This window comes from Delphinus delphis, chromosome 12, assembly GCF_949987515.2.
Source record: "Delphinus delphis chromosome 12, mDelDel1.2, whole genome shotgun sequence".
In the NCBI taxonomy this organism is placed as follows: Eukaryota; Metazoa; Chordata; class Mammalia; order Artiodactyla; family Delphinidae; genus Delphinus; species Delphinus delphis.
The window spans coordinates 31,691,070-31,835,248 of NC_082694.2; the positions used below are offsets into that span (position 1 = coordinate 31,691,070).

General features: G+C 40.2%; 1 protein-coding gene and 2 pseudogenes across 2 annotated transcripts; all 3 read left to right on the forward strand.

The window, feature by feature from the left end:
- Positions 1-2,126: 2,126 nt before the first annotated feature.
- GFPT1 (glutamine--fructose-6-phosphate transaminase 1) lies at positions 2,127-74,943 on the forward strand. Of its 2 annotated transcripts, none has more exons than XM_060026452.1 (19): positions 2,127-2,293; positions 17,657-17,764; positions 20,183-20,290; positions 27,017-27,142; positions 32,699-32,757; positions 34,188-34,322; positions 35,717-35,778; positions 37,048-37,127; positions 40,330-40,435; positions 42,200-42,363; positions 43,284-43,379; positions 48,042-48,139; positions 49,960-50,080; positions 50,719-50,876; positions 63,143-63,257; positions 63,517-63,644; positions 64,600-64,767; positions 65,451-65,612; positions 74,668-74,943. In XM_060026452.1, exons 1-19 carry the CDS (start codon positions 2,287-2,289, stop codon positions 74,779-74,781), a joined length of 2,115 nt encoding a protein of 704 aa, XP_059882435.1. In that variant the 5' UTR covers positions 2,127-2,286; the 3' UTR covers positions 74,782-74,943. The 2 variants fall into 2 exon arrangements, with proteins under 2 accessions (XP_059882435.1, XP_059882436.1); XM_060026453.1 differs by lacking the exon at positions 74,668-74,943 and adding an exon at positions 66,257-73,059.
- On the forward strand, positions 28,254-28,745 carry LOC132435331 (protein VCF1 pseudogene; annotated as a pseudogene).
- A 17,056-nt stretch (positions 74,944-91,999) lies between the features above and the next one.
- On the forward strand, positions 92,000-140,521 carry LOC132435357 (Golgi reassembly-stacking protein 2-like; annotated as a pseudogene).
- Positions 140,522-144,179: the final 3,658 nt, after the last annotated feature.

Here is a 144,179-nt window from a genome sequence, read left to right on the forward strand (position 1 = left end):
CCGTGTCCCTTGCATTGGCAGGTGGACTTTCAACCTCTGCGCCACCAGGGAAGCCCTATATATATTCTTTTTCAGATTCTTTTCTATTATAGGTTATTACAAGTTATTGAATATAGTTCCCTGTGCCATACAGTAGGTCCTTGTTGGTTATCTATTTTATATATAGTAGTATGTATATGTTAATTCTCAAATCCTAATTTATCCCTCCCTCCATTTCCCCTTTGGTAACCATAGGCTGTTTTCTATGTCTGTGAGTCTATTTCTGTTTTGTAAATAAGCTCATTTATATCATTTTTTTAGATTCCACGTATAAGTGATATTTGTCTTTGTCTGACTTCACTTAGTTTGATAATCTATAGGACCATCCATGTTGCTGCAAATGGCCTTATTTCATTCCTTTTTATGGCTGAGTAGTATTCCATTGTATATGTATATACCACATCTTCTTTATCCATGTATCTGTCAGTGGACATTCTTTATCCATGTATCTGCTTCCATGCTTTGGCTATTGTAAATAGTGCTGCTTTGAACATTGGGGTGCATGTATCTTTTTGAATTAGCGTTTTCATCTTTTCCGAACACATGCTAAAATGGCATCTTTTTCCCTCTAAGAAAAGCTGGAAAGCCGTTTGCTCATTTGATCAGATAACCAGCCATAGAAAGTCAATTCTGCTAAGAACATATGACTTTTTTCACTCCTTCAAAAACATTTTTGATCCCTTACTTTGTGCTAGAGTTTATACCAGGTGTTGGGTATGCAAAGACTTGTTCTACTCTCAAGAAACTTAGCTTTGTAGGGAAACATATTAAAAAATCATAAAATATTGAAGCATATTGCTTTAAAGGAGGCAGCTCAAAGAATGAGAGGTTAATGACTGTCCTCCAGCCTCTCTGGGGGAAGACAAAAAGGGTTTTCCCCAAGAAGTAGCATTTAAGCAGAGATGGGCTGGGGATTCCCCAAAGAGTAACCAATATGTGCAAAAGATTTGAGAACGTTGGACCTGTTGGGAAACTACCTGTTCAGGGTTGTTAGAGTGTAAACGGCTGAAAGGTGGAGTAGGAAGAGAGCAGTAGTGTGAGGTAAGACCAGACATCTGGGATCAGAAGACCATGCAATGTTCTGTACGTCAGGCAAGTTTTTATTTGATTCTAGTCTTGGGCCATTAATAGCGTTATAATAACCATCTACATTTGACTAAAAATAGCATTTAAATATTAAAGCAAATGCTCAGGTAATCAATTTTCAGAAACATCATCTCTCTCTGATTAAGTCTCTCTTGGCAGGACTTGTGCATTAATTCATAGGATTAATAGTTCATGAGTCCAATGGAAGGCTGTCAAATCCAGGCAATTCCTACTGTCTGAGACGTGGGCCATCAGAAGTATGGGCCAGCAGCGTTTAAGCCCAGGCGCCTAGTGTTGGATAGTCGAGCCTTACATTCGACCCACTCCCCCTCTGTAAAAAACTGGGGGTTATGGAGGCAGTGGATGGGGGTGGGAATGGGGAGCGGAAGGCTTTCGAGGCCAAGAATCTGACTTAGAGCTAAAGTCGGGAACTGAATCGCTGTCACCAGAAAGACTGGCCAGACCTGATTGGTACCTCTCTTCCCTCATCTCACTCAATTCTTTCCAATTTTTTTACAAGCTTATGTCCTCTTTCCACCCTGACTTTGTTTGTCCCCTAGGATCAGGTATCCTTCTTTCTTCCTCCTCTCTCCCCGCTTGGTGGGGCGCCGGAGCTTGGGGCCTTGGACTGCTTTAGGCGCGTGCCCCAACGCTATTTGCTTTGGTAACAATACCATCCTCATTGCTAATCTCTCCATCGTTCCCTGCCAGCCTCCCAGTTCTTTCCCTCCCGCAGGGCAGTGCCTCCCGCTGCGCGCCCGGTGGTCGGGCGGCTCCAGGAACCTCAAGCGGATGCGGCCGCGAGCCGGTGCCACGTCTCAGCCGCCAGCAGGCCAGCGCCTGCGTGGGCCCTGGGGCGGTGAGGGGCGGGGCTGTGCGGGGAGGCGGGACCTGCGCTTGAGCGGCGCGGACGCGGCCCAATGGGACCTGCGGGCGGTGGCGGCGGCGGCGCGGTGTGCGCCGGGGGGCGGGGCCCAGCAGCAGTTGCTGGCAAGCCCGGGAGGACGGGACGGGTTTCATTGCCTCGGCCGTGGCATCCGTGAGGGAGTCGTGTCGGCGACCCCCTGGCCCCCAAGCCCGCTGACCGCCCAAAAGGCTTGTGTGCTCTCTCGAACTCGCCAGCCGCTCGCCGCTTGCCTTGCAGGCCGTGCCTCCTACATCATGTGCGGTAAGGGGGCCGCGGGCGGGGGGCGTGTTGCGGGGCGGTGCTGGGGTGCGGTGCGGGCGTCGCTGAGGCCGGTGGAACCGGCGGGAGCGGGAGTGTGGAGGGTGCGAAGTCAGGGTGTTGGGCGGGGGTGTCCCGCGGTGCCTGCGGGTGCTGGGGGCGGGGGCCGGCCTCTGGGAGCTGGAGCGGGGACCTAGGACGGCACCTGAGAGGAGGGCGGGCCCTAGAAGGGATCTGGGGAGGTCGAAGGAGGCTTTGCGCCAAGAAGGGAACCAGGAGCGAAGAGCACTGTCTGAGTTGGAAAAGGAGCGAGGGCTGAGGGAACTGAGGGGTGGAGGGGAGTGACTTCAAAAGAGTCCAGCAGGTGAGGGAGGCAACCTGTGGAACATCAGGTGAGGTCTCTTGAATTTATCTCGCATTCTTCCAGGATTTACCTTTTAAAAAATATTTAATTTTAGTTGCTTTCTTTCGGGCACGCCCAGCAGAAAATAGAACTATAGCTAGAGCTACGACAATGACATTTCATATGATCTTACTTCCTGCCTCCCCCCATCTCAACAGAAGCCATTGCTAATCAATGCCTTGGTGAATGGGCCTGGAAGTGACCGTGGAGAGAGATCGTACATCATTTATTACTTGCATGTGCACCCATTTGAAACACTTACGTATGAGAAATATTGGTCTACATTTAATGAATGTTTTACCTAGAACAGTTAAAACATAAAGTTAGGCCCTTTTAGTCCATGTTTTGAGACTTAGTCGTTTTAATAATTAGATAAAAGTGTGAGTTAAAGTTATAATTGTCAGAATTATATCTGAAATGACTGATATGCTCTAAAATTCGTATTAACTTGGCTATTGTCAGTAAAAAGAATTGAATTCTTACCTTCCTTATTGAAATTTACAACTGACCTTACCCCTGGAAGAAAGAACACTTTTAAAAAAAATTTTATTTATTTAATTTATTTATTTTTGGCTGTGTTGGGTCTTTGTTGCTGAGCGCGGGCTTTCTCTAGTTGAGGCGACTGGGGGCTACTCTTCGTTGTGGTGCGCGGGCTTCTCATTGCGGTGAGGCTTCTCGTTGACGAGCACAGGCTCTAGGCGCGCGGGCTTCAGTAGTTGCAGCACATGGGCTCAGTAGTTGTGGCTCGCGGGCTCTAGAGCGCAGGCTCAGTAGTTGTGGCAGACGGGCTTAGTTGCTCCGAGGCATGTGGGATCTTCCCGGACCAGGGCTTGAACCCCTGTCCCCTGCATTAGCAGATGGATTCTTAACCACTGTGCCACCAGTGAAGTCCCAAGAACACTTTTTTTTTAAGGGAAGTATGATTGTAATAGAATTGAAGCTACCTGGGAAACATTCTATGTAGCCTTTTGCAAGAGGAACTGAGCAGGAGTAGCTTGTACTCATTAGTGTCTATTTTTCCTGCATTTAACTTTATGTTAATTTCAGCTTCTGAAATGAAGAGCAAGTTTAAATTTAGAGTAGACTGAAAAAAAAGCACACAGAAACAATTATAAATAGCCTGCTGAAATTATTAGTGGTAGAGCTGGCTTTAGAATCAGTTACACTTTTGCAGTGTCTAGGTAGTAGAGTGGTTTTGCAAAAGACATAATTTAGTTTGGAGCTGTGAGGTAATGAATTTGCAATCCCCAGTGTGCTTGTTTGGTAATTAACTGTTACTGAATGATGAGGTGTGCACCTAGTCAAGTATCTGGCTTTCTCGTTGCAGATGATTTCTTTATCTTGTTCCAGGAAAAACAGAAGTCAAAGTACAGTACTATAAAAGAAAAAATCAGATCTGGTTTAGAAAAGGTTCAGATAAGGGTGAGGCTTTCAGGGTGGTGATTAGTTGTTAGGCGTTTTCACAGAGTCATCATCCCCATTCCACCATGTTATGCTGCTGAGGAAACAGGTGATAAACAAGAAATAAAGAACTAGTTATGGGAACATATGTATATGTGTAACTGATTCACGTTGTTATAAAGCAGAAACTGACACACCATTGTAAAGCAATTATACGCCAATAAAGACGTTAAAAAAAAAAAAAAAGAACTAGTATTTGAGGCATTTCTAAGTTCCTGCTTTTAACCTGGACCAGTTTTACATGATTCCAGGAATAGGGTTCAGAATTTCTTTCCTCTTCAATGTAAATTCTGAAAGTTAACTGTTAAGAAGACAAAGATTTGTCCTTATTTTCCTCCCACATCTTAATTATTGACATAAAATTTCTAGGCAGAGATATTGAGTAGGAATGAGATTAGATGGGAAAATTTAGAGATTTACTTTCTGATTACCTGCTGCTGGTTCAAGTTTTTCTAAAAGATTTCGTTTCAACATTGCAGAGTGTTGAAGCAGAAGAATGAGGACTAACAATTCTTTTTGATAGCTTTTTCCAATCAGAGATACTGTTAAAACTGTTATTATATTTATCAGGTTGTATTGGGATGTTAATATCTTACTGAGGGGAAAAAAAAGATTTTATGGTCAAATAAATTTGAGAAGCCACAGACTGAACAGTGTTGACCTGGCTTTTTTTTTAATTGCAGGACTTTTTTGAACTTTTAATATGCTAGTAAGCATTATGAATCTTCCAGAGAAAAACAGTGTATCTATTTTTAAAATTTATTTTGTCTTCCTCTTATTCTTGGTTCTTTGGAATACTTTGTCCTTTTTAATCTGTTTTACCTTTGGCTTCAGTGAGAGAGTGTCAATTCACTTAAGTTACGCACAGCTCTTAACAGATTTTGCTGTTTTTTTATAAATGTAGGATTATACCCTTCTGGTCCAATGGTGTATATAAATGATATTTTTGTAAATGAGATAATATTTAAAAACAGTAAAAGAGCTGCAATTAAAAAATATCCTGAAATGAATCCTTAAAATTTTTTCTGTAATTATACTGTGTAATAGCTTTGTGGCTGGTTGAGGGATGCTAAGACTGGCTTCTAGGATAAATCATAAAACTACTAGTGTTAACATATTCTTAGAAATCATACTGGGTATAAAGTAGTTGTGAAAGAAAAGAATTATTGCTTAATGAGCATTTCCTCAGTTGTGTTCCCTGGAAAGGGGAAAGTTAATAGGTCCTGGTAATGAGCAGTAGAAGGTGGGGAAGAGTTTTTGTTTTTGTTTTCAATCTTTATTGGAGTATAATTGCTTCACAATCCTGTGTTAGTTTCTGTTGTACACCAAAGTGAATCAGCCATATGCATACATATGTCCTCATATCCACTTCCTCTTGAGCCTCCCTCCCATCCTCCCTATCCAACCCCTCTAGGTCATCGCAAAGCACCGAGCTGATCTCCCTGTGCTATGCAGCTGCTTCCCACTAGCTAATTATTTTACATTCCGTAGTGTATATCTGTCGGTGCTACTCTCACTTTGCCCCAGCTTCCCCCTCCCACCCCGTGTCCTCAAGTCCATTCTCTATGTCTACATCTTTATTCCTGCCCTGCAACTAGGTTCATCAGTACCATTTTTTTTTTTCTTAGATTCCATATATATGTGTTAGCGTACAGTATTTGTCTTTCTCTTTCTGACTTACCTCACTCTGTATGACAGACTCTAGGTCCATCCATCTCACTACAAATAACTCAATTTCGTTTTTTTATGGCTCAGTAATATTCCATTGTATATATGTGCCACATTTTTATCTATTCATCTGTTGATGGACACTTAGGTTGCTTCTATGTCCTGGCTATTGTAAATAGAGCTGCAGTGAACATTTTGGTACATGACTCTTCTTGAATTATGGTTTTCTCAGGGTATATGCCCAGTAGTGGGATTGCTGGGTCGTATGGTAGTTCTATTTTTAGTTTTTTAAGGAACCTCCATACTGTTTTCCATAGTGGCTGTACCAATTCACATTCACACCAACAGTGCTGGAGGGTTCCCTTTTCTCCACACCCTCTCCAGCATTTATTGTTTCTAGATTTTTTGATGATGGCCATTCTGACTGGTGTGAGATGATATCTCATTGTAGTTTTGATTTGCATTTCTCTAATGATTAGTGACGTTGAGCGTTCTTTCATGTGTTTGTTGGCAGTCTGTATATCTTCTTTGGAGAAATGTCTATTTAGGTCTTCTGCCCATTTTTGGATTGGGTTGTTTTTTTTGTTGTTGTTATTGAGCTGCATGAGCTGCTTGTAAATTTTGGAGATTAATCCTTTGTCAGTTGCTTCATTTGCAAATATTTTCTCCCATTTTGAGGGTTGTCTTTTGGTCTTGTTTATGGTTTCCTTTGCTGTGCAAAAGCTTTGAAGTTTCATTAGGTCCCATTTGTTTATTTTTGCTTTTATTTCCATTTCTCTAGGAGGTGGGTCAAAGAGGATCTTGCTGTGATTTATGTCATAGAGTGTTCTGCCTATGTTTTCCTCTAAGAGTTTGATAGTTTCTGGCCTCACATTTAGGTCTTTAATCCATTTTGAGCTTATTTTTGTGTATGGTGTTAGGGAGTGTTCTAATCTCATACTTTCACATGTACCTGTCCAATTTTCCCAGCACCACTTATTGAAGAGGCTGTCCTTTCTCCACTGTACATTCCTGCCTCCTTTATCAAAGATAAGGTGACCATATGTGCGTGGGTTTATCTCTGGGCTTTCTATCGTGTTCCATTGATCTATCTTTCTGTTTTTGTGCCAGTACCATACTGTCTTGATTACTGTAGCTTTGTAGTATAGTCTGAAGTCAGGAGGCCTGATTCCTCCAGCTCCGTTTTTCGTTCTCAAGATTGCTTTGGCTATTCGGGGTCTTTTGTGTTTCCATACAAATTGTGAAATTTTTGGTTCTAGGTCTGTGAAAAATGCCACTTGTAGTTTGATAGGGATTGCATTGAATCTGTAGATTGCTTTGGGTAGTAGAGTAATTTTCACAATGTTGATTCTTCCAATCCAAGAACATGGTCTGTCTCTCCATCTATTTATATCATCTTTAGTTTCTTTCATCAGTGTCTTATAATTTTCTGCATACAGGTCTTTTGTCTCCTTAGGTAGGTTTATTCCTAGATATTTTATTCTTTTTGTTGCAGTGGTAAATGGGAGTGTTTTCTTAATTTCACTTTCAGATTTTTCATCATTAGTGTATAGGAATACCAGAGATTTCTGTGCATTAATTTTGTATCCTGCTACTTTACCAAATTCATTGATTCGTTCTAGTAGTTTTCTGGTAGCATCTTCAAGATTCTCTATGTATAGTATCATGTCATCTGCAAACAGTGACAGCTTTACTTCTTCTTTTCCGATTTGGATTCCTTTTATTTCCTTTTCTTCTGTGATTGCTGTGACTAAAACTTCTAAAACTATGTTGAATAAGAGTGGTGAGAGTGGGCAACCTTGTCTTGTTCCTGATCTTAGTGGAAATGCTTTCAGTTTTAGACCATTGAGGATGATGTTGGCTGTGTGTTTGTCATATATGGCCTTTATTATGTTGAGGAAAGTTCCCTCTATGCCTACTTTCTGCAGGGTTTTTATCATAATTTGGTGTTGAATTTTGTCGAAAGCTTTCTCTGCATCTCTTGATTTGATCATATTGTTTTTCCCCTTCAATTTGTTAATATGGTGTATCACGTTGACTGGTTTGCATGTATTGAAGAATCCTTACATTTCTGGAATAAACCTCACTTGATCATGGTGTATGATCCTTTTAATGTGCTGTTGGATTGTTTGCTAGTATTTTGTTGAGGATTTTTACATCTATGTTCATCAGTGATTTTGACCTGTAGTTTTCTTTCTTTGTGACATCCTTTTCTGGTGTTGGTATCAGGGTGATGGTGGCCTCGTAGAATGAGTTTGGGAGTGTTCCTCCCTCTCCTATATTTTGGAAGAGTTTGAGAAGGATAGGTGTTAGCTCTTCTCTAAATGTTTGATAGAATTCGTCTGTGAAGCCATCTGGTCCTGGGCTTTTGTTTGTTGGAAGATTTTTAATCACAGTTTCAATTTCAGTGCTTGTGATTGGTCTGTTCATATTTTCTATTTCTTCCTGATTCAGTCTTGGCAGGTTGTGCATTTCTAAGAATTTGTCCATTTTTTCCAGGTTGTCCATTTTATTGGCATAGAGTTGCTTGTAGTAATCTCTCATGATCTTTTGTATTTCTTCAGTGTCAGTTGTTACTACTCCTTTTTCATTTCTAATTCTATTGATTTGAGTCTTGTCCCTTTTTTCCTTGATGAGTCTGGCTAATGGTTTATCAATTTTGTTTATCTTCTCAAAGAACCAGCTTTTAGTTTTATTGATCTTTGCTATCATTTCCTTCATTTCTTTTTCATTTAGTTTTGATCTGATCTTTATGATTTCTTTCCTTCTGCTCACTTTGGGGTTTTTTTGTTCTTCTTTCTCTAATTGCTTTAGGTGCAAGGTTAGGTTGTTTATTCGAGATGTTTCCTGTTTCCTAAGGTAGGATTGTATTGCTATAAACTTCCCGCTTAGAACTGCTTTTGCTGCATCCGATAGGTTTTGGGTCGTCGTATCTCCATTGTCATTTGTTTCTAGGTATTTTTTGATTTCCTCTTTGATTTCTTAAGTTATCTCTTGGTTATTAACTAGTGTATTGTTTAGCCTCCATGTGTTTGTATTTTTTACAGATCTTTTCCTGTAATTGATATCTAGTCTCATAGCGTTGTGGTGGGGGAAGATACTTGATAAAATTTCAATTTTCTTAAATTTACCAAGGCTTGACTTGTGACCCAAGATATGATCTATCCTGGAGAATGTTCCATGAGCACTTGAGAAGAATGTGTATTCTGTTGTTTTTGGATGGAATGTCCTATAAATATCAATTAAGTCCACCTTGTTTAATGTATCATTTAAAGCTTGTGTTTCCTTATTTATTTTCATTTTGGATGATCTGTCCATTGGTGAAAGTGGGGTGTTAAAGTCCCCTACTATGATTGTTTTACTGTCGATTTCCCCTTCTATGGCTGTTAGTATTTGCCTTATGTATTGAGGTGCTCCTATGTTGGGTCCATAAATATTTACAGTTGTTATATCTTCTTGGATTGATCCCTTGATCATTATGTAGTGTCCTTCTTTGTCTCTTGTAATAGTCTTTATTTTAAAGTCTATTTTGTCTGATATGAGAATTGCTATTCCAGCTTTCTTTTGGTTTCCATTTGCATGGAATATCTTTTTCCATCCCCTTACTTTCAGTCTGTATGTGTCCCTAGGTCTGACGTGGGTCTCTTGTAGACAGCATGTATACAGGTCTTGTTTTTGTATCCATTCAGCCAGTCTATGTCTTTTGGTGGGAGCATTTAATCCATGTACATTTAAGGTAATTATTGATATGTATGTTCCTATTCCAATTTTCTTAATTGTTTTGGGTTTGTTATTGTAGGTCTTTTCCTTCTCTTGTGTTTCTTGCCTAGAGAAGTTCCTTTAGCATTTGCTGTAAAGCTGGTTTGGTGGTGCTGAATTCTCTTAGCTTTTGCTTGTCTGTAAAGGTTTTAATTTCTCCATCAAATCTGAATGATATCCTTGCTGGGTAGAGTAATCTTGGTTGCAGGTTTTTCTCCTTCATCACTTTAAATATAGACATATGCCAGTCCCTTCTGGCTTGAAGAGTTTCTGCTGAAAGATCAGCTGTTAACCTTATGGGGATTCCCGTGTGTGTTATTTGTTTCTTTTCCCTTGCTGCTTTTAATATGTTTTTTTTGTATTTAATTTTTGATAGTTTGATTAATATGTGTCTTCGCATGTTTCTCCTTGGATTTATCCTGTATGGGACTCTCTGTGCTTCCTGGACTTGATTAACTATTTCCTTCCCCATATTAGGAAAGTTTTCAACTATAATCTCTTCAAATATTTTCTCAGTCCCTTTCTTTTGCTCTTCTTCTTCTGGGCCCCTAGAATTCTAATGTTGGTGCGTTTAATGTTGTCCCAGAGGTCTCTGAGACTGTCCTCAGTTCTTTTCATTCTTTTTTCTTTATTCTGCTCTGCAGTAGTTATTTCCACTATTTTATCTTCCAGGTCACTTATCCGTTCTTCTGCCTCAGTTATTCTGCTATTGATCCCATCTAGAGTATTTTTAATTTCATTTATTGTGTTGTTCATCGTTGCTTGTTTCATCTTTAGTTCTTCTAGGTCCTTGTTTAATGTTTCTTGCTTTTTCTCTATTTCCAGGATTTTGGATCATGTTTACTATCATTATTCTGAATTCTTTTTCAGGTAGACTGCCTATTTCCTCTTCATTTGTTAGGTCTGGTGGGTTTTTATCTTGCTCCTTCATCTGCTGTGTGTTTTTCTGTCTTCTCATTTTGCTTATCTTACTGTGTTTGGGGTCTCCTTTTTACAGGCTGCAGGTTCGTAGTTCCTGTTGTTTTTTGTGTCTGTCCCCAGTGGCTAAGGTCGGTTCAGTGGGTTGTGTAGGCTTCCTGGTGGAGGGGACTAGTGCCTGTGTTCTGGTGGATGAGGCTGGATCTTGTCTTTCTGGTGGGCAGGTCCACGTCTGGTGGTGTCTTTTGGGGTGTCTGTAGACTTATTATGATTTTGGGCAGCCTCTCTGCTAATGGGTGGGGTTGTGTTCCTGTCTTGCTAGTCGTTTGGCATAGGGTGTCCAGCAGTGTAGCTGGGATTTGAGTTAGTGTTGAGGAGAGCATGTATACCAACAAAAGAGAGTATTGTGAAACTGAGGTCCCTGGTAGAGTTGAAAAGTTGAGTTCCTGATGTGTAAGCTGTGAAATTAATGCCAGGTGTTCGCTGATTGATTCATACTCTAAGCATTGTCTCTAAATTGACTAAAAGTTGATCTAGATCATTGGATAATAAAAATTCAACCCTCTATTGTATAGGATCCTCAAAATATTTTGATGTTAACAAAAAGTTCTGTATTTACAAAATTGAGGAATCTCTTACCAAGAGTTACAAGCAGGAGAGGCTGGTTCAGGGCATATGTGCGGAATATGTTTCTCTATTTTCAGTCTATAGGAAGGATAGGCTTATAGGGTATTATACTGTTAAGATGAAGAAGAAGGCTTCAATTCTATAAAGGAAGAATCTACTGAAAATGAGAAAGAGGCTGGGAAGAGAGAAATGGGGGTTTGAGAGTAGTCTAGATTCTAGACTTTAGAATAATATCTGGGGGAAGTGTAAAATTTAGACAAGCAGTGAATTAGCAGGATTGGTCAACAGTTGGGAGGGCCCCCATGAAAGTGAACCTGAGATAAATGGATGACCTGAAATGGATGGACTTCACTATAGGAGTGCTCAGGGACACAGGGGTGAGAGTATAATGGGCCCAGAGGGGCTGGCTTGGCAGCATGAAGAAAAATTGTGGTCTGATGTGATTGATGAGAGAGAAGTGGGAGAGATGGAATGTTTAAAGGTGTGTGAGCAGTAAGTGCATGCTTTTTCTCGGGAAAGATGATGATATAGGTAGACTGTGAGGGAGTGTATAATTAGAGATGTCAGTGTTTAAACAGTGCTTTGAGTTCCAGGATGTTAAATATGCAAGAGAGAAGTGTTACAGAGCTCCTTCCAGTGGCCCCATTTATTTACAACAAAGTAGGAGGCACTTGAACCAGCATTTTGTAAATAGGAAAAAGATTTTGAACAATTAAAAAAACACACAAATAATTGAAATTTCTCATGTGTCACTCCATATAACTTTTTCTTTGTGTTTTTAGGGTTGTAGGAAATGTTATCTCAAATATTTCTTCTTTTAAAGGAATCTTACCTGTAGGATGTGCCTCTATAATTATAGTATTGACTATGTTTTATGGCAAGTGTATAGTTGGTGTGTATAACCTTAATAGCAGAATTGTTTATAATTACAAAGAGTTAGAAAAACCTCAATAAATAGGTAAATGGCTAGGTAAAATATGAAAAATCTATTATGGACTATTTTTATTATGCAACGTTCCGTAGACTGGGGTAGATGGGTTGTACTGATATAGAAAGATCTCCAGCATCTTAAGAGAAAAAACTACAGAGCAATATGTATATTATCATATTTGGTTAAAAAAAACAAAACCTCTAAAACCATGTACATCTGAGTTCATATATGTAGAAAAATTCATAGCTGAAGGATTGGGACAGTGTGTGGGGTTAATGGTGGTTATCTCCTGTGTGGAGGTAGAAAAAGGAGATTTTTCACAGTTCATTCTGTAGGATTTGTGTTATTTGAATCTTTAACGATGATAATTTGTAACTTGGGTTATAAGAAAAGATTTTTAAATGAAACTTAAGTAGCGTTGTAGATGGATTCTGTTTCAGAAGGTATAAAATTTAGAGAAGGAATTTGAACACTTAATATTGATAAATTCCAATGTCTAGGGTTTCATCAGAATATTGAAGTTGTCAAGTGAAAAAATATGTAAAAGCAAAATTTCTTCTTGAAATTAATATAATATTGCAGGTCAACTATACCTCAAAAAATGTAAAATTTTTTATTTGTAAGAACATAAATTCAACCAGACATAGGAACTTTAATAATTTGATTGGTCAGCTAAATTGCATTCAGTTTTCATTTCAATAAGATTTAATAGTCTTTGCCTACAGCTAGATTGCTTTTAACCAGATGTGTCAAGTCTGTGATCTAGGTCATGTCTGAATATCTTGTTAAGCAAGGTGTTCAAAAGTGCTTTTATGTCATTGAATTTAAGTTGCCGTTTTCTGAGAGTGATGCCTGTAGGTGCAAGTCCTTGCTTCAGTTAGGGAGATATTTATTCCAAGTGTATTACATGAATAAGAAAATTTGTACTTTGGAAGCACAAGCTGATTTGGGAGTAGAAAGTCTCCTGTGCTCCATACAACTACTGTTTGTGTTATTGGAGCAATTACTGAAGAGTGGTGGAGAGTTGATTTTTAGTCTTTTGTAGTTACCTTAAGCAGTACTATTTATTGTGAAGTTTGATAAGACAAATCAAAGACCTGAAATAGGGATTGCTACTCTAATAAGCACCATTTTGAGTTATGAATACCTACCCTGTAAACATGCCCTGCATGTCTGATTGGCAAATTATTTGCTGTTATATTTTCCCAGCTACCCCAAGATTACAGATAACCCACTAATCTGTACAAGTGGGCCAGCTGTGCTCTCAAGGGGCTGCTCTGTAAAACTGACAGATTCAACCTCTTTATCTTTCATTTTCCTAACCAGGGATAACTTTCTTCTCCCAGCTCTGTTACTTTGATCTTAGAAAATTTCTCTACATGTGTCATCCTTTTATTCCTTTTAGTTCCTGCCTGGTTATGCAAGGAGAAATATTGCTCCTACTTCTTCTTCCTCAATTCCTCCCCTTCCCCTTTTCTTTGTTCCAATAGTGAACCAAAATAAATGACAGTAATGATTATTGGTAACAGTGGTGCTTCCTCTATCAAGGAAAAGGCAGGTTTTGAATTGGAATTGATATATGGTATTTCATCGAATCTAAGATGCCGCTTATTGGGAGATGTACCATTTATATATGGACCACAAAGAAAGAAAATATGACTGTCTTAAAATCAATGCTGTCAATATCTGAAGTCCTAGAAAGTATTGTGAGGATGCTTTCAGAATATCACAGGCTAAGTGATCTGTTTGTCTTTACCTTAAAGCAGTGATGAATCTTAGCATCACTAATAGGGAGTCACCAGACAATATAAAAAACATACATACTTGTGAATAATTCTTGTCCCTCAGTTTTAACCTAAATCAGTCAAGCCTTTAGATTTCTCTTCCAGTTTGCAGGAAATACAAGGAATAGAGGAACTGGTTAGACCACACAGTGTGGAATCAATTAGGCATAGCCAGAGGTGAGAAATTCAACAAGAAAATTGCTCCTGGCTTATCAGTAAGTCAGTGTCTTAGAGGAAAACAGGGCATTAGGGGAGACCATTCTGGATTCAAAGAGACTTATGAGACGTAACAATCAAAGGTGAGCTGTGATCCTTTATTATATTGTAGAATAAACAAATCAGCTGTAAGAGACATTTATTTTTGTTAATAGGGAAAATGTGAATATATGAACATTGTATTAGATGAACTAGAGCATTATCTTAGGTGTGATAATAAGAAAATGTAGAAAAATGTTTTGTAGAAAGATGTTTTGTAGAAAAATGTCCTCATATTTTATATGTTACTTTGCTTTTATTAATTCTTAATGATATACTCTGAAAATGCTAAGGCCCTCCACCAGGTTTCTAGCTTTAATTTGCTAATACAGTGTACACAGAACAAATCATGTAACTGTCAGAACAAAGAATTGAGGCCCAGAGGAGTACAGTCTGTAGAGGTATTAAAAAGCACCACATGCTTAGCATATAGCAATCTCTATAGCAATCAAAGAAGAATCCTCAAAAACCATAGAACATCAAGCTGGAGGGCACTGCAGGTGTCCTCAGATGTCAGAGGGAGGAAATATTTGGCCCCTGTGCTGTGACTCCCCGTGTAATAGAAGTTGCTAACCAGTCATGGCTTTCCTTCCTGTATGAGAGACAGGGTCACTGAATCCTTTTCAGAGGTGCTCTCTAGAGCCAATACCAATTAAAAACCTGTTGGCACTTATTGTGAAACTTATTTTACCATCTCTCAGTCAAGCCCATTCATTTCGCAGAAGGGGAAGCTGAGGCCGGGTGGTATAGTGGAAAGCTTCGGGGACACGAGTTAAAGAATTTGCAGGATTTCTTCAGCGCAAGAAACTTTTATGAGCTAACAAATGTTTAGTGTGAATTTTATTAGTTTATCAAGTAGTTAAAATTTAAGTTTGAAAAAAAAAAAAATTTAAGTTTGTTTGGAGAGGGATACTGGTTTAGAGAATACCTCTTTCCCTATAAAATTGTACTCAGGATCTCAAGATTCACACAATAAGCTAATGTAAACCAGGGAGATTGAAGTTAGAAATAATATCAAAATTGAAGGCTGTTGTTGAATTACATGTATTGAAGATAGTGAATTTAATATTGCATCACTCTGAATTTTCTTGTAAAAATGTGTTGAGTCTACAACTTGTCTTAAAAACAGTTGTTTTTTGTCATTAGCATTTAAATTGCTTTAAAAAAATTGGTATTTGATTATTATATTTAATCTTTAATTCTCTGAATGTATTACTTTTACCATCAGAATTGCTTTTTCTTTTTTTTATTTGGCTGCAACGCGAGGCTTGTGGGATCTTAGTTCCTCAACCAGGGATTGAACCTGCACCCTCAGCAGTGAAAGCACAGAGTCCTAACCACTGGATCACCAGGGGAATTCCAGAATTACATTTCTTTAAATGAACAAACCAAACCAGAAAAAACCAAGAATGTAGAAACAGAGAACAGAGTATACAGGGTATATAGAAGTAGAAATATAATGTTATATACATGAAACATGTAATGTTCAAGCCAATATTACTTCAATTAAAAAAAATCTCAAAAAAAAAGGAATTACATTTCTTAAAAAAAAAGGGAGAAATGATATTTAGTAGTGAATTTTTCTGGATGTGCTGCGTTATTGGGATTTGGACTTCGTCTTCAAGGCTTTCTAGAGACCTCAGCCTGCAAAGAATTTTTGACAGTGTAATATGTTGTATTAGTTAATGATTTTCAGATGAATTAGATTGTATCCTCCTTTAGCAGATTATTTAGCTGATGCTAATCACAGTGATGGAGAGTAGACTAGTTGAGAATCAGTGTTCTTTTAGCACATTGTTTTTTCCTTTTTTCTTTTTGCCCACGTCGCACGGCCTACGGGATCTTAGTTCCCTGACCAGTGATTGAACCCATGCCCCCTGCAGTGGAAGCGCAGAGTCTTAACCACTGGGTCGCCAGGGAAGTTCCTCTTTTAGTGCATTTAAAGTTTTATTTTGGGAAAATATTTATATTCTGTGTATTGTCCGTTAATGAGCTAATAGAATACTTATTTGGGGCTGATAGTTTTCTGTGTGCATTTAACCTTTATCAAAGGTCAGTGACCCATGGGGGGAAAAGGGTAGAACACATAAAAGTCTGATTTACAATTGGGTTATTGGTTTAGTTTTTTTCATATTACAGATACTTTATTAAGGACCAACAATAACAACAAAACCCCCAGACCTCATGCAGTGTTGTGGTGCAGTGAAAGTGAGATGCTTGTACAGTGCATGATAACTTAATAGATCTTTACAATTATAATTTTTAAAAATATGAATGAATATAGGATTTCTATGAGTCTGGCCTTGTACCACCTTTTGTGGGAAAGTTCAAACTGTTGTTTCAGGTTGTTTTGGATTTTAGTTTTAAAATGTCATTTCCTTTTTGTTTGAAAGGCATGATTGGGAAAATTGCACTGTACTCACCATGGTGATCAGCATACACGTCACGGTGGCTTTTTTGTCAACTATTAGCTATGTGATATTTTTGTATGCTGAAATGCTTTGATAAGACCAAACTCTTTATAGAAATAAAGATACCTTTTCAAATGAAATGAAAGCTGGTCATTCCAGAGTTCTGCCCCACAGAATTAATCCCCTTAATAATCAGTGGCATTATAGTGTAAGATAGTTAAGAAAAAAGAAAGTTCTTCCATAAATAAGCAGCTTGAGTTTATATTGCTTTATATTTTGATTTTCAGTTTTTATACATTTTAGCTATATCCACCCTGGCCAAAGCACAATCATGGAAGACCTCAGACAATTTCCATGCTGCTATTCCTGAAATGTGGATTTCCTTTACCTGTGTTCTACTGCCTCTTTGCTCTTCTGGATCACTTCTTGTTGTACAAGTCCCTTTATTTATAGTTTTGCTTTTCCAAATGATTGTTCCTTTTCTATGAATTCTCAAGAGTCGTTAACATGTATTATGGTTATTTGTCCCTTACTAATCCGGTGAACAAGTGAGAAACCATTTGTCTTACGATGATTATATATATTTTTAGCCCATTTTTCTCTATGATTAAATTATTTAGATTGTGAGTATTCTTCACATCATTGCTATTTATAAGTTATTTATTCCTAAAATGTATTGATAGCATGGTCGTTGAAAGTAAGAAAAATTATTTCATCTGTATAGTTTTGGAGGGTCCATATATTGCTTAAAATACTTAGTTCAGAAAATGTTTTCCTTTAAAAATAATGCTCAGTATATAGGCCATAAACCCCAAATTTGTTGGTTAGTTTTGAAGCATTAAATTTTAGTTGTTAAAATGTCAGTGATGGAAGGTAAGTGAACAGTCTTATAAACGGCTTTGAAAAAACTAAACATTTATTTTGACTTATTTGCTTCAGTCTTTTATACTTACAAGAAATTCCGCTTTGAAAAAGTTGCACTGCCTTTGAATAATTTGAAGTGAAGATTCTTTCTTTTTTAAAGATGGACTGTAGCTTCACATTTTTGCACATCTTAGACATTATTATGAAAATTAAGATTTTTGTCATAGTTATGCCAATGTTGATTCTCTAGTTAGAATTTTCTATTAAATATTTGTTTATTTGCAGGTATATTTGCTTACTTAAACTACCATGTTCCTCGCACGAGACGAGAAATTTTGGAGACCCTAATCAAAGGCCTTCAGAGACTGGAGTACAGAGGATATGATTCTGCTGGTATTTCCTTTAAAAAAATATTATGGGTGTTGCATGATTCTTGAATAAATAGAAAGGGTTTTTTGTTTGTTTTAGGTTACTAGATTCTTTATAATGTTCATTTTGTTGTTTCTGGTAAATCTAAAATCTGAAGAATTTTTGGCTTTTATCACGTTTAAAGGGTTTGTTCATGCGATTTCAGCAGCATCAGCATTTATGTAGAATATTGCTTCTCACGGGTATCTTCTTTTGCTAAGAATGTTGCTATAAAAACAAATCACATGGGGCATTTTCATTATAAAACAGTTCTTAAGGCCTTACTCTGTACATTTTTTTTTCTTTCCTGTAACTTTTAACTTCTTTTTCTCCGTGGATTCCATGCTTTTGGCATGTGAACTTGCCCAAGATTCTTCTATCTTAGAGAAACAACAAAGCAGATAAAAATAACTTTTTGTCAACTTTATGTTCTACTCCAGCTTCTTCCCTTAACTGTATCAGGGGTCCCCAAGACCATCCCCAGTTTCAGTGATTCCCTAGCAGGACTCAGCATATAGTTGTACTCATGGCTATGATTTATTACAACAAAAGAATACAAAGCAAAATCAGCAAAGGGAAAAGGTGCATGGGGTGAAGTCTGGAGGAGAGCAGACATAGCTTCAGGATTCTCTCCCTGTGGAGTCATGCAGGATATGCTTAATTCCCCCAGTGAGTTGGGCAAAATGTGTGAAATGTTGTATACCAGGGAAGCTCATTAGTAACTCAGTGCCCAAGACTGTCACTGGGGGCTGGTCATGTAGATACCCTCTGCCTAACATGTGCCAAAATTCCAGGCTCCTAGAGGAGAAGCAGACATTCGGCATAAGCCACATTGTTTGCACCAACAGTGTAGGTGCAGTAAGCCACACTTAATCAGTGGGAACCCTCCTGAAATCCATGCCAGCCAATGGCCAACTTTACCAAGCAGGCCTTTCTAAGACAGCAATCTTGGGCCTGCCATATTAACTCTTTTCTGTACACTCAACATTCCTGGTTGTAACGGGCATTTATCTTCCATGACTCTTCCTCAGTTAATGGAAAGTCAATTCCTCAACTCCTTTGTTCTTAAAATTCTCTTTCCTCAGCTTCTCTGACGGCGCATCTTCTCACTCTCTTCCTAACACGCTGATTATTTTCTGTCTGTTTTGGGGGCTTCTTTTCTTCCACTTATTACTTATATTAATGTTCTTCAAGATACTTTCATAGGCCCACTTTTCTTATTTTGTATTTTCGTGGGTGAGCTCTGACTTCATCAACCTCCTGTATGTTTTTTTTTTAATTTTTATGTTGGCCGCATTGGGTCTTCGTTGAGGAGTGTGGGCTCTTCATTGCGGGCTTCTCTCTAGTTGCGGTGCGTGGGTTTAGTTGCCCCGTGGCTGTGGGATCTTAGTTCCCCGACCAGGGGTTGGAGCCACGTCCCCTGCATTGGAAGGCGGATTCTTAACCACTGGATCACCAGGGAAGTCCCAACCTCCTGTATGGTTGTGACTTACAATCCAGATGTATTTCCCGTGCTGCACACCTGTATTTCCAGCTGCCTCCTAGAAATTTCTCCCTGGATAAACCATGATATTATAGACTTTGCATGTGCAGAATTGAACTGAATATGCTCCATTTCTCACTCCACTCTTCACTCTGTTCTTTCTGTGTTCTTTAATCAACAGTCAGTCATTCAGCAAGTCCTTTGAGCCTGGGAGGTGTCCCAGACGTCTCCTACTTTCTCACGTTACCTGCAGTCAGTTCTGCTTCTCAGTATCACTCATCTCTTCATGACCATTGTGTAGCTCAGGCCTTCCTCATTTTTGCTTTGCTGTAGGTGTAACTTCTGACAGCAGGTTTCTTCTTCCTGTTTCTCTCCTCCAATCTTCACACTCTTTCCAAAGGGAGTTTTCTGAACTTTTTCGCCATGTAATTTCTCTGCTTGAAACTACTCAGTGCTTTTCCAGTATCTTCAGAGTAATTTTTTCAAATTACGTAGGAACTTTAGTAGAATCTTGAGAGATGTGTTCCCTGACATTCCCTCCTTACCCTGCTTCTGCAGTGGGTGCCCGTCTTCTTCGTTTCTCCATTGTACTTCAGTTGCAACCTGTAGTACTTTTATTATAACCACGTTACTTTTATTATATTAAAACCACACTGTATTGTGATTATTTTTTTCCTTGTCTGTCTTCTCAATAGGCTATTGAGAAATTTAAGAACAGGAACTGAGTTTTCTTCATTTTTATCTCTAGCAGCTACCATGGTTTTTGACATGTAATAGGTTTTCAGTAAATTTTGAATTGATAAGTAAGTGAACTAATTAGATGAAAAACAAATTTTTTTCCTTAGAAGTTTTGCCTTACAGTGATAATCTAAGTAGTGGTCAGTTTCTAAATCTTGCTTTTCTACCTCTCGGTGATTTAGGTGTGGGGATTGATGGAGGCAATGACAAAGACTGGGAAGCCAATGCCTGTAAAATCCAGCTCATTAAGAAGAAAGGAAAAGTTAAGGCGCTGGATGAAGAAGTTCACAGTAATGTACTTAGTTTGGTTTTTGAACCCCCTCCTCTTTTCTTCCTTCTCCCTTCCCTACCAAATTACTTTTCCTCCCATATTTTGGGGCCCATTTTGAGAACAGTGATTTTTAAAGTTGAAGGGAGGGAAGAAAAGTAGTTTTGATACTATCTGTACTGGTTTTAATATCCCTCAGTTTCAAAAAATGATATTAACTAGAGAAGGAACTTAATTATGTACACTGTGTTCAGAGCAAGCTTAATATCCTAAAATGAAGTAGCCATCATTCCTGAGGAAGGGCGTTTCATAAGACAAAAGGTATTTTCAGTGGTGCCCTTATTCATGTGTCTTCACTTGGTGGTTGTCTTCACTTTGGACTAAACGCTGAGTTTGGATGTGTGGTCAGTCTGGATGTTGCACCTTTTAGTAGGTCTGATACAATCAGGTATCATATTTTTCCCTCATGATTTTCTTACTTCCCTGGCATAAAGTAGTTGCCAGAGATACATGTTCCACTAAAGAGGGTATACTTTACAGTATTTAGTTCATTACATTATGTTTATACATTTTATTTTTTCACAGGAAACTTGAAAACAAAACAAAAACTTTGAAGTAGATTGATTGAAAAAACATTTCAAAAAATCCTCTAAAAAACCAGGGAACAGGGCTTCCCTGGTGGCGCAGTGGTTGAGAGTCCGCCTGCCGATGCAGGGGACACGGGTTCGTGCCCCGGTCTGGGAGGATCCCACATGCCGCAGAGCGGCTGGGCCCGTGAGCCATGGCCGCTGAGTCTGCGCGTCCAGAGCCTGTGCTCTGCAATGGGAGAGGCCACAACAGTGAGAGGCCCGCGTACCGCAAAAAAAACCCACAAAAAAACAAAAAACCCAGAAAACAGTAGGTTTTTTATATACCCGCTCAAACGGATGCCATTGTTATCATTGTAAAGAAGTGCAGGTGGAAGAGGAGAACGATGGATTTAGTCATTTTTAATTTTCACATAAGCCAGACATTTAGCTTTGTGGTACAATTGATGCTCGAACAACACGTGTTTGAACTGCTCAGGTCCGCTTATATGCGAATTTTTTTTCAATAGTAAATACTACATTATTACACCATCCACAGTCGGTTAAATCCATGGAGGTGGAACCTTGGACACAGAGGGCTGACTATAAGTTATACTCGGATTTTCAACTGCTGAGTGGGTCAGCACCCATAACCCACCGTGTTGTTCAAGGGTCAACTGTACTTGCTTAACAAATTAAATCAGTACTTATTTTTTATGTGTTGTGGGTAAGATTAGCTTGGGATAAAGCAGACACCCCCAAAAGCTACACTTCAAAAACTGTGGTTATAAATATTTGGTCTAATGTGTGTACTGCATCCTGTTTACCAGGCTGATTATAGTAGGTTCTACAGGAGAGAATAAACAGATTGGTTTAAGATTCAGGGGAGAGCGAGTTCCCACAAGTTAGGAAGACTTGGGATACGTAAGGAATGGCTGCTAATTATATTCGGGCAGTGAAGGTGAGAAGGGAGGACCTTCTGAGTAGATTAGCTTGGAAAAAGATAAGAATAGGGAAAGCAAGTTTGATGGAATGGTAGGTAGTCCTTTTAATCTACTTTGTTGGTAGATGAGTGTGAGGCTAGAAAGGCAGATTGTGACCAGAATCACCATCTTTGAATGTCACCATATTGAAACATGCCTCCTCCTGCAGGAAAGTGACCCCTTTCCTGGAATGGGTCACTTGGAGACAGTGCTGGTGAGTTTGTAACTGATGAATCACTTGGAAGAGCAATCTGGCAATGTCTAAATGGGAGATGCCTATACCTTGTGGCCAAGCACTTCCACTCTTGGGCAGGTACTCAGAAGAAACACTATGACAAGGAGACATGACAGTAAGATGCATTGCAGCAAAGTTTAGAAGCAACCTGGAATAAATTGTATGTGATAGTGAATGACCATGTGTAGCTTTTGAAAGACGTGTACTGGCTCTGGTTCTGTATGTGGGGACATGCATAATTTCTGAGAACTTAATGTTGAGTGAAAAAAGCAATCTAGAGAAGGATATGCAAAGTATTGTACCATTTAAAAAAAAGAACAGGGCTTCCCTGGTGGCGCAGTGGTTGAGAGTCCGCCTGCCGATGCAGGGGACACGGGTTCGTGCCCCGGTCTGGGAAGATCCCACATGCCGCGGAGCGGCTGGGCCGGTGAGCCATGGCCGCTGAGCCTGCACGTCCGGAGCCTGTGCTCCGCAACGGGGGAGGCCACAGTAGTGAGGCCCGCGTACCGCCAAAAAAAACAAAAAAAAACAAAAAAAAACAAAAAAAAAAAATAAAAAAAATAAAAAAAAGAACACTATAATTTATGAATATAGTAGCATAATAGAAATTTGAAGGCATAGGTGGGAAAGCTCTTGTGAATCCTCTGGGGAGGAAAGGGATGGAGCAGGGTATAAAGGAGGCACCAACTGCATTTTTTTACATTTTAGGGTTTATTTATTTTTTATTTATTTTTGGCTGCGTTGGGTCTTTGTTGCTGTGCGTGGGCTTTCTCTAGTTGCGAGGAGCGGGGGCTACCCTTTGCTGTGGTGCGCGGGCCTCCTACTGCGGTGGCTTCTCCTGTTGCGGAGCTCGGGCTCTAGGCACGTGGGCTTCAGTAGTTGCGGCACGTGGGCTTCAGCAGTTGTGGCTCTTGGGCTCTAGAGCACAGGCTCAGTATTTGTGGCGCACAGGCTCAGTTGCTTCACGGCATGTGGGATCTTCCCGGACCAGGGCTCGAACCCGTGTCCCCTTCATTGGCAGGTGGATTCTCAACCACTGTGCCACCAGGGAAGCCCACATTTCAGGGTTTAAAAAAGATCTGAAGCATAAATGGTTAGACGTTAGCATTTGTTAAGTCGGAGTGTGGTTATTTCGATGTTTGTGATGTTTATTTTATTATTCCCAGCAAGTTTTAGTGTTTAACCTCTTAAGACAAAAGGGAAGGAAGACATCTCAGAGAAGACCATTAGATTGCTTTTTGGTAGCTCCTGACTTTGATAATACTTGCTAACATTTATTGATTGCTTTCTGTGTCCCAGGCACTCTACTAGGTGCCTTCTATATAGTCCTCGTCATAACCCATGAAGTAGGTGAAATTATCATCCTCATTTTGCAGATGAGAAAATTGAAGCTCAGAGGAGCAGGTACTGACATTAGATGGTCTCAGCAGTAAAAGCAGTGAAGTTTGGGGGCAGAGGAAAGGCAGAAGAGGACTGCTGTTCTAGGGCATGACAACAAGTAGAGATTTTTTAAATAATTTATGTCTTAAAGATGTAAAGCACAAATGATTATATGTTAACATTTGTTATCTGGGTGTAGGTATTTGAGTGTTTCATCATTACCAGCAAATTAAATGTGTTTGAACTATTAAAAAAAAAAAGAAAGATGACATCTGAGAATAGGTACACAGAGGGCAAGGAACCTTGGGAGTAATAAGGGTGGGGGGAAGACAGAAGATGCAAGAAAGGAAATTATTGAGGCGTTACAGCTCAGAAAGGTCAAGGCACAGGTGGGGAGTTAGCCTTTATAGGAGTTAAAGGGAAAAGAAAAGCTAATTTAAACAGAGTTAGGAGGTGAAGGGGAAACCTGAGTAAGGTAGATTGAGGGATGATATAGGTAGGATTGAGGCTTGAAGAGAGTATAAAAAATGTCATGAGCTGTTGGGGAATTGAATGAGTTCTCAGTTTAGTGAATAGGGAACATGGATACATGTTCCTTAAATGGCAACAGTTAAATAGATTTGATAATTACCCATGAACTTGAAATGGACTCAATTTACAGAATTTTGTGACTTTCTTCAGTGTTGCTTGGCAGTTTGTGGCGGGCGGGGGAGAGAAAACTGAGTGTAGCGTTATCTAGACTTAAGGTTCAACAAGGGACTTTAGAATGGAGTAACACTGGATAGGAAGAGTCAGGACTGGAGCCCTGATTAATTTATAAAACATGCAATATTTCTTGCGGGGAATATGCGTATTGTCATAGCAATGATCTTTTTCTTATTAGTCATTAGATAATATTCCTTTGGCAACAGTGAAATAGGTATGGTAATTACTGTGAATTTGAAATGAGTTCATTTTATAGACTCTTGTTGCTTTCTCCAATGTACTTTCTCTTGCCAGCAAGTGGGGGCACATACTGCTTTTAATTATAGTTAACCCAAAAAACTAGTCAAATGTTTTCACTGCTTGCATTGCCTGTTAAGTAGTAATAAATGGAAATCCTTACTTTTCTGGAGGTCATTTATCAGGTCGCCTTATTTTTCAGAACACAGTTAAGCCAGAAAAGAATACATTGATGATTTTATCCATTGATTGAACTACCCAACAAAAGTTTGAGTATCTGTCCTATATAGCTTAGTGCTTACAATTCAAAGATAATAAGACAAGCTGCTACCTTTGTAGATCTTAAATTCTGGCAGAAGCCGGGTAGACAACATGTCATACATGTTATAATAGTACGGCAGAGTATACATTGTGGTTTTAGTCTTAGGTTCTGGAGTCAAGCACTCTTGGGTTCAAATCCTGTCTCTGTTTCCTATTAGTTATGACCTAGGGCAGGTTCTGTGACCTCGTGAAGCCTCAGTTCCTTTATCTATAAAATGGGGACAGTTGTACCTAACAGTACCTAATTGTATTGTGAGGATTCAATAACAAAATGAATATTTATTGAGTACCTATTATATACCAGCCATTGTTCTAAGCCCTTAGGACAAAGAAAAGATAAGCAAACTCCCTGCCCAGATGGAGCTTACTGTCTAGTGAGAGGGCCAGATGACAAACAATAAATAACGTTAGGTGGTGATTAGTGCCATGAAGAAAAAGTATGGTAGAGATGACATTTGAGCAGAGATCTCGTGATTGTCTGAAGACGGGAATTCTAGGCAGAGGGAACACCAAGTGCGTAGATTCAGTGTGGGTTTGGCCTGCTTATAGCTGGAAGTCAGTGGGGCTAGAGCTCAGTAAGTGAGGGAGAGAGTGGCAGGAGATGAGGCTAGAGAGGAGGCTGACGGCTAGGTCATGGAGGGTCTTCAGAATGATGGATTTTACTTTGTGTGTCGTGGGAAGCCACTGGAACATTTTGCATAGGGGACTGACGTGATCTAACTTCTGTTTTGAGAGGATCACTTTGGTTAGATTGTACAGAGGAAGACTGGACACAGGGCGACCAGTTAGGATTCTGTTTAGTAGTCCATGTAGAGATGATGGAGGCTTAGGCCACAGTGATAGGGATAGAGTGGGGAGATGTCTGTAGTACCTTGCACAGAGTAAGTTCTCCATAAATGTTAGCTGTTGTTATTTGTAAAAGGTGCATTGAAAGCTTCGAGGAGTGATTGGAGAGGGTTGGGAGAGAAGGATGGAAAGGTAGGTGGGGGCCAGATGGTGAAGGGCCTTTGTATACCATGAAAAGGTGTTGGGGCTTTATCTTGTGAGAAAATGGTTCTCTGGTTGTATGTTAGAATTTGAGAATCTTTTCTTAAATCCACATGACCAGGTTTAGGATGATTCATATGGGTAGCTAGGGATGCAAACCACATTTTAAGCAACTGGAAGTCTATTTAAGGATTTTAAGCATTGTTTCTTTATCAGATTTGTATTTTAGGATGACCACTGTTTAAACCAGGATAAAATCTACAAAGACTACGTACTAATATGCGTGGACTTTCCTGTTCACACTTCTGAGCATTTTGCTCTTAATTTAGACCTAATTCTGATAAGGTTTGTTATCTGGTTTCTTAGCCAAATGAAATTTCTATTTAGGAAATTAGAAGGAGACGTTACTGGTAGATGCTATACTAGAACTGTCTTTTTTTTTTTCTTTTCCCTGGAGGAAGCAAGAAGAGAGAGTTTGTAAGGAGACGGAATTAGAATAGCTGCTTTGCAAGACAGAGGAACATCAGCCCATAACCTCATACTTTCATAGTGCTGCTTTGTTTTCAAGGACTATTTTTTGATTATGCAAGCTCTTCATAATTGCAGTTTATGGTGTGAGATATGGTTACATTCACTGGGGACCAAAGAAATTGCAGTCATAATGTTGTGTGGCATTGAGAAAATGAATTTTCTTTTTCTGTACGCGGGCCTCTCACTGTTGCGGCCTCTCCCTCCGCGGAGCACAGGCTCCGGATGCGCAGGCCCAGTGGCCACGGCTCACGGGCCCAGCCGCTCCGCAGCATGTGGGATCTTCCCGGACCGGGGCACGAACCCGTGTCCCCTGCATCGGCAGGCGGACTCTCAACCACTGCGCCACCAGGCAAGCCTGAGAAAATGAATTTTTTTTACATGTCTAATTAAAATGATACTGATTTTTTTCAAGGAAAGGATTAAATACAGATTTAAAAAAATCACCTTAACTCTTTTTGACCATAAGTTTGAACATTTTCAAGCCTCCAGAAAAGCTGAAAGAATAGTACGTTAATCATCCATATACTTCATCTAGTTTTACCAGTTGTTAGCATTTTGTCACATGTGCTTTGTCTCTTTGTATACATTTTTTTGGTTGTTATTGGAACCATTTGCCCTAAATATTTCAACAGCATTAACTCCTGTAAGTCTTTTAATTACTGTTTTGAATATGCCTGATCTTCAGTTTCAATAATTATGTATTCCAGGTGAGCAGAACTGTAATAATTACATTTAACTTTAGCTTATAGCATTATCTCTACAGCATGATTTAATATTGAAGTTTTTTATTTTATCTTTTTCAGAACAACAAGATATGGATTTGGATATAGAATTTGATGTACACCTTGGAATAGCTCATACCCGTTGGGCAACGCATGGCGAACCCAATCCTGTCAATAGCCATCCCCAGCGCTCTGATAAAAATAATGGTATGGACAGGACAGACTGTACATGCTCTGGAGTGTTTGTAGAGGGCCAATAATAGAAGAATGAAAACTCTGTTTTCATTATTTTAATATGGAAAATTTCAAGCATATTCAGATGTAGAGAGCATACAGAACCTGATATATCCATCACCCAGCTTTAACATTTATCAATACATAATCAGTTATATTTTTCTGTACCCCACCCAGATTATTTTGGAAGCCAATAGATATCATATAGATAGATATATCACAGATAACTAGATATCATAGCATTGAATTAGTAATTATGTAAGTGTGTATCTCTAAAAGGTAAGGACTTAGTAGATTGATTTATCTCCTAAGTCTCCTAAGAGACTTTTCCTTTTCTCTCCTTTCTTCCTTGCAGCTTACTCTATTGTTTGTCCTGTAGAGTTTCCTACAGTCTAGATCTTGCTAATGGCTTGCATCCTGTGGTGTCATTTCACATAACTCTCTGTCCCTTCTATGTGTTATAAGTTGGTATGGTATTTGTTTGTACCTGTAATGTTTGGATGTTTTTCTTTTTGTGTTAGGTCATTGATAATCATTGCCAATATTAATTATTTCTTTAGGGTTATAAAATGGTGATAGTCTAATACAATCTTTCCTTCGTCATTTATTATCTAAAATACTTCTATAAAGAGAAACTTCTCCATATTAACCACTTGATTACCCTGATGTACAGATTGTATAGGAAAGGCAAGATAAATGTTTGATTTTTTTTCCCCTTTTTCAAATGAAGCGGTTCTAATGTTCTAAGGTGAACAGAGTTCCTTTTTATACTTACTGTATTATTATAAATTCATGGATTTAAAATATTTCATTTGTTTCAAAACACTGAAGTAATTATCTATATTGATGCACAAAACTTCCCATCTTTAGTCATTGGGAGCTTATTCAGGTTGACTCCTGAGTCCTTTTGATGTGACCCAAGTAGGCTCAGTAGTCTTTGTTGTTTTCTGGTAGTTCCAGATGTTGCAGGTTTATCTAATCCTGCCCCAAACCTGGAATCAGCCATTTCTCTAAGGAGTCCTAGTTTCTTTCAGTGGAAACGATAATTAAAGACTATAAACCTGGGTGCCGTGGTGGCTGTGACATGGGGGGCCTGGAGCAGATGCTGGAAGTAGCGGTGGGTACCATGGAGCCAAGGCCTGAGGGGTGGGCGTGGCGACCACCGAAACACAGCGCCCTCTGTTCCCTCCTCTTGCGGTGCCTCGTCGCTCCCCTCCATCAGCTACTGTGAGCCAGCGCCTCTGCCCCAGGAAAAGAAGGGGTGGCAGTGAATAAGACCACCATCTTCCCCCCCAGACCAAAAGGAGTAGTAGAAAGCCTGTCTTTCACGATCCCGGGGCACAGAGTCTTCACTCAGTGATAGTGGCGGGAGCAGCAGCAGCGGAGCAGCGGCAATAGCCAGGGCCGGGGGGCCAGAAAGTGTCTTAAACCACCGCGTCGCTGGGCCCAGCGCCAGCACCCCCAGCCCGTGCCAGGCAGTCTGCATTTGTGCCGAGGCCCTGGCTTGCACCTCAGCCAGATCCTGAAGGAGGCCCACTTTCATGGCCGACAGCACCAAGGACGGCCTCCCACGTGATGTGCTGGCAGTTTCTTGCCTTCTGTGAAGGGACGGTGCCGTGCAGATTTGATGTTTCAACTTAACAGTGTTTTAAAAAGCTGCACAAAAAAATGCCTGTTGGCTTTTCAGTCGATATTTGAAATAACAGGTTAACAGGCAGTTGTTTACTTCTGGTTTTGGTGCACTATTGTGATTAAAAAGGGGTTTTGAAGCTGTTTTTTTATAGGATTCTTTTGAGGGTGGGTATCAAATCTGCTTCAAGGTAACCGTAGGAGGAAATCTCATCTGCATGTTGAATCCATAGTTTGTCCAATTCAGATTGATTTCTAGATTTGTCAATTAGAAATTCTACTTCATGTAAAAAGGCCTTTTAAAAATGCAGGATCTTCCATTTTTAAAATTCAATAAACTAGAGAAGAGTATCTAGTTTCCATGAAAAAAACCGAAGTTTTTTTCCAAAATACAGAATGCTTGATTCAGTTTTGCCCTGAAGTTAATTGCCATACCACCTCTTAGTACGTAGATGTCCTGTTGAAAGTACTCTCTCCTTTGTGCCAGGAGAACGATCAGATCCAAGTTACACTGTGTAAGTAAGCATCCTTCCTGATGACTGTCTTCTCTCTTTGTTATATATTTGTACTTCCGGAGAGGTCTTTCAGACTCTTGGATACTCAGATAACTTGTTAGCATTACTCCTCCAAAGCCTACATCTCAGACTCAGAAAACATTGCTCAGTTATGACAGTCAAGAAACATGTGATGACTTTTTGTCTTACAAACTTTTCCAGCAGTAGCTTCTGTGATCTCATTGATAACTCCACCTCGTAGTGTTGAGAATTAAGGAGCAGGTGAAGGCCGACAAAGTGTAAGCTCTCTGAACTGATGTCTGAAGTCACAAGTATTTTGAAACTGTTGGAGAAGGGTTTACTTTATGCTTAAAGTAACCCCCAACAGTAACTAGGGGGCCACATTCCACCACTGAAACTGGAAGGACTGGTATGGCTTAGAAATACATCAGCAGAGGCACCTCTAGAAGAAACAGCACAGTCAGTAGTATTTATTTAGAGATGGATTGTTCCCGTGTTATTTAGTCATGCTAGAGAGCCACGCACGTTTGAATAACAAAGGCGTAGATGTGTCTTCTGCTGCAGTGACAAGCTGTGTGAACACGGAGCCAGGATGCATCAGGTCATCTTCTTGGGAGAGTGCGGGGAGGGACAACCTGCCATTCTACGTGGAGGAAAGTGCCTTAGAGTCTACTGCCTGCTCTCACCCTCCACTTCACTGGGAGTCCGCACAGCGCACACAGCAGATCTGAGGAGCATGGATAGCTCTAGAAGGAACTTTGCTCTTTGTCAAGATTAGAAAAGGACACAGGGGACAGAGAGAGATTTTCTTGTGTGACAGAACTAAAATTTGAAGATGAGGCCTATAGGACGAGGGCAAACATATGTACCTCCTTTCCATGGTTTGTTCCTCTAAATGGGTAGAGTTGAAAGGTCAGTTACTTGAAGTAGAAATGTAGAGTTGTGAGGGAAAGTTTCAGCATAGGCCCATGCTTACGGAGGGGATGGTTTGTCCAAGAATTTTTTTTGTTTTACTGCCATCTCTGAAGTTCTAAAACCAGATGTTTGATGAGGATTTTGGATCATAATAGGTTTGATGGCAGGGAATATGGGAAGGATACATTGCTAATATTTTATCCAACAAAAAGGCAAACAGCAACTAAATGCTGTAAGAAGACAAGCTCTCAGGCACACATGTACACAACACAATTCAGAAATACCCAGGAGGACTCCTGCAGGCTTAATGGAAACAAAACGTGTATTAACAAGAACACGTAAAACTCAGGAAAGCATGTGTCCTTTTATTTCCCACCCAGCTGAAAGAAATGAAAGATGAAACCATCATTGAAACAAACCAGTTTTTTTTCCAAATAAGTACAGTTATAGTGCTGGGCTAGCAATTAACTCTTTTACCCTGTTAAACACAAGAATAATCTCCGTCCCATCCTGCATATTTTCTACAGCCTTGGCAACTTGAGGTACATTTCTGTTATGAGGCTACTTGGTAGTAAATGGTCATCTTTTAAAACTTCTGTTATCTCAAGCTAGTAACACCATGTACTTCTGTATTGCACTGCCAAAAAAAAAAAAAAAGATTAAACCAAGTCTTAGAAGTGCTCATTGCACCTAGGCCTTTTCAGTGAGCAGAGCTAGGAAATATATATACCTCTGTGTATGTGCATGTATAAATTTAAAGAGAAAACACAACGTAATTTTACACTAACACTTTCAATTCAAATCCAGGGCTGTAAGGTTTTTACTTAACCTCATTGATTTATGTATTTCTTTTCAGTCACACTTAAAAACTTAGTTCTTAACACCAGCAACATACTTATTTGATCTATCAGATGCTACGTGTACAATGGAATCATAATGTCAACACTACCATAACAGTATGTTGACTGTTTTTTATTTTTTTTTTGTCCTTAGGGTATATCTCTCTAGGGATGTATAATCAAATTACTATGTTTTGGAGTCACTTGGAATAATCCCTCTGTATGTAATTGTTCTACTAGCTGGCTATAGCATTATGTTAATATGTTTTATTTTGAGTTTTAGGAATTGATTTTCTTTAAAAAATAATTTTTATTTAAAACTATTTAAAATATTTGCATAGTTCTGAGGTCATACCTATAAAAAAGGCATACTAAAATAAGTCTAGCTTCTATCTTACTTCCTCTTCCTCATTCCATCTCTTCCTGTATATAAACATTTAACAAAATTTTTGAGTTATATGTATGTATGTGTGTATATATATCCCTTTGAGGTAAGATTTTGTAGTTTAATTCAGTAGCTACCTTTTTAGGTTTTTCATGCTTCACATAATTATTGGATTAGAATGTTAACTACTCAAACTTTTAATACTGACAAGGTCTTTATAAAAGATTTCTGAAAAACTATATGTTATGTTTTGAGAATTTGGCTTTAATTTTAGGCTTTATATCAGCTATTTATGATTCCCTGTGTTCTAGCATTAAAATTTTAGGATTTATTTTTGTAGTATCATTTTGTGGTATCTTTTCTTAGAAATCTAGTGAAGTGTTTAACATTTGGTTTGTAATGAACGTGTTCAGTTCAAGCTCACTTAATGTCAGATCTTTAAGTATATTAAAAACATTTTGATAATTTGATATAAAATTGAATTTAGTGGTAATTTCTCTCCTGATTTACATGAACTTTAAATAAGAAATCCACATTAGTTGCCTTTACTTTACATACACTGTCAGTGGCTACAAATAATATTGTCAACTCCTGATTGCACATTCTTACGTTTTTGAAAGTTATTTAATCAAAAAAAAGATGAAAATTATCCCACTGTCATCTGTATTTGATCTTGAAATGCTTATTTAACTTTAGTTTATCTGACATTCTGCGAGTTTTCTGGGCCTCAGATAAGTAAACTATAGAACTGAGTAACTGTCCGTTTTTTCTCAATTCTTTAACTTTGGTTTTAAACTCATTTAGTGTAAATTAGATGAAGCCTTTCTCTTTAAACTTAGGAATGTTTTATGCATAAGAATGAATGAACAAAGAAGTGAGAATAATAGTTATTTAGTTCAACCCTTTCATTTTGCAAATGAGGAAAGTGGCCCAAGGAACCTGCTTTTACGTAGTGGCACTGGACTGGTAGTTTAGCCACAACTGAAGTTGATGTCTCTAGACTCCAGTTTATTATATTAACCCACTATACCCACCTCTTAGCACTGTGTGCTTCTACATGTGAACTGTGCTGCTGATCTACCTGAGGGTAATCTGATGATGAAAAGTGGATAATACTTGATTACAGCTGAAAGTATAGCATGTAACAAATTTTTTGACTTGAGAAAAATCTCTTAATAGTAATGGCAATTTATAGTGTTTATTAGACCTATAATTTTTTGGTCATCAATACTTTTATCTCTTTTAGAATTTATTGTTATTCACAATGGAATCATCACCAACTACAAAGACTTGAAGAAGTTTTTGGTAAGTAAAGTGACCTAAAAAGACTACCAGTCTTTGAAGAATACTTCTAATGAGAGCATTGAGGTTGTCTGTTGGGATGTGCAGTAAATCCTATCTCGATGTGATCAAATAATTCCTAAGACAGTTACAAGGATATGGTGGTTTATTGGACTTTTTTTTGTTGACAGTAGAACTTTTTTTTTTTTTTTTTTGGCTGGTATGCGGGCCTCTCGCTGTTGTGGCCTCTCCCGTTGCGGAGCACAGGCTCCAGACGCACAGGCTCAGCGGCCGTGGCTCACGGGCCCAGCCGCTCCGCGGCATGTGGGATCTTCCCGGTTTGGGGCACGAACCCATGTCCCCTGCATCGGCAGGCGGACTCTCAACCACTGCACCACCAGGGAAGCCCGACAGTAGAACTTTTTTGTTTCTTATATGAAAAGAAAATAATTATTTGGCTTGATTATAAATGACCCAAAAGCTTAAATAAAATTGGAATTTGGGGGGATGTCTTTGCATTGTGAGAGACAGTGTCATTTTTAAAAGATTCTAGGGTGTTAGAGGACTCAAGACAGATTGAATGAAGGCTCCATGCCCTAAATAGCTGTGTAGTATATAGTAATGGTAATGATGATGACTTCATGAGTGACTTCTCAGAGCTGTCCAGTTCAGCATTCTGCAGTGATGGAAACTTTCTGTACATGTACTGTCCCAGTATGGTAGCCACTGTCCACATGTGCCTGTTGAGGTAGGATGAATGAGGAACTAAATTTGAAATTTTATTTCACTTTAAATTTAAATAGCCACCTATAGCTAATGGCCATTGTATTGGACAGTGAAGTATCATCATTAAAGAAGGAATCATGGGCTTCCCTGGTGGCACAGTGGTTAAGAGTCCGCCTGCCAATGCAGGGGACACGGGTTCATGCCCTGGTCTGGGAAGATCCCACGTGCCGCGGAGTGGCTGGGCCCGTGAGCCATGGCCGCTGAGCCTGCGCGTCCAGAGCCTGTGCTCCACAACAAAGGGTAGCCCCCACTCGACCCAACTAAAGAAAGCCCGCGCAGCAACAACGAAGACCCAACACAACCAAAAATAAATAAATAAATAAATTTATAAAAAAAAAAAAAGAAGGAATCATTATATTCATAATGGAATTAGTGGTTTGTGAATGTTATATATTTCATTATATTTTAATTATTTTAAAATGTATTTAATTCATATATGACATATATAGATTTATATAATTATAAGTATGTTTGATCACCTCACTATTTTGGATTCACCGTAATTAGATGGTGACCTTAAGTTTAAAGAGTGGGTATTCAGGGTGTGGTGGTCAAAAAGAGACTAGAAGTTGGGTAATGAGATTTTTGAGGAAGAATTGTGTAGAAAAGATTTAGATATTATGACTATTTCCTTGAATGGGTCAAAATTTTTTCCTTTCTAATTACAGGAAAGCAAAGGCTATGACTTTGAATCTGAAACAGACACAGAGACAATTGCCAAGCTTGTTAAGTACATGTATGACAATCGAGAAAGTCAAGATACAAGTTTTACTACCTTGGTGGAGAGAGTCATCCAACAATTGGTATTAAACCACACTTTTAAAGATGATTATTGCCGACATTAATCACAATAAACGCTTAAAAATAACTTTGATAAGTAGGAATTATGCTTATTTCTTAAGTATTTTTTGCTTTTATTTCCCATGTATATAACTATTCAACTTGAATAATTTTGAGAGACTGTTGTTTTAATGATTTTACTTCTTTCACTGTAGTTTAGTGTCATGGGAACTAAAAATAATCCAAAAGCAGTTTGTCCAAAAACTATGCATACACACACATAAACCCATACACACCACACACAAATGTGTACACAGTACACGCACTTGGGGATTCATCACCTTCTTGCTTCCTGCTCATTCAAGTGTTCTTCTAGTCAGTAACTTAGCGAAGGTAGCTTCGGTGAAATACACACTCTTTATTCTGGGATAATGGCTGCATGTCTCAGCCAGTACAGTCAACTCATTTTTCCTTATGGGGACTTTTCCTTGGCCCTGTACCTCTACAGAAAATTATTTCCCAACCCGAGAGAAAAGTGGTATTGTTTTTGATCTCATCCCAGTTGTCCTAATTAAAGATTAAAGATATCAAAGATACACAAAGGTCCAAATACATAGTGATTTCCACCCCCACCCCAATCCCACTCATAACTCTGGCTTTTCCATTTAAAAGCCCTTTACTGCTCTGTGAAGGTCCAACCCTTACCTCCCATCTCCACCCAAATCTTATGATGTCTGCAGCTAAAGGAGTCAGGAAGGTAGAGAAGATAGAGAACTTCTCTTTACTCAAGGCAGAGTAGTGTGCCTTCCCAGCCTTTTCTTGTTTGTACTCGTATAGCCGTTTTTCTGTTCCTTCCTTCTCCTACCTTGTGTTCCTCCTTTATTCATTCTTGATTTCCTTAGGCCCTGTCCCTGAGGAGTTTGGGTTGAGGGGGGGCGGTATGGTGTGCATGTTAATAATTGTGATTGTGTATATTTATGTCTCCAATATCAAGGACAAAAAGGATGGAAGTTAACAGTGGTATAAAATTACTGGGCCAGAGAATGGGTTTTGGATATGGAGCTTGGGATCTTTCTGATTCTGCCCTTCCCTTACTAATGCATAGTATGGGAGATATGATGTACCTATTGAGAAGTATTGGTAGCGTGTACAAAGGTGTCTTTTAAAATGGTCTGTTTAGGAGCTATTATCTACTGAGCCTATTTCAAGAGTGGGCTTGGTTAAAAAGTGGATCTTGGATACATCAAAGCTCAGGAGTTAAGTGTCTACCTAAAATTCAGACTCATTTATAAACTAGTGCAAAAGAGTAGCTGTGTGAACAAAACATTTCTGTGCTGAAGCCAGTATATTTTAGGCATTTCACATTTGATAATTGATTATAATATATAATGCTAATGCATTTTTTTTCCCTCTGTAGGAAGGTGCTTTTGCACTTGTATTTAAAAGTGTTCATTTTCCTGGCCAAGCAGTAGGCACAAGGTATATGTAAATTTTATAATGACTAATAATTATATGTATTTTGAAACTTTAGCATTTTAAGCTTATTCCCTGTACGCTATGAATGGCCCTTCACCATAATGGCTCTGTCCTTTTTTAGAGATACTTGTGTGAGTCATCCCTTGGTATCCATGGGGGATTGGTTCCAGGAGCTCCCGTGAATACCAAAATCCATGGATGTGCAAGTCCCCTATATAAAATGGTGTAGTGTTTGCGTATAACCTAGATACATACTCCTGTACACTTTAAATCATCTCTAGATTACTTACATACCCTCATGTAATGTAAATGTTATATACATAGTTGTAAATACAACGCAAATGGTAGTGTGTAAATAGTTGCCAGTGTGTGGCAAATTCAAGTTTTGCTTTTTGGAACTTGTTGGAATTTTTTTTCCCCGAATATTTTCAATCTGCAGTTGGTTGAATCTGCAGATGTGGAACCCATGCATATGGGAGGTCGACTATATTTATTTTCATATGCCCTTCTTGTCTGTTGTTTTACCACTATTCCATGTAACAGAATCCCTTAACAAAGCAAAAACATTTTGGCATTTATAATCGGCCTTTTGTTTGTAGTGGGGCACCATTGTTACTTTGTGAATTTGGATGTTGAATATTTTGTAAAATAACCATATTTTTCAGAACTCTATATTCTAGACAGAGTCCTAGATAATTGTACCATTACTACTTTTGCTGGGATATTCAAGCCTAATCATGAAGTCCTTTTTAGAACAGTGTGGAACCCTAAGAGTTGGTAAGAGAGAGCTGTCTTTAAAATGAAGTCAAGGGGACTAATGTTCATATATTGTTCACACATCAAAAGAAAGGTTTCATTTTGCATTAAAAAGGAGAAAACTTTCTAATGCATCATTATAGAACAGGGGTCTGCAAACTTTTTCTGTAACAGGCCAGATAGTAAATATTTTAGGCTTTCTGGGCTATGTTGCCTCTGTGGCAACCACTTAGTTTTGCTGTCGTAGTGTGAAAGCAGTTGTAGAAAACGTGTAGAAGAAAGGACATGGCTGTGTTCCAGTAAAAACAGACAAACCTGGCCTGTGGGTCATAGTTGGCTGACCTCTGAATATTTTTTAAAAACTCTGTTTATGTCGTTCTTTTGTTATATCTGAAGTCGAACTTGGAGGGAGAGTTTAAACATTATTTGCAGAGCATTCCGTCATCATTTAAATTTTGTATCATTAGTGCATTACTTATAAAAATGGCTTAATTCTGTTTAATTTTGTACTAACAGACGAGGTAGCCCTTTGTTGATTGGTGTACGAAGTGAACATAAACTATCTACTGATCACATTCCAATCCTCTACAGAACAGGTAAAAACTATTCCTACATCATGCCATGGGAAAAATGTATAAATTGAGTGCAGTAGTTACAAAGAATTGTTTTCCTAAAATTGATTAAATGCCCCTTTGGTCAGATCCACTCATATATATAGTTCTGTCTAGACATGAAAAGAATTTGTTTTTGTGATTTCTCTGACGAGTAGAATTTTTTTCTGTTGTATATCCTTAGCTAGGACTCAGATTGGATCAAAATTCACATGGTGGGGATCACAGGGAGAAAGAGGTGGGAAATGCACTCTGCATGATGGGGAGGAATCTTATCCTCTTTTGTTCATTCTTTACTAATTCTTTGTTCTTGGAGTGAATGAATGTGCTGGGCCTCTAAAAATATGCTTATTTTATGGGGAAACATATTTTGACATTATTTTTCTAATTTGTGGGAGCGTATTTTGTCTGTCTGCTTTTGGCATTTAGAAAACTGCTTTTAATAATTTGTTTCTTTAAGATCTCTGAGATTTGAGGAAATAGTTGAAATTTTAAAGTTTTTTCCTTTGTTTTAAATTAAAACCATGTAGGATACATTATTATAAATAAGATGCTGAGATTAGGAAAAGAGCATTGTGTTTGCGTGCTAGGCTATTGTAGATTGACCTCTGTGGTAGTTATTTGAATAATTTAGCCTACTTTTTAACTGAAATATGTTGAAATGGGTTTTGTTTTATGCATGACATTTTACATTTATATTTTTACATTTGATACCTGATGGGCTTTGTTTGAATTTGGAGTTTTTTTAAAATTTACATTTGAAGTTTATCTTTTTAGCTGTACAAGCTGGATCATTTTATTGATATAATTAGACAGAAAATGGTGTGTTATTTTTGTTTACTTTTTTCCTAAAAGCTCTCTCTGTAAAAGACACAGGGAATGGTAAATTCAGGAAATTGAAACCCATATTATTCATGCATAATTCTTGGTTTCTTGAAGAAGATGTAGCAAAGTACTCTAAACCTATTCATCTTTAGATAGTAGCTGCTCTCACTGTTTTACCTAGAGCAGAAAGTTATTTCCTTAAATAACCTTCAGTCCTGAGATGTTAGAACTTATTTTCCTCCTCCCCTCCCTCTCTTTGCAGAAAAAAAACTAGCCTATCAGTATAAATTTTGGATCCAGAGTTCCAGATTTCTGTTAATAATTCTGCTTGTGTATATATTACTTATGTGATATATTACCTTGTACAATGTCTTAGGCTGCTTTTAGAAGCAATGGAAAAACATTGGCTAAGGTCTTAAGAAGTTGGAAGAAAAATTTATCGTGAGACATCTTTTTGAGATCAGGGGTTGTGCTTTAGTAACCCTGATTTCTCTAGCTCCCAGTAGGTAGATAAGGTATGGCTCAGCAGAGTTTAGTTTAAAAAGTACAGCCTCTTATCGAAGAGGCTGTATAAAGGGGAAAACACTGGACTGGCTTTCAAGTATTTGCTATTTTCTCCAGGTATAACTACTGACCAAATAAAGCAGGATGATAATAATCGTTTCCACTTAAGTGAAATCAGAGGAGATAGACAGTAGATGGGAAGACATTTTACAGATTGTAACAGTCATATAGATGTCAAGTGGTAATATTTTTTTCATTTAAATAGGCAGTGATACCTTGAATTCTTCTGAATATTGTATTTAAATATTCCCTGTTACTTGAAGAAGGAAATAACCAATATTTGTAGAAAGAATATGGTGAAACTCAACTCCAGTAGGGCATTTTATAACCAAAGCTAGTTGTATTTAAAAATTTTAAAATGTAGGTGCTGGCCTATCCTTTTGCCTGTTTTTTAATTCACCTTTTTACATACGGTAAAGTTCACTCTTTTTGATGTACAATTTCATGAGTTCTGTCAAGCGCATAAAGTTGTATAATCACCTCCACAATCAAGATAAAGAACAATTTATCCCCTAAAAAGTTCCCTCAGCTGACCCTCTGTAGTCAACCCTGTCCCCATACCCAGCCCCTGGCAAACACTGATCTGTTTTATCTTTTTATAGTGTTATCTTCTCTGGGATGTCATCTTATACTTGTTTTTCAAAGTGTGGTATCTTTTCTGCTATTGAATTTGGATGGAAAGAGCTATTTTACTTTCATGCCTAAAACACACCAAATAATCATGGATTGTGGAGAACTTTGAATGTATGTTACTAAGAATAATTACTATCAAGTTTTTATAGACATGCATTTTAGAGGATGGACACAATATGAGTTTTTACAAGTATATTTATGGTATCCTCTGGCCATTGTATCCATTGGTTACAAGGTCCACTATGTCCTGATCTTAGAGAAAGGTGCTTTTTTGTCTCTGTGACATTTATATAGCCTTCAGTTAATAGTATTTTCTGTATTTGGCAAATTCGTCAAACTTCATTATGCCTTCTGGTTTTGACTTCAGTTGTGAATAAGCAGAGGGGAAAAAAGTTCTTCATCAATAGCTTGACAAATTAAGTAGAAATGCCAGAATTCTAAAGTGCTAGAATTAAAAGATATTATCATTGCAAAAGGACTATACTTTATCCTGACATGAAAGTAATGGAAGAAAATCCAATTTTAAGAAAGGAGAGGTTCTGGGTTTATAGTTCCAGTCCTTAGCAGTAGCTGCCATGTATGATATACCATGGTTAGAGACTTATAAGTATCTTTGTTTTGTTTTTAGATCAGAATTAGTGTAGCCTGAACTTTGACTTGTTATGCTGACTTACTGTTAAAATCTAGAGAAGTTTTGTTAGGAGATAATAAAAATATGCCACTAGACTTCATTTTATTTTTCACTGCACAGTTTTGATATTTTTAATGTAACTTTAATGATAAGTTTAAGTATACAAACTTATATGTATTAATTTCATTAAGTTTTGTATGAAGTTAAATTAAAATTAGGCTATACATACATTAAAAAAAGACTTAGTGACATTAATTACTTGCCTTTTACTTGGAAAAGAAATACTACATTAAAGAACGTATAGCACAGCACTGTATCTGCCACGCTGTCTTTAATAGTTGCTCTTTCACTCTATGCCCGTTGTTCTTGTTGGCTTATTGCATGGAAATAGGGTGATCTACCTGGCATTGAAAAGTTGCTGGAATTATTTTGCATTGCTATCGTTTTTTGTTGATTTTGTAGAAAATTATGTATATTTATATATCAGCCATGGTTTTCTACACATGTGCTGATTCTGTTAACTCTATAATACAGGCAAAGATAAGAAAGGAAGCTGTAATCTCTCTCGTGTGGACAGCACAACTTGCCTTTTCCCCGTTGAAGAAAAAGCAGTGGAGTATTACTTTGCTTCTGATGCGAGGTGAGCTTCCTTGGTTGATTCAGAGAGAATTCTTAGTAAAACTGCTCATGCTACAAGAAACCAAGAGGTCACTTTGTATATATATCTAGTCATGCTGTAGAGGAGAACTTTGTTAATTAAGGATGTGAAGGTGACCTTTTTGGAGATGGTGTTCTAGAACGTTTTTGCTCTCAATTCAAAGTATGTAGGTCTGTGTACAAAGGAGATAAGTCCTTGAGACTTGTTCCAGTGTATTTACTCTGAGCTCGTGTTTTTTTTTTTCCCTCTTTTTTTAAGAGCCTTAACCCAGGTTTTATAGGAAGGAGAGATTTTAGATTGGAGAGTAGAATGGCTTAGGAGCATACCAATTATAGTATAATTGCTAATCTATATTGTAGTTTTAATCCAACGTGGACATATCTTTTTAATTCAGAAGTAATTGGCAGCAAAATCACTTTTATATAGGAAATAGTATTAGACTAGGACATTTTGAGAGAAAATGCAGTGGGGATGCTTAGAGGCATTTATAAATGAAATTTGAATAGTAATGAGGATAAAATGGAATCACTCAAATCGCCAACAGCTGTTTGAATCATTCATTGTGCCTGAAAGTAAGGGTATCTAAAAATGAATGGTCATGCAGTTCACGCCTGCAGGGGATGTATTATCTCAGTGAGAAAACAAGCTTCAGTGTTTTCTAAATTTTACAGGTGTGTAGGGTATGTAGTCGGTGTTGAGATGTGTCATTGCTGTCATTAGGTAGGTTTGTTACAGAGTTGACAGTTTTGGCTTAAATAATCTGGAAGTTGCAGAAGTGTCTTGGCCTCTTTTCATTCACTCAAGCGTTCATATTGAACACTCCAGCAAAGCCATATGCTCGGCTCAGGAGATAATGGCGGATAAGAATAAAAATATTACTTGTCCTTAAGGAGCTCTTCCTTAATGGGAGAGACAAATTTTAGTGAGTGGTCACCAAGTATAGAATTCCAGCTGTGACACGAACTACAGAATGCTTATAACAGGGTGACTTGACCCTCCTATGGGTGCATTTCTTTAAGGGAATGGTGCTTGAACTGAGAGTTAAGGAGATATTAGGAGTTAATTAGGTAAGGAGGTGGAGGGAAGAACAGTTATTCTCTGCAGATGGATCAGCCTGTGAGATCTTGGGCTGGGTGTGAGTGTGGCTGGAATAGGGAGAGGAAGTTTGGTGGGAGACAAGGCCAGAGAAAGAGGTAGGGGTCATGGTAAAGGCATTTTGCTGTTTTCCTAAGAGCTAAAGGGAAGCTGTTGAGCGGTGTGTTGGTGAGGGAGAAGTCTTGATTAGGGTTGTCTTTTGATGTCCATTTTGGCAGAAAAGGAGAGTGGATGAGGGAGGTTAGAGGGAATGTGGGTGGAAGTTGGGAGGTTCCTGCAGTAGTTCAGCCAAGGGCTGATGGTAGCTTGAACTGGTTTGTGGTGGTGGACACAGAGAGAAGCTTTGGGAAATATTTAGGAGTTATGATTGGAGGACTGGTGATAGGTAGGATGAGGAGGAAATAAGCATGCTTTCTCATCTGATCTCATCAAATTGGTTGCCACACAGAGTTCCTTTTCTTCATTGTCTGCAGTGACCACCCCCCTCCTCCATTTCCCTGTAGGGAATGGCATTGATAACCAGAAAGTTATCAGAGATATTGCAGGTTGATAGACTTTGCATTTAAACTTGGTCCTTTTGTCCTAATGATAGTTGTGTTTATAATAACCATCCTAGATTATTGATTGTACTGTCTCCTTGAACATTTTTAGTGCTGTCATAGAACACACCAATCGTGTCATCTTTCTCGAGGATGATGATGTCGCTGCAGTGGTGGATGGCCGTCTTTCTATCCATCGAATTAAACGGACTGCGGGAGATCACCCTGGACGAGCTGTGCAGACCCTCCAGATGGAACTCCAGCAGATCATGAAGGGTGAACCTTTCTATCCTGTTACACCTTGGTGTCCTCAATGGAAAGGATATTTTCTCCTTCCTGACCTGGTGTAGGAATCTGATAATACAGATTAGTGAAGGGATAACCCCAGAAAGGGGGATGATTCTTTGGAGAAATTATCTGCTGTTTTGACAATACTTCTTCAAACGAATTCATGGTTTCTTGTTTCTCACATGAAAAAAGAAATCAATTATTTAAGTGGTACTTGATGTTTTAAGATACTTTATAAACATAGTTTGTGTTCTATTCTTTGTTCCTCTCTTATTCTCTGTGTGCTTCAGTTTTCTCATATATGAAATGGGGATAATAGGATTTACCTCATTAAGGTTGTTTTGGGGATTAAGCCCTTACAACAGTGGCTGACATGCTTAGCGAGCTCTATATAATGTTTGGTACTATTAACTATTATGATTATGGTGACTGTGGTTTTTATTGTCCTTTCTGATGGGGTTGTGGTGAAAAACAAGCCAACGTTTATTGCATAATGGCTATATGTCAGGTCTTTTCTATATTAATCCACACTACCATGCTATGAAATAGCTGCTAGAACAGATCATTTTACAGATTAAGGAATTTCCCAGAGCTGCTTAGCTATTAAAAGATAGAATCATGATTTAAACCTAGATCTGACTCTAAAACTTAAGCTTTTCCCACTCCCCTGTTTTTCTATAATTGCATATTTTAGGTATGAAGTTAATAAAAGTATTTTTCCTCCTTGTTCATTTTTCTTCCCATTGGGTAAAATGTCATATATGAATATTGTTCTCTACTGCATGACCTTTCGTTTCATTTCATTTACTAAGATTATATTAAAGGAGATTGACTTTTAGTTGAATACAAATTTCTTATCCTTTGGCTTGTTAATTTTTGTTTTAATGATACAATTTATATTACTTTAGGCAACTTCAGTTCATTTATGCAGAAGGAAATTTTTGAGCAGCCAGAGTCAGTTGTGAACACAATGAGAGGAAGAGTCAACTTTGATGACTATACTGGTAATTACATGTGAATTACGTTATTATTTCAAAGTCTCTCATGGGGGTTGACGTTGACAGCCTTATAGGGTTCATTGTCCTTTGTAGAATAGCTATGGCTGCCAGCCATCAGTGGAGCCCAGTCCTCTTTTAAAAGTCCTTCCGTGTGTGATTCCACTGATATGAGGTGTATCTAGGTTAGTCAGATTTGTAGAGACAGAAGGTAGATTAGTGGTCACCAGGGGCTGGGGAGAGGGGGAAATGGGGAGTTAGCGTTTAACGGGTATAGAGCTTCAGTTTGGGACGATGCCAAAGTTCTGAGATGGTGATGGTCATGATTGCACAACAATGTGAATGTGCTTAATACCACTGAATTGTACACGTACAAATAGTTAAAACGGTAAATTTTATGTTATGTGTATTTTACCACCATAAAAAATAAGGGAATAATAATAATGGTTGCCAGGACCTGAAGGGACAGGGGAGTGGAGAGTGACTGCTAATGGATACGGGTGTTTTGGAGGTGATGAAAGTCTAAAGTTAGATAGTGGTAATGGTTGCACAACTCTGAAATACTAAACACCACAATCATACTCTTTCAAAGGGTGAATTTTATGGTAAGTGACATACCTCTAAAATGGTTATGAAAAATATAAAAAATGCCTAGGAAGTCACATTTGAAAATTGTTGTCAGTTATGGGACTATTAAGGTGATTTTCCTGGAGAAAAAAAAAAGTCCTTCAGTGTACCATTAAGAACATTTAACTTCTTTTCAGTACAAAAATCTTTTATTGGGCACCTACTATGTACCAGGGACTGTTCTGAACACTGTGAGTTCTCAGAAGAATGGGACCTGGTCCCCTTGTTGGGAAGCTTGCTGTATCTGTTCAGCCTAGGTTTTCTCTCTCAGTTTATAAATGAGTGAAGTGTGAACTTCCCAGAGGTTTTCCAGGTGTTTGCCTAATGCCTTATGGGATAACCTAACCTGTACCTTCCTGCCTGTTTAAGGTGGGGTGACAGTGCAGCTCTGGTCTTACTTCTGGAAGTTCTCTCTAGACCTTGTGTCACAGGAGTTTCTGCACCTTGGTGGGATGAGCTTGAGATTGACTTTCTGTGGTCATAGGATATCCATAAACTATCGCTAAATCACATTTTTGGAACATCCTTCATGACCAGTTTAATAAACAGTTTAACAAACAAGCTTTGGGCTAAGCTTCTCAGTGTTAGGAATCAGTTTTGGAGAAATTATATCTGGTATGCAACAATCTTTTCCTGAATTTGTGTGTTATACATATAATATTAAGTGCCTTCTCTTTTATGTCACGTCCTGCTAACTGATAGAGAATGATTCTCTGAATAAATGCGGTTTTTGTATACTTTTCTTTTCTGGAGGCATCAGACTCTTTCTCAGCAGGAGAGATTTGTTGAAGGCTGAATTATAAGTTGAACATCTGGTGAACATGGTGTGTGGAGCACCATGCTGAACGTATCAGGGACTGTAGGAAAGTTGTCTCTGCTGCGGTCTCCTCCTTGAGGTTCTTGGAAGGGGGATGAATACATAATTAAGTATTTAAAGAAAGGTAAAATATGATAAATGACATTAGAAACACAGTTTAATGTTGAAATGTTTAAAGTTTAGTGTTGAATTTAGAGGAAGTAGAGAATGAATCTGTTTGTGGACAGGGGGCCAGGGAGGGCTCTATGAAGTAGGCAGGTGGTGCTTTAAAGGATTTGGAAGGTTTGAATAGGTAAAGATGAGATGGGAGCATTGCAGTTGGGTAGAATGCATTTGCTAAGAGGAGATAGTAGAAAACCATCAGAAATTTGTTTGTGAAATAATATGTAGTCCAGTTTGCCTGCCACCTCTAGTACTTGAAGAGGAATAGAGAGCAGTAAGTCTAGGGAAGAAGGTGAGAGGAACTGCCCAGGAGGGCCGTGAATGCATTGTGTTGAGTGTGAAGGGTACCTCCCTTTGTAGAAATTGCAGAGCTGTTAGGAGACTTAGGAGCCAGGGGTGATCGGAGCTTTACTGAAGTGACCTGGGTACCAGTCTCCAATGTGCATTGGAGGAGCGAGAGGCCGAGATGCAGTCGCCAGTAAGGATGTTGTCCCATCTGGGGTAAAGCAATGGGGAATGGGAGGGCAGCGGGGGCCGGGGGAGAAACAGGAGCGCTCCAGAGCAGGACCTGTTATCTGCTGGTGTGGGAGAGGGGGTTGTGGAAGGTGGTTGAACTGGAAGAACGGGGAGAGTAGCAGTAACTACTATTATGGTATGGAATGGAAATAAGATTAGGAAAAAGTTTTGTTTTATAAGGGAAAAGAAGGAGATAAACTTTGAAAAGTCATGATTTTAAAAAGCACTTTTATCTATGGTATGTGTTCCTCATAAAAGTTCTATAATATAAACAGGATAGCCGTTATCTTTTTTTGTTGTTAAGATAAGGAATTTGAGGCTCTGTCAGTTTGCGGTCTGGCCAGAGGTCACACTGCCAGTCATTTATGGAGCCAGACTAGCCTCCAGTGTTCAGTGGTGTTCACGCTCCATCCCACCCCTTTCCTCCAGACATTCCTGCTGTAGTAGTGGTCTCCCTTACCAGAAGTAGGAGCCTCTCCAAAGCATCAATTCAGACCATGGGCGACTCCTTCCAGAACTATCCCAAACGCCCCTCGGCCATCAGGGAATTTGCTAGGACTAATTTTAGGGAAATGCTTGTGACCAGCTAATCTCACTGTCTAACCTCCCTGTCCTTCTTGGTTATCATCTGAAATATAAGTCTCTCTGATAGTCTGTCTACTTTATACTTAGTCATCTCCAAACTGATGTGCCTTTGCATGACTCCCTACCCAGCCTCTTAATGTTGTTTCCTTTTCCCTCAAGTCTTTTCAATACATGCCGAGGTCTGAGGCAGAGGTACACAAAAAGGAACAGCAAGAATGCCAGTCTGGCTGGGGTGGCCTGGGTGAGAGAAGTGCTAGGAGATTAGGTCAGAGTGAAGCAGGAGGCAGGGCTTGTGGCCGCTTGAAGGCCATGTAAGGAGTTTGGACTTCATTCCAAAGTTACTTGGGAAGCCAGTGAAGCTTTTCGTTGTTTTATTTTCTACTTAACTAGTTTCTTTTTTTTTTTTTGCGGTACGCGGGCCTCTCACTGCTGTGGCCTCTCCCACTGTGGAGCACAGGCTCCGGACGCGCAGGCTCAGCGGCCATGGCTCATGGGCCCAGCCGCTCCGCGGCATGTGGGATCTTCCCGGACCGGGGCATGAACCCATGTCCTCTGCATCAGCAGGCGGACTCTCAACCACTGCGCCACCAGGGAAGCCCCCATAACTAGTTTCTTAAAATAGAGAAATATAATCGGCCCTCTCAGTATTGAAATTTAAAAGGAAGAGCGTAAATTATTCAAAAATATAAAAAGCAAAACATATACGTTGGTTCCATTTTGTAACTAGTTAAGGTAGAAGGAAAGAGTGGAGGAGATAAAGAGCAGGGGCAGAGTAGACAGACCGACGGTGGGTCAGATGGAGAAGGATGCTGCCCACGGGCATGCTCATTGCTCTCATCAGCCAGACGCTGAACTGTCTGGTAGCCACACAGTGCCTTGGACAGTATATTCCCTTGGTAGGTGCTCAGAATATTAGTTGAACAATTGAATGAATGTTGGATGAAAATTTCTCACAGGTAGAAAACTCGCCATGTGTAGAAGGACCCATAGACAAGGCACCCTTAGCAGAACATGTACGTGGCTGTAGAGACAGAAAGAGGACAGACTCATTGGAGGGTTCTGTGATCAGATTTACGTTTTTAAAGAATCCCTCTAAAAGATCATTCTGGCCGTGTGTGGAGAACAGGCTCTAGGAGGTAGAGAATAGAAGTCAGGAGGGTACGGCTCTTGTCCAGGGGAGGGATGTTGGACTTGGCTGATGGTGTTAGAGGTACAGTTTGAAGGTGGGGCTCACAGGACTTGCTTGTGCAGTCACTGTTGAGCAACCGAGGATGGATGACCCTGCCGTTAGGTGAATGGGGTGGCATTGACTGAGATGGGAAAGACTGAGAGGAGAGTGGTTTATATTGTGTTCAGAGCACTGTTCTGGGCATGTAATGGAGATGAACACAAGTAAGACAATTTTTTTCCCAAGCAGGCTTACTGAGATATAATTAGGTATAATAAAATTGACTGTTCTTAATGTATAATTCAGTGAGTTTTGACCAACTTCCACAACATGGTCATAATCCTGAACAACCTGTACAACAATCAAGAGTTAGCACAGATCCTTCACCGGAAAAATTTCCCCAAGCCCCTTTGTAGTCAACCCTTTCCCCACCTCCAGCCACCAGCATCTACCGATCTATTGTCCGTGTCCCTATAGTTCTGCCTTTAAGATACCTTTTAATCTGAAGAGAGGAATGTAAAAATGACCGAACAAGGTAGGATGTGGTAGATACTGTAGTTGTGTACGTGTATCAGGGGGTGAGGAAGGTTAATTACAAGTTGGAGGTGGCCAGTTAAGTTCGGACTTACTTCGTTTACATTTCAAAACGAGAGAGAACTGTGCTTCCTAAGAGGAATATGAATGCTTTAAAACAGCAGTGTTGTTTCCCAGATTGGCATTGGTCACTCATGAAAAGCGAATACATGTTTCATATGGTTCTTTCCTAAATAATTATATCCACAAACTTTTATTTCAGTGAATTTGGGCGGTTTGAAGGATCACATTAAGGAGATCCAGAGGTGTCGGCGTTTGATTCTTATCGCTTGTGGAACAAGTTATCATGCTGGTGTAGCAGTAAGTGGCTTCTTAAAATTTTAGTTGTGTCATTTTGGGTATTAGAAGATATCTGCAGATAAACAGTATCTCCAGTAACACACCATGTAAAACTATTTTTTGTTAAAACACCGTGTTTTGTTTTCATGTTGTGATGGCAAAAATCAAGAAGGTTGGGGAGAGAAATTTTAATAGCTACTTGGAATTATTTATCAATGGATCATCTGCTTTAGAAAGGTCCTTAGATATACAGGTAGACCGCCTGCAACTAACTTCATGAAAGGCAAAGAGTGGAAAAGTTCTTATGCCATCCTGGCCTTGCAGTTCACAGCGCATGCCTACTTCTGTTAGAGCCGTCACTGGGTTTTGTGTATCATTGTTCACTTGCCCCAGACAGATGGCTGTGTGAACCTCAACAGGATTTTCCTAGGTAGGCACATTTCTGCAAAGAAAGGAAGTCTTCTTTTTGATAGACTTTGTTCTTTAAATTGTTATTTTGGAAGCTGAAATTCTGTATCAAAGATGTGTGTTGGTTGTCAATATAGAAGCCTAGGAATTTAACAGTGTTTTAGTCCAATAAATCAGATCCACGTGTAGTTTCCCTTATAAAGAGACAGGCTATGTGCTGTTGATGTCAACTCCTGTAAGTACAGAAAACCCTTACACACTCAGTTTCTACTTTTAGGATTGATTTCCAAAGTTCATGACAGTAATTTTTTTATTTGCTGGGGCATAAATATAATTATCTACACTTGTGGGAGCCATTCATTTGAGGAGTGAGTGAAACTAGCTGGTCACTCAACCCTTGCATCTCAATAGGCTTTCTTCTTCTCTAAAGCACCCCCTTCTCCCTCCCCTCCCCACCCCCCGCCCCAAATTACATGGTCCTAAAAAGGAAAATCTGTGCAATTTTGAAGGGAAGAGTTGTTAGAAAGTGATTGTTTTGAGCACTGGAAAAAAAAAAGAATGAATTAAAGACATTAGTGTAAATTAAGGGATTGCCTGATCTAGTGGTGGCTTAGATCTATTATTGAATGAGCCCTCTATTCAGAAATACAAAATTTGACTAAATGTTTCATCCAATGCTAAGCCTGAATTGTGGGGCATAAATTATATATATGCTGTGTTGGAATTCTCTAATTTGAGAAGATGGAAGGGTTTTGTTTTGTTTTGGGGTTTCTGGTGGGTGCTGAGACTACTGTAGTTAACAAACAAATATTAGAAATCCTGTGTGGTTTAGCATACAAAATAGTGTCCCTGAATTAATTCTAGCTAGGTTATCTACCCCCTACTCCACCCTCCATTCTACAGAGTTTGAAAGTATTGAGCTTTCTTAAACAAGATTTTTAAAGTATATTGACTTTTTTTGAGAAACAGCATTCTTTATGAATACCTAGTATTTCTGAAATGTTTAATTTTTCATTCACTGTTTATGATACATCTGTTATTATCTCATTTGAAATTCTCAGTGATTTGGTATTATATGAATTGTCATTTAAAGACTAGGAATTGGGAAGTTAGAGTTAATATACAAGCTAACTCAGAACAGTGCTTTTTCCACTTTTCAAAACATTTTATACATGCATTTATTTATACATGCATTGATAATTATCTAAAGAGACTTGTGCCAAAATATTAACAGTGCTTATCTCCTGGGTGTTGGGATTTTGGTTATTTTATTTTTTTATGCTTTAATCTCTGTTGTTTGTATTTTCTAACACTGCATTATGTATCATTTTTATAATCAGAAAAAGTGAAAACTATACATTGAGTCTGAGGAAGTCCAGTGAAAAAGAGTATTTGATGTAAAGTTGTATGACCAAGTCATCTTTTCTCTGCAGACACGTCAAGTTCTTGAAGAGCTGACTGAGTTGCCTGTTATGGTGGAGCTAGCCAGTGATTTCCTGGATAGAAACACCCCAGTTTTTCGAGATGATGTTTGCTTTTTCATTAGTCAGTCAGGTATGCTAATTTTAAAGACTTAAAGAAAAGGAAAGTCATTCTTTCTAACAACTATAGCATATGTTGGCAAAACTGATATTTAAAGATAAACTGGTTATTGCAGATAACTTGACAAATATAGGTTTATTTTGATGTTATGGAATTCTTAATGAGTTAGTAAAAACACATTTTACACTCAGAAGAGCTGAATTTTTAAAGACAAAGAAGGAAAGACGATCCTAAGAAGTCGGATCCTACTATTAAAAGTTTTACAAATTTATTCTTTTAAGTACATGTTTTAAATTTTATTTAAAACAAATGAGGGGAAAAGGGAGGGAGCTATGAATTGGGAATTTGGGATTAACAGATACACACTACTATATATAAAATAAACAACAAGGACCTACTGTATAGCACAGGGAACTATACTCAGTATCTTGTAATAACGTGTAATGGAAAAGAATCTGAAAAAAATATATACGTATAACTGAATCACTTTGATGTACAACTGAAACACTGTAAATCAACTATACTTCAGTTAAAAATAATAATAAAACAAATGATATTGTTGAAAGAGTAGTCAGTTTTCTCTTTTTGCATCTAAAAAACAGCATATGTTGACTGCTCTGTGTGTTACTTTTGTCTTCCTTTTTACCCAGGCGAGACAGCAGATACCCTGATGGGTCTTCGGTACTGCAAGGAGAGAGGAGCTTTAACTGTCGGGATCACAAACACGGTTGGCAGTTCCATATCAAGAGAGACAGACTGTGGAGTTCACATCAATGCTGGGCCCGAGATCGGGGTGGCCAGCACAAAGGTAAGTTCTTGACTTAGTTCTCATGTGATTATTTACATAATCATAGTGTTGGTGAAACAGACTAATCTGTATCTTATATTTCATTTCTTAGCACTTATAGAATTCATATTGTTTACTAATCGTAATTATCGTAAGCCTTGAGCGTCAGTAATAGATAAAACACTTGTTGTCCCCCTTCCTCACACTCATCTTAAGGGACAAGCGTATATAATGTAAAGTTTATTTTGCAAACGTCTCTTCTGACTATCCGCATTCAGCACTTATATTCCTCCTGCTGTGTGGGGTGGGATATGTGGTAAGTATAATGCCCCCTCTTAATTAAGTATAGTAGGGAATTAGAAAAATAACAAATCAGAAACACCCAGCTTAAGTCTAATAATTTTTGACATTTTTATTTACAGGTTTGTACTATCCTAATAAATGTGCCAAAATAGACACACTGCCTTTGAAGTTTGTAAAGAGGAGTACACTTTTGGTATAAAATTTGGCTGTTTAAAAAAATAAATTGAGTATTATATGAGAGTATCTGTTTCTCTTTAGATATACATCTGTGGAGATTTAAAAGCACCTTCATTTTCATTTTTAAGGCCTACTGAGACTACTTTCCTCTTTGAAATTGGGATATGCATAAATTTAGTACCAGTAATAAAAATAGGAATCTTAGAAAGTTGTGTAAATGCAAACGATGTTCTCCACAAATATGTTACTCTTTATAGTTTCAAAATTTCAGTTTCTTGTCTTTTTCTGCCTAAGTCTAATATTTGTTACTGATTGTTGAATAAGATGCTTAGGTTTTGGTGGATTTGAGTTTAATTAAGGGAAGATGATGTTAACATATACAAACCACATTTGGTTCTTTTTCCATTTAAAGAACCTCATGGGGAATTTTTTTGTGGAAAAGTTATAATTCTTAAGTAAAAACTCTGAGTGAGGTTTTTGTTTCTTGGTTACTTTGATATTGCTAACACTATAATTTACAGAAAACCGAAGCCTGAATTTTCTCCATGTGGTGATTAAAACATGTAAGATATTTGTGCTTGGGTTTCCATTCTCTGCCTGAATGAATAAACAGCTGCCCTCAGCAGCAGCTTGTGGATTCTTGGAACAGTGTCCAGACAGACAGCTTTGATCAGGGATTAGAATCCCAGACCCTTCATTCAAACGCATTTGAAGCAAGGGCTTCAGTGTGGCATGTATGGGATGCGGGATCATACCACTGAATGGAGGCTATTGACTTATCTTTTTATTGAATCTTTCTTGATCTGTGAGCTGCCAGGGGACGTGCAGTTTTTTTGATTTCTAATTGTATCATTCATGAAAACTTAAATTTTCCTCAATGTTTTATTATAATATTCAAACATACAGCAGAATTAAAAGAACTTTACATGAGTACCTGTATACCCATCACCTAGATTCTGCCATTAACCTTTTTTCTGCAGCTTTATTGAGGTATGCTTTTCATACCATAGTGTTCACCAATTTTAAGTGTATATGGTTTTAGTAAATTTGGCTGTTTATCACCACAGTCCAATTTTAGAAGACGTAATCACCTGAAAAAGTTCCTTTGTCCCCCTTTCCAGTCAATTCCCACTCCTACCCCTCTGCCTCAGCCTCAGGCAAGTATTGCTTTCTCTTGCTATATTATTTCATTTTCTAGAAATTTCTTATAAATGGAATTGTGTAATACATGTCTTTTGTATCTAGCTTCCTCCATTTAACAGGACGTTTTGAGATTTTCTCATGTGTTATTTGTATCAATAGTTTGTTTTTTCTCTGTAAGTCCTTTTCTAAAATCTTTTTGTTTTGAAATAACTGTAGATTTATAGGAAGTTGCAAAGATAGTAGAGAAGTCCATGTACTCTTTACCCAGGTTCTTCCAATGGTTACATCTTGTATAGGAAAAGAAGCATCTTTTTATAGTATATACTGTAATTCTTTAAAAAAATGGCTCCCTGAAAAAATTTAGTATTATGGCAGCTTAGTCTTAGTTTAAATTTTCTTGGATTCTAAAGTAATTTTGTTTTCCTTAACTGCCATAGACATTCTGGGCGTGGAGTTATTTAAAAGTTTGGGGGTGTTTAGTTATAGATCATTTCTGAATGGCAAGTATAAGTTTATATGTTAATGGGTGACGAAAGAAATTCTAATTGATCCTGATCCCTGGGCTCCATGATAGGGCTAGCATAAGAATTCTATAATCTTGATGATTAATTCCCAACTTTGCCTGAAAAACTGTCAAGGTTAGAGAGATATTATTAAATTTCTCAGAATGTTTGACCGTAGATAATTTGATATTGCTGTAGAAATCGATGGGTATAACTGTGCAGACTCAGTAATTCTTGTATGTTATTGCAGGTGTTTAGAAGTTCACCACAGTACTGACTTTTGTTGATTTTTTAAAAAAAATAAACCAGTATAACTTTTATTTTTGGCTGAATAAAAAGTAAAACCAAGTTGAAAAGTTCAGAGTCAGCATTGTCCTGGTAAATTCTTTCAAACCTCAGTAATTCTAAATGTGAGGTGTAGCTTATTTTTTTCATAATTGGTTGCCTGGTGTGTATTGATGAAATGAAAAACATGAAATTGGAAATTAAGCTGAATGCAATAGAAAAAATATGTGCATTAAAGTTACTCTGTTTAATATTTGCTTTTAAAAACCAGTGCTGAGATGTTTTAAGTCCAAACAAAGAAGCATACTCTGTAGAATAACATTTTTATTTATGGGCTGGAGGAACCAGAATACTCATTATCTGATCATTTTGGATTGGAAACAATTTAGGTATCCCAGGAGTCCAAGATATTGGGTCTCTCCCTCTGTCCTGATAGTATATTTTCTGATTAATTGGTTTATTGAAAAGTAAACTTCAGTAGAAAGAAGTAGACTGGGAAGGACTGGAACTTAGAATACAGGTATGATTGTTAGATTGGAGGCAAGGGACTGAAAATCCACTTTAGTGCTAAGGGGAAAAAAATCCCAGTCTGCCAGTGGAACACATAGGAGGACAGGGACAGGTAGCTGTGGAGGAATGTATGAGCACCTGGTAGCTGGGAGGTGCAGCGAGAGGAAACAGGGAATCTAATTTAACTATTGGGAAGGTAAGGAGCATTAGCAGACTGTGATTTTATTGTACAGGAGGCTCACTATCCACATTATGACAGGAAAATATTCACTCATGACGTGATCCCTTATCCAGAGAAGAGTAGTAGAAATTCAGCATATAATCTATAAAAAAACCCAAGATGAATTATTCATAGCACTGTAGCTGACAATATCACAGTAATCCTAGTGATTAATAATAAAAATGTAAATAAAAACCTCAAATGCCTGGAACATAAAAACGTTTCTTTAAATAACTTGAGTTAGAACCATATCAGAATTGCCATTTAAAAAGGCTTATTAGAAAAAATAACTATAATGAACAATATGGGTAAAAATTTAGATAGTGTGGCCAGAGTGATAGAAGTATGTTCATAGCATTAAATGCTTCAAAAAGAAAATGAACTGAGTATTGAACTCAAAAAGGTAGAAGAAGGAAACCCAATGAAGCAGAAGGAGGCAAATAATAGAGAAAAATGGATGAGTGAACAGCAAAATAGAAAGCTTCAGGACCTTTATCTTGGTGGGCCTTAGCTGTTCTTCTGGAACCTTCCTAGGATTTTATCTGTATTACTGCAAAGCAAAAAAGGTGCCCTTAGAATCCTTCTCAACATAATGTTTCACTGTGACAACCAGTAGGTAAGGATTGACTCTATATGAAACGTATTTGCTATCCCTATTCTAGAAGTTCTGTCCAGTTTAGTAAGAAAAATTAAAACAGCAGGAAAGGAGGAAACAAATTCTTATTTGCAATTGATATGATTGACTACCTGTAGAACTTAAGAAAATCAAGTCAGAAACTTCTTAGAATGGATAAAAATTCATGTAAGGTGCTTTATAGAAAACATATATAAAATAGAAGACAGAGTAGTGAAAATCACTGATGCTGAACAGAAAAAAGAAAAGAAGAATGAAAAGAAATGAGGACAGTTTGAGAGACCTCTGCGATAACATCAAGTGTACTAGTATTTGCAGTATAGGGGTTCCAGAAGGAGAAGAGAGAGAGAAAGGGGCAGAGAACATATCTGAAGACATAATAGCTGAAAACTTCCCTAACTTGGAAAAGAAATAGACATCCAAATCCAGGAGGCCCAGAGAGTCCCATACAGGACTTACCCAAAGAGGAAAACACCAAGACACATTGCGATTAAAATGACAAAAATTAAAGAGAAAGAGAGACTGTTAAAAGCATCAAGGGAAAAGCAAGAGATAACATACAAGGGAACTCCCATAAGGCTGTCAGCTGACCTTTAGCAGAAACCCTGCAGGCCAGAAGGGAGTGGCATGTTTTATTTAAAGCAATGAAAGGGAAAAACCTACACCCAAGAATACTCTAACCCAGGGGTCCCCAACGCCTGGGCTGTGGAATGGTGCTGGGCTGTGGAACGGTGCCAGTCCATGGCCTGTTAGGAACCGGCCGCACAGCAGGAGGTGAGTGGTGGGCAAGTGAGCGAAGATTCATCTGCTGTTCCCATTGCTCCCCATCACTCACATTACTGCCTGAACCATCCCCCCCATCACTTGCATTACCTCCTGAACCCCTCCACCCCCGACCGTGGAAAAATTGTCTTCCACGAAACCAGTCCCTGGTGCCAAAAAGGTTGGGGACCGCTGCTCTAACCAACAAGGCTCTTGTTCAGATTTGTTGGAGAGATCAAAAGCTTTACAGACAAGCAAAGGCTAAAAGAGTTCAGCACCACCAAACCAGCTCTACAAGAAATGTTCAGGAAATTCCTCTAAGCGAAAAAGAAATGGCTGCAACTAGAAACATGAAAATTATGAAATGAAAAAGCTCATCAATAAAGGCAAACATACAGTAAAAGTAGGAAGTCATCCACCCACAAAGCTAGTAGAATGGTTAAAGACAAAGCAGTAAAGTCATATATGTCCACAATAAGCAGTTAAGGGATGCACAATACAGTTAAATGTAAAATATATCAAAAACAGTAATCATGAGAGGAGGAGAGTACAAATGCAGGGTTGTTAACATGCATTTGAAATTAAGAGACTGGCAACTTAAAACAATCACACACACACATATATATACATATTGCTATATAAAAACTTCACGGTAACCACAAACCAAAAATCTATAATAGATATAAACCAAAAAAGGCAAAAGGAATACAGACAACACTAAAGATAGTCGTCAGATCACAAGAGAACAAAACAAGAAAAAAGGAAAAAAAAAAAAAAGACCTACAAAACAACCCCCAAACAAGTAATAAAATGGCAATAGCATACATATCATTAATTACCTTAGATGTAAATGGACTCAGTGCTCTAATCAAAAGAGAGAGTGGCTGAATGGATACAAAAGCAAGACCCATATATATGCTGCCTATAAGAGACTCACTTCAGATCTAAAGACACACACAGACTGAAAATGAGGGAATGAGAAAAGGAATTCCATGCAAATGGAAATCAAAAGAAAGCTGGGGTAACAATACTTATATCAGACAAGATAGATTTTAAAGACTGTTACAAGAGACAAAGGAGGACACTACATAATGACCAAGGGATTAGTCCAAGAAGAAGATTAAACGATTGTAAATATATATGTACCCAGCATTGGAGCACCTAAATACATAAAGCAAATACTAACCGACATAAAGGGAGAAATCAACAGTAACACAATAGTAGTAGGGGATTTAACACCCCACTTACGTCAGTGGACCAGTCATCCAGACAGAAAATCAACAAGGAAACACTGGCCTTAAATGACACATTACACCAGAGGGACACAATTGATATGTGTAGAGCATTCCATCCCAAAGCAGCAGAGTACACGTTCTTTTTATGTGCACATGGTACATTCTCCAGGATAGATCACATGCTAGGCCACAAAACAAGACTTGGTGAATTTAGGAAAATTAAAATCATATCAAGGGACCTCCCTGGTGACGCAGTGGTTAAGGATCTCCCTGCCAATGCAGGGGACACGGGTTGGATCCCTGCTCCGGGAAGATCCCACATGCTGTGGAGCAACTAAGTCCGTGTGCCACAACTACTGAGCCTGTGCTCTAGAGCGTGCAAGCCACACCTACTGAGCCCACGTGCCTAGAGTCTGTGCTCTACAACAAGAGAAGCCACCACAATGAGAAGCCTGCGCACCGCAGCGAAGAGTAGACCCCGCAACTAGAGAAAGCCTGCACACAGCAGCAAAGACCCAACGCAACCAAAAATAAATTAAAAAAGAAATTAAAATCATATCAAGCATCTTTTCTGACCACTATGCTATGAGACTAGAAGTCAACTACAAGGAAAGAACTGCAGAAAACACAAATGAGGAGGCTAAACAACATGGTACTAAACAACCAGTGGATCGCTGAAGAAATCAAAGAGGAAATGAAAAATACCTAGAGAAAAATGCAAACAAAAACATGATGATCCAAAACCTTTGGGACGCAGCAAAAGCAGTTCTAAGTGGGAAGTTTATGGTGATACCTCAGGTATAAGGTATTCCTCAGAATACCTCAGGAAATAAGAAAAAATCTCATATAAATAACCTAACCTTACACCTAAACAAACTGGAGAAAGAAAAAGCCCAAAGTTAGTAGAAGGAAAGAAAGCATAAAGATCAGAGAAGAAATAAAATAGAGACTAAAAAAATAATAGAAGAAATCAATGAAACGAAAAACTGGTTCTTTGAAAAGATAAACAAAATTGATAAACCTTTAGCCAGACTCATCAAGAAAAAAAGAGAGAGGGCACAAATCAGTAAAATCAGAAATGAAAAAGGAGAAGTTACAACCACCATTACAGAAATACAGAAGATCGTAAGAGACTACTACAAACAACTATATGCCAATAAAATGGACAACCTAGAAGAAATGGACATATTCTTTGAAGATGTATAATCTCCCAAGACTGAGCCAGGAAGAAATAGAAAATTTGGATAGACCAATTATCAGTAATGAAATTGAACCAGTAATTTTAAAATTCCAAGTAAACAAAAATCTAGGACCAGTGGCTTCACAGGTGAATTCTACCAAACATTTAGAAAAGAGTTAACACCTATCCTTGTCAAAATATTCCAAAAAATTGCAGAGGAAGGAACACTGTCAAACTCATTCTGTTAGGCTGACATCACCCTGATACCAAAACCACACAAAGATATCACAAAGAGAAAACTACAGGCCAGTATCACTGAAAAACAAAGATGCAGAAATCTTCAACAAAATATTAGCAAACCAAACTCAATGATACATGAAAAGGATCATACACCAGGATCAAGTGGGATTTATCCCAGGGATGCAAGAGTTTTTCAGTATCCAGAAGTCAATCATTGTGATACATCACATGAACAAATTGAAGAATAAAAACCAAGTGATCATCTCAATAGATGCAGAAAAAGCTTTTGGCAAAATTCAACATCCATTTATGATAAAAGCTCTCTAGAAAGTGGGCATAGAGAGAACCTACCTCAACATAATAAAGGTCATATTATGACAAACCCACAGCTAACATCATACTCGGTGAAAACCTGAGAACATTTCCTCTAAGATCAAGAACAAGACAAGGATGCCTGCTGTCAACACTTTTATTCAACATAGTATTGAAGTCCTAGCCACAGCAATCAGACAAGAGAAAGAAGTAAAAGGACTATAAATTGGAAAGAAAGAAGTAAAACTGTCACTGTTTTTGCAGATGACATGATACTATACATAGAAAATCCTAAAGATGCCACCAGAAAACTACTAGAGCTTTACAGTGAATTCGGTAAAGTTGCAGGATACAAAATTAATATACAGAAACCTGTTGCATTTCTATACACTAACAATGAACTATCAGAAAGAGAAATTAAGGAAATAATTCCATTTACCATCGCTTCAAAAAGAATAAGATGCCTAGGAATAAATATACCTAAGGAGTTACAGGACCTGTACTTTGAAAACTATAAGACACTGATGAAAGAAATTGAAGACAACGCAGATAGAAACATACTGTATTCTTGGATTGGAAGAATTAATATTGTTAAATGAACATACTATCCAAGGCAATCTACAGATTCAGTGTAATTCCTATCAAAATACCAATGCCATTTTTACAGAACTAGAGCAAGTAATTTTAAAATCTGTATGGAAACACAAAAGGACTCCAATATCCAAAATAATCTTGAGAAAGAAGAACAGAGCTGGAGGAATCATGCTCCCTGACTTCAGACTGTACTACAAAGCTATAGTAGTCAAAACTGTATGGTGGTGGTACAAAAACATACACATAGAATAATGGAACAGAATAGAGAGCCAAGAAATAAACCCATGCACTTATGTTCAATTAATCTATGACAAAGGAAGCAAGAATATACAGTGGAGAAAAGTCAATCTCTTCAATAAGTGGTACTGGGAAAACTGGACAGCTACATGTAAAAGAATGAAATTAGAACGTTCTCTAACACCACGTATAAAACTACACTCAAAGTGGGTTAAAGACCTGAATGTAAGACTGGAAATCGTAAAACTTCTAGAAACAAACATAGGCAGAATACTCTTTGACCTAAATCGCCACACTGTATTTTTGGATCCTTCTCCTAGAGTAATGGAAACAAAAGCAAAAATAAACAAATTGGACCTAATTAAACTTAAAAGCTTTTGCACAGCAAAGGAAACCATCAGCGAAACAAAAGACAACCTACTGAATGGGAAAAATATTTGCAAATGATATGACCAATAAGGGGTTAATATTTAAAATATATAAACAACTCATACAACTCAACATCAAATAAACAACTGAAGACCTGAATACAAAATTGGCCGAAGACCCAAATAGACATTTCTCCAAAGAGTACATGTAGATGGCCAGCAAGCACATGAAAAGATGCTCAACATCGCTAATCATCAGAAAAATGCAAATCAAAACCACAACGAGATACCACCTCACACTTATCAGAATGGCTATCATGAAAAAGAACACAAATAACAAATGTTGACAAGGATACGGAGAAAAGAGAACTCTCATACGCTTTTGGTGGGAATGTAAATTGATACAGCCACTGTGGAAAACAGTATGGAGAATTTTCAAAAAACTAAAAATAGAATTATCATATGATCCAGCAATTTCAGTTCTCAGTGTATATCTGAAGAAAATAAAAACACTAATTTGAAAAGATACACGCACCCCAATGTTCATAGCAGCATTATTTACAATTGCCATGATATGGAAGCAACCTAAGTGTCTACCAACAGATGACTGGATAAAGAAGATGTGGTATTTATATATAATATCACACAATGGGCTACTACTCAGCCATAAAAAAAAATGAAGTTTTGCCATTTGCAGCAACAGGGATGGACCTGGAGGGCACTATGCTGAGTGAAATAAGTCAGGCAGAGAGAGACAAATACTGTGTGATGTCACTTACATGTAGAATCTAAAAAATACAACAAACTAGTGACTATAACAGAAAAGAAACAGAGTCACAGGTACAGAGAACAAACTAGTGGTTACCAGTGGGGAGAGGGAAGAGGGGTGTGGCAGTAGTATAGGGGGAGAGGATGAAGAGGTACAAACTATTGTGTGTAAAATATGCTACAAGGTAAAACATGGGGAATATAGCCAGTATTTTATAATAACTATAAATCGAGTATAACCTTTAAAAATTGTGAATCACTTTATTGTACACCTGTAAATTATATAATATTATACATCAATTATACTTAAATAAAAATTTTTTTTAAATATACAAAAAGTTTTCTCTATAAACCGACAGTGACTACTTAGAAAAGTACGGGGGTGTGTGTTTGGAGGGGGGGGAATTCTATTTTTCAATAGCTATAAAAAATACTTAAAAATAAGTCTACCAAGAAATGTGTAAGATATCCATAAATATTTGTCAAATAAATGAAAACTATATAACTCTTTAGACTTTAAAATTCCTAACAAATTTATAGAAATATGATGTTTCTGGATGGGAATATTGTTTTATAAATAAAATGACAAATCTGGGACAGAATCTATAGTCCTGCAACATAGCTCTAGTGTATCAAATAGCTTAGGCTACAGGAAATGTCTCAAACTTGACATTTGAGAGATAGGGTGGGGCGAAATGGAGGGAAAATTGTGTATTTATAAAAATAAAAACAACTTAACATCTTGCACTAAAATTAATTTCAGATGAATAAAAATGTAAAGAAAAAAGTGAAAAGGGACAATGGAAACAACAGAATTAAGAAAATTTAATAATGCTTAACTGATGTTAGGATGGAAGGACTATTTAAGCTTCAAAGCATGACATAAAGTTAAAAAATTAAAACTTCTGTGTGAATAAACACCATTGTAAAAGGTTAACCTAAACTGGGAAAATGTATTTGAAATGTAACAATAGAGACCTTTTTAAGACCAACTGAAAAGAAAACAAACGCAAGTCAAAAAACGAGTGAAGAATAATGAAATTAACTTTCAAAAGAGAAAACATAAATGGCTAACAAATATGAAAAATAATGTTAATTTTTTGGATTCAAGATATGTATGGTGAAGTAGTCATAAGAGTACATTTGTCCAGCAGTCTAATGGTAAAAATTCGTTAATAGGGTAGTTCTCAATATTGCAAAGAATGTGGTAAAATAGGCATATCTCACACTCATATGTTGCTAACAGGAATCAAAATGGGCTTGGCAGTGAGACCGCAAGTTTTCAAATATTTACATTCTGTAGCCTCCGAAAATAAATGTCTGTTAGTTCAAATTTTCATTAATGAAAAGTTTGTTTTGAGCCTGTATGTCAGGCATTATGCTGAATGCTTTACATTTGTTTCATTTAATTCTCATGATTATCTTGTAAGTATTATGTATCTTTAAGAGGTAGACCATCTGAGACCCAAAAGGGAAAAAACTGCTCAAGGTTATTACACACTAGTAAACAAGATAGAAAGCATTCTGTCTTGGGAAAGTGCTTGTGATGTTAATTAAGAATAAACACATGGGCTTCCCTTGTGGCTCAGTGGTTAAGAATCCGCCTGCCAATGCAGGGGACACGGGTTTGATCCCTGGTCCGGGAAGATCCCACATGCCGCGGAGCAACTAAGCCCATGCACCACAACTACTGAGCCTGCGCTCTAGAGCCTGCAAGCCACAACTACTGAGCCCATGTGCCACAGCTACTGAAGCCTGTGTGCCGCAACTACTGAAGGCTGTGCACCTAGAGCCTATGCTCCGCAACAAGAGAAGCCACCTCAGTGAGAAGCCCGTGCACTGCAACAAAGAGTAGCCCCTGCTCGCCACAACTAAAGAAAGCCCGTGCACAGCAATGAAGACGCAACACAGCCAAAATTAAGTAAATTAATTAATTGGTTAATGGAAAAAAAAAAAAAAGAATGAACGCACTTGGGGAATCCCCTGGTGGTCCAGTGGTTAGGACTCCTTGCTCCCATTCCAGGGGGCATGGGTTTGATCCCTGGTTGGGCAACTAAGATCCTGCAAGCCATGTAGCGTGGCCAAACATAAAATTAAATTAAAATAGAATAAAAAAAGAATAGCACAACTTATAAAATTACACCTACTAATAATTTTCTTAACAATATAAAGGAAAAAAATAGTAAAAATCGAAAGTAATTACTCACAGTGTTATTAATAATATGTTATTAATGTAATTATTCCTACTAATAAGATTGAGGCTTATTCTTATTTCTATTTACTTTTCTACAGTTGAACTTTAAAAAAATTTTTAGCCAAAATTAAAAAAAAAAAAGTAGTAAGAACAGGCAATAGACAAAAGTGAAAAATAAAAGAGAAAATTTTTTAAAAATCCAACAAAACCAGTGCACGTACATTAAGGAGAGGCTTTTAAACCCTTATTTTTGATTTACATTCAAAGCTTATTTGGTTATGCACATACAGATTTACTCTCTACTTACCTTCCTTTGGTTCATTTCTCTTCCTTTCTTGAGGGTACTGTATTAGGGATTTCATAAGCATCCACTGCATTATAAGGAACTTATATTTGGTATTTGGAAATAAAGGTTAAGTTATTTGCTCAAATTCGGAAAAGGAGAACAGTGGTAGATTTCCTAAATACTGGTTTACTTTGCTGCTACTAATGCTGTTTTTAAAAAAATATGCACTTAAACCAGTGGGAATTTTTTTGTTTATTTTCATCTTTTTAAATTAAAAATTCCAGCTTCTTAAAATACAACTGCAACTAATTCTTCTGCTTTTTTGTGGTATTTCAGGCATACACAAGCCAGTTTGTATCCCTTGTGATGTTTGCTCTTATGATGTGTGATGACAGGATCTCCATGCAAGAGAGACGCAAAGAGATCATGCTTGGATTGAAGCGGCTGCCTGGTATGAAGATACTCACACACTCTACTTGTTGTCTAAGGGGGTGGGAAATAAATGGGTGAAGCTGTGGCTTGTACCTATTTAGTCAGCAAGATCTTTTTACTTTACACCTGTGCGTTTAAAACCCCCACAGTGATAGCACAGAAGATTAGAAACGTTGGTCTTTTATCGGTTGCTACCCGTATGTTATTATTATTATTATTATATTGGTTTAGTTTATTGTTCTCTTTTCATAGATTCTGCTAATATTACTTCTTAACAGATTTAATTAAGGAAGTTTTGAGCATGGATGATGAAATTCAGAAACTGGCAACAGAACTTTATCACCAGAAGTCAGTCTTGATAATGGGACGTGGCTATCATTATGCTACTTGTCTTGAAGGGGCCCTAGTAAGTCTTCTCACTTACAATTTCAGAATGTTGACTTATGGACCTGGCACATAGCCATACTTTTATTTATTTATTTATTTTTAAAATTTTATTTATTTATTTATTTTTGGCTGCATTGGGTCCTCATTGCTGCATGCAGGCTTTCTCTAGTTGTGGCGAGCGGGGGCTACTCTTCGTTGTGGTGCATGGGTTTCTCATGGCGGTGGCTTCTCTTGTTGCGGAGCATGGGCTCTAGGGGGCGCGGGCTTCAGTAGTTGTGGCACACTGCTTCCGTAGTTGTGGCATGTGAGCTCTACAGCACAGGCTCAGTAGTTGTGGCACACGGGCTTAGTTGCTCCACGGCATGTGGGATCTTCCTGGACCAGGGCTCGAACCCGTGTCCCCTGCATTGGTGGGCGGATTCTTAACCACTGCACCACCAGGGAAGTCCCAGTCATACTTTTAGACTGAATGAAATAGGTGGAAGTTTTACAAAAGTGGCTTTATATTTATGCATTCTGATTTGTTTACCTTGAGGTATAACAAAGTATAACAGAATACTTAATTCAAAAGTGAAAATCAAGAAGAGTACATTTTAGCATGATACCGTGGGTTTAGCAAGGAACTTGGGTTATTTTTTTGTCCAAATATGAATAAAATAAATATTAAGTTCTCTAGGTGTGAGATTTAATTGAGGTCAAATATGAAGCAATTGGGAGATCAGTTACAAAGAAATATGAGTACATTCATGATAGTCTAAACTCTTCAAAAAGCCCTTGTGGACTTCCAGATAGTTGTTGACATTATATTTAGAAATAACGATCAGTTAACCTGTTAGCTATATTTGCACATCAGTGATCCTTTAATACTTTTGGATAAATAGACAGGGACTTCAGACATCAGATGTCTTGTGTAATATTTAAAGAATGGGTTTTTGAAAAACAGACTGAAGACTAATCTAGTTTCTTCCTATTAGAAAATCAAAGAAATCACTTACATGCACTCTGAAGGTATCCTTGCTGGTGAGTTGAAACACGGCCCTCTAGCTTTGGTGGATAAGTTGATGCCTGTCATCATGATCATCATGAGAGATCACACCTATGCCAAGTGTCAGAATGCTCTTCAGCAGGTGGTTGCTAGGCAGGTAAGTCAGGAGCTGCTGTGAGGACACCTTGGGGGGTTAAGAGTTGGGTCACTAAAGCTTATTTGAATTTTATGACATTTAAAGTGATAGACCAGTACCCATCAGGTGGCTTACAAAACATGCTTAGGTTTCCACGTGAGTAATCTGAGATACTCAGGAGTTTTGACAGGACCTAGCTCATAGTTCTCATAATACCAGAACCAAGATCAAAAATGAGGTCTTGGTCTCCAAGTCCTGTCTTCTTCAATTAGTGTATGCTGTTCTCTTTTAATTTAATATTCTTAAATGTGTATTTCAGGAGAAACTAGATTTTACATGAATATTACTGGTGCTGTGCTTAATTGAGTTTTCTTCAGATCATTTGGCTTTGTATGTAAATTTCCAAAGATGTTAATCTCTAGTCACAATGTAGTGGTTACACACTTGGGCTTTGAAGGCAGGTAGTCCTAGAATTAAGTACCAAGCCCGGTATTTCTTAGTTGTGTGAGTTTAAGAAAGCACTGAATCTTACAAAGCTTCTGTTTCCTTGACTGTGAGTGAGACTTACCACACGGGATTGTGAGTTTAAATAAGCCTATGTCAGTGAGGCCACGTGTGAATCGTGCCGTGCAAAATTTGCACGCTCATGTGTTACAGCCCTGCTTTTGCTTAACCAGTGATTGCGAGTGTGATTTCTTTCCCAGGGACGGCCAGTGGTGATCTGTGATAAGGAAGACACTGAGACCATTAAGAACACAAAAAGAACAATCAAGGTGCCACACTCAGTGGACTGCCTGCAGGGCATTCTCAGCGTGATCCCCTTACAGTTGCTGGCCTTCCACCTGGCTGTGCTGAGAGGCTATGATGTAAGTGGTGGACCGCTTTGGTCTGGCTTTTCACCCTGGTACATTTTGATAGTTTCCTTCTAAATTTTTAGCAATAGAATTTGAGAATTCCCTCATACATATCTCTGTCACTTGTTATATTTCCATGGCCCAATGTGTAGGTTATATCCTAACATTTTCATACCCGTGGACTTGAAGGAAACTTGGACGTTACCTCCATGACTGGAGATTACCTGTTTTCTTTCTGTGTTTCTTAATGAGGTAGCTATTGGAAATTCTTTCTTTGGGACTTTCTCACACACTGTAGGACTCTCAGCATTCCTGGTCCCTCATTCATTGTGACAACCAAAGTGACAATCAAAACATCTGCTCTTATACGTTTCTAGTGTCCCCTGAGAGGGATGCCACCTCATAGAGGACCACAGGAGTTTTTCCTGTGCCGAACTGGCTCCTTTGGAATTCTTTTTCCTGAGTTCAAGTCTTTTAAAGTTATATTACTATATTTTCTAATCTAATTCTTTGTAGTCTATAGTAAAGATGATTAATGAGCATGTTTTCTGTTTTCTGTTTTTTATAATCAAAAATAATTTGCTTATAGCCATTTACCCACCCCCCCCCAATATCTGTATAATCTCTCAAAAATTGCTGGGTTTTTTTTTTTGCAGGTTGATTTCCCGCGGAATCTAGCCAAATCTGTAACCGTAGAATAAGGAACATCTGAAACTGGGCAATTAAGCAACACAAGACACCTTTTGTATTTAAAACCTTGATTTAAAATATCACCCTTTTGTAGTAAATCCTTATTTATATATCAGTTATAATTATTCCACTCAATTTGTGATTTTTGTGAAATTACCTCATATTTTCCCAGTAATTTGTGAGGGAGTTTGAATAATGGAATCTATATTGGTATTGGTGTCAGAAAGAGATTTAGCTCTCATTTTCATTAAGGATGCTGAGTGTTGGATTTCCGGTCCCTCCACTTCAATCTGAGAGGCGGCCAGTGAAAGAGTAGTGCATTTAATTGGAATATTTAAAGCCAACAGCAATGTACTTGGACATTTAATTCAGTTATAAAGAGAAGATGCTGTGATTTATTTGGAAATTTGTTTGTTATTTTGTTTTTAAATCAAACTGTAAATCTTAAAAACTGAAAACTTTTCTTTGTGGGATTTCTAGTTGTTAACCTTAGTCTCTCAAACTTATTGCCTGTTATCTGTATGTCAAGGTATCTTAGGAAGATAAATAGTATAGTAGTGTGTTGGTTTTCTCCAGCCCTTGATAGAAAATACTTGCACAATTTCATAGCACAAACTTTAAATTTGAGCTGCTTTGTACAATTGACAATATGATTTTAAGTTTGAAGATGGGATACGTACATGTTGTATATCCTACTCCTTGTTTTTTCATGTCCTGAAAGTGGTTTTTAATTTCCTCATATCTGTAGTTTTTTTTTTTTAATTACTGCTGAATGACATTTTATCTTATTCTTTGAAATCACCACACAGAGTTGCTATCAAATGTCTCAATACCAATATATTCAGAATTCTCTTCAACTTTGTCCCAGAGAAGAATTACCTGCAGTTAATTTTAACTTCTCTCACTGCCTTGTTGCATCAAACTGGTAGTACCTTTGTGCCAATTTGGAAGCTCCTTGCAGTTGTTTGGAAGATTTACAAGTCTTTTGACTAATCATTTGACTCTAAATGTATACGATGGGCTAGAATTAGAAAAAGCTATATGCTTTACACTGATATTAATGAAGGATTATATAAAATTTAGTATTACTTTCTAGGAATTTTTCTCTCTGTATATTCTGTTCTACCCCTGAAAAATATTTAGGAATGAAGAAGATATAAATAATACTGAGGTGCCTTCAGCTAGCTAGTGTCAGAAATGGAAACTTACAATTTAGATTTAAAAATTTAAAGTGGAATATTAGCTTGACACCCAAAAAGTTGTAATAATTTCTTCACGGAGCTTTTTTGGCCACACCTTGGGCGTTACAGGATAGTGTGTTTATGTTTTGGTTAAGTCCTTCTCTTTCTAAAGTTTTCACTTTTAAATTGTGAAGGTAAGATATTTAGTATAATTAAGTAAGCTCAGTCTTTTCCTTTTTCTGTGTTTGAACTTCTTGATGAGGTTACGATTTTCTAGTAGCTATTGGAAGAGAAGCATAGAATTTTGCCTTGTGTTAGGGTTAGAGAAAGAATTGGCATATTTTGAGGTAATTCAGAAGGACTCTTAGATTAAGACTAGAAACCTGTTTAAAATGAAATAGGATTACTGTTCACATCTATATAGCTACTATAGCTATATTTATCTATTTTAATTGTTTCTAATATTATTTTGTGTAGGCCTGCTAGTTTTAGTATGTGTGTAGTATCATTCTTATGTTATATTAGCATTTTATGCACATGATTTATATGGATTTGTAACATTTCCAAAGTTCAGATTAGCTTTCTAAGTGAAACTGATATGTGAAATCAATCATTAATTTTCAGTCTCTGTTTCCTCTCCCTCTCCGTGTGTGCGTGTTTGGTGTGTCTGTCTGTCTTTCTCTAGCTCTCAAGCACACATGTACACTTCAGGCTAGGGTAAGTTCTAAACCAAATCTCAAAAACTAATAGTGAGAAAAAAAAAAGTGGTATTTTCCAAACAAACGTGGCTTCCATTCCCTACCCCTTCTTCTTGCTCCCTACCCTGTTTAGCGTAGTGATGTTTAGATGCTTTTATGAATTATGAACACAAAAAATACTGTAATGAGGCAAACTGCTAATAAGTGCGGATGCTCAGTTAAAACTAGTATAATACAGGATAAGAAAATCTGATTTTTCCAGAAAGATATTCTACAAAAGGAGTCCTTTCTGTAAAAATTCTTTCTTGTAGTACATTTAAAATTTAAATTCACTCATGTATAACTTAGAGTTCCTTACCGCAGGTCATGAGCCCTTTGTAGGCCAGAGGTCACGTTAGCATCTAACACATGGCCAAGTACACGATTGTAACTTTGGCATCAGTCAGCTTTTCTGTCTTTTTAAATCACCTATGCCATAGGAATAGATGGTAGGAGGAAAGTTAATGTTAACTGTTTTTAGTTTGTTATAACTCTGTCAACACCCTATTATGGGAAAGTCACTGTGCTAGAAACTGAAAAATACATCCTGTTTAAAGCAAAGTCAACTTGTCCCCAGATGGACTCATCACTCGTGGAGACTAGGATCATTGGAAGGCACAGGGTGAGAGAGTAGAAAAATGAAGTTGAGCTGTTAAATGTTGTGAGTGGATTTGTTCACTTAAATCATGGTCCAAGTTTTGGTGCATATAATGTTCCTAAGAGGTGAAGTGCATTTTGTAGAGTAAGCTGTTATCACAGGCGGTAGATCCATGTGTCTGTGGTCCTCTAAGGAACAGCAGTCATTAGATTCAAAGGTGAAAACAGTCAAGCATCACAACTAAAAGGGAACTGACACAGTGTGATGTGCAGATGGGGCTGTCAGAGTGCTAATAAAGATTTTCTCTCTTAGGTTCCTAGGAAATTGTTTCCGAGATGACATTGTCTTATCCTTTTGAATACAGGTCTCTTGACCTGAGTTAATTATGAGGATGAGAGGAAAAGAGCCCCTTTTTAGCTCCTTGGTAGCATTCCTTTGACACATTTCTATAACTCTTCAAAGAAGGAAAACCAGCTGAAATGTTTGCTTTAACAAACATATTTTAAGAAGTCCTTTGGGATCAGTTTCCTCTCTCTCTCTCTTTTTTTTTAAATTAGGATATATACTATAGCAATAAAAGGGAACGACTCATGTTAATTACTTATTGTATGCTACAACTTAAGTGATTTTTCTAAAAAGCACAATGTCGTTGAAAATATTTATTTAAAAAGAATTCAGAGCTCACATTGAATTTGTGAAGGCCAAAGAAATTGAAGGGAATGGTAAAGAAAGATAAAGAAGTCTTATATCCACATATTTAGTAGATGTTGTATACCAGAATACCAGGTGGTGTTTTACCTGCGAAAACATATTTCAGATTACTTTCTTTGTTTTTAGTGTTAGAGCCTCAGGTTTAAAAGTTTTAACAATTAAATCATTTTTCCCCCACAATATTTAAAGATTGTTAATCTATCAGTATTTCCCTAGCTTGATGAATTTAACTGTATCTTTAGATCTGTGACATGATAACCAGTAGGAATGGTAATATTAGCTTTGAACCAATAGTATCCAGGGTTAAAATAAAAATCATAGTTAACTAGCAAAACCGTAAAGTTATGCCATATTAACTTGTGAGTCTGTAATAGCTTGATATCAATGTTACGGAATATGCCATCAATAATGGCTAACGAGAACTTTTTAGGAAATTCTCAAATTACCTTTCTTACTACACTAGTTTTCAGAATGAATATAGAAGTGATCCTGTTAGCTTTTTAAAACTGTTCTGCAGTTAATTTTTAGTTTTTGCTTAAATAAAACTTTCAGTATTTGTTTAAATTATATTTCTTGTGAGCTAGAAATTTTAGAATCATCCTGCCTTTGTTTCAGTTTTCTGTTCTTCAAGATGAATGTTTAGTTTACTGAGCCAGTTGGTCATTTCTTCCTCATGTCTTCTGAGTCCAGTGACTATAATTCTGAACTGTGAATAAGTTACCAAAAACTTGCTGAGAATTGCATTTTGAAGCAATTTGCCAATATTTGAAGTGTATACATGTTTGTCATTGTGTTAAAGATTATATTGTACTAAGAATGTAGCCAATGTTTACTTTAGTTGTTGGTAAACATTTTTGATGCTAAAAGTTTATTCATTACTGTTGCTTTTAAAAAGAAGAAATATTACATAAATATATTTAAAAGTCACGTCTTCACTCCAACTTCCCAATTATTTAAAAAGGATTGTTAGATAAAACAAAGGCTCTACTTTTTCTGATGTTATACTCTGTAAATATTATACTTTCTCAAGTCTTTTAGAACTTTTTGTGACACTATGTTGTTTTTAGCAAATTTACTAAAATTTGGGTGTATGCAGTGATCAGCAACTTTGTTTAAGTGAATTGATAGTTGCAAAAGAAGGATATTTAAGATGGGTGAATAGCAAGTACAGCATATACTCCAAATCTAAAGTTTCTGTAGTATCTGGCAATCTCTTAATCATTGAACAAAGAGTCCTTTTACAGGATCCTTTTATAAACAGCAAGCTAAAATCTCTATGCCTAGTGCTTACAGCACTTGCTGTGTTTTGCAGGAGACAGAGTTATGCCAGGGTGGTTTGAATGAATAGATGTGCTGTGTTGCCTTCCCATAGAATTGAGCCCAATCTCTCCTCTCTCTTTCACCCTGTGTTGCTCTGCAGCAAAGCCCAGATCCACACCAGCATGGATCATTTTTTCCACAGGCCACATTTTTTTACATAAAATTTAGCTTTACTCCTAGTGAAAGGTTTTCTTCAGATTCTCTTCAGTTCACTATCAGTAAGTATTTACCGAGTGCATATTAAAGGTCAAGAAATAATCTCCCTAAAAATTAAGAGGCCACTTTTCATTGAAGTGGATTTGAGGAAAAATAAGTTCTTTAATTTTTTGGGTGAAGGAAAGAAGTCCTTAAGTTTCTCCCATTAATCTGAGGTTAAGTTCTATCTAATTAAAAAAAAATGATGTAGAAGCTTTATTAGTTTAACAAGCATCCTGGAGATAAAAAGTAATCTTGTAGGGCTTCCCTGGTGGCGCAGTGGTTGAGAGTCTGCCTGCCGATGCAGGGCACACGGGTTCGTGCCCCGGTCCGGGAAGATCCCACATGCCGCGGAGCGGCTGGGCCGGTGAGCCATGGCCGCTGAGCCTGCGCGTCCAGAGCCTGTGCTCCTCAACGGGAGAGGCCACAACAGTGAGAGGCCCGCGTACCGCAAAAAAAAAAAAAAAAGTAATCTTGTAATAATATACAGAGAAGTTGCCAGGTTATAGGTCATTTAACCAGCTGACCCCTCCCCAGGAAGTGTATATGTAATAAGATAAATTTATTATTCTCTTTTTGGTTAGCATGTACACAAGAGATTATTTCCAAGGTTGAAAAGACTATTTGTGAACTTCATATTAACATGATTCATTGACTCAAAACGCCAAGGTTGGGCTTCCCTGGTGGCGCAGTGGTTGAGAGTCCGCCTGCCGATGCAGGGGACACGGGTTCGTGCCCCGGTCTGGGAGGATCCCACATGCCGCGGAGCGGCTGGGCCCGTGAGCCATGGCCGCTGAGCCTGTGCGTCCAGAGCCTGTGCTCTGCAACGAGAGAGGCCACAGCAGTGAGAGGCCCACATACCGCAAAAAAAAAAAAAAAAAAAAAAAAAACGCCTAGGTTCACACATGTATTTCTTATAGAGAATGCTGTTATGTAGCTATATTTCCTTTTTCATATTTCAAAAAATTTTTGATATGGAATATGGATGTGTAATTGAAAATATGGAATAAAAAACAGAGCTTGTAAACAGTTGGAGAAGTGCACTCTGGATAGAATTATAGTTATTTCCTTCCCATTCATTTATCAATCTGCCTTTGTATATGTTTATATAAAATTAAAAAGACTTTATGCCTATTAGAATGAAAGCAATTGGCATGTTTTCATATGCTCTTAATTTCTGCAGTTTAGCGACCGATTGCATTATTTCTAACAATGCGAGTAAGGTACATTGTGGAACTCACAGCTATTGCACACCCAGGGGATATTTAGAGGTTAATTTTTGCCTCCATCACTTAGCTCTGTATGCTTTGAAATGGAGATAAATATGGTGAGGTCTTAGAAGGAAAATGGCCAGAATTCCCAAAGCCTGGAATATAGGTAAATACTCATTGAGAGTTCTAGATGAACTATACCTAAAAGGCAAATGATCACTTGTTCTTAACTAATATATTCTTACTTTGTGAGACCCAAAGGTTGATATCCATTAGTTTTAGATTGTCGTGCAATAGCCAGGGTGCAAAGGTCTAGATGTGTCAGGATCACTACAGTTTGTTTCTGCCAACGGCCCCTTTCAGGTGACACTGTTGTTGGCATTAAGAAAAGCCAGTGTGGCATCAGTCAAGGATGTTTTACTATGGCAAGTTCAATGTGAGACGGACTCGTTAGAAAGCTTTGTCTTCAAATAATGCCCCTAACTGGGATGGAAAATAGTCTGAGACGATAAAGACTTTCAGTTTCTAGGTAATCAAAATTGCATTAAATTCAGGTTTCTTTCTGTTAGACTTGAATGTATCTAGCCAGTGTGATTTATGGGGACTTCTGGTGGTTGTTGTTTTTTCCTATTTACTTTGTACATAGAGTTGTTTTGAAATATTGAGCACATTTGCTTTGAATTTTATCTCTTGCTTTCTGTTTTGTATTTGTCGTTTGAATAAAATTATAAACCCAATATTGATTTTATTCTTAATTCACTTTTACTGCTGCTATGGAGAAACCTAGGAACTGTGGGAGATCTTCGTAGGATTTCTGTCTTATGTTCTTGGTTATTAACTTGGAATCATGTGTTACTGAAGTTCAAAGCATTTCTTTCTTTGAAAGAAACCAAAAATTAATTTTAAAACTTCTTCATATAGGTAGTCTTTTTCTGTGCTTTAAGTGAAGTGGAAAAATATACTGGCCTCTGAGCGCAGAATTCACTTTACTGACACAACGTTAGTAACTTAAGTACTTTGAGTTGTTTTCTTAGGAGAGACAGATTTATATCAATTTATTTGCAAATTCCTGGTTGTTCCTGTGACAGAACACAGGAATGAAGGGCAGTGACTGAGATTCCCCAAGATAGAGAAAAGTTAGCTGCCTTACAGACACATTGGTCTCTTCAATTTGACCTTCCCAAAGTGTAATGCTCTTAAGTTAATGGTTCTCGACTCCTTTGGGCTTAATATGCTGAAATGAAGTAAGGGCAGCTCTGAGAATGTTGACAATCACCCTATCAGAAGATAGGGCTGATTTTTAATGTTATTTTTAAAATTAAAGAATCTATAATGGCTTGGCTTTTGCTCAAATAGGATGCCTCAAAATTTAATCATTATTTAAATAGATATTCTCTTCACAAAAATTTAACAGCCAAGTCTTGCTTTTCTTGTCAATCTTAACCTTGTGCTGTCCAGTGTACTGGGTACACCAGGTACACAGATCATATGAAACGGGACCCATGGACAGATGAACTCAGCGTAAACAACATATATTTCTGTGTGCCTGCCATAGCAGTTGCTTAATAAAATACTTGCTGACCTAAGTTATAGTCTAAGTAGCATTTTTTTCCCCTTATTTTTTCTTTCAGTGCCTTTACTTGCTGAGTTAGAGTTTGGTCAAGAAATTGTAAATCGCTACTGGCATTTCCAGTAGGAAAGGATTTAATAGGGAGAATTGGGTTTACACAGCCGTTAATTCTGGGAAATGCAGATCAGGGAGGGCACTGTGAAATCTGCCAGTGTAGGAATTGCAGCGAGCTACTGTCGGTGATCTCAGCTGTCCAAAGCATCGGGGTGGATGATTGTCAGGAAGATATTGGTGAGTCCCACATCAGCTATCTGATGCCCATTAGTCTGTTTGCAGTTGCCACTAGAGAATAGTATTTTTACTTCTCTTTTCCCTTCCAAATTGTGCGCAAATGGCTCTCATTGGTGAAATCTAATTGTATCTCTGTGTACAGGTATCCAGTAGAGGGGAGAATTTAGAAGGGTGAGGATAGTACAGAATATTGAACAGATGTTGTCCATCACAGTTCACCCTTTGGAATACACAGCATCTATACTTACCTTTGTATCCATGTTTAAATTTCCAAAGAAGAACAAAAAGAATATCATGATTCTGCCTGATACACAGCAACTATCCCTGTTGAAACAAAGATGCAGTCACCTTCCCAAGAAAAGGAGATACATTTCATGAATTTCTCTATCCATCTCTGTGTGATGTTTATTCCTCTTCCTTAAAAACAATCCCCCTTGTTATGAAAGTCTTATGTAGTCTTAAGTAGAATAATTGGAAGGAGAAGGGGGAAAAGTTGATTTATTACATAAATAAATGTGTGTGTGTATACATATATATATATATAAATATATATAATTGTGCAGGGACACGGGTTCGAGCCCTGGTCCGGGAACATCCCCACATGCTGTGGAGCAACTAAGCCTGTGTGCTACAACTACAGAGCCTGCTCTCTAGAGCCCGCGAGCCACAACTGCTGAGCCTGCGCCCTAGAGCCCATGAGCCACAACTACTGAGCCTGCGTGTCACAACTACTGAAGCCTGTGCACCTAGAGCCTGTGCTCTGCAACAGCAGAAGCCACCACAGTGAGAAGCCTGTGCACTGCAATGAAGAGTAGACCCCACTCACTGCAACTAGAGAAAAAGCCCATGCGCAGCAACAGAGACCCAGCGCAGCCAAAAATAAATAAATTAATTTTTAAAAAAAGGAAGATGGAAAAATATATTGCCTAATCAACAAAAACTGGGGCTCTCACTAAAGGATCTCTCAAAGATAAACGCCAAGGTGAGGGGAAAATGATCCCAGAAAGATTTGAGATGCAACATAAATGAATGGTGAGCAAAGAAACACTGAAATGAGGGTAAATCTAGAGCACTGCCTGTCCAAAACAGTAATAATAATTTTTTAAATTTGAGAAGCTATAGAACAATCCATGATAAAATGCTAGACAATAATATAAGTTGGGAGTGGGGGAGCATGGTTAAAACATAGTAAGTCCCTTTTTATTATGTGAGAGGAGGGTAAAGATAATAACTTTGGATTTTGTTAAGTTAAATATATGCATGTTAACATTTTTATGATATAGGGTATAGTTTCCAAAGTGATAGAAAAAAATAGAATTTGGGAAATATATCCAAATACATTGGTAATAAACAATGTAGGAGACATTTAAAACAGGGACAGAGAAAAGCTGAATGTGAAAATGTTCACTAGGCAAATCCTAATTCATGGAAAATTGAGGGAGCTATAATAATATAAGATAGATTTTAAATAAAAAACGTTAGTTGAAAATTGTGCAGCTGCTATGGAAAACAGTATGGCAGTTCCTCAAAAAGTTAAACATAGAACTACCATATGATTCAGCAATTCCATTCCTAGCTATATACTCAATAGAACTGAAAACAGGGACTCAAGCAAATATTTGTGTGCCGATGTTTATAGCAGCATTATTCACAATAGCCAAAAGGTAGAAACAACCTAGGTGTCCATTAACAGGTGAATGGATAAACAGAATGTGACAAATACATACAGTGGAATATTATTCGGCCATAAAAAGGAATGAAGTGTTGATACATTCCAAAACATGGGTGAACCTTGAAAACACGGTAAGTGAAATAATTAGACACAGAAGGACAAATATTCTATGATTCTGCTTATGAAATATCTAGGCAAATTCATAGAGACAAAGTATTAGATTAGAGGTTAACAGCGTCTGGGGGAAGGATGAATGGGTAGTTATTGCTTATGGGTAGAGAGTTTCCATTTGGGGTGATAAAAAATTTTGAAAATAGACAGTGATGGTGATTTCACAGCATTGTGAATGTAATTAATACCACTGAATTATTCACTTAAAAATGGTTAAAATGCCGAACTTTGTTATATATATTTTACCACAATAAATTTGTTTTTACATCTTTATTGGAGTATAATTGCTTTACAATGGTGTGTTAGTTTCTGCTGTATAACAAAGTGAATCCGCTGTACGTATACATATATCCCCATATCCCCTCCCTCTTGAGACTCCCTCCCACCCTCCCTATCCCACGCCTCTAGGTCATCACAAAGCATCGAGCTGATCTCCCCGTGTGATGCAGCTGCTTCCCACTCGCTATCTATTTTACATTTGGTAGTGTATGTCAGTGCTAGTCTCTCACTTCGTCTCAACTTCCCCTCCCTGCCATGTCCTCAAGTCTGTTCTCTACGTCTGCGTCTTTATTCCTGCCCTGCCACTAAGTTCGTCAGTACTATTTTTTAAGATTCCATATATATGCGTTATATATATGCATAACGGTATTTTTCTCTTTCTTATTTCACTCTATGACGGACTCTAGGTCCATCCACCTACAATAAAATTAAAATTAGAAAAAAAATCCATAGACAAAGATTTTTTATCATGTAATAATAAAAGTTTTAATTCAACCGGTATTGTAAGGCTTTTTAGTTTTTGCTAAATGGTGGATGTACCTTTGTATCTCATTATGGTTTTACCTTGTGCTTCCTTGATTACTAATGAGTTGAGTGTCTTTTTTTATGCTTATTGACCACTTTCTTTTTTTTTTCTTTTTGTAAAGTGTCTGATCAAGTCTTTTCAAAATCAGTTTTTGAAAACTGGATGATCTGTTGTTTACTCTTTGGTTTATAGGAGCTCTTTATATATCCTGGATTCTGGTTCTTTGTTACGTGTATTGCTATTGTCTTCTCTCACTTGTGATTTCTCTTTTCATTTTCTTTTTGGTATCATATAGAAATTCTTGACTTTAACATAGTCAAATTTATCATTATTTTCCCTTTATGGTTTGTGTTTTTATGTGAATTGTTGGATAAATCCTTCTTCCTAGGTCATAAGTATATTCTCCTGTATTGTCTTCTAAAACCCTTACAAGCTTTGTTTTCATCCTTGGATTAAAAATCCTTAGATTTTTAGTACACCTGGAATTAATTCTGAGTTTGGTGTGGGGTAGGGATTCATTTTAAATTATTTTTATGTGGATGCCATAATTCCCTGCACTATTTACCAAAACACTCACCCTTTCGCAATTTCCCTGCAATGCCACCTCTTATATCAAGTGTTCACATGTGTGGATCTGTTTCCATGGGCTATTTGTCTCTGTACCAATTCAACATTATTTCCATTATGTAGCTTCATAAAAAGTCTTGATATCTGATAGGGCAACTCTCCTCTCACTGTTTTTCTTCTTGAATGACTTGGTTATTCTTTTCCTTTTGCATGTACTTATATAGAAATTTTAGAAACAACTTGTCAAGTTGCACAAACACAACTGGTGACATTTTTATTGGGATTGCATTAATTTCATAAATGAATATGGGGAAAATGTCATGTTTCATGCCACAGTTTCATGGCATTGAGTCTTCCAGTCTATATACGTGGTTTGAGCACATGTCTCTACTTAAGTCTTCATTAATGACTCAATTTCTATAATTTTAATCCATAGAGGCTGTAGTAGGCTGAATGATGACCCCCACAGATATCAGGTCCATATAAGGACCTGATATGCCTTACCATATAAGGCAACCTATATATGTTGCCTTATATGGTAAGAGGATCTTTGCAGATGTGATTAAATTAAGGAGCTTGAGATGGGGAGATTATCCTGGATTATTCAAGTGGGGCCTCCGTGTATGTATCATTATAAGTAGGAGGCAGAGGGAGATTTAGCACAGAAGAAGATGTGAAGGCAGTTTGACCACAGACACAGAGATTGGAGTGATGTGGCCACAAAACAAGGAATGCCAGCAGCCACCACAAGCCGGAAGAGCCAAGAAAAGGACTTTCCCCAGATTCTCCAGAGGGAGAGTGGCCCTACCAACACCTTGATTTCTGCTCAGTGATATTTCAGACTTTTGGCCTCCAGAACTGTGAGAGAATAAATTATTGTTTTAAATCACCAAGTTTGTGGTAATTTGTTAAGCAGCCACAAGGAAACTAATTCAGAGAAACTGTGCATCTTTTGTTATATTTATCCCTAGGTATTTGATAGTTTTTGTTTTTCTTATAAATGGTATCTTCTAAAAAATTTCATTTTCTAGCTCTTTGTTGCTGGTATAAGAGAATACGATGAGATTTTGTATGTTGACTTTTTTTTTTGCTGCAGCGTTGCTAAACTCACATTAATTCTCATGGATTTTTCTTTGTACACAATCATGCTACCTGTGAATAATAACAGGTTTGTTTCTTCCTTTCTAATCCCTACACATTTTAAAAAGTTGCCTTACTATGTTGCCTAGGACATCCAGTACAATTTGAATAGAAATGGTAATAGGAACTTCCTTGTTTTGTTCCTTACCTCAATTTTCAATGTTTTGAAGACTTTCAACATTTTACCTTTTTTTAATATTTGCTGTAGATTTTTGTAGACATCCTTTATCAGGTTAAGGAAGTTTTTCCCTCAAATTTTGGTTTGCTAAGTATTTAAAAAAAAATACCATATGGCTGCTTAGGTATAACAAAAGCTTTTTCTGCTTCTTTTGAGATGGTCATGTTATTTTCTTCCTTTAATCTGCTAATGAAGCAGGTTACATTACCTTCCCAGGGTAAACTCAGTTTGGTCATTTATAGGCTGTAAATTTCCTTCTACAAATTGCTTTACGTTGTAGTGTGTAATATTTGGCATATCCGTTCAAAATATTGACGTTTTCGAATTTCCATTATGAGTTCTTCTTTGACTCATGGCTTACTTAGAAGGGTTTCTTAATTTTCCGACATGATTCTAGTTATCTTTTTGTTACTGATGTCTAACGTGGTCAGAGAATATACTCTGAATCATTTTAATCTTTTGGATGCCTGCTTTCAGTCTGGAATATGGTCAATTTTTTCAAGTGTTCTATGTGTACTTGTCTTTAATATGATTATTATGCTGTTGCTGGGTATAGTATTCTATATCTATCCATTAGGTTGTATGTCAATTGTGTTGTTCAAATCTTATATATCCTCATTGATTGTTTGCTTGTTCTGTCACTAACTGAGAGAGATCCACTATGACAGTGGAACTATCTCATTTCTTCTCATATTACTGCTTTATATGTTTCTTCTCATATATTTGCTTTAGATATTTTGATACTATATTTAGGTGTATACATACTTCAAATTGTTATTGATGAATTAAATTTTTTTTTCTTATAAAAGAACCCTCTTTATCCTCTAGTCATAATTTTTACTTTAAGATTCAGTTTGGGGACTTCCCTGGTGGCGCAGTGGTTAAGAATCCACCTGCCAATGCAGGGGACACGGGTTCGAGCCCTGGTCCAGGGAGATCCCACATGCCGCGGAGCAGCTAAGCCTGTGTGCCACAAATACTGAGCCTGCGCTCTAGAGCCCGCGAGCCACAACTACTGAGCCCGCGTGCCACAACTACTGAAGCCCGTGTACCTAGAGCCTGTGCTCTGCAACAAGAGAAGCCACCGCAATGAGAAGCCTGTGCACTGCAACGAAGAGTAGCCCCCGCTCGCCACAACTAGAGAAAGCCGGCATGCAACAACGAAGACCCAACACAGCCAAAGATAAACAAATAAATAAATTTATATAAAAAAATGATTCAGTTTGTCAGTAATACAGTCACACCAATTTTCTGCTGGTTAATATTTGCATGATGTATATTTTTCATCTTTTTATTTTCAACCTTTTTGGATCCTTTTGTTTTAGATACAAACTATTGTAAACAGCAAAACATTAGATTTTTAAAAATCCAATTTGAAAATATTTGTCTTTTAAATAGAGCAATTTATATTTAAAATGTAATTTAGGTTCATGTAGGTTTATATCTAGAGTTTTATTTTGTTCCTTCTCTTTGACCTGCCAGTCCTGTGTTTCTTTTTCTCTCCTTTTTAGGCTCCTCTTTGGATTAAGTATTTTTTTATCATCCCGTTTTTTTTCACTTCTGTCTGTTTGGATATTATACTCTGTCTCTGTCCTTTTAAGGGTTACTGTAGAAATCACAATATTCTTATATAACATATCAAAATCTGAAGTTGATCTATGTTATCCTCCTCCCAGACTGTGGAAGGACCTTAGGAAATTTTAACTTTGTTTCCCCACTCCTTACTCATATGTTATAATTAACATATATTTAAATTATACTATGTAACCTCATAAGAAATTATTATTCTTTTATATGGTCATTGTTCATTTAGATTTATGCACATTTATCTTTATTCATTCTTGCTTATCATGCCTGTGTCTGGGATTTCTTCCTTTGGGTTTCCTTTGGTGATGGACTGCTAGAGGCACATTCTCTTTGATTTTACTTGTCTGAATATGTCTTTATTTTTCTGGGCATAGAATTCCAGGTAGGTAGTTATTTCTTTAAGCATATAATCTCTTTGCTTCCATTGTGGCTGAGGAGATAGTCTATTGTTCTTAAAAGGAATCTGTAATTTCTCTATGGTGCTTTTTAGGATCTCCTCCTCAGTTTTGATGGTCTGCAGCTTTGCTCTGTTGTTTCTAAGTGTGGATTTCTTTTTTTTTTTTTCGGTACGCGGGCCTCTCACTGTTGTGGCCTCTCCCGTGGCGGAGCACAGGCTCCAGACGCGCAGGCTCAGCGGCCATGGCTCACGGGTCCAGCCGCTCTGCAGCATGTGGGATCTTCCCGGACCGGGGCACGAACCCGTGTCCCCTGCATCGGCAGGCGGACTCTCAACCACTGCGCCACCAGGGAAGCCCGGATTGCTTTTTATTTACCCTATTTGGGATTCACTGAGCTTGACTTCATGGATTTTGAATTGGAAAAGTCTCATCTAGTAACTCTTTGAATATCTTCCCTTCTCCATTTAGCCTCTCATTTCCTTCTGCTACCCTGTAGACATGTGTTAGGCCATCTCACCCTATCCTCCATGTCTCTTAACCTCTCAGGCATATTTTTCATCTTTTTGTCTCTCTGTGAATCATTCCAGATGATTTCTTCTAATCTGTCTTCTGGTTCACTAGTTTACTCTTAGCTGTGTCTAATTTGTTCTGAAAGCAATTCTTTGAGTTTTTTTTTTTAAGAACTTTGTTAAGGAATACTTTATATACTGTAAGCTTTATCCATTTTCACTGTAGAATTCAACAAGTTTTTGAAAATTTGTAGAGTTGTGCAATCATCATCACATTCCAGTTGTAGAATATTTTTATCTCCCCAGAAAGTTCCTTTGTGCCTGATGACAGTCAATCCACTGACTTTTAAAATTTCAATGATTTTATCTATCTATGTAAATATAGAAATACATAATATTTACTATAATATATTTATATAATATTAAATATAAATATATTTGTATATTTAACATAACTATACATATATATATTTGTGTGTGTGTGTGTGTGTGTGTGTGTGTGCTTTTGGTTATTTTTCAACTTTGGTCACTATTTTCTCTTCCTTGAAGCTTTTTTCAACCTTGTCTTTTACTTTTTTAAACATGATATGCAGAGTTATTTTTAATTCTATGCCTTTTATTTCCAGTATCAGGGTAGTCTGTTGTTTCTGCTGACATTCACTCCTAGTGTGTTTGTGTTTATATATCTTTGTGTGTTTTGTTCATTTTGACTGTCAGTTCCTCAGAGAATTACTTTTGGGAATTCTTTGAAGCCTAGGTTGAAGGTGCCTTCCTTCAGAGAGGTTTTGCATTTATTTCCATGAGGTGCCTAAGACTCTACCAGTCCAGAATTGCTTTCTACATTCATGGTTTGAGATTTTTGCCATCAAGTGATGTGAATTTGGGGCTTAAATGTACACAACACTAACTCCTAAAGGACCTGATTGGTATCTGGTCATCATTGTTTCCCAATAAAATTTTACAAAGAGAGACTACCATGTCGCCCTTAGAGACATGTCTCCTTTTAGGCCTTGGGGAAGTAGCTCTCAAATTTTAGTGCGCCTGAGAAGCCTATTAAAAAGTACAGATTGGGCTTCCCTGCTGGCACAGTGGTTGAGAGTCCGCCTGCCGATGCAGGGGACGTGGGTTCGTGCCCTGGTCCGGGAAGATCCCACATGCCGTGGAGCGGCTGGGCCCGTGAGCCATGGCCACTGAGTCTGCGCGTCCGGAGCCTGTGCTCCACAACGGGAGAGGCCACAACAGTGAGAGGCCCGCGTACCGCAAAAAAAAAAAAAAAAAAAAAGTGCAGATTCTCAGGTCAACAGCAGAGACTGTGATTCAGTGAGTGGAGTTGCAGTCCAGGAATCTGCATTTCTAACAATCACCAAAGATAATCTGGGTACAGGTGGCCAAGAGCCACACTTCGAGAAACATCACCTTTAGATCTCATAGCTTCATTGGGTCCACTGTACAACCTCTTTATATTCATGGGCCAACCTACTTAAGTCTATTCTTTAGACCATGGTATGGGAGGGAGCACTGTGTGCTCCTGCAGATCTGATTCTGAGTGAAATAATAAGAGAAAAAGTACCTTGTATACTGTGGTATTGTGATTTATAATAAATGTATATTTGGTCTTTGTCTAGTTTCTGGCACAGAGCTCCTAAAACCTTGGAATTTCCTGAGTGATGAGCATCATAAGATGCTCTTATTGTGTTAATGAGGTGACTTTTGGAAAGCTCCTAGGTCACCTAAGGATGGGGGCTGGTTGCCAGGGGAACCAACCACGTGATTAGAGGGTTAGAACTTTTAGTCCCATCCCCTGATTTCCAGGGAGCGGAGAAGGGCTGGAGGTCGAACCAGTCAACAATGGCCAATGATTTAATCAACCGTGCTTATATGGGGAAGCTTCCAGAAAACTCCAGAAGGACGGTGTTTAGAGCTTCCGGGTTGGTGAACACGTGGAGGTGCTGGGAGAGCATGGAAGCTGCATGCCCCTTCCCCATATGTTGCCTTATGCATCTCTTCTATCTGGCTGTTGATTCATATTCTTTAATATCCTTTGTAATAAACCAATAATCTGGTGAGTAACCAGGTTTCCTGAGTTCTGTGAGCTGCTCTACCAAATGAATTGAACCCAAGGCGGGGGTGGGGGGGGGGTCATGGGAGGGTCTGATTTATAGCTAGCCAGAAGCACAGGTAACAACCTGGCTTTGTGATTGGCATCTAAAGTGGAGGGCAGTCTTGTGCGAATGAGCCCTTATCCTGTGGAATCTGATGCTATCTCCAGGTAGAGAGTGTCAGAATTGAATTAATTGCTTGGTGGTGTGGGGAACCATTCCCCCCATTGGAATTGATATCAAATTATTAATATAGTTGTTCAAATATTTACAACACTTTGAAGGAAGTAATGATGTAAAAGGCCTCATTTATGCAAAAAGTTGTTTTGCTTCTCTTTTCTTGCTCCCCAGTTGGTGCAGGGCTAAGCAGAGGCGTTATTTTTTTGGTGTGATGCTTAGACTGAAACACACTAAGATAAGCCAATTTGTCCTCCTCTAAAAGTCATTTTGGGTTCCCACATACCCTGGGCTGAGTTGGAAATGTGTGAATTGAAGCCTGAGTTGAGATTGAAAAAAGATAGTGAACTGTGGTCATGAAGCCCTTAAACACTTATTACCTGAGAAAATGTGCATAAAGGGACTTTTAATCCTGTAATGTATGTAACATATGTAATATATGTAGCATATGGAAGGGGAAACTTACCAGAAATGTGAATGGGAAGTAGGTAATAGAGAGAGAGAGAGATGGTATTACTTATTCTCTATTAAATTAAGAACTTTAAAAAGTAAGCACAGAGCTTCCCTGGTGGCGCAGTGGTTGAGAGTCCGCCTGCCAATGCTAGGGGACGCGGGTTCGTGCCCCGGTCTGGGAAGATCCCACGTGCCCTGGAGCAGCTGGGTCCGTGAGCCATGGCCGCTGAGCCTGCGCGTCCGGAGCCTGTGCTCCGCAACGGGAGAGGCCACAACAGTGAGAGGCCTGCGTACCACAAAAAAAAAAAAAAAAAAAAAAAAAGTAAGCACAACTATAGCAAGCCAGGTTTTTTTTTTTACAAAAGGGAAATCCAAAATTTGACCAAACTTAATAAATAACCTTAACTCTATGTATTCTAAGCTCACTGTATCTCTGCAGGTCTGGTTTCCTGGTATCTCAAGGAGAACATTTCAGGTAAAAGCCAAATGATTCTCAATCATAAATCTCATGCTTTATACACTTGAAGATAATAAAGTCCTTGATGCCAGTTAATTTCACTTTTCTTTTCTATTATCAATGCCCCTGTCCTTTTGAAAACTGGAATGTGGAATCCAATGTGGCAAATGGTAAGAAGTGGGAAATGCTACTGGAAAATAATCTGATGTCAATTTACTTTTCTCCTGGAGTAGAGCAATCCTTTCCCCCAGTGGTTGGGCCCGGACCATCAGCCTCGGGTGAGCAGACAGAGAGGGTGGCTGTCACTGCTGCATTCTCTGAAGATCTCTCTTGTTGGAGGGACCAGAGATCCCCGCTTGGGTGTAAGTAGATCAGACATATCTGGACATGTCTGAACGGATGGGCGGGGCCCCCCAGATGCCTCTTTGGGTGAGGGCCTGAGCAGCCTCCTGTGGATTAGACTAACCCTTTGACCTCAGCCGCTGGAGGGGAGGGTACACTGAGATGGGCCAGGTGCCACCACTTGGACTGGCCTTTGGATATGTGGCTGGGTTCTTCGGATGGCAGGGGCATCTTCTGCTACAAATGTCAATAAGACAATTAGACAGTGTGTACAGCAGCCTGGTTTGATGCTTACTAATTGAACAGAAACCACGGGACATGAGGGCTTCTCTGCAGCTTCACCACATACCAGAGGGTGCCCTGACTTCCAGGGAGAGTGCAGAGGTGATGGGGACCCTGTGGACACCACCGAGGGATAGCCTGCACTACATCTGTCTTGCAGTGGATGTGTTCAAGGGCACGTCTAATTACACCCCCTAAGATGCTCTGTGAACAGGTGGGAGAAAAACCCAGAGCAAAGGTGGGTTACAGCTGCCCATATGTTAATATTATTTCATTGGCCCTGCAGGCTTGTGGGGCCCAAGGAAACTTGGGTTACATTAAAAAAGGAAAAGCATACTGTAGTTGGCAAACAAAATGTGTCTTTGTGTGTGTGTGTGAGAGAGAGAGAGAGAGAGAAAGAAAGAGAGAGAGAGAGAAATGAGCTTTCATTTAGAAGCTTTGGCCGTGGTTTCAACTGGTTCCTCTCCACTTTTTAAATGATATTTTCTGAGCCTGGAAACCAAGCAGGCAGATCATGGAATTTTGGCTGGAGATGTTTTTGAAAAATGTAGACTAGCAGTGAAAAAGGAGGCGGGAATATGGCTGGGAGGCTTTTATGGGCTGCAAACCAAGCAGGGTTACCATGGTGGTGCTTCTGCTGTTTATATAAACAAAGGATTTTCCTGACAAACATACTTCATATTTAATAATCCTCAATCCACAGTGTGTAGCTAGTTCAAGCCATCTGGACTTGAGTAGAATTTTATTATTTCGCGAGGCTGTTTTCAGGCATCCTGTATCACTTCAAAATTAAGTGTTAAGTACCGATATCTTGAAGTGCAAGGGTGAGAGGTGTCTAATAATTGGAAGAGAGTTTAACCTGCAATATGACAATGTAAAACAGGCTTTTCACAGATCTACAGTCTACTGGGCCAGCCTCCGCTGCCATTTTAATTCAGTTCACGTGCCTGACGAAACACTTACCCCACCTCCCTAACTTCCCGGTCTCTCTTAAGAGCACGGCAGTCTCCCAACTGACCATGCTTCATATTGCCATTGCCCCGGATGGTAGCCCACATCCAATTATTTGTGAAGTCTTAACAAGCTCCTGTATTGTGACAGGACTCATTTGGTTATTAGTAAGGAAAAAACCTACTCTAAGTGAAGCACAAAAGGGGATTTATTGGCTCATGTAACTGGAAAGGCAGGGGTAGATCTGGCCTCAGGAATCACTGGATCCAGCTCACATGCCCACATCTCCAGAGGGTCCCAGATTCTGGCACATTTGACATTGTTTGCTCTAGGTGGACTCAGTTCTTCTAGAAACTTTTTTTTTCTTTTGACTGTGCCTCGTGGCTTGTGGGATTTTAATTCCTCAACCAGGGATTGAACCTGGGCCCTTGGCAGTGCGAGCGTGGAGTCCTAACCACTGGACAGCCAGGGAATTCCCCAGTCCTTCTAGAAACTTAAGGAATGAGATAAGGAACTTAAAGAGTGCTTTCCGGCATCCTTTCCCCAGGATCATGAAGTGATCAGGAATCTCCAAAAGCTCAGGTAAAGCTGTTTGCATTTTTCCCCCTCCTGAACATCTGGACACGTCTCTAGACCTGTGTCCAGAGTAGCTATGGGGCTCTCTTCTGTTGTTGCCTCATCATGGCCCTCTGGGATCTCCAAAGCCAGCCGTGAGCACCAGACTTCTGGGCTGATGCCCCTTCCAGGGGTACCCTAATAAATAAACTGGTTCGATTCCAAGGGTACCGAAGTGCGTGATGTACGTATGCATGGCACCAGGATTCCAGTGATCCAGACGAACCCTCATTGTGTCCCCTGGGTATCCCCAGGACCAGCCAACCTAGGGTCCATGCACTAGCTTCATTACACCAACTTCAGTGCCCCTCACAACTACAGCACCTTGGTGTCCCCCGCTACTCCCAAATGACACAGGCATTTCTTTTTTTTTTTAACTTTTTATTTTATATTGGAGTATAGCCGATTAACAATTTGTGATAGTTTCAGTTTCAGGTGCACAGCAAAGGGACTCAGCCAGACATATACGTTGTATCCATTCTTCCCCAAACTCCCCTCCCATCCCGGCTGCCACATAACACTGAGCAGAGTTCCCTGTGCTATACAGTAGGTCCTTGTTGGTTATCCATTTTAAATACAGTGGTGTGTACATGTTGATCCCAAACTCCCTAACTGTCCTTTCACCCCATGCTTCCCCCCGGTAACCATAAGTTCATTCTCTAAGTCTGTGAGTCTGTTTCTGTTTTGTAAATAAGTTCATTTGTATCATTTCTTTTCAGATTCTGCATATGAGGGATATCATACGATATTTCTCTTTCTCTGTCTGACCTACTTCACTCAGTATGACAATCACTAGGACCATCCATGTTGCTGCAAATGGCATTATTTCATTCTTTTTAATGGCTGAGTAATATTCCACTGTATACATGTACCACATCTTCTTTATCCATTCCTCTGTCGATGAACATTTAGGTTGCGTCCGTGTCTTGGCTATTGTAAACAGTGCTGCAATGAACACTGGGTGCATGTATCCCTTCGGACCATGTTTTTCTCTGGATATATGCCCAGGAGTGGCTTGCAGGGTCATATGGTAGCTCTATTTTTAGTTTTATAAGGAACTTCCATACTGTTCTCCACAGCAGTGACACAGGCATTTCTGAAAGTCCTCAGGAGTTTTGTTCAGGTGTTTGGGGAAGTCCACTCATAGGGTCTTCTGCCAGGTCTGGGTTGGATGTCTGCCACACCCGTGGTGCCCTCTCCTTGGGCCACGCCTGGTCACCCCAAAGGTGCAGACCCTTGAGGCACCACAGGGCTCAGTTCCTGGACTGGGTGGGGCTCGGATCTTCTCCTCCGGATGCCCTGTTCCCCTCTCCTCTATGAACACCACATCTCCTACCCTTCCAGGCTTCTGTACTCAGTACTTGTTATTTTAACGGGGGAACCATGCAGCACAAAGAGAACTCCAGGTTCACAGAGCTGGTTGGTGACCACCAGGGCTGGGATCCATATGTCCTCATTCTCTGCTTTTTTCTTTTATAACTAATTAACACTTTCTCTGTGAAAAATGATAATCTGAAGGAACTGTTGGTTTAAAATGACCAGAAAAAAAAAAAAAAAAAAAAAGGCACTGTGCAAATACACCAGGGGTTTTAGTTTTCAGAGTCTAATTTGAGAACCCTGGGGGAGGGCAGTGGAATAATAGTGACGGGACTATTTGCACAAGGTCCCTAAGGAAAGAGAGCAGCTGAAGACAGCACCAACTTGTTCTGAAGACAGCTGTTGATGGTCAGAGGGAAAGGACAACTTTGAGTAAGGTGGCCTCTGGCAGGGCCTATATTGGCGCTGAGAGTGTTGGGAAAAGCGGGAGATCAATGGGTGGAGAAAGGGTCACCTTAACAAGAGACAATAGTGAATGTCACAAAGTTGCCCAGGCTCCCAGGGCTTTGTTGAATTAATTGGTTGGAACTTGGCAGGGGGAGGGGATCCACAGTACTCACGATTCCGAAAGCGGGGCCGAACCAGAAAAATGCCATTTTGGAGCTTCCCTGGTGGCGCAGTGGTTGAGAGTCCGCCTGCCGATGTAGGGGACACGGGTTCGTGCCCCGGTCCGGGAAGATCCCACATGCCGCGGAGCGGCTGGGCCCGTGAGCCATGGCCGCTGAGCCTGCGCGTCCGGGGCCTGTGCTCCGCACCGGGAGAGGCTGCAACAGTGAGAGGCCCGCGTACCGCAAAAAAAAAAAACAAAAACAAAAAACAAAACCAACCAAACAAACAAAAATGCCATTTTGTGCTGTTATTGTAACCCTCTTGTACCCACTCTCTGGTGGACGTGACCGGGAGGAAGTAGAGGGTTACTCAAATGCACAGAGCGGAGAAACGGTTACAGAAGGTGAAAGTCTCGGAGCTGCTGTGACCCGCAGAGGCCACAAAGGGGCAGTGTGCCTCCTCAGTCTGTCTCGATCTAAATGGGCAAAATCCCGCGGGAGTCGGAAGAAGAAAAGAAATGTAGTCACCACGAGAGGCCATTTACCCGCACTGGGCAGCCACTCCTGCGGCAGACTCCGGGGTCACCCCGCTCCCTGTTCTCACCCACCACGGCCTCCCCTCCTCCCCCTTCCAGAAATGCTCGGTGAGCAGCCACTGTGCATCAGGCACTTTTCTAGGCCCTGAAGGCACCCGCCGTTCTGGAATCTACGTTCCGGAGGGGAGGCGCAGAGTTCTCATCGCAGCTCCTCCCACCCGGCCACCACCTCTACCTGTGCCCAGAGCCCCAGACGCACCAGGCCCAGCGGCAGTTGCTGCAGTCGACCCAGGCCTGCCTTTGGAAGGCCGATGGCAGAGGGCCTTCAGCCTTTTGTCTCCCGCACCCCGGGTGTGGCTGGGATAACGGAATGGTGATCGGGTGACAGAAGCTGCGGGGGCGCCCAGTGACCACCAGGTGGCGCTTGGAGACCCCAAAGGAGCTGTGATCGCAGGGATCAAGCAGTATTTCTTTGGGGCCACAATACGTCACAGTGACAGGGCAAGCGCGGCATTGCTTTGGAACAAATCGCTTGTCCCGTACTTGCTCAGAAAATTCCCAAGAGTCCTCTAAATACAGAGATAAATGTTCACCTGCAAGACGGGCCCATCGTGCGTCCCACCCAGGGTCAAGGCATGAGAAAGGAGGTGGTGTCTGCAGGGCAGGGCCCCTAGGCTGAAAACTGTTTCCCTCTGTCCTGTAGATTTCTGTACTGTAGTTTCTTCCTGCCTCCTTAACTGGATCCAGGAAATGGCTGTTGCCGGGGAGAGCTGGGCCTGGAGCCCTTGCTTCTTGTGGGAAGAGGGGTTGCGGAGAAGCGGGATTCCTGCCTGACGGATGACCACCCTAGGTGGGGGTGTTAATTAGATGCTGGATTTACATACAAAAAGCCCTCCTACAGTTATGCAAAGCCTCTACCACTCCTGCTTTTTGGTGGAAAAAGCCCATCCATCCCGTGCCCACCATTTAAAATTCCCACGGGGCTGGTTTTGAGCAGAGAATTCAGGAGGCTGACGCCTGTCTGACATTTGCAGGCAAATTGCAACCTTCCGTGATTTTAAAATTCAGGTGTAGAAATCAAGAAAGTAAATCTATCTTTAAATAGCCTACTCCTTAAAATGTGTTCTCTTTTTTTCTTTTTTTTGGCTGCTACTCCTTTGGTACAGGGTATAATACAGCGGGGGGCGGCAAGGCTGGGATACTTCTCAGTCCACAGCACAGTAGGGACCAGAAAAGAATGTCAGTGTCTTCAAGGTAAGCATGCTGTCTGCCTCCGGGTCTCAGGCTGGGTGTGACCAGGGCACCTTTGTCTCTGGCAGTAGCTAAAATGAGGGTCCAAGGTAAGCGCGAGTTTTGTCTTGATTTGGAAGTTGGATCTGGTTATTCAAAACAATTCTGAATTCCTGGGTGTGGAGTTGGCTTTGGGACTCTGGGTCTCAGTAACGCCTGCTTCTTGCTCCATGAGGAATATGGCCCTGGTGGGGAGAAGGGCAGACATCAGCCTCTCGGGCGGCCAGCTCGCCAGCTAATCTTCACGGCTGGCTTGGCGGCACTGGTTCCTCAGAGGTCTGGCTGAGAGCAGATCTGAAAGGACCTGGGCTAGGGCATGCGGCCGGGAGTGCCAGCCACACTGAAGGGCAGCTGCACATGGGTGGACCGTGATTCAGCCTTGAATCCCCCAAACCCAGACTCGCTTGTCATGCTTTGACCAGTATGTGTGACTCTCAGCAGTTATCTGCTGGTAGAAACTCACATTTCAATCGACCTCCTCCCTCCCCTCTCCCAAGCTTCTCTCAGCGTGCTGTCTTACAAGAACTTGTATGTGGCCCTGCTCTGCTCCCACGTCATGTCAGCACGTGGCGGCCTGGGCCGGGGACGAGAGACGCTGCTCTTCTTTCCGCTATTCCATGCAAAGATGGGGGTCAACTTTTTTCTCAATGCCCAGCCATGCGGTTGTGATCAGGCGGACATATTTAATAGACTGTCCTGGAGGCTCGTACAAGCAGAGGGCAGCGACATACAGAGTGTCCTGGTATCCACCTTCCAGACGCGGTGGTTCTTAGGGCCACCAGCCCATCCTCGGGGAGCAGAGTTCTATCGTCGTCATCTCTCCTCCAATGAGAGGGCCGTATACACCCTCCCTACAGCCTGGCCTTCCAGTGGGAGAGAGGGTGGGGACTGGAATTCACCTCTGGGACAGACTTTACTTTGTCTCCAGGCCCAGAGAGAAGAGGAAATGCCTTTTCACCGCAGCCCAAGGCTGAGATCCTTTCAGTTGCTGTGCGGGGATCTGCCTTTCCTAGGACATTTGACAGCACGGCTGTCCATCCAGTCCCACCTGTCAGGGTAGCCCTGCCTTCCTGCCCTGCAGGATGGGAGCGCACTCGGTGGGGATCCGACGTGGAGGATGTCGAAGGGGAGTCCCTCTGGCTCCCCTCAGCACCAGGTGAAGCTCCTGTCTGGCTAGAACATCTACATTCAGCTTCCGGGCGGCTGCACAAGTCCCCTCGGGGATGATGTGTGGACTTTGCTGGACTCGAGGTAGTTTTCTCAGAAAGAGGCAAATCTGCCTGGGGTGGGGAGGTTAAGTGCTGACTCGTCGTTTCGGACAGAAGCTGCCTGGAGCCTTGGAGCACAGCTTTCCCAGAGCAGGTCCTAGCTAGAGCACCACAGGGTTTCTGCGCTCCGTCTGGACCCTGTCGCCCACACCCGCTATTTCAAAGTTCTCAAGTCCCCTCAAACCTCCTGCTCGACCACCTGCCCCCCTTCTCGGCAGCTGTCCTAATTTGGGGAGAAAATAGATCCAGCAGTCCCCTACCCCCCGGCTTCCATCAACATTCCACAGGTAGGCGTGGTGGCTCCCAGCTTCTCCTTTTCTCCTGTCCCCCTGGAGAAGGCTGGCTGCCGCGCCAAGCCAGCTCGCCTGTGTTCAGACAGGTGGCCGTGGAAAGCAGCCTCTGACAACTCTGGTTCTGTCTCGCTTGCCCTCTCCTGCTTCTCCACTTGCTCGCTCTTCTGGAAGCCGGCTGCCATGTCGGTCGGGAGCTGGCCCGTGCAAAGGCCCATGAAGCAAGGAACTGAGGGGGGCCTTGGGACAACAGCCAACAGGGGACTGCCGTCCTCAGTCCAGCGGCCTGTGAAGCACCGAATCCTGCCGAGAACCAGTGAGTGAGCCTGGCGGTGAAGCCTCCCTCAGTCCAGCCTTTGGGTGAGACCGTAGTCCTGGCCGACACCTTGACTGCAACCTCGTGAGAGACCCTAAGCCAGAGGACCCAGCTAAACCTGGCTAGATCCCCAACTCGCAGGAACTGTGAAATAACAAATGTTTATTACTTTGCTAAATTTGGGGGGGTAATTTATTACGCAGCTATAGAGAAGGACTACAGGGGCTCTCAGACTCGTCAATTTCTTAGCTCTGAAAAATTTGAAAAAAATTTGGGCATCCACGTAAGGTTGCCACCTTCTTAGTTTACAAAGTAAGTCCTGAAAAATGACAACCAATTTTTACTCCCATTGTTTTTATAAAAGAAAGATCATTTTACAATAGGTGATAGAGCATTTGACTAGTTGGTCTAAATTTGAATTACTCGAAGGTCGTTTTATTCTGCAAGGTCATCCCAACCAACATTGTTAATTCATTAAAAGCTACATTGTCCCTTAAAAAAAAACAACAAGGATCATTTTTAATTTTTATTACAGTGTTATTTACATACAATAAAGTCCATCCATTTAAAATTTGAGGAATTCTTATAATCCTAAACTCACTTCCATAATCCAGATATGGAATGGCTTCCTTGTCCTAAAAGGTTTCCTATGCTCCTTTGCAGCCAATCCCCTCCGAATATGGGCCCCATGCAACCTTTGATCTGCTTAAGAGGAAGGACATTTTAATATAACAAAACTTAGTCCAGAGCCCGTGCTCCGCAATGGGAGAGGCCACAACAGTGAGAGGCCCATGTACCGGAAAAAAAAAAAAAAAAAATTAGGAAGCATGTAATCTCAAAATAAAAGGCAACCAATAAACTGAGTGCATTTAAATGTATAAACCAAACTTTAGTTTTACATGGCCTTATGAATTTGTAGACTGAAGGCTTTTCAGCACCACTGTTCTGGCTCCCATCGGTATTAGATAAGCTAGGCTGCTTTAAGAAAGAGTCCTGAATACAGTGGTTTAAATAAGATGGAAGAGTTTTCACTCCTCACATCCTGTTCCAAAGGTAGGTGGGCAGTTAGGGCAGGTAGAGGGCTCCACTCTCCAAGGTCATCTGGGAACCCAGGCCAGTGAGCTGATCTGCCAACCTCTGTAAGTGACATCCTTCTCCAGGTCCAAAGCAGCTGCTGCAATCTCCTAGCCATCAGGGAAGGAGAGAGTGTGTCCACAGCAAGCATCTTGAAGGAAATAACCCAGACATTTAACACCTAACTTTTGCTGATGTAGCACTGGCCCAAATTAGTCAGACGACCAAACCTATGGGAGGATGGGAGGCAGGGAAATACAGGCAGTGCTGGGTGACCCAGTGCCCAGTTAACAGCTGGAGGATTCTACTACTGGCCAAAAGGAGACAGTTAGCATTATGCCCTCTCTTCCAAATTGTCAGTCTCTGCCTCTCTTCTGGTTCCGACTGTCAGCCTTTCTCGTGCTTCTCATCTGTAAAAATACCTCCTTGGGCCGCACGTGCTATGCTCTCCTTGTTAGCACCACAGCTCCCCCCATTTCCTCACACTCTCTTTCTCCTCCTGATTCCTATCCACTCCTCAACCCAGGCAATATGACTCTCCCCAACAGGTCTCTAAGACTCGTTTTTGTTGAATCCATGCTTTCCAGTGCTTTTCTTACTGGATGTTTCTTCAGCTTCTAACGTGTCGACCTTCTGTCCTGAATGCTCTCTTTGCTTCATTCATCTGATACCATAACCTCATGTTTTCTACATTCATTTAGTCGCTCTCAGTTAGTCCCTGCTCTGAATGATTCCCCTGCTGCCTTCTGTCACCTCTCAGCGTTTCCCAGGACACTACTCTCTTTTATTCTTTTCTCTATACACTCATCTGAGCAGATCTGCTCCTATGATAAGTCAGCTAAGATTGTGCTTGGCTGTATGGAACAGAAACCCAGCAAATGGTGGCCGATATAAGCAAGAGGCTTATCTTTCTCATGTAACAGGGAGTTTGGGGGCAGGCTGTCGGTCCAGGGCTGTCTGTGCTCCTTTTGTAGATCTGCTTTGCCAGCCTTAGTGTGTGGCTTTTTTCCCTATGGTGCAAGATGGCTGCCACATCCTCTGGCAGCACAACTACATTCCAGGCAGGAGGAAGGAGGACGGAATAGGGCAAAAGGCAAAAGGAGGATGCTAAGTCTGTCACATTTCATGAAAGCTAACTCGGGGGTCTCCAGAGCGCTCCAATTTCAGAACCGGATCCCATGGCCTCTTGTAACCAGGAGAGTGTCATGGGAAGTGAATGATCTAGCTGTACACAACGCAGATGTGAACAAAGGTGGGAGTATTAAGAATGAAGGAGAAGATGGATACTGGATGGGAAAGGAGCAGCGGGTGCCACCCATGACTTCAGCGCGTATCTGCTGACAATTCAGAAAACTGTATCTTCTATACAAATGGCCAATAAGCACATGGGACAATGCTAAACATCACTAATGATCAGGGAAATGCAGATCTAAACCACAACGAGATACTACCTTACACACATTAGAATGGTTACCATGAAAAACAAAGAAACAACAGAAAGCAAGTGTTGGTGAGGTTGTGAAGAAATTGGAAACCTTGTGCATTGCTGGTAGGAATGCAAAATGGTGCCTCGCTTGTGGAAAACAGTATGGCAGTTCCTAAAAAAGTTAAACATGGTATTACCATATGATCCAGCAATTCCATCTAGGTATACAACCAAAGGAATTGAAAACAGGCACTCAGATAGATATTTGTACACCCACGCCCATAGCACCATTATTCACAATAGCCAAAAAGGTGGAAGTAACCCAAATGTCCATTGACAGATGACAGATGAATGGATAAAAAAATGTGGTATAGATGTGCAATGGCATGGTAGTATATCTTAAAAAGGAATGAAGTTCTGATCATGCTACAACATGAATAAACCCTGAAGACATTATTCTAAGTGAAATGAGCCGGACACGAAAGGACAAATATTTTTATGATTCCATTTACATGAGGATCTCAGAATAGGCAAATTCATACCGACAGAAAGGAGAATTGAGGTTACCAGGGGCTGGGGGGGAGGGAAGAGGGGGGAGTTATTGCTTAATAGGTACAGCATTTCAGTTTTGCAAGATGAAAAGAATCTTGGAGATAGATGATGGGGGTGGTTAGACAATAATGTGGTGAACGTATACATAATGCTACTGACCGTCCACTTAAAAATGGTTAAAAGGGTAAACTTTATGTTATGTATATCTTACCACCATAAAAAAATCCTTATCTTCAGTTTTGAGCTCCTTTGAAAAGACCCGTTTATTTAGGCGCTAGACATTTTCATTTGGGTACCTCACCTCCAATTTTTTTTTTTTTTTGCGGTACGTGGGCCTCTCCTGCTGTGGAGCACAGGCTCCGGACGCGCAGGCTCAGCGGCCATGGCTCACGGGCCCAGCCACTCCGCGGCATGTGGGATCTTCCTGGACCGGGGCACGAACCCATGTCCCCAGCATCGGCAGGTGGACTCTCAACCACTGCGCCACCAGGGAAGCCCACCTCACCTCCAACATTTTATGCTCAGAACTGAACTCATGAAGTCCCACATGGGGCTCTCAGCCCTTTGAAATCACATACGCTAGCTCAGCCACTGGCCCGCAGAGCTTCACACGGCACCAGGACAGGAATGTCTGGAGAGGTTCCAGCCTCAGCCACGGGCCCATGGGAACCAACCTCCTTGGTAACGCTTGGCTCCTTGGGGCCAACCCAGGTTACCTCCCTTCCAACAAACAAGCAACTCCTTCCTCTTTTCCTGCTGGCGAGTTCCTCCTTGGAGTTCTTGGTGTCTTTTCCTGATAGGATCTTCAGAGAAGACCATCCAGTCCATGCTGCCAGGTTTAGGACAAGTGTCTAGGTTCTCCTTTGACACACAGTGCTGCCTCTTTCCAGAATGCTGCCTATCGTGGGCTGTCAGAGAGGTGAACACCTTGTCCAGTCTCCCAGAGGTCTGGCACACCCTTTCCACGGGACTGGGGCTGACCTCTGACACGATGGGTCAGCCAGCTTCTGTCCTGGTCGGCTCTTATGCCCAGACCTGCTGTTAAATACGTTGACTGTGACCCCAGCCTAAAGCTGCGGGGACTACTTTGCAAACGGGAGGCCCACTGACTCCTGTGAGAAGAAAGATTTTCCCCAAGGGGACTTGCGGTGTCTGTCGACATAGGAGAGAGTCCGGCATAATGTTAAGGACTTCTGCTTCGCCTGGAATTTCTACACACACACATGAAAGTAATTCTCAAGTTGAATGATCTGAAAACCATTTGGGGGAAATGGTAATTAAGAGTGACAATGGGGGCACATTTATATTCGGGGGGCATTTCTGGCTGTATCAGGCATGGGTGTCAGCTCAGGTACAGATATGATCTTGTTTTTACTCCTGGAAGCCTGACTGGAGAGTGTATCTGTTATCTATTGCTGGGTAACAAATAACCCCAAACTTAAGGACTCAAAACAATATTTATTATCTCCCAGTTTCTGTGGCTCAGGAATGGCTTGGCTGGGTCCTCCGGCTCCTAAGCGGCCATTAGGGTTTCAGCCGGGGCCACCGTCATTCTAGGCTCCCCTCCCCCCACCACGGCAGGATCCTCTCCCAAGTCAGTGTTGTTAGCAGGATTCAGCTGGTTGATGGCCGTTGCCCAGAGGCCACCCTCAGTTCCCGGCCATATGGGCCTCTCTGTGGGGTGCAGCTCACAACATGGTAGCTGATTCATCAGGGTGAGCAAGCTAGACAAGCCAGAGAGACAGAAAGAGTGAGCTAGACGGAAGTCACAGTCTCAGATCTAATTTGGAAATGACAGCCCATCCCTTTTGACTCTATTCTCCTAATTAGGAGTCTGTCACTAGGTCCAGCCCACATTCAAGGGGAGGAGGCTACAGGAGCATTGGGGGGCAGGGGGTCATTGGGAGACATTTTAGAAGCTGCCCGCTACAGAGTTCTCTTTCCTCTGAGCGTATGTTATCTTGCAGGGAACTTCGATCGTCAGTTGAATCAGTCAAAGGCTAGGAGGTGGATAAATAAACTGACAAATCTCTGAGCAGCTCTCCACGCCTTTGCAGCTGTCTTTTCCACTCGGGTTGATTTCAGTGTTTTTAAGAAAAGTGACGAGATTGCAGACAGGGTAGTGGAAGGACCAGGCTTCCTCCCCGGTCTTTTAGGAAGGAGAGAGCGCTGGTTCTCAAGGCTGCTTCTCCTCTCCTTGTCTGACTAACTCTCTGTGGTTTGGCTTTGCTCTGCAGTTTTGTTTACACGGCTGGGCAAGGAGGATGACTTAACCCACCCAGACTGAAATCAGGGCTGATTTCAAAGTGAACCATCAGTCAAAATAAGGCACAACCAACATAACGAGCAGATATCCGTGTCTTTGCTACAGAGGCACCAGGACGACGAATCATATTCTGTGCCTTTGCGTGTGCTGTTCCCCATCTGCGATGCCCTCCCCACCTCGCCTATCCATCCTGCCAGATGCCCCTTCATGAACCTTCCCCAGGATTTCTGTCCACACAGCTCTTTCTCTTTCTTCACTTAAGTTTAAGAGCAGCTAATGTCTGTGCCACCCAGCTGAGCTTCTGGGTACATCCTGCCTCATGGGGTTCTTTATTTCCTGCATGTGGGCTTTATGCCCTGGCTCCAACGAGATGTAACCTTCTTCTCCAGGGCAAGAACTGTTGTCCAGTTCTTTCACACCCGCCGTGGTACCCAGCCCAGGGTAGAGCTCGTTGATACTTGAGGTCAGAAGCCTGGTCAGATCTTATATTTGGAGGCTCCCAAGCTCCTTGAACAGTGCCTGTCCACGCATGGCAAGACTTCGCTCAATAAATGTAAATTTTATGTTGGTGTCTATGACATTCGCACAGATGGAGCTTGGAAGGGGATGGAGGGGACCGCAGTGGTGGTGTGGGCGGAACCTGCTGTCACTCAATGCCCACTCTGCTCACTTCACACTTATGACCTTGTCCATCGCACTCAGGGCCTCTCGTCAGACCTGCTCCCCTTGGGCGGTGGGCTGTGCTGTCTGCGTGGTGATGCCCAGTCTTGAGAAATCTCTCCAGCTAGGCAAAGGGTATCTGGATCTTTACTTCTGGGCAAGAAACCCTTTCCTCCCCTTCTTTTGGAAAGAGCAATTGTTTTTCTGCTTTGAAGGAAGCCCAAGGAAACTGTGCGCGGGAACCGCAGGGAGGAGTTTGGTCATTGTTCAACGGTCGCCCTTCGACGGCGCAGCTCAGGTGCTGACCAGGATCCTGGGCGGGGGTGGAGCTGACAGAGGGATTGGCCCCCAGCAAGGCTCATGCTGTGGATTCCCTCCTCAGCTCTGCAGTTCTAACTCAAAGGACAAGGCTGAACGTGTCCTGGTGCCTTGATTTGCCCCTCAAAACAGGAGGCGGTGTGGTCTTTCTGGTGGAGCCTCGTGTCTCCTGTGAGCACTGGGGATCCTGTGACTGCAGATGAGTCTGGGGTCTGGGCTGGGCTGAGGGACAGTATTCCTCACCTTCTTCTTCAACCAGCACCTATAACCAGCGTCTACTGGGCACCTGCTTTGGGGTGGTGGACAGTGAAAATGCAAGGTCAGATACGGCAGGTCCTTGCCCTGGAGGAGCCCTTGTAGCCTAAGGGGAAGAAAAGGGGACATCAGAGGTTTGCATCCCCCTGGGTGCTGAGAACCTTGAGGAGGGGCTGTCTCTGGCAGGAGGCATCGGGGAAAGTGAGAAGAGCCCACGCTTAAGCTGAGTTTGACAAACAGGAACCAGTTACTTGGGGAAGACGATTTTTGGTAGAGGAGGCGTAATGTGTGAGACGGGCCAGCGGGACGGAACTTCACAGTGTGTTGAGGGATGCGTGCTGAGTTTGGCCTGCCTATAGTATGAGGGTTTCGAGCAGGAGTGAAGCAATCAGCCTTGGATTTTATAATGATCACTGTGCCTGGTGAGGAGGGGGGCGCTGGAGGGGCCGGGATAGCAGCGGGTAGGCAGGCAGAGGCTCTGTAGTTGTCCCCATCCCCGTGAGGGAATCTGGAGAGCAGGCGACCACAGAGGAGACATGGGGGAAATTGGCCAGAGTTCCTGCTGGTGGTTATGTGTGTACACGTGTGTATGCGAGTGTGTGCGAGTACACATGTGCATGTGTGTATGTGCGTGAGAGCATGTGCCTGCATAGGTGCATGCATGTGGCTGTGGGTGTGTACATGCATGTAGAGATACATGTTTGTGCAGGTGTGTGGGGACTGGCGGAGGCATGATAGAGAGAGCCGGGGAACCCACATTTGATGAATTTGGTATTATAGTCTTCATTTTCCATTTGAGTAAACTAAGACTCCGTACCTTAAATGATGTCCTTTCTTCATTCAATGAACATTGAACCCTCCATTTGGGGGGCATATTTCACATATTTTGCCACTTTTAATCCTGAAAGAAACATTATAAAGGAGTTACTGTTATTTCCCCATTTTATAGATGAAGAAACAGGCTCAGAGAGAGAAAAATCCTGATGAGATCGACCTGCGTGTCATGGATTCTACATGGAGTCCGTGGGAAACGTCAGCTGGGACTTTTCCAGACTGGTGGGATTCTCATTTTGAATACCCAGATTCTCTCCTCATCCCTTTTTTTTTTTCACATAAAGGATGATATGAGTGCTTTTCAGAGCCCTCCAAGGATAGGCAAGAAAGACTGAGGGGACCAGTAAAGATTTCTTAAAACAATACGAAATATATGTGCATACAATCCTCCCTAAGGCAACTTCCTCTAAGAAAAAGTCCAAAGCAGTGAATGGGCGGTAGGGGGAGGTCCACAGGGTTGCTGTTTGCTGCCGAGTTTCCTTCCTTCTGTTTTAATATCAAGCCTGAAAGTCTGATCCATGTTAACACGATGTTCCCTGGAAGGAAGAATGGTTGTGATATACGCTGTAAACCAGCACTTCCAAATTTTACTGTGTATGGGGGCCACCTGGGGCTCTCGTTAAAACACAGATTCTGATTCAGTGGGTCTGGGTGGGGCCTGACAGTCTGTGTTTGTCCTGTGCTCCCGGGGATGTCCGTGTGGCCACATGGCAGGATTTGCACCACCCTTTGAGGAGAAAGACTGAAAAGGAAACAGAGTCAGGGGTACCTGTGGTTAACGAAGAGGGGAGCATGGCCAGGAGCCTGAGGGAGAAGAGAATGAGTTTTGCTTTGAATGTGTTGTGTTTGAGGCACAGATTCTTCCTGGGGGAAATTGTGTGGTGATGACTAGTGGGGGTCAGAGTTCAATGAAAGTCAGCAAGAGGTCAGTGAGAGGTCAGAGTTGAGGACCCAGATCTCCATCATCTTGGGGGCTGTCGTGGACACCTTGGGGGAAACAAAGTTGCTAAAGGAGGGAGAGACAGAGTTCGGGAAGAGCAAAAGTAATCGGGCATAGGGTCTAGGACGAGACGTTTAAGAAGAGAAGAAGGGAGACCAGTGATGACCCTGACAAGTATGGTCAAAATGTTAGGAGAACAGCCAGCAGGGTTGGGTGACAGAAACCGGGCGAGAAGAAAGTCAGGAGGAGAAGGGGCAGAGCTGGGTCCTCTGTCCCCCCAGGCCCCCACTCCCATTCGTCTCCTGGGAGGAGACGGTCGCCCTGCAGCAACAGTTCTGTTGCTTTCTGGACTCTGGTTGGGTTCAACCAATGGGGTGCACTGGGGGGGGTGAGGGGAGGAGGCAGGTGAGCGGTGTGTGTTCCCTCGCCCTTACCCTCCACCGCAGGCCCGCGGTCCTGCAGCTCCCACTGGTTCTGGTAGCTCTTCTGTTACTGGCCCCAGCATTCTGCACCGTTCCTTGTGAATTTACAGAGGTGTAGGGTGGTTTGGCAAAAGCCCCTAAGCTGGTGTGTGCCATTTGCGTTCCGTTTGAACCACGACCAATAGCGAGGGGATGGGCGACAGTGCTAGATGTTCTATGAGGGAGACTGGGACCAGGATGTAACATTTCACAGTTGAGAGCTCTCCTTGTTTCCCTGGAGCCATTTCCCAAAGATGCTGGGGAGGGTGAGTTGAGGATGGAATGAAACTGGATGAAGTATAGAGTACAGCAATTCCCCTACCTACGAACCTTCAAGTTGCGAACTTTCAAAGATGCCAACGTGCCTTTGCATGTCCAGTCATGTAAGTTAGTTCCCGTGTCTGGCGTACATCGTCAGGTGCGTGTATCCTCTACAAGTGGTTGTGCTTTTGTGTACTTTACTGTACAGTACAGTATAGAGTACAGTAGTACAGTGTCTTTATTTCAAGCCCAGGCAGTTTGGAAGCAAGCGTAAAAGCAGCGATGAGGTAGCTGGTGCTGCTAAGAAACGCCAAGCGATCATGATGGAAACAAAAGTGGGGGAAGAAGAAGTAACTGAAGACCCAAAGAGATTTATGACGCAGGAAATGGCGAGGGGATTTTCTTTATGTGAGGAGGCACTATTAGGGCACTGTTAGGCACCGTGAGTTTTTGAGGCACAGGACCTGAACGTAGAACTGCACATGAAGGTTGCAGCAGCCGTTCAGAATGCAATCCAGTGCTACCGTGTCATCTATGACAAGAAGAAAAGAGCTACTACCCAGACATCACTGGATCGTTTATTCAAGGGAGTAGATAGAACTGAATCCAGCAAGGAACCGGAACCTGTGCCATCCACGTCAGGCGTGAGTGAAACTGCAGCTTGCCCTCATCTCCTATTGCTGACGATCCTTCAGCTCTACCATCTCCCCCCTCCTCTCCCTCCTCCAGTCAGTAACTCTTCTTGCCTCTTCGCTGATGCCAGCCCCCGTATGCCAGCTGTTGTCCTGTACTACTGTACTTTTCAGGGTACTGTACTGTAAGATTAAAAATGTTTTCTTTATTTTTTGTGTTTGTTTTTTATGTATTATTTGTGTGAGAAGTATTATAAACCTATTACGGTGTTCGTTGTGTATTATTTGTGTGAAAAGTATTATAAACCTATTACGGTGTTCGTTGGGTACCTACTTCACTGGACTTAACGAAAGGGCTCTCGGAACTGAACCTGTTTGTATGTAAGGGACTCCTTCGAGAAGCTTGGCTTTGAAGAGAGTGAGGGAAGCAGGGCCGTAGCTGGAGGAAAGGCTGGGGTTGAGGAAGGTGATTTTAGGGCTGGAGAACCTGGAGCACATTTACAGGCAAATAGGCAGGTGCTGTCAGACCGGGAGAGATTGAAAATTCAAAAGAGCGAATAAATGATGCGTGGAGGGATCGCAGCAGTCCGAGGCCTCAGGATCCACAGGACATCGAAGACTCAGCTTCATAAAGGAGGAGACATGTTTCCTTTGTAACGGATAAGGAAGAAGGGATGGGTGGGTGATGAAACGGGGAGTTTGTGGAGTGAGGGAGCATTGACACACCTCCCCTTGGAGGCTTTGATCTTCTTCCTGACAGAGGAGGTTGATCTCTACCTGAAAATGAAGGGGCGGGGGGTGGGGAGAGAAGTTTAGAAAAAGCTGCTGTAAGGAGGGAAACCAGAAACATCTGGAGAACAATGAAAGGAGGGGTAGCAGCCAGGAGGCCTTTTCTACATTCTGTGCTCACCACGTGGGCCACACTTTGTGCACCGGTCCGTTCTCTCTCCCCTCACAGTGGCTTCTGCGGCAGCATTCAACACTAAGTGCACTGTCATTGTGGGGTCTCTGGCCTTTGTGGGGTAATTACTCGTCTTTCGGGATTTCTCCCCGCTCCCTCCTCTGATCCAGCATGGGGTCCGGGTGCTGCGTGTAGCACCTGAGTCCTCATCAGGTCTGCTTGCCGGCTGTGGCTCTCAGGACGAGGGTGCACCACCCGCTTCTCAGCTCTGTGGACGTCCGTCTACATCTCGCATTTGGCTCAGCTCGCCGTGGCACAAATCCTGCCTGGTCTGGAATTACAGAGCCAGTGCCTACCTCTCTCTCACCCCCTTTAGAAAGGGAGAATCTGACTGGCTCAGCCCAACTAATGGGTTGGTTTCTCCTGGGCCCGGTCTCCACTGGTGTTTCAGGTAGCTCTGGCGAGGACAAGGCGGCCACATGGTACAAATATGGGCCTATAGACTCACCCTTCACAAAAATTGTGGTTGGCATTCAAGCAACTTTATATAAGATGCTCTTAATGAGATTAACACCCTCGAAAGAGTTTTGTGCGTTGGGCTTTGGATTGATGCGAATGAAATTGTTTCAGGAAAATTCCTTTGGTTACTTTTCTGGGACGATGAAAGCTTCCTAAGGGATAACAGGAAATTAACTAATTGCTCCCCAAAGATACTTCACCATGAGGTGGAGAAAAAGAGTGAGATTTCTCATCATTATGATTATTTTATGACCCCAACAGGCAGATCTGACTGGTGGAGACATCTATTCAGAGGCTGAGGTGGTAAAAATAGAACCTGGGCGTGTTCATTACCAACGCCTGCCCAGAGCTTCTGTGCTTTAGGCAGAGAAAGCCTCAAAGCCCAGAGAAGAGGCTCCGGCCTCTTCCTAAGGCACAGTGGTGAGGTCTGGAAAGAGCTCGGGATTCGGAGTTGGAGTATCTTGTTGGAATCCTCACTCCGCTCCGTATCATTTCAGGCAAATCTGTATCTCGCTGAGATTACAATTTTCAAGAGACAACATCCCTGGGTGGATAAGACATTGGGTTCAATTCACACTAAGGTGTGGCTGACGCGTTACTCAAACTTTTCCCTGGAGCCAGTTCTGACTCTAAGAAGGGCACTAAGCTCTGAAGAACAGAAGTAGAGGAAATGCCACAGAAAGAAGAGGTCGGTAAGTCTAAAGGCCAGATATTCTATTAGGGAGATTTCTACCTGCTTAGCATTGAGTTGATTATTCTCAAGCCTGGCTGCATAGGCGTGGTGCTCAGTGGCGCGCCTCAGTGAAGAAAGCCATCACTTGGAATGTTTGTAAAGGGTTTGTCTCTGTCACGGGCTTGAAAATCTGGGCTCTGTTTTCCATGAGATACTTGCCGACCTTTCCCCTCGACTGCCCACACCAATCCTGTTTGAAAGAGACAACTCTGAACACTGTCAGTGCTCAGCTGTGACCCTTCAGCCTGCTGACCCATGAAGGTGTGTGTTCCCTCCATAAATGGCCAGGTTCCCTGACTTATTGTTATTTTTCTTTTTTGAAAAATATTAATTTATTAACTTTATTTTTGGCCGCGTTGTGTCTTTTAAAATATAATTTTATTTTATTTTATTTATTTTTGGCTGTGTTGGGTCTTCGTTGCTGCACGCGGGCTTTCTCTAGTTGCGGCAAGCAGGGGCTGCTCTTCGCTGCAGTGTGCGGGCTTCTCATTGCGGTGGCTTCTCTTGTGGAGCACAGGCTCTAGGCACGTGGGCACGCGGGCTCTAGCGCGCAGGCTCAGTAGTTGTGGCTCACGGGCCCAGCCGCTCCGCGGCATGTGGGATCTTCCCGGACCAGGACTCCAACCCGTGTCCCCTGCATTGGCAGGCGGATTCTTAACCACTGTGCCACAAGGGAAGTCCCGCTATTTTTCTTTAAAAAATAAAAACAAAAACCCGGGAAGCCTCCTTCGCCAAGCAACAACAACAAAGAGACCCCACTGGGTCTGTTTCTCAAGGAGACGATCCTTCATCAAGTCTCACTGCCACATGTATTTCTTTTGTAAAAGATTCCTGACTTCCTGTCTCCCCAAGGACTCTGTCAGGATGATCTCACCTTCTGAAATTGGCAGGGAATAAGCCTTCTGATTTCATTCTAGTTCAAGGACAGAAAGGTGGTTGTTAAGCAGAAATTGTCCAGTCAGTAATCAGACAAGCCCAGTCACTTCTTCTCAAAAAGATTCTGGCCAGATGCTGGAGGTACTTTCTGCAGGCAAGATTGACCTTGAACACACAGACTCCTATAAGAGCCGGAAGTCCTGTTTCTTTTAAGGCCTGGTTGCTTTCGAGGGCCTCTGTAAAGGAAAAGGAGACCTGGGAGGAGTGGACAAATGTGGAATCTTTCCTATTACAAGCACATAGAAATGCGGGATAAAATGAAAAGCAAATTAGTCCAGTTGCTGGAACTGAAGAGGTAATGGAGAAACAGCCGGAAGTGGTGAGTGGTGCCCTAGCTAGCGAGGGGTGTGAGTGTATCTGTCTGTGCTCTTATTAGACTGGAGTGGGGCCCATGCAGAGATGAGAGTGAAGGCCTTGGGCCAGTGCCAGCCAGAGGCCTACACAAGGAAGGAAAAGGTGGGGGGCTTGCAGGGCTGAACTCTCCAAGAAAGGAGGACTAGGAAAAAAAATCCAGTCGTTGATTAAGGAAGATGCCAAGAAAGTTTGCTTCTGCCTGGATTCTGGGTGAAAAAAATTAAAGCCTTCTGTGAAAAAGTGAAATCCCAAGCTTCCGCTTTGAGAGGTTCTGGAGACAATGTACGCTGTCTATGAATTGGGGACATCCTAGATTAAAAAATGCATGTAAAGAGTAGTCCTGGTTATGTTACTGTTAGGACACATGCGGACACAGATGAAAAGTCACTCTGGTCCCAGGAGTTTTCCATTGAAAACTCAAGCTGAGTTAAAGATGATCTTTCAGCAAAAATTTACAAAATACCTTATGGAAAGATCCAGCATGAACAGGAATTTGCAGATGCAGCAAGCAGGAGTGTCAGCAATCCCCACCTTGAGATCATAGAAAAGCAGTCTGAAAGAGACCATAACTATAGGGATGTTGACATGATTAAAGACATAAAAAGAAAAAATAGAAGCCACAATGAAAGAATAACCATTATGAAAAAGAGTGGGAGTAATACTGATAATACAATCTATTTGTGCTCGTGTTCAGATTTAAAAATAAGTAGACTTAAACTGAGGAAGATGGGTTGCCGCCAACCAACCAACCAACCACCCAACCAACAAACAAAATAACAAAAGCCAACAACATCTCCTCCATTTCCTCCCCAAAACTCAAAGTACAAAAAAAGCCTCCGAAAGCCATATCTTGGAAAGAGAAAATGGGAGGCCCTCATTTTGTCCTTGCATATTTCAACCCACTGAAGCTTAGCATGGTTTATACACTCTTGTAGACTGTACCAGTCAGCACTAGGTTTATCATCAGGATAAGAATGCAGACACTAAACTTGGTTGCCTACGACACCAAAATAATCTTTCTATTACAGTATGATCATGGAGAGAAATGGAAATAATTTTTCTATTACAGTATGATCATGGAAAGAAATGGAAATACTGGGCCAGTAAAGTTCCTGTGAGCAGCCCCATATGATCACACAGTAGAAGAGAATGAATAGGGAATCTGAGTGGAGTCATGAGATGGGCAAAGGAAGTTTAAAAAAATCGTATAATTGTACAATTCAAGCATATGGGCTAGAGAACTTGGGCACGGGACAAGGTTTCATAGTTTCATAGTTTTTTTTAAATGTTTCACAATTAAAAAAAACCTTAAAATTTAACCAACAATAAAAGGTGTGGGCATGTGTGTGGGGAGGGAAGAAGGACCCATATGGCTGCAAGAGGCTTGCAGCAAAGGGACAAGGTGTGTTCACGTCTCTGTGGCCAAAAGTCTCGGGAAGTTCTGGGCCTCAGGGCCAGTAGTCTGGGCAGCCAACTGCCATGTGTTGATGTGGCCTCACTGCTGTCCCTTCACTCTGGGCTGGTATTGTCACCGATTTTATTCTTCTCCATTAGATCACAGGCCATTTTCATCACCCTCTTCAGCAACCTGCACTGGGCAGGGCAGCCCAGCTACAGGAAGTTACTGCTAGCTATTTACTTAACATTCTTTCCCAGGATTCCATGGGGCCTCTGGCCCTGGAATTCTTTTCCCCCCCAGCTTTATTGAGATATAATTTGTCTACCACATTGCGTAAATTTAAGGTGTAAAATGTGACGCGTGTTTACCACCATAGAGTTAATTAACATCTCCATTGCTTAACATAATTATCATTTCTTTTTCTGTGGTCAGAACATGAAGATCTACTCTCAGAAACTTTCAAGTATACAATGCAATATTGTTAACTATAGTCACCATGCTGTACATTAGATCCCCAGAACTAACTCATCCTATAACTGGAGGTTTGTACCCTTTCACTGACATTTCCCCATTTCCCCCACCCTCCCACCCTGGCACTACCATTCTACTCTCTCTTCCTATGAGTTCAGTTTTTTTAAGATTCCACATAAAGTGATATCATACAGGATTTGTCTTTCTCTGTCTGACTCATTCTACCTAGCATAATCTGTCGAGGTCCATCTATGTTGTTGCAAGTGGTGGGATTTCCTTCTTTCTTAAATAATATTCCATATATATATGTTCCACATCTTCTTTATCTATTTGTTTGTAGATGGACCCTCAGGTTGTTTCCATATCTTGTTATTGTGACTAATGCTGTCATGAACATGGGAGTGCCGATATCTCTTTGAAATTTTGATTTCATTTCCTTGGGATACATGCCCAGAAGTGGGATTGCTGGATCATATGGTAGTTCTATTTTTAATTTTTTGAGGAACCTTCATACTCCTTCATGTCCATAATGGCTGTATCAACTTACATTCCCACCAACAGTGCACAAAGTTTCCCTTTACTCCACATCCTCACCAACACATGTGGTCTCTTTTTTTTTTTTGCGGTACGTGGGCCTCTCACCGTTGTGGCCTCTCCCGCCGCAGAGCACAGGCTCCGGACGCGCAAGCTCAGCGGCCATGGCTCACGCGCCCAGCCGCTTCGCGGCACGCGGGATCCTCCCGGACCAGGGCACGAACCCGAGTCCCCTGCATCGGCAGGTGGACTCTCAACCACTGCGCCACCAGGGAAGCCCTGTGGTCTCTTTTTGATAATAGCCATCCTAACAGGAGTGAGGTGATATCTTATTGTGGTTTTGACTTGCATTTCCCTGGTGATTAGCTATGTAGAGCATATTTTCATGTATGTACCTGTTGACTGTCTGTATGTGTTCTTTGGGAAAATGTCTATTCAGTTCCATTGCCCATTTTTGAACCAGGTTGTTTGTTTGCTATGAGTTGTATGAGTTCCTTATATATTTTGGATATGAACTCCTTATCAGGTAGATGATTTGCAAATATTTTCTTCCATTCTGTAGGCTGTTTTTTCATTTTGTTGATTGTTTCTTCTGCTGTGCAGAAGCTTTTTAGTTTGATATAGTTCCACTTATTTATTTTTGCCTTTGTTGCTTGTGCTTTTGATGTCATATCCAAAAAATTGTTTCTAAGACCAAGGTCAAGGAGTTTTCTCAATGTTTTCTTCTAGGAGTTTTATGGTTTCAGGTCTTATATTTAAGCCTTTAATTCATTTTGAGTTAATTTCTGCAAGTTGTATAAGATAGGGGTCCAATTTCATTTTTCTGCATGTGATTATTCAGTTTTCCCAGCACCATTCATTGAAGAAACTACCCTTTCCCCTTTGAGTTTTGTTGACTCTCTTGCCAAATATTAGTTGACCTTGTAGGCAAGGGTTTAATTCTGGGGTCTCAATTCTGTTCTATTGGTCTATGTGTCTATTTTTAATGTCAGTGCCATATTGTTTTGATTACTATAGCTTTGTACTATGGTTTAAAATCAGGAAGTGTGATGGCTCCAGCTTTGTTTTTCTTTCTCAAGATTGCTTTTGCTGTTCATAGTCCTTTGTGGTTTCTTATGAGTTTCAGGATTTTTTTTTTCTATTTCTGTGAAAAATGCCATTGGAATTTTGATAAAGATTGCACTGAATCTATAAGTGGCTTTGGGTAGTATGGACATTTTAACAGTATTAATTCTTCTGATCCATGAACATAGGATATCTTTCCAGGTATCTTTTTTCAATTTCTTTCGTCGAAGTCTTATAGTTTTCATTCTACAGATCTTTCACCTCCTTTGTTAATTTATTCCTCAGTGTTTTATTGTTGTTGATGCTATTGTGAATAGGATTGTTTTCTTTCTTTCTTTTTCAGATATTTCATGTTCAGTGCATAGAAGTGCAATTGACTTCATATGTTCATTTTGTATCCTACAACTTTACTGAATTCATTGATTAGTTCTAATAGTTTTTTGGTGGCAACTCTATGATTTTCTCTATATAATATCTTGTCATATGCGCAGACAATTTTACTTCTTCCTTGCTTATTTGGATGGCTTTTTTTCTTGATTAACTGCCCTGCCTAGGATTTCCAGTTCTGTGTTGAATACAAGTGGTGAAAGGGGGCACCCTTGTCTTGTGCTTGATCTTAGAGGAAATCTTTCAACTTTTCACTGTTGAGTATGATGTAGGCTGTGGGCTTGTCACTTATGGCCTTTATTATGTTGAGATATGTTCCTTTTATACCCAGTTTGTTAAGAGTTTTTATTGTGAAAGTATGTTATATTTTGACAAGTGTTTCTTCTGCATGTGTTGAGATGATCATATGCTTTTTATCCTTCATTCTTTTAATGTGATGTATCGCATTTATTGATATGCATATGTTTAAACATCCTTGCATCCCAGGGATAAATCCCACTTAATCATGGTGTTTAATCATTTTAATGTGCTGTTGGATTCAGTTTCCTAGTATTTTGTTAAGAATTTTTGCATCTATATTCATCAGGGCTGATAGCCTGTAGTTTTCTTATAGTGCCTTTGTCTGACTTTGGTTTCAGGGTAATGCTGACTTTGCAAAATGAGTTTGGAACTGTTCCCTCCTTTTCAGTTTTTGGGAAGAGTTGGAGAATAATTGGCATTAATTTTTCTTTAAATGTTTAGTAGAATTCACAAGGAAGCCATCTGGTCCTGGGCTTTTCTTTGTTGGGAGATTTTTTGATTACTGATTCAATCTCCTTTGTCATTGTTGGTCTGTTCAGATTTCCTATTTCTTCATGATTCAGTCTTGGTAGATTGTATGTTTCTAGGAATTTATCCATCTCTTCTAGGTTATCCAATTTGTTGGCATATAATGATTGTAGTTTCTTTTTTTTAAAATTAATTAATTAATTAATTTATGGCTGCATTGGGTCTTCGTTGCTGGGTGTTGGCTTTTCTCTAGTTGCAGCGAGCAGGAGCTACTTTTTGTTGTGGTGCGCGGGCTTCTCATTGTGGGGGCTTCTCTTGCTGCAGAGCACAGGCTCTAGGTGTGTGGGCTTCAGTAGTTGTAGCACACAGGCTCAGTAGGCATGGTGCATGGGCTTAGTTGCTCTGCAGCATGTGCGATCTTCCTAGACTGGGGCTTGAACCCACGTCTCCCGCACTGGCAGGCGGATTCTTAACCACTGCGCCACCAGAGAAGTCCCTACGGTAGTTTCTTATGACCCTTTGTATTTCTGTGGTATCAGCTGTAATTTGTCCTCTTTCATTTCTGATTTTATTTACTTGAGTCTTCTTTCTTTTCTTCTTAGTTAGGCTAGCTAAAGGATTGTCAATTTTGTTTATCTTCTCAAAAAACCAACTCTTATTTCTGATGATCTTTTCTATTATTTTTCTGGTCTCTGTTTCATTTATTTCTGCTCTGATCTTTATTTCCTTCTTTCTATTAACTTTGGGCTTAGTTTGTTCTTTTCCTAGTTCCTTGAAGTGTAAAGTTAGATTGTTTATTTGAGATATTTCTTTTTTCTTGATGTAGGTGTTAATTGCTATAAACTCCCTCCTAGAGCTCCTTCTGCTACATCTCATAAGTTTTGCTGTGTTGTGTTTCCATTTGATACAAGAACATTTTTGATTTTTCTTTTGATTTCTTCTTTGATCCATTGGTTGTTCAGGAGTGTGTTGTTTAATTTCCACTTTTTTTTTTTTTGTATCTTCCAGTTTTTCTCCTGTTATTGATGTCTAGTTTCACAGTGTGTGGTCAGGGTTTTCTTGTCTGCATACCATACTTGGAATGATTTCAATCTTCTTAAATTTGCTAAGGCTTGTTTTGTGACCTATCATATAATTGATCCCGGTGAATGCTTCTTGGTTGAAAGTTTTTTGTTTTGTTTTTTTCATTCAGTACTTTGAATATATCATCCTATTCTCCTGGCCTGGAATGTTTCTGCTGAGAAATCTTATGATAGCTTAAAAGAGCTATTTTGAAATCTTTACTGGGTAGGTCACAGATCTCCATGCCTTTGGTGTCAGTTACTGAAAGATTATTGTGATCCTCTGGAGGTGTCATGTTTCCTTGATTTTTTGTGTTTTTTAAAGTCTTGTGTTGCTATCTTCACATTTGAAATAGCAGTCACCTCCTCCATTCTTTACTGACTGATCTCTCTAATGTGTCCAGGTTTATATATATATTTTGCTCCAACACTGTGCTTGAATTTCTCTGCTGGATGCCTGGACTTCCACAAGGTCTCTCTCCCCTGTGGGTGACTGTCTAAGACAGTGTTCTCCAGGGGTTCTTGGACCACAGCTGAGAGGGGCTAGAGCTGGTTTACACACCACTGTAGGATGCACAGTCAGGACTGAGGTCTGTATGTCTACTACCTGACACATGGGTGGATGAGAGTCTGCTCAGGTCCCTTGGCGTATGGTGACGGATCCCACATCTCCCACAAAGACACTTTTATCTGGATGGATGCCGAATTGTTGTTGTGGGGTGGGATACAAGCAAGGGACTTATTTTTTGGCCATCTTGCTGATATTACTCCCTTAGGATTCTTACTAGAAAAGTTTTCCCATTATTTTTAAATAGTGAAATATATCAGACTTACTAAAAGCTTAGAGAATAATTTACCAATACCCATGTATGCGTCATTTAGCTTAAGAAATAAAAAAAGTGCATTTGAAACTGTGTCTTCCTCTGCATCCCATTACCCACCTCTCTTTCTAGTTCTGAGGTTGGTGTTTACCATGCCCCTGCATAGATTTATTACATACACTTTTAGCTTTAAATAATACATTGCATTACTTTGCATGTTTATAAACTTTATAGAGATGGGATAATGCCACATGTATCCTTCTACAACTTCTTTTTTCACTCAATATTATGTGTTCTGAGATTCATCCAGATAGATACTACTAGCTCTAGTTCATTTTTATGAATATGCCACCATTTATTTATCCATCTAGGTTGCTTTCATTTTTTACTATTCCAAATAATACTGCAGAGAACATTCTGGTTCATGTTTCCTGGAGCACACTTAGGAGCTTCTGTGGCTGGGTTGAAGGGTAGGCATACTCCCCATATTTCATGGGTAACAGAATGTGAAATGCAAACCTTCCTGTATCTTATAGTTCTGGCAGGAACCTCAAAGTCTGGTCCCCGTTTTTCCTGATGTACAGTTTATCTTGTTTTTATTGATTTGTAGAAGTTTTAGAAATGTTTTCTGGAGACCACTTCTTTGCCGGTTATATTCATTGTAAATGCAATCGCCCAAGTTTTTCTCTTTGTTACTGTTTACTCTGCTTGAAATAATTTTTAAAATTCTGAGTGAGTCAAATTTATGAATCATTTCCTTTATTGTTTGTGCCTTTTGGGTCTTATTTAAGAATTTTTTCATCAAGCCCTGTAAAGGAAGGATTTCTCTCTTAATTCTAGCAGTTTACTTTTAGTGACATAATAGGTTTTAGTTTATATCTTCTGGTAGCGTCCTCTGTGCCCTGGTTCTCTGCTCATCCCTGTGACTTATAACTGCAGAGACTCAAGCAGCTTCCAGGTCTGCCAGACCCATCTCATCTTAAGGGCGGTGCCATCTTGACCTTTCACATCTTAATTCTCCAAAAGAATTACCATAATCTAGTCAGTGAGCTTGGTTAGAATTTTTCCAGCAAAAAGGCTTGTTGAAATTCTTCTCTGGAATAGAGTTAGATAGAGATTGATAATTAGACAACACAGACGGTTTAGTATGGGTTTTGGAGCAAGATAGACTGGTTTTTAAAATCCCATTGAAGTCACTCGTTCTGAGTCTTAGTTTTTTAATCTATAATATGGGGATAACGGTGTCTAAAGTGGAGAATGCGACAAGTATTAAATGTATAATCCTGGACTTAGAGCGATTGTAATAAACAATGATAGCTAAATTTATTAAGCACTTAATATGTGCTAGTCACAGAGCTAAATGTTTGACATAAATTATGTCACTTGGTCCTTATGACAATTCTCTGAAGTTAGATATCACTACTGTCATAATGTAGGAGTTAAGGGAAAGGTTTTGATTGGGTTCAAATTCCAGCTCAGCTACTTACTGTGTGACTCTCAGCTCTTTCATTTTGGATTTTTCACCTGTAAAGTAGAAATATGATAATAGTATATTTGTTAGATCTTTTAGGGCTGCTGTAACAAAGTGCCACAAGTGGAGTGGCTTAACTAGAAATTTTTGTCTCAGAGTTCTGTAGGCTAGAAGTCTGAGATTAAGGCGTTAGCAGGGCCAGGCTCCCTCTGAAGGCACTGGGGAAGGATCTGTTCCAGGCCTCTCTCCTAGCTTCTGCTATTTCCTTCGCTTGTGGCAGTATACTATTCTTTCTGTGTGCATGTGTTGGTGTCCAAATTTCCTTTTTTTAAATAAGGACATCAGCTACATTGGATTAGGGGTCCATTCTACTCCAGTATGACCTCATTTTAACTAAGTACATCTATAATGACCCCTCCAAATAAGGTCACATTCTGAGGTGCGGGGGGAGGGAGGTAGGACTCCAACATATGAATTTTGGGAGGACACAATTCAACTCATAACAATATACATGAAAGTTTGTCATGAAGATAAAAAGTGTTGACAAATGTAGAGAGTGTAAACACTGGTACATAGAAAATGATCAATAAAGCGTTAGCGGAGAAAAGGGAACCCTCTTGCACTGTTGGTGGGAATGTAAATTGATACAGCCACTATGGAGAACAGTACAGAGGTTCCTTAAAAAACTACAAATAGAACTACCATATGACCCAGCAATCCCTCTACTGGGCATATACCCTGAGAAAACCATAATTCAAAAAGAGTCATGTACCAAAATGTTCATTGCAGCTCTATTTACAATAGCCAGGACATGGAAGCAACCTAAGTGTCCATCAACAGATGAATGGATAAAGAAGATGTGGCACATATATACAATGGAATATTACTCAGCCGTAAAAAGAAATGAAACTGGGTTATTTGTAGTGAGGTGGATGGATCTAGAGACTGTCATACAGATTGAAGTAAGTCAGAAAGAGAAAAACAAATACCGTATGCTAACACATATATACGGAATCATAAAAAAAAATGGTCATGAAGAACCTAGTGGCAAGATGGGAATAAAGATGCATACCTACTAGAGAATGGACTTGAGGATATGGGAAGGGGGAAGGGTAAGCTGGGACAGAGTGAGAGAGAGGCATGGACATATATACACTACCAAACGTAAAATAGATAGCTAGCGGGAAGCAGCCGCATAGCACAGGGAGATCAGCTCGGTGCTTTGTGACCACCTAGAGGTGTGGGATAGGGAGGGTGGGAGGGAGGGAGACCCAGAGGGAAGAGAGATGGGGACATATGTATATGTATAACTGATTCACTTTGTTATAAAGCAGAAACTAACACACCATTGTAAAGCAATTATACTCCAATAAAGATGTTAAAAAAAAATAAAGTGTTAGCTCTTGTTACCATTACCATGAGTCAGATGGGAAACTGATGCTCAGAGAGGAGGAGTGACTTTCCTAAGGTCACATAGCCAATGTATGGCAGAAACAGGTTTTCAATACAGACATGGCTGATCCCAAAATTTCTGCACTGCGTGTCTTCATCACCTCGAGACAGAGAGAGACATTCATTTTTTCAAGGCTCCATTTAGAAGAAGAGGCTCACCTGAATATAATTATGTACAAAAATGTTCTGAAAATTGTGTTTGGTACTTCAGTTGCATATTGCATTGCATATACATTTTCTTATTTTCAAGTAACATATTTAAGATAAAATGGTCATCAATGATTAAAATGAAATAAAAGAAAAATAAGCTATACATCTTTGCATCATTTTAGTTTTATTTTTCCTAGCACTTATTTATTGCATTGTATCACTTTTGCTCTATTTTCCTTCACGCTATTTGTTCCACTTAGTATTGCCCAAAGCCGGGTCCCACATCTCCTTACCAAGGCTGCCTTCCTAGTAAGGTATTCTATTGGCTGTTTTCCTTTTCTCCCAATTAATACTTATCTGTCTTACATCCCATATTATAACAAGTCTCTCACCCAGGCGTCCTGGGTAAAAAAATCAATGAGATAAGCTTTGCTGGAGCATAAGTGTCATTGCCCCAGTGGGTTCACAAAGGCTACCTCCTGACAGCCTGGGAACAGGGGGCAGTGAGGTTTGTCCTTAGGGACAAGTGAGAGAGGGTCACGATGGGGCAAGCTTGGTCACCTCTGGAGGTTGAGAAACTTTACCACCTCTTGCCGTGAGACCACGTCTTCAAATTTCCCATAGTTTCCAGGGTGGCTAGTCCCATCTCTCCATCCAGGTCCCACGACAGGGTCCTTGTCCATCAGGCACTGAGGAATTAGGGTTTCATTTTCCTTTTTTCCCCAGTGTGGTTCATTGTGCAGCTAATTCTCCCCGGTTATGCTGAGGTGAGGATTCTCTGGGATGTTGGAAGGAAATTTCCTCACATTTTCCATTCCTTTCTTCCCAGAGACAGTTTGCTGGCAGAGTAAGGGCCACTTCTCTTGGCCGCCAGATGAGATACAGAGCTTAACGCAGAGGTGAGAACAACGATTATGTGGCTAGCGCTATTCCTTGGCATTTAAAAAAAAGTCAGTCCAACTTGGGGTCATTTATTTTTGAAAAGTGAAGGAAAATGTGAAACTTTAAAAGAAGAGAAGGTTGTGGCTGGAATGACAGACGTCACATTTCTCTTTTCTCCCGGGTCATCAACACTCACCCTTTCGCGTCACAAGCCCTGGCCTGGGTCTCTGATGGTGGATGCGCGTGTGACCTCCGAGGACCGGTCCTCTGCCTCCTCCTTCCCAAAGGCCGCCTCCCCCAGGCCCCGTGCCCAGGGACAGGCCCACGTCCCAGTGCCCAGCCATCGCTCCCACAGGTGTCACTCACTGTGTGCCTCCCTTCTTGCTTCAGACGGCTGTGATGCCAGGAGGGCAATATTCACTTTAAAGGGCTTCTGAAGGGCTTCTACAAACGCTGCCTCAAATTCAGTCCCTCACTTTCCATTAAGTTCTTGCTTAAGGAATTGCTATCACGTTTAAAGAAAGTGATAAAGTAAAAACAATACGTTTATATGGTTATGATAAAAAAGCAGACAACATTACAGAAAGGCAGACAAAATTCCCATCTCTCCGGCCATCGCCCCACAAACACCCCGTCCTGCCGCCGACCATGCTTAATCATTGCTTTCTTTCTTTTTTAAATTTAGTTTTTATTTTATTTTATTAATCGTGGTTTAACGAGTGAAATAGTTCTACAAGTCTTGTTATTAAAACAGCAGAACAAGTTTCTGTTGAGGATGATGATTTTAGTGATCTAAAATTAGATTGTGGTGATGGTTACACAACTCTGTAAAATATTAAACCCATTGAATCACACAATTTACATGGAAGAATATAATGTCAATTATATCTCAACAAAGCCGTTGTAGAAAGGGAAGGATAAGAAACATTTCCAAGAAAAACTTCCTGAAACCACTCCCGCCTCACTTCCCAGGGGCAACCGCTTTCAGTTAGGGTGAGATTTCCCACCATATCTCTAACTCGTTTGCTTGCACTATTTTTGACTATTCACTTTTAGGCATTCACTATTGACTCCCATTTAAAAAAAAGACGAAGCCTTAATTTTCTTTCATATCACTTACCCCGGCCCCCACCATACCAAATCCACACTTCGCCTCCCCTCTCCTTCTGGTATACTGTTGTCAATATTCTCGTTAGCTCAGTGTTCTGTGTTTTCATCAGTATGATGACAAAATTTCCATTGGCAGCTGCCCAGTTGTGTGGCATGAAAGAGAGCATCTGAGGGTTCAACTGATTCTTAATTTCTCAACCTCCTTGAGAAATGACAGTTGATTTACAATGTTGTGTTAGTTTCAGGTGTACAGCACAGTGATTCAGTTTTATGTGTGTGTTCTTTTTCAGATTCTTCTCCCTTATAAATTATTATAAAAGATTGAGTATAGTTCCCTGTGCTATACAGCAGGTTCTTGTTGGTTATCTATTTTGTATATAGGAGTGTGTATATGTTAATCCCAAACTCCTAATTTATCCCTCCCCACCCCTTCGCTTTTGGTAACCATAAGTTTGTTTTCTATGTGTATTTGTTTTCTGTGTGTTTTGTACATAAGTTCATTTGTATCTTTTTTTTTTTAGATTTTACATAAAAGGGATATCATATGAAACAGTACTTGTCTTTCTCTGTCTGGCTTACTTCACTTAGTATGAGCCACCCATGTTGCTGCGAATGGCATTGTTTCATTCTTTTTTATGGCTGAATAATATTCCATTGTATATCTTTGTCACATCTTTTTTATCCATTCATTTGTTGATGAACATTTAGGTTGCGTCCATGTCTTGGCTATTGTAAATAGTGCTGCTATGAACGTTGGGGTGCATGTATATTTTTGAATTAGAGTTTTCTGTAGATATGCCTATCCAGGAGTGGGATTGCTGGATCATATAGCAACTCTATATTTAGTTTTTTAAGGAACATCCATACTGTTCTCCTCAGTGGCTGCACCAATTTACATTCCTATTAACAGTGTAGGAAGGTTCCCTTTTCTCCACACCCTCTCCAGCATTTATTATTTGTAGACTTTTTAATGATGGCCATTCTGACTGGTGTGAGGTGATACCTCATTGTAGTTTTGATTTGCATTTCTCTAATAATTAGCAATGTTGAGCATTTTTTCTTGTTAGCCCTTCTTGATTTATTAAATTTAGACATTGTCTAATGGCTTCTTGCTGTAATAGATGAAGACTGAACTTAGTTATAACTCTCCAACTATAGTTATAGCATTATTTTTAGTTCCTCCATTAACTATCTGTATAACTTTAAATACTTTGGTCACCTCTTTAGTTCTTGTTCTACCAACCATACATAGCATTTTTAAACTATATATATACATATACACGTATGTGTGTATATATTTACTTCTCTTCTTTTTCATTTATATCTCTTGTTCATTTATACTTCTCAGCTTGTCATCTGTAATTTTTCCTTTGTGTTTTTAAGATCAATACATTAATTACTATAACTAAAATTAATTTTCATGTTTTGCCTATATGTTGATTCAAAAGTTACAAATTAATAAAAACAATTTTAAAGATTATGAATATGTAAATATTTTCATTGTATACTCAACTAGAGCATTTTGATTACATTTCATTTTTTGTTCAGTTTTTATATTTTCCTGGAATTTTTAACTGCCTTTCTTTTCTCTTCCATTGTCTGCCTGAATTACAAGCTTAAGTTTCTAACTAAGAATAGAATATATATAGAATATATCCTTTTCCTTGATTTTTGTTCTCTGGTGGCCTCTGTTGTCTTGCTTTAGTCTGGACTGATTCCTCTGTCATTGAGTGAGGATCCCTACCAGTCTGACCCTAGAGCTTATTCTTTTTTTTCAGGGGTTAGATGGTCAAGGGCTTTTTCAAGGGGTTTGGGTTCGTTCCTTCAGACACACTTTAAGGTAGGGGAGTGATGTGATCAGTGTTGTGTTTTAGAGACATAACTCTGGAGCTATCGTTTGGAAGGCTGTTAGGCCAGAGTCAGGGAGCTCAGAGAGCAAGTTAGGGGATGATTGCACCATGTGTCAGGCAATGGATGAGGGCTCCTGAGTTTAGAAGGGAAATAGAGCTGCAATGGAAGAGGCAATTATGAAAGCTATTTCAGAAGCAGAATCAACAGAACTTGGACACTGACAAGACATGGGAGTTAGGAGAAGATGGGGTCAAGATTGGCTGGCTGGGTCCTGGTGGTTTGTTTGTTGTATCCAGGAGTACATGATGAGCGTGCCTGGGAGAGCAGAGAGGCAGAGAATGAGTCTGTGTTGAACATGGTGCAAATGAGGCGACTGTACAATATCCAGGTAGTCAAGTCCAGCAGTGTTTGGAAAGATGAGTCTGGAACATGGGGGAGACATCTGTGTGGGAGGTACAGAGCTGGGAGTCACTGGCTCATAAGGAAAATGAAATCATGGGGGTGGATATGAAGAGTATGTGGTATGAAGAGAACCAAGGTCAAAGTCCTGGGAAGCATCAGAATTTATGAGGACCATGCCTGGAAAGTTGTCTGATGACATCCTTGAGAAGAGGTGGAGGAGTGTGGGAGAAGTTAGGAATATTCCAGAACCGCCACTGGACCCTGTGGTGTTTGGGGATGAGGGCTGAAGGGAGGTGGCCTCAGGGAACAGCAGGTCTCTGAAAGGCAGGACGAGGAGGCCAGGGGTGAAGCCATGATGCAAAAAAGAGTTTTCCCAGAAATGAGGACTCCAGGAGGAAGAGAAGAAAGGGGCGGCAGGGAGGAGAGCATTCAGAAGTATTGGGGAGGAGAGAGTACGCTTGACCATGAGTTGAGTGACCGAGGGCACCATAGAGGGTGGATGAGGGAGGGGCAGGAGCCATTCCAAAGTGGCTTGTCATGTGGTGCATATATGCGATGGAATACAACTCAGCCAACAAAAGGAATGAAATAATGCTGTTTGCAGCAACATGGAGGGACCTAGAGATGATGATACTAAGTGAAGTAAGTCAGACAGAGAAAGACAACTGTCATATGATATTGCTCGTATGTGGAATCTCAAATATGCTACAAATGAATTTATTTACAAAACAGAAACAGACTCACAAACATTGAAAACAAACTTATGGTTACCAAAGGGAAAGGGGGGAAGGAGGAAGGATAAATCAGGAGTTTGGGATTAGCACATGAGAATTATTATATATAAAATAAATAAACAAGAGTGTCCGACTGTATAGCACAGGGAACTATCTTTGATATCCTGTAATAAAGCATAACGGAAAAGAATATGTAAAAGAATATATATATCAATATATATTTGAATCACTTTTCTGTACACCAGAAACTAACACAACATTTTATTTTTATTTTATTTTTAATTAATTAATTTATTTTTGGCTGCAATGGGTCTTCACTGCTTCGCGCAGGCTTTCTCTAGTTGTGGCGTGCGGGTGCTACGCTTCCTTGCAGTGCTCGGGCTTCTCATGGCGGTGTCTTCTCTTGTTGTAGAGCACGGGCTCTAGGCACGCGGGCTTCAGTAGCTGTGGCGCATGGGCTTAGTTGCTCCGTGGCTCGCGGGATTTTCCCGGACCAGGGCTCGAACCCGCGTCCCCTGCATTGGCAGGCGGATTCTTACCCACTGCGCCACCAGGGAAGTCCCAAACACAGAATTTTAAATCAACTATACTTCAAGAAAAAATAAAAATAAAAACAAAGTGGCTTCTCTTCTCTCAGCAGCTTTCAGTCTCTAGTCTGCTCCGGTGCCTGCAGGTGGTGGTCAGCCCTGTAGATCTGCTGGGTTGGATCTGGGTTCCTGAAGTGCTGATGTGCAGGAACCACTGTGTACATTCACATCCACGTATTTGACTTCCCCTGACCTGAGGACAAATGTGGAAAAAGCAAGCTTGGCCAGCCAAAGTAAGCAGAGACGCTTACAAATCCAAACCTTTCTGTTTTCACTGGAACGTCAGGACCCAGCTTCATTCCTCCAATCTGCTCCGGTCCAAAGGAAAATGGACCATATCTATTCTTTGAGTAGAGTGTGATGACTGTATGCCACATGTTCGATGGGCTGGTCTGGACCACCACATATCCTGGTACCCGGCCACTCCTGGGGCCTCCTTCCAGACTCCATGCAGGTGTCTTGATTGGTTATTGAGTGTCTCCCGAGTTTCTCACAACAGCCCACCCAGTAGGTATTATATCGATCTTGTTTGTAGTTAGAAAAAAGCGAGGCTGGAAATCACACCAATATGAAGTGAGAGAAGTAGAATTTATTTTATTAAACTTTTCTTTTGTTATGAAACATTTCAAACAAACAGAAACATTCCAAATATAGCATATCTGATACCTCCTGTACCCACTGATGGTTCTATAAGACCCTAACGTTGAGTCACTCTTGCACCAGAATTTTTTTTTTACATCTTTATTGGAGTATAATTGCTTTACAATGGTGTGTTAGTTTCTGCTGTATAACAAAGTGAATCAGTTATACATATACATATGTTTCCATATCTCTTCCCTCTTGCGTCTCCTTCCCTCCCACCCTCCCTATCCCATCCCTCCAGGCGGTCACAAAGCACCGAGCTGAACTCCCCGTGCTATGCGGCTGCTTCCCACTAGCTATCTACCTTACGTTTGGTAGTGTATATATGTCCATGCCTCTCTCTCTCTTTGTCACATCTTAGCTTTCCCCCTCCCCATATCCTCAAGTCCGTTCTCTAGTAGGTCTGTGTCTTTATTCCTGTCTTACCCCTAGGTTCTTCATGACATTTTTTTTTCTTAAATTCCATATATATGTGTTAGCATACGGTGTTTGTCTTTCTCTTTCTGACTTACTTCACTCTGTATGACAGACTCTAGGTCTATCCACCTCATTACAAATAGCTCAATTTCATTTCTTTTTATGGCTGAGTAATATTCCATTGTATATATGTGCCACATCTTCTTTATCCATTCATGTAACAATTTACATTCCCACCAACAGTGCAAGAGGGTTCCCTTTTCTCCACACCCTCTCCAGCATTTACTGTTTCTAGATTTTTTTATTATGGCCATTCTGACTGGTGTGAGATGATATCTAATAGTTAGATATCATCTAATAGATGATATCCGTAGTTTTGATTTGCATTTCTCTAATGATTAATGATGTTGAGCATTCTTTCATGTGTTTGTTGGCAGACTGTATATCTTCTTTGGAGAAATGTCTACTTAGGTCTTCTGCCCATTTTTGGATTGGGTTGTTTGTTTTTTTGTTATTGAGCTGCATGAGCTGCTTATAAATTTTGGAGATTAATCCTTTGTCAGTTGCTTCATTTGCAAACATTTTCTCCCATTCTGAGGATTGTCTTTTGGTCTTGTTTATGGTCTCCTTTTCTGTGCAAAAGCTTTGAAGTTTCATTAGGTCCCATTTGTTTATTTTTATTTCCATTTCCCTAGGAGGTGGGTCAAAAAGGATCTTGCTGTGATTTATGTCATAGAGTGTCCTGCCTATGTTTTCCTCTAAGAGTTTGATAGTTTCTGGCCTTACATTTAGGTCTTTAATCGATTTTGAGCTTATTTTTGTGTATGGTGTTAGGGAGTGATCTAATCTCATACTTTTACATGTACCTGTCCAGTTTTCCCAGCACCACTTATTGAAGAGGCTGTCCTTTCTCCATTGTACATTTCTGCCTCCTTTATCAAAGATAAGGTGACCATATGTGTGTGGGTTTATCTCTGGGCTTTCTATCCTGTTCCATTGATCTATCTTTCTGTTTTTGTGCCAGTACCATACTGTCTTGATTACTGTAGCTTTGTAGTATAGTCTGAAGTCAGGAGGCCTGATTCCTCCAGCTCCGTTTTTCGTTCTCAAGATTGCTTTGGTTACTCGGGGTCTTTTGTGTTTCCATACAAATTGTGAAATTTTTTGTTCTAGTTCTGTAAAAAATGCCAGTGGTAGTTTGATAGGGATTGTATTGAACCTGTAGATTGCTTTGGGTAGTAGAGTCATTTTCACAATGTTGATTCTTCCAATCCAAGAACATGGTATATCTCTCCATCTATTTGTATCATCTTTAATTTCTTTCATCAGTGTCTAATAATTTTCTGCATACAGGTCTTTTGTCTCCTTAGGTAGGTTTATTTCTAGATATTTTATTCTTTTTGTTGCAATGGTAAATGGGAGTGTTCCCTTAATTTCACTTTCAGATTTTTCATCATTAGTGTATAGGAATACCAGAGATTTCTGTGCATTAATTTTGTATCCTGCTACTTTACCAAATTCATTGATTAGCTCTAGTAGTTTTCTGGTAGCATCTTTAGGATTCTCTATGTATAGTATCATGTCATTTGCAAACAGTGACAGCTTTATTTCTTCTTTTCCGATTTGGATTCCTTTTATTTCCTTTTCTTCTCTGATTGCTGTGGCTAAAACTTCTAAAACTATGTTGAATAAGAATGACGAGTGTGGGCAACCTTGTCTTGTTCCTGATCTTAGTGGAAATGCTTTCAGTTTTTCACCATTGAGGACGATGTTGGCTGTGGGTTTGTCATATATGGCCTTTATTATGTTGAGGAAAGTTCCCTCTATGCCTACTTTCTGCAGGGTTTTTATCATAATTTGGTGTTGAATTTTGTCGAAAGCTTTCTCTGCAACTATTGAGATGATCATATGGTTTTTCTCTTTCAATTTGTTAATATGGTGTATCACGTTGATTGATTTGCGTATATTGAAGAATCCTTGCATTCCTGGAATAAACCCCACTTGATCATGATGTATGATCCATTTAATGTGCTGTTGGATTCTGTTTGCTAGTATTTTGTTGAGGATTTTTGCATCTATGTTCATCAGTGATATTGGCCTGTAATTTTCTTTCTTTGTGACATCCTTGTCTGGTTTTGGTATCAGGGTGATGGTGGCCTTGTAGAATGAGTTTGGGAGTGTTCCTCCCTCTGCTATATTCTGGAAGAGTTTGAGAAGGATAGGTGTTAGCTCTCCTCTAAATGTTTGATAGAATTCGCCTGTGAAGCCATCTGGTCCTGGGCTTTTGTTTGTTGGAAGATTTTTAATCACAGTTTCAATTTCAGTGCTTGTGATTGGTCTGTTCATATGTTCTATTTCTTCCTGATTCAGTCTTGGCAGGTTGAACATTTCTAAGAATTTGTCCATTTCTTCCAGGTTGTCCATTTTATTGGCATAGAGTTTCTTGTAGTAATCACTCATCATCTTTTGTATTTCTGCAGTGTCAGTTGTTACTTCTCCTTTCTCATTTCTAATTCTATTGATTTGAGTCTTCTCCCTTTTTTTCTTGATGAGTCTGGCTAATGGTTTATCAATTCTGTTTATCTTCTGAAAGAACCAGCTTTTAGTTTTATTGATCTTTGCTATCGTTTCCTTCATTTCTTTTTCATTTATTTCTGATCTGATCTTTATGATTTCTTTCCTTCTGCTAACTTTGGGGTTTTTTTGTTCTTCTTTCTCTAATTGCTTTAGGTGCAAGGTTAGGTTGTTCATTCGAGATGTTTCCTGTTTCTTAAGGTAGAATTGTATTGCTATAAACTTCCCTCTTAGAACTGCTTTTGCTGCATCCCATAGATTTTGGGTCATCGTGTCTCCATTGTCATTTGTCTAGATATTTTTAAATTTTCTCTTTGATTTCTTCAGTGATCACTTCGTTATTAAGTAGTGTATTGTTTAGCCTCCATGTGTTTGTATTTTTTACAGATCTTTTCCTGTAATTGATATCTAGTCTCATAGCATTGTGGTCGGAAAAGATACTTGATAAAATTTCAATTTTCTTAAATTTACCAAGGCTTGATTTGTGACCCAAGATATGATCTATTCTGGAGAATGTTCCATGAGCACTTGAGAAGAATGTGTATTCTGTTGTTTTTGGATGGAATGTCCTATAAATGTCAATTAAGTCCATCTTAATGGACTTAATTTTAAAGTCCATTAAAGCTTGTGATTGCTTATTTATTTTCATTTTGGATCATCTGTCCACTGGTGAAAGTGGGGTGTTAAAGTCCCCTACTATGAATGTGTTACTGTCAATTTCCCCTTTTATGGCTGTTAGTATTTGCCTTATGTATTGAGGTGCTCCTATGTTGGGTGCATAAATATTTACAATTGTTATATCTTCTTCTTGGATTGATCCCTTGATCATTATGTAGTGGCCTTCTTTGTGTCTTCTGATAGTCTTTATTTTAAAGTCTACTTTGTCTGATATGAGAATTGCTACTCCAGCTTTCTTTTGGTTTCCATTGGCATGAAATATATTTTTCCATCCCCTTACTTTCAGTCTGTATGTGTCTCTAGGTCTTAAGTGGGTCTCTTGTAGACAGCAAATATATGGGTCTTGTTTTTGTATCCATTCAGCGAATCTGTGTCTTTTGGTGGGAGCATTTAGTCCGTTTACATTTAAGGTAATTATCGATATGTATGTTCCTATTCCCATTTTCTAAATTGTTTTGGGTTCGTTATTGTAGGTCTTTTCTTTCTCTCTCTTTTTTTTTTGCCTAGAGAAGATCCTTTAGCAGTTGTTGTAAAGCTGGTTTGGTGGTGTTGACCTCTGTCAGCTTTTGGTTGTCTGTAAAGGCTTTAATTTCTCTATCAAATCTGAATGATATCCTTGCTGGGTAGAGTAATCTTGGTTGCAGGTTTTTCTCCTTCATCACTTTAAGTATGTCCTGCCAGTCCCTTCTGGCTTGCAGAGTTTCTGCTGAAAGATCAGCAGTTAACCTTATGGGGATTCCCTTGTGTGTTATTTTCCCCTTGCTGCTTTTAATATGTTTTCTTTGTATTTAATTTTTGAGAGTTTGATTAATATGTGTCTTGGCGTATTTCTCCTTGGATGTATCCTCTATGTGACTCTCTGTGCTTCCTGGACTTGAGTAACTATTTCCTTTCCCATATTAGGGAAGTTTTCAACTCTATTCTCTTCAAATATTTTCTCAGTCCCTTTCTTTTTCTCTTCTTCTTCTGGAACCCTATAATTCGAATGTTGGTGCATTTAATGTTGTCCCAGAGGTCTCTGAGACTCTCCTCAGTTCTTTTCATTCTTTTTTCTTTATTCTGCTCTGCAGTAGTTATTTCCACTAATTTATCTTCCAGGTCACTTATCCATTCTTCTGCCTCAGTTATTCTGCTATTGATCCCATCTAGAGTATTTTTAATTTCATTTATTGTGTAGTTTATCATCATTTGTTTCATCTTTTGTTCTTCTAGGTCCTGGTTAAATGTTTCTTGCATTTTGTCTATTCTATTTCCAAGATTCTGGATCATCTTACTGTCATTATTCTGAATTCTTTTTCAGGTAGACTGCCTATTTCTTCTTCATTTGTTAGGTCTGGTGGGTTTTTATCTTGCTCCTTCATCTGCTGTGTGTTTTTCTGTCTTCTCATTTTGCTTATCTTACTGTGTTTGGGGTCTCCTTTTTGCAGGCTGCAGGTTCGTAGTTCCCGTTGTTTTTGGTGTCTGTCCCCAGTGGCTAAGGTTGGTTCAGTGGGTTGTGTAGGCTTCCTGGTGGAGGGGACTAGTGCCTGTGTTCTGGTGGATGAGGCTGGATCTTGTCTTTCTGGTGGGCAGGTTGACGTCTGGTGGTGTGTTTTGGGGTATCTGTGGACTTATTATGATTTTAGGCAGCCTTTCTGCTAATGGGTGGGGATGTGTTCCTGTCTTGCTAGTTGTTTGGCATAGGATGTCCAGCACTGCAGCTTGCTGGTCGTTGAGTGAAGCTGGGTGCTGGTGTTGAGATGGAGATCTCTGGGAGATTTTCGCCATTTGATATTATGTGGAGCTGGGAGGTCTCTTGTGGACCAGTGTCCTGAAGTTGGCTCTCCCACCTCAGAGGCACAGCACTGACTCCTGGCTGCAGCACTAAGAGCCTTTCATCCACACAACTCAGAATAAAAGGGAGATAAAGTAGAAAGAAAGAATTAGTAGAAAGAAAGAAAGAAAGAAAGAAAGGAGGGAGGGAGGGAGGGAGGGAGGAAGGAAGGAAGGAGGGAAGGAACAAAAGAAAGAAAGAAGATAAAGTGAAATAAAATAAAGATAAAATATAAAGTTATTAAAATAAAATGAATAATTTTTAAGAGAAAAAAAAGAAAAAAAAAAAAAAAACCCCAAAACGGACGGATAGAACCCTAGGACAAATGGTGGAAGCAAAGCTAGACAGACAAAATCTCACACAGAAGCATACACATACACACTCACAAAAAGAGGAAATGGGGAAAAAAAGCATAAATCTTCCTCTCAGAGTCCATCTCCTTAATTTGGGATGATTCGTTTTCTATTCATGTATTCCACAGATGCAGGGTACATCAAGTTGATTGTGGAGCTTTAATCCGCTGCTTCTGAGGCTGGTGGGAGAGATTTCCCTTTCTCTTCTTTGTTCTCACAGCTCCCAGGGGCTCAGCTTTGGATTTGGCCCCGCCTCTGCTTGTAGGTCGCCAGAGGGCGTCTGTTCTTTGCTCAGACAGGACGGGGTTAAAGGAGCGGCTGATTCCCGGGCTCTGGCTCACTCAGGCCGGGGGTGGGAGGGGCACGGAGTGCGGGGCGGGCCTGCAGCGGCAGCGGCGGCATGACGTTGCACCAGCCTGAGGCGTGCCGTGCGTTCTTCCGAGGGACTTGTCCTTGGATCCCGGGACCCTGGCAGTGGCGGGCTGCACAGGCTCTCCGGAAGGTGGGTGTGGATAGTGACCTGTGCTCGCACACAGGCTTCTTGGTGGCGGCAGCAGCAGCCTTAGCGTCTCATGCCCGTCTCTGGGGTCCGCGCTTTTAGCTGCGGCTCGCGCCCGTCTCTGGAGCTCCTTTAAGCAGCGCTCTTAATCCCCTCTCTTCGCGCACCAGGAAACAAAGAGGGAAGAAAAAGTCTCTTGCCTCTTCGGCAGGTCCAGACTTTTTCCCGGACTCCCTCCCGGCTACCGTGGCGCACTAACGCCCAGCAGGCTGTGTTCACGCCGCCAACCCCAGTCCTCTCCCTGCGCTCCGACTGAAGCCCGAGTCTCAACTCCCAGCCCCGCCCGCCCCGGCGGCTGAGCAGACAAGCCTCTCGGCCTGGTGAGTACTGGTCAGCACTGATCTTCTGTGGGGGAATCTCTCCGCTTTACCCTCCGCACCCCTGTTGCTGTGTTTTCTTCTGTGGCTCCGAAGCTTTCCCCCTCCGCCACCCGCAGTCTCCGCCCGCGAAGGGGCTTCCTAGTGTGTGGAAAGCTTTCCTCCTTCACAGCTCCCTCCCACTGGTGCAGGTCCCATACCTATCCTTTTGTCTCTGTTTATTCTTTTTTCTTTTGCCCTAGCCAGGTACGTGGTGGTGGTGGGGGGGGTTTCTTGCCTTTTGGGAGGTCTGAGGTCTTCTGCCAGCATTCAGTAGGTGTTCTGTAGGAGTTGTTCCACGTGTAGATGTATTTCTGATGTGTCTGTGGGGAGGAAGGTGATCTCCGCGTCTTACTCTTCCGCCATCTTCCCCAGCAATTGCGCCAGATTTTTTAAAGAAAATATTAATATATCTAGTTGAAGCTCTCCGTCTCCCTTCCTGATGTTTTCTCCTCCCTATCTCTTTAAAGCTAACCACTATTTGAAGTTGGTATTTATTATTACCATGCAAATATTTATGTTTTATTGCATATATTGTATTAAAAACAATCTCTGGTATTATTTTGCATGCTTTCACGTGTTGCATATGTGGTATTAAACTCTGCATTTCTTTTTAATTTTTGGATTCCATTTGAATGTATTGAAGATATCCACTGGAGACATGTTCACTTCAGCTTGCATTGAGCAATCAGGCTTTGTCAGCTCTGACATGAAGTGATCATAGGCTATGAAAGTTTAGTATCTCACAATTCCCTTCCAGTCTTAATAACTCAGAGCTATAACTCCTTAGCTCCTAATTTGGATGTTTAGGTCAATTTCCTTACTTCCTTGGTTAATACTATATTGTTGGAAATTTGTCTTGGTCAAGGCTTTCTTGCCAAACCATTCTCTATAGTGAATGAAACATGTACAGTATTTTCCATAGTGCAGAGTGGGGGTGGAGGATGGGGAGAAATGTGGGTCAACCAAAAAGTGAGAGGACATAGGAACATCAGAATCTTCTCGACAATGTTTGCAACAGTCTCAAGGTTCTTTATTACTCCTATTTCTTCTGGATGAGTCTCTCCTCTTTGGCAAAAAGAACTCTCCTGGTATTGAATTCAACAGGAAGTGGAATGTTTGGGCTTTATTGAAAGTATTTCCCATGTTTTGCCTGTTTACCATGAGTCAAAGACAATGAAATAAAAAATCACAGCTATCTTCATCAATGATGAGCTCTTCTGCTTCTGGAATAGTAATGTACAATGTTTTCTGCAGATTTACAGAGTGTCCAGAATTTTCTGTAGGGATGGAAGTGTTCACTATCTATACTGTGCAGTATAGTAGCTATGAGCCGCTAACCACGTGTGACTATTGAGTACTTGAAATGTGGCTGATGAGCCTAAGGAACTGAATTTTAAATTTTTATTTATTTTTTAAATAATTTAAATTAGAATAACCTCACAGACCTGATGACTACTGCACTAGACAGCACTGTTCTAGAGAATTTAGACCAAGATATGTTGAGAGAGGGACTTCCCTCGTGGTCCAGTGGTTAAGACTCCGCGCTTCCACTGCAGGGGGCAGGGTTCCATCCCTGGTTGGGGAACTAAGATCCCACATGCTGCGGGGCCAAAAAAAAAAAAAATGTATTGGGAGAGTTTCAACAAGTCTTAATAAATCAAGTGAGTTCACATTAAATGGCAATGGATTTATTTGCTCTTTCTTTCCCCAAATCTGAAGTTAATATAAGAAACTGGTTAGCTTGTAAACTATTGTACAGAGTATTGTTTCTCCAAGAGCCTCTGCTAATCTGTTGTTTGTAGTCAGCATATTCTTGTGATTCTTGTTGGAGTTGATGAGTCTGCTTGCACTGTCATTGTCCCTGGCCTCATGGCTCACTCAGTCCGCATCATTTCCTAGCTCTGTTGATGCTGAGTCCTTTCAGCCCTGGTTGTTCTCAGCCGCCCTCTGCTCCAGCACAGCCTCCCTCTGAGAGATGGGCGAGAGTGGGGATCTGGACCCACCCAGGCCCTGATGACAGTCCTGGATCTGAGCTTGGTCTGTCAGCTTTCATTTCTTTAAAACTTTTTATTTTGAAATAATTTTAGACCTACAAAAATGTTCCAAATGGTACAGTGGCATAAAGAGTCTTGGAGTATATTCTTCACCCAGAGTCCCATTTGTTCACGTGGTTAACATTTTACCACCTTTGCTTTCTTCTTCCTTCCCCCTCTTTATATCTACATCAACATCTATATCAGTCTGTCTATTCTTCCTCCTTTTCTCCTTCTTTCTCCTTCTCTCTCTCTCTCTCTCTCTATTTCCCTTACAAACAGGAACATTCTCTTACATAACAACAGTACAATGATCAAAGTCATAAAATTAACAGGAATACAATATTACCATCTGTTCTATAGATCTCATTCAAATTTTTCTAGTTGTCCCAATAAAGTCCTTTATAACAATAACAACAAAAATCTTCTGATCCAACATCCAACCCAGGATCACAGGCTGTGTTTGTTTTTTTTTGTCTTGTTAGTCTCCTTTAATCAGGAACAGTTCTACAGTGTTTATCTTTCCATGGTCTTGATATTTCTGAAGAGCATACGTCAGTTATTTTGTAAAATTTCCCTCAATTTGTATTTGTCTGATGTTTCCTCATGATTGGACTTAGCTTATACGTATTTGGCAAGGACATTACAGAAATGATGTGTCCTTCTCAGTGCATCACAGACAGAAGCACATGATATCCATTTTTCATTTGTGATTCCTTGCTGAAGGTGCTATCTGCCAGGTTTCTCCATTATAAAGTTGCTCTTTTTCCTTTTGTAATTAATAAGTGTCTCTGGTGAAATATTTTGAGACTACCTAAACGTCCTGTTTCTTGTCATACTTCTACCCATTAGTTTCGGTATCTACTTTTCATTCTTATCTGAAATAATAGTTACTATTGTGGGTGCCAAATGATTAGCTAATTATATCATTGTTTCTGGTCGGCATTTATTTGTCGACATTCTATTGTAAGGAAGGTTTTTTATTTTTTGTCTGTATCTATCTATCATCTATCTATTATCTATCTATCTATCTATCTATCTATCTATTATCTATCTATCTATCTATCTATCCTCTATCTCTCTATCTTTATCATATAGCAATCTATCTCAATATAAACTCATGGATTCTTATTTCTTTACGTGAATTTTATTCTATCACTATCACCATTTATTATGAGGTCAAACTTTCCCAGATGTGAGCTGTGAGAATCCCTTCATTCTGGTTCCTTTGTTTTATATAATTTAATTTTTTTTATATCTTCCCATCTTTTTTGGAGCAATTTATTACTTTCTGATATAACAAAATGTTCCAGTCTCATTTTTTTGTGTGTACCAACCCTGGAATCAGTCGTTTCTTTAATGAGGACCAGCTTTCATTTTGACGATCACATGCTGTAGGGTGAACAGGAGGCAAAAGCCAAAAGAAGGAGTTGTGACACTAAAAGACAACAGAGTGTATGAATGAACTAGAAACGTACGTTGCCTTACAGATAGACATAGCAAGGAAGCTTGCTTGTCAGTGTTGGGTTAAGGGAGAAAATTTTCTCTTGGGACTTCCTAACCATAAGCTGGCACTCATTCAAGTTTGTAACCCAAATTTATACTACCTGCATGGTTCTAAACACTTTTAGGTCAAAATTTATTTTAAAATAGTTCTGGATTGGTAATGATTCCAGAAATTTGGAAGAAGCAAAACTAAATCCTCTTTGGAGAAATGCAATCAAAACAAAACCTCAAAGTTTTCCATGAATAAAGTTCAGAGGAATGTGGGCTCAGAGACAACGTCAAAAAGCATTTAAGGAGACAAGGCACTCTGAGGAAAAGCCAGCAGGAACAACAAACCACAGAATAAGGCCAACATAGTTTTTAGGTATGGGAATTATCAAGTACAAAATGTAACTTAAGCATGTTTAATATATTTAGAGAAAGAAAAGTGGTGATTAAAAATATAAGATACAATGTATAACTGATTCACTTTGTTATAAAGCAGAAACTAACACACCATTGTAAAGCAATTATACTTCAATAAAGATGTTAAAAAAAATATATATATATAAGATACAAGTTATTATGAAAGTTAAACAGGCATACTTGAAAAACAATCAAATAGAATTTTTATGCAAAACAAATATAATAATTGAAATAAAAAACTCAAATGATGGTTTAAATTTAAAGAGAAAATTAGATATAGATGATAAAAACATGAACAGGAAAACAGATCTGAAGAAATTATCCAGAATGCATAACAGAGAGACAAAGCAGTAGAAAATATGAAAGACAGATTAAAAGGCATGAAGGACAGGGTGAGGAGGTCTAACTTACGTCTAATTGGACTTCTAGGAGGAAAGACAGAGAGAATGAAAGAGAGGCAAAGTTTGAAGAGATAATGACTGAAAAATTTTCAGAATTGATGAAACATACGTGCATACTTCAGACTTAAGGAGCTCAATGAATTTACAGCAATATAAGCAAAATTTTCCTTAGACAGATAGTAGTGGAACTGAAGAATACCAAAGACTACGGAGAGGTCTTAAAAATAGTCAACATGTAAAGACAGATTAACACAAAGGAACTACAGAACTCACAGTGGATATTTCCAAAATGGTATCTGGAGGACAATGGAATATTATCTTCAGTATTCTGAGAGATAGTGACTGTCAACCTAGAACTGCATACATCGTGAAACTATCAAGAGGGAAAGAGGGAAAAATAAAAATATTGTTTGGTCAAATGAAAAAATCAGAGCCTTTGTAATAAACAGATTTTACACTAAAGGAAATTCTGAAGATGCACTTAGGGTACACAAAAATATGTGATGGACAGTCCACTGCAAGAAGAATGAAACAAATCATTAAATATGTGAATATCTAAACAATGATTGAGTTAAACAATAATTAATGTCTAATGATGTATAGAAATCACAAAACAAGTAGAATTAAAATATTGAACAAAAATAAAATATGTTTGGAAGGGATGATTAGATTGAAAACAGTCTAAGTTTTTGTATTGTTTAAAATAGGAGTGTGTGTAGACTAAGTTTAGATAAATTAAATTTATCGAGTGATGTCAACAAGGTGGCCAGACAAGATGTCCTTCACTTGTATTACCCCCCTCAACAACAATTTAGCACCTATCTATGGAAAAAGTACCTTTGTGGGAGATGTGGGATCCAGCACCATCTGTCAAGAGGTCCAGGGGAGTCTTGTTCATCCATGCATCAGATAATAGGCGTACAGACCTTGGTGAGAACCCTCCTCAGACTGTAATTTCTCCCATGTGGGAAGTGAGACAGTGAGTGACCACCCAGCCTCCCCAGCTATGTGGGATGCTGCCAAAGAGGTCCATTTCTCATTTGACCCATCCAGAGTACTCAGTCAGGAGTTGAATGACTGGAGGTGGGGGTAGTGGGGGAGCAGCTGGGAGGGTTGCAGCTAGGACTTGGAGGGCCTTGAAGGGACATGGATCCTGCTAACTGCATCCTATTAACTGTGGGACTCCGTCAGGAAGCCCACCAATGAGCCCCTGGGGATGCCTCATCCACTGATACCCCAGCTGGCCTGTTGCACCCCCAGTGCTCTGGGTGCCTCACCCACTCACTTCCCCATCCTGGGGTCAGCTCCCTGTGCATACCTGTGATGGTGGCATGAGCAAGCCTTGGCAGATGGCTAGTGAGCGCACACAGAAAACTGGACCATACTGCCCGGCCAGGGAGAGAACACAAAATTGAGGTTTAGAACTGTCCTGAGAGCAAAAGGGAGGCTGTCAGCGCTCAGCCTGGTGTATTGCAAGATTGAGGGTAGGCATACAAGCTTAAGAATCCTGCCACAAGAGGGAGCAATAAGGGTAGAGCAGGAATATCCACAGCCAGTCTGAGGAAACCTCAGCATCCCTAGTGGGGCTGAAGGAAGGTAATTCTTTCCTGAAGTCAGTCAGTGAAGACCAGAGGGGGTGACAGCAACTTCAGATGCAAAGAGAGCAATGCAAGCCTTCAAGGAACATGAATATCAAGGAAATTTGATGTCACCAAAAGATCACAATAATTCTTCCAGGGACTGAACCCAAGACCTGGAGATCTACCCAATAAAGATGTCAAAAGAGCTGTTTTAAATAAGCTCAGTGAGCTACAAGAAAACACAGAAAGACAGTTTAACAAAATCAGGAAAACAATGCACAAACAAAACGAGACGTTTAACAAAGACACAGAAATCATTAAAAAGAACAAAAATACAGTGAATGAAATAAAAAATGCAATAGAGAGCATCAACAGCAGAATGAATTAAAGAGAAAAAATCTGTGAATTAAAAGATAATAACTATGGAATTATCCAGAGGGGAAAGTTTTTTTAAAATTAAAAAAGACTGAAGAAAGCCTGCATGATTTTTGGGCCACCATCAAAAGAAATGATCTGCAAATTATGGGAGTCTCAGAAGAAGAGAGGGAGAAGGGTGTGTGTGGAAGGCTTATTTAAAGACAAAATGGCTGAGAACTTTCCAAATGTGGGGAGAGATTTGGACATCCAAGTTCATGAAGTGAATAGGTCCCCAAACAAAGTCGATGTAAAGATATATTCTCTAAGACCCATTGTAATAAAGCTGTCAAAATCAAAGCAAAGAGAGAATCTTAAAAACAGCAAGAGAAAAGAAGGTTGTAACTTACAAGGGAACCCCCTACAAGGCTATCCGTGAATTTCTCAGCAAAGGCCTTACATGACCAGAATGAACCCACAGAAATGCATTTCTGGGCGCTCTGGTTCTCTATGTCTCAGTGCAGAAAGAATTCAGTGAGAGGCAAAGTGATGGATAAGTGTTTTATTAGAATAGGATGCCTGTGAGGCTTACAAGTGGGCAGGCAAGACGGTGCTGCCCTGAGAGCTTAGTGGGCTACAGTTTTGTAATCAAAGGAAGAATAGGGAGGGGGAGAAGACCACCTCCTTCATCGTTCTTTTTTTTTTTTTTTTTTTTTTTTGCGGTATGCGGGCCTCTCTCTGTTGTGGCCTCTCCCGTTGCGGAGCACAGGCTCCGGACGCGCAGGTTCGGCAGCCATGGCTCACGGGCCCAGCCGCTCTGCGGCATGTGGGATCTTCCCGGACCGGGGCACGAACCCGTGTCCCCTGCATCGGCAGGTGGACTCTCAACCACTGCGCCACCAGGGAAGCCCCTCCTTCATCATTCCTGAGTAGACGTGAAGCTTCCATCATCAGCTCCTCCTCCACCGTTGGGCAGGGGAGTTTTCTTGTCTCTACATGGACAAACCGGGACTGTCATGGGGCAATGGAAATGAGCAAAAAGGCAGTAGCATATACTAAAATATGGTAAATCACCTCAGGTTTCAGTACAATGTCACCTTATATTTTTGTTTTTAGTTTGAGCAGAGTAGCATGTCCTAGGAATCATTAACCTACTGAGCTCACTGGGCAGGATGTGGGTCTCATTCCACCATTGTTTTATGGTTTTGGGACATGTCTCATGCTTCTCTTGCATGGTTTTGTTGCTAGGCAAGCCTGTTTGGTTTTGTGGTTAAGCAAACCCGCTTTCTTGAGTGATCGTTAACTTACAGGGGTCTCCCATATATATATATATATATTTTACTTATGATCCCTTAGTGGGATTAACTACTTAATCACCTACTTTGTCCCTTTACTCTGTCCCTATCAAGATCCTCCTCTATCAGTATCCCATCCCAATTTTACCATTTGTGAAAGTTTTAATAATTGCATCACCACAGCACACCAAGGGCTCTCCATGCTCCAACTACCACCAGTGAAAGGGTACTCATTGCCTAAGGGATTGCTGTGAGATATCCAGCTACAGAATCCAATGTTAGAGTCTGCTTCCTAAGACCATTTCTGGTGACAACTGTCTTAGATCCCTTGAAACAGAGTTGATGAGCTATATGCGGAGTGTTCTCAGATTAAAAGTAAAGAAGGAAGGATTGGATAGAGGGAGAAGCTGATTTGCAGTGTAGTTGTCACTGAGGCCTCACCTGACTCTACAGGGATCTCTGGAGCTGACATGGTTCTTCTGAGTTTTCCCAGTTTGAGACAAGAGGGTCTCTGTATTTATGCATCAGCCAGTCATTGGCCATGGGCTCACCCAGGGAGGGAGCATAACCTTGGCCAAGGCCAAGAACAAGTCCTACTGAGGGACATAGCTGTGAGCTGTCAGCAGCTGATATTCCCAGCAGCTGGGGGTCATATGTCATTTGTCAGCCTTGGGGAGGGGATCTTGTCAGAGAACCCCTATCCACAACAAAATTTCATAATGGTAAGTGAGAAACACAAGATAAAAATTGTATTTATAATGTGACTTCAACATTTTAAAATGTGAATATATAAAAAAATGACTGGAAGGAAATAAACTAAACTGTTTAAGAGGTTATGTCTTGGAATAATGGGTGACTTTCATTCCCTCTCTCCCCGGCCCATATCTTATAAACACACATAAAGAACCTTAGAGTATCTTAAGGAAAACATAAAACCATCCCACTGATTCCTCTCTACGAGCTGTTCAGATCAGTCAGAAGTGAACATCAGTGTCACTTGAATGGATAAACATGCTGTAGTACCTCCAAACAATGGAATATTATTCAGCAATGAAAAGAAATGAGCTGGGCTTCCCTGGTGATGCTGTGGTTAAGAATCTGCCTGCCAATGCAGGGCACACGGGTTTGAGCCCTTGTCCCGGAAGATCCCACATGCCACGGAGCAACTAAGCTCACGTGCCACAACTACTGAGCCTGCGCTCTAGAGCCCGCGAGCCAAAACTACTGAAGCCTGTGCGCCTAGAGCCCGTGCTCTGCAACAAGAGAAGCCACCGCAATGAGAAGCCAGCGCACCGCAACGAAGATTAGCCCCTGCTCGTGGCAACCAGAGAAAAGCCCGCGTGCAGCAACAAAGACCCAACGCAGCCAAAAAATAAAACAAAATAAATAAATTTATTTTAAAAAAAGAAAGAAATGAGCTATCAAGCAATGCAAAACATGGAACCTTAACTGCATATTACTAGGTGAAAGAAGCCAATCCGAAGAGGCTACGCGCTGTATGATTCCAGCTACATGGTATTTTGGAAAAGGCAAGACTATGGAGACAGTAGAAATATCAGAGGTTTCCAGTGTTCAAGGGGAGAGAGGAGAAGGGATGAAGAAGTGAAGCTCAGGGGATTTTTAGGAAGGTGGAACTATTCTGCATGATACTGTATGATACATGATGGATACATGTGCATTTGTCAAAGTCTATAGAACTGAACAAAGAATGAACTCTAATATAAACTGTGGACCTTACTATTGATTTATCAATTTGTCACCAATGTACTACACTAATGCAGGGAAAACTGTTCAGGGAAGAGGGGATATATGGGAACTCTCTGCACTATCTGCTCATTAAAAGAAAAAGAAAGAAAAAGAAAGTGAATGTTAGTTTTTTTGTAATCTACTAGAGGCAACAACATTCGCAGTAGTTGAGACTGAATTTAACAGATGGCAGGCTCAGCAAGCCAGGGTGAGATCTACTTATCATGGACTGAACAAAGCCTGCTCAGGCAGTTGTGAAATATCAGAACACAAATCTACAGATAAACAGCTTCTTTGTTTACGAATGCATTAATGGGTATCACAACAGCTTGACTCTTGATTCTGGAATTCTTGCTGTTTCCTCAATGAACCATGACACAACTGTTGAGTCTTGCTATATGCATTCATAGAATGGCAGGGAATCTGGTCCTGTGACGGGACATTTGATAAACAAACAAGGCAAACTGGAGCTGATTCTTCTGGTGACTGCCAGTGCTGGCGCCTTTTTTCCCTTTTGGCACATACCCTAAATTCCTGGCATCTACTTTTATTTTTCCTCCCAGGCCAACTGCAAAAAGGACTTGACCTCAGCTGACATAGAATGTGGAAGATTGTGTATGCATTGAAAAGTAATTCAGTCTGCTGATGAAGTTAATGAATTTTCATGGGAATTTAGTCAATACCACCCAGTGAGAGTCCGCACTTTGAATATTTGCTCAAAGGCAATGGGGAAATAAGAACTTCTTCATCACTGCTGATTCTTTTTTTTTTGGTATAAATTTATTTTTTATTTATTTGTTTTTGGCTACGTTGGTTCTTCGTTGCTGCCGGTGGGCTTTTCTCTAGTTGAGGCGAGCGGGGGCTACTACTCTTTGTTGCGGTGAGTAGGCTACTCATTGCGGTGGCTTCTCTTGTTGTGGAGCATGGGCTCTAGGCAGGCGGGCTTGGTAGTTGTGGCTTGCAGGCTCTAGAGCGCAGGCTCGGTAGTTGTGGCACACGGGCTTAGTTGCTCCGCGGCATGTGGGATCCTGCTGGACCAGGGCTCGAACCCTTGTCCCCTGCATTGGCAGGTGGATTCTTAAGCACTGTGCCAGCAGGGAAGTCCCTATTACTGCTGATTCTTGAAAGTAAACATTGTCTTAGAGGGACTTCCCTGGTGGCACAGTGGTTAAGAATCCACCTGCCAGGGACTCCCCTGGTGGCACAGTGGTTAAGAATCTGCCTGTCAATGCAGGGGACATGGGTTCGAGCCCTGGTCTGGGAAGATCCCACAAGCCACGGAGCAACTAAGCCCGAGTGCCATAACTACTGACACTGTGCTCTAGAGCCCACGAACTGCAACTACTGAGCCCGGGCACCACAACTACTGAAGCCCGTGTGCCTAGAGCCTGTGCTCCGCAACAAAAGAAGCCGCTACAATGAGAAGCCTGTGCACCACAGTGAAGAGTAGCCCCCGCTTGCCTCAACTATAGAAAAGCCCATGCGCAGCAACGAAGAACCAATGCAGCCAAAAACAAACAAATAAATAAATAAAATAAATTAAAAAGAAGCATTGTCTCCGATACAGCTTCTGTTTCTATTGTTGATTTGCTTAAACATTGGACATGTTGAGATTCTTCACTTGTACGTTTATTCACTCAGCTAACACTGATTGACTACTATGAGACAGGCACCATATGCATAAGTTATTACTGGAGGGGCTGCACTATCGTATAGTCTACTTTAGTACCAGAGTGTAGGGGGTGAGAGGACACTTCTACTTTTCTCTGCTTAGTCTTGCCTTGACTAAGAGAAGATAACTCTGTCCTGCCTTCCATTCTTCTCTTCTCTCTTTTCTTGCTTTTCTCTGAGAGTTGAGACCTGTCTGATTGGCAAGATAAGAAGAACCTTCCATTCATGGACAATACTACCAATGGACAGTTACCATTAATTAGAAGCAAGAACACTTATCTCGCATTCTCTTAAAAAAAAAATCCATCTGGAATCTCTTTTTCTATGTAGTGGAGATCTGACAACTTTTTAGTATTAAGTTTTCCCATTTAGACATGTAGTTCATGAAGTTTTATAGTTGTCTTCCTATAGGTTCTGCACATTTTTTTGGTTAGCTTTATTTCTAGTTATTATATATATACATATTCATGTATAATTTATACATACTTTAAAAATATAAATATGTAATTTATATTTTTTCTATTGTGAATGGACAGCTTTCTAACTGGTCATGATCATTGACTGTGTTGGTCATGTCCCTGGCTAGCTCACTGGCCTCCTTTATTAGTTCTAGTAATCTTAAAGTTGATTCTTATGGAATTTTTAGGCAGTCCAATACATTGCCTGCAAATAATGACAATTATTTTCTTCCTGATTTTTATAATTACTTTAAAATTTTTGTTCGTGTTATTGCACTGGCTAGGAGAATAATGGTGATGGTTAGAATCCCTTCTTGTTTTTATTTTAAAGGAAATACCTCTAATACTTGAACATTAAGTATAATGTCTGTGTAGTTTTTTTGGTGGATACCTGTTAACAGATTAAGGAAGTTTTTCTTCTTTTCTATTCCTAACTTGCTAAGGAAATTAAAAAAATTTTTTTTAAATCAGTTACCAGTTACTATTAATTAGAAGCAACAAAACGATGTCCAGGACATAGTGCTGAATGGGATCTCTTTGTTTTTACTAATGGTTCAAGATTAAATAAATAATAATATATATTCAGAATCTCCTAAAAGCAAATATTGAAAAACCTATAAAAATGCTGATCTAAACATCAAAGTGGTAAGAGAACCAGTATTCTCAGCCAGTAATATGTGTAGTGGCCAGGGTTTGTTGGGAGTTAGCATTTGTTTTGGTAGCTTTGATGGGGCAAATGGAAATGTCTGACAAAGGTAAGATGTGGAATTCTTCTCAAGCTCACTGCAGGTCTATTCCTCATAGCAGGGATTACATCGTCAGAGCAGAAACAAATGTGAATGAGTCTGAAAGTCTGTTCAGCCTCATGGAAACACACAATGCAAAACCACGGAAACTGAACACATGTTGCACAGACACAGACAGTGTGTCCATATTAGCACCAGGAGGTGCTCATTACATCCAATTCTGCACAGAGTGGAGAAGGCAGCCAGATGTGGGGTTAGAAAGGAGAATTTGTACCAAATACTTACATGCCTATTTGAAGCAGGAAAGAAAATTTCTCTTCCTGGAGAGATGGCTGGGAGCCACATTACTCCTTTTAAGGCTGGGTTTGCTCACCCAAGGCTTGAGGTCCATCATCTTTGCCACCATTTGGAATGAGAGGAACTGAACAGGGTCTGTCTGGACTTTCCCTAAGCTCAACCCCATCAATCGTAAGTATTGTTCTCAGTGAGGGCGCTCCCAACAGTACAGTTATTGCCACCAGAACTTAAATAGTCCCTTGGTCATTTGCTACACCCTAATGACCATATTATCATGCTTGATGTCTTTAGCCAGCAGGACCACATAGCTGAGCCAACCCCACCAGGCCCTAGTTTATTCGCACCTTACTTAATTCCAGGTGTTGGATTATCAGAAGATTTGTAGCCTGGTTTGACACCTCTTCCTTTTTGCCCCTCTTGTCTGGAATTGCTCCTCTCATGCTCCTGTCTGAGGATCTCCCACTGTCTTCTTTCTCACCCTTCGAGCCTGCCTTTTGAATCCCCAGGCCACCTCTCCAGAGATAGAGGCTGCTTCCCATTCACTTGAAATCCACCCCAGCTGGGGAGAAGCTTGGTCCTTCAATTTCAGATAAATGCGAATGCTTCTGCGTCACCTTTATCTACGAATTACTCTTTGCATTCATATGGAATATTTATCTCCAAAAGAGCTTGGGTGTAAATGCATATTATCATCAATTTCAAGCAGGTCTTTTACAACAGGAGTCCTGTAAATAATTTTAAGAGTAAAACTAAGCAAAAAGAAACATGCTCTGTATCCTGTAAAGTTTGGGGTGGGGCTCAGAGGGAGGAGAATGTCAAAGTGCTTGTATTTTATTTATCTATTTATTTTCCACAACTAATAATAATAATTATTATTTTAAATTAAAGTATAATTGACCTACAATACTGTTAGTTCCAGGTGCACAGAATAGTGATTTGATATTTTTTAACATTACAAAATGATCACAGGTTGAGTGATGATCTGTCACCATACAAGGTTATTAAAATACTACTGACTATATTCCTCATGCTGTATATTTCATCCTCATGACTTACTTTTTTTTGTAACTGGAAGTTTGAACCTCTTAATCTCCCTCACATCCCCCCACACCTCCCATCTATGGCAACCACCTGTTTGTTTTCTGTATCTATGAGTCTGTTTCTGTTTTGTTAGTTCACTTGTTTTGTTTTTCAGATTCCACATATATGTGAAATTGTAGTATTTGCCTTTCTCCATCTGACTGATTTTACTAAGCGTGATACCTCTAGGTCCATTCGTGTTGTCACAAATGGTAATATTCCATTCTTTTTTATTGCTGAGTTATATTCCTTTGTATATACATATCACATTTATCCACTCATCTATCAATGGACACTTAGGTTGCTTCCATATTGGCTATTGTAAATATTGCTGCAAGGAACATAGGGTGCATATATTTTTTCTAATTAGTGGAATTGCTGGATTGTATGTTACTTCATTTTTAATTTTTTGAGGAAACTCCATACTGTTTTCCATAGTGGCTGCACCGATTTACATTCCCATCAACAGTGCAAGAGGGTTCCCTTTACTCCACACCCTCTCCAACAGTTGTTATTTGTTGTTTTTTCTGGCTGTGCCACACAGCTTGTGGGATCTTCGTTCCCCAACCACGGATCAAACCTGGGCCCCCAGCAGTGAAAGCGCCAGATCCTAACCACTGGACCACCAGGGAATTCCCCGTTGTCTTTTTTTTTGTTTTTTTGGCTGCCTTGCGTCTTCATTGCTGCACACAGGCTTTCTCTAGTTGCAGTGAGTGGGGGCTACTCTTCGTTGTGGTGCGCCGGCTTCTCATTGCAGTGGCTTCTCTTGTTGTGGAGCATGGGCTGTAGGCATGCAGGCTTCAGTAGTTGTGGCATGTGGGATCTTCCTGGATCAGGGCTCGAACCCGTGTCCCCTGCATTGGCAGGCGGATTCTTAACCACTGCGCCACCAGGGAAGTCCCCTGTCTTTTTGATAATATCATTTTGACAGATGTGAGGTGATATCTCATTGTGGTTTTGATTTGCACTTCCCTGATGACTAGTGATGCCGAGTATCTTTTCATATATTCCGTGGCCATCTGTATGTTTTGGAAAAATGTCTATTCAGGTCCCATGCCTTATTTTAATCTAGTTGTTTGTTATTTTGATGTTGAGTTGTGAGCTCTTTACATATTTTTGTTATTAATCCCTTAGCAGATATATCATTTGCAAATATCTTCTCCCATTCAGTTGGCTGCCTTTTCATTTTGTTGATAGTTTCCTTCACTGTGCAAAAGCTTTTTATCTGTTTACTTTTGATTTTGTTTCCCTTTCCTGATCGCTGTGGCTAGAACTTCCAGTACTGGGTCAAATAAAACTGGTGAGAGTGGGCATCCTTGTCTTGTTCCTGGTCTTAGAGGAAAATGCTTTCAGCTTTTCAACATTAAATATGATGTTGGCTGTGGGTTTGTCATATATGGCATTTATTATATAGAGGTATGTCCCCTCTATACTCACATTGTTGAGAGGTTTTCTCATAAATGAATGTTGAATTTTGTCAAAAACTTTTTCTGCATCTATTGAAGGGAATCATATGATTTTGTTTATTTCATGAAAACAGAATTTTACCGAAGGCATAAACAGATAAAAAGATTACGAAAAATGAAAACTACAGGCCAATAACTCATTAATATATTCAGTAGATGCAAGCATCCTTAACAGGCCTATATTCTTAGCTGTAGACAATTTCTTTTTTCTTTTTTTTGAATTTTATTTTATTTATTTTTTTATACAGCAGGTTCTAATTAGTCATCAATTTTATACACATCAGTGTATACATGTCAATCCCAATCTCCCAATTCATCACACCCCCCCACCCCCCTGCTGCTTTCCCCTGTTGGTGTCCATACGTTTGTTCTCTACGTCTGTGTCTCAATTTCTGCCCTGCAGACGGGTTCATCTGTACCATTTTTCTAGGTTCCACATATATGCGTTAATATACGATATCTGTTTTTCTCTTTCTGACTTACTTCACTCTGTATGACAGTCTCTAGATCCATCCACGTCTCAACAAATGACCCAATTTCATTCCTTTTTATGGCTGAGTAATATTCCATTGTATATATGTGCCACATCTTCTTTATCCATTCATCTGTCGATGGACACTTAAGTTGCTTCCATGTCCTGGCTATTGTAAAGAGAGCTACAGTGAATATTGCAGTACATGAGTCTTTTTGAATTATGGTTTTCTCAGGGTATGTGCCCAGTAGTGGGATTGCTGGGTCGTATGGTAGTGCTATTTTAGTTTTAAAAAGGAACCTCCATACTGTTCTCCATTGTGGCTGTATCAATTTACAGTCCCACCAACAGTGCAAGAGGGTTCCCTTTTCTCCACACCCTCTCCAGCATTTGTTGTTTGTAGATTTTCTGATGATGCCCATTCTGACTGGTGTGAGGTGATAACTTATTGTAGTTTTGATTTGCATTTCTCTAATCTTTAGTGATGTTGAGCAGCTTTTCATGTGCTTCTTGGCCATCTGTATGTCTTCTTTGGAGTAATGTCTATTTAGGTCTTCTGCCCCTTTTTGGATTTGGTTGTTTGTTTTTTTAATATTGAGCTGCATGAGCTGTTTATATATTTTGGAGATTAATCCTTTGTCCATTGATTCGTTTGCAAATATTTTCTCCCATTCTGAGGGTTGTCTTTTTGTCTTGTTTATGGTTTCCTTTGCTGTGCAAAAGCTTTGAAGTTTCATTCGGTCCCATTTGTTTATTTTTGTTTTTATTTCCATTACTCTAGGAGGTGGATCAAAAAACATCTTGCTGTGATTTATGTGAAAGAGTGTTCTTCCTATGTTTTCCTCTAAGAGTTTTACCGTGTCCGGTCTTACCTT

Bases quoted from the DNA above. Each gene is read 5' to 3' on its own strand.
- GFPT1 (XM_060026452.1), top strand. The intron at 43,380-48,041 runs GTAATTACATGT...CTTTTATTTCAG, and splicing joins CAACTTTGATGACTATACTG to TGAATTTGGGCGGTTTGAAG. The intron at 65,613-74,667 runs GTAAGTGGTGGA...ATAATTGTGCAG, and splicing joins CTGTGCTGAGAGGCTATGAT to GGACACGGGTTCGAGCCCTG.